The sequence below is a fragment of the Harpia harpyja genome, chromosome 11 (genome assembly GCF_026419915.1).
Source record: "Harpia harpyja isolate bHarHar1 chromosome 11, bHarHar1 primary haplotype, whole genome shotgun sequence".
Taxonomy (NCBI): domain Eukaryota; kingdom Metazoa; phylum Chordata; class Aves; order Accipitriformes; family Accipitridae; genus Harpia; species Harpia harpyja.
In genome coordinates, this window is record NC_068950.1 from 1,090,067 (window position 1) to 1,191,912 (window position 101,846).

Genomic DNA, 101,846 nt, shown 5'->3' on the forward strand with positions numbered 1-101,846 from the left:
TTAATTACCGCGTTAATGAAAAATAATGGATATTAAATTAATTAATATGCAATTGTTGATAGTACTTAATTATCGGAGGCGATGCAGCCCGGCGGGTGGGTGCTCAGGGCTGGGATGCTCCGGCGTCTCCCCGGGTGCCTTGGCAGCCCCGGCTGCTCGCCCGCCCCTGCCTCAGTTTCCCCCGTGCTGGGGCAGCGTCGGGCCACCAACGGGTGACATCCCGGGAGGCCACCAAAGCCGGGACAGGCTGCTCGTACGTGGCATCGCAAGCATCCTTTGCTAACCCTGTCGCAACTCCCACCCCTTGAAAGAGCAGACCCAGCCGGGGAGGGCAGGGCACCCGCTCGCCTGCTCTTTTTGTTCCGTAAGTACTAAGTAACTTTTTTTGTGCGGCCCGTGTTCATTCCCGCCGTTTAATGCGTATTTCAGCATAATTAGCAGAATAGGAACAATCCGCTGTTAATTAATTCAGGCTCGTACAGCTGATCGAGGCTCTGAAGTTTGCCACGAGAGAGTGAAAGACTAATTTTGCTTTTTAATAAGGGCCATCTGTGTGCCAGGAGCAGGGAGAAATACCACCCACCGCTGGGGAGGTGGGTGCTACATCGAGCTCCGCAGTCACTGCCGGCTCTGCCAGCAATGGGCTTGGGCAGTGAAAAGTGCCAGGGAAAGAGCCCGGCAGGGACTTACCAAAAAAAAAGGCCATTTTTTAGACCCAGTCAGTAGGTTTTTTTGAGGCCTGACTCATGATTTTTTTAACACTGGGGGTTGGAAATACGGAGTTAAAAATAGCAAACTGGCAGGCACAAGGCTGAGACGGATCATCGTTAGTAATTAATAGAGTCATGGATTTTTAAGGCCTGAAAGGGATCATTTAGATCAGGCAGCCCGTGTCTCTCACAGAAGCGGTGAGGTTTGATTTAAGGACTCGCGGTGATGGAGAGCTGGTCCAGCCCCGGATGCTCCTCCTGCTGCATCTCGCCGGGGCCGGCACCGCCGGGTATCGCCCACCAGGTATCGCCCGCCGGCGCAGTTCAGTCCTTTTATTATATTTAACCCGGGGCTGGATGGGGGCACACGGGACTGGGGCTGCCGATGAGGCCAGGGCACGGCCAGGCTCCCTGCGTCTCCCACCCGCCCCGTGCACGGGGGTCCCTGCGCCTCGAGGGTCTCGGCCTCGTGCGAAGGGGAGAGGGGACGCGGGGACCCGCTGCGGCACCCACACGCTGCAAATGCCGGCGCACGGGTGATGGGAGCGGGGTTATTAACGCGGCCCGTAACTGGGGCTGAAACGGCCACCGCGGAGTCGAGCCCCCGGTCGAGGGAAGCTGGAGGTCCTGGAGCCGCGTCCCCTCCCAGCGAGCGGGGCCGGGGTCGTTCCCTTCCCGAGCGTCGCCGCTTCTCACCGACTATCCCATCGGCAGCATCCATGTTACCGTGCGGGGAAACCGCGGCTCCCTGCCTGGTTGGAGGCTGCGGCGATGCCGGGGTGATAACCCGCCGCAGCAGACGGGCTGTCAGGGAACGGGAATGGGATTCCCGTCTCCTTCCTTATTTGAAGTGTCTGGCACTGCTGGAAAACAAAGATTTCCTCTGCACGCTGACCCGGAGAAATGAAACACGTCTTAAATCTCTTCTCTTTAAACGTGGCGGTGTGGGGGAAGGAAGGGGAAGGAAACAGCCCCCAGCCCCAGGGGGGGTTCCACAACCACCGACAGCCCCATGAGCCCCCAAATATCCTTAGTGCCAGCTGCAATTGGGATTTTGCCGTCAGCCAGGGGGGAGGCAAGGGGGCAGGATGGGGTACAGGGATGAGCAGGGGTCTGGGTGTCCCGAGGGCAGTGGGCTGGAGCAGGGGAGAGCCAGGGCTGACGGATGGGATGGGGCTTCCCCAGCACCCCCTTGCCCTGGGGTGCTGTTGGGTTGGGGGGGGCTGCAACCGCAGCCAGAGCAGCTGCCGGGGCGATGCCGCCGAGCGCGGCCGGCACCGCAGGCAGGCGGGAGGCAGCGGGGGGGGACGTCACGAATGGCTGGCGGTGTCTGAAATGGGTTTTTACGGGCCCGAGTCTTCTCTAGCACCAATTTTACGTTGTCGGTGCCAGGACTTCGCAGCCGCGTGGGTGCTGGCAGCCCCCGAGGTCGACAGCCCCGTTGTGCCGGTGGTCGGGGTGTCAGGGCTGACGGAGATACGGCTTCACCTCCGCACGCTGCACTAAGGGCTGATTTACTCCAGGATACGGCTGCGCCAATTAATCAGGACCCCAGGGCTTGGTGCGGGGCGGCAGGACCCGGTCCGTGCCCTCCTTCCAGATGCTCGGGTGTGGGGTGGGATGAGGGCAGCTCGTGGACCATGGCTTTTCAGGTTCGCCGTAATTCCTCTGCTGGGTGGCGAAGGGGAGCTCCCCCAGCACAGCCCTGCTCCAGCACACGCTCTCCCTTCTGCACCTTCCTCCTCCTCTTCCTCCTAGCCCAGGACATGCTTGGCTCCATCTCTTCTCCCACCAACTGCCGGCCCCCTGTCTGCCCGCACGGGGGGGGGTGGGAGCTGCCCCCTGCGATCCCGGGGGGGGACGAAGCTCGTGTCTAGGCAGGGCGGCTGCTGGGGTGCCGGCGGCCACCGACACGGTTGGGTCGACCCAGCTGCACCTCCAAGGGCAGCTTTGGGAGGTGACGGACCCCTGGCTGCGACCCTGCTGCATCCCGCGTTGGTGCTCCCCATCCACTCCGGTGCAAAGTCACCGGGGCCAGCCCCGGGGCAGCTCGGGGGTCCCGAGCCCCCATGGTGGCGGCTGCCCGGTCATGGTGTGCACCTTCCTGAGGAGAGCAGCTACTGTGCGTCTCTGCCAGCGTGCCGCTCCTTGCTCCAGTTCAACGTTTCGGTGCTAATAGTTTTTTCGGTTAATCCCATGAAGGCAGCAGGCGCACCGTGCTCCACTGGCCCGTGGAATATCCCGCCTGGTGTGAAGTTACAGCTGCAGACAGCGCAGGAGCCCGATCCGCGGCTTGCTCAGGAGGGTGTAGCCTCCCCAGCCCCGGCGATATCATCCAGGTTTACACCTCGGTGAGGCTCAGGATCTGGCCAGAAACTCACCAGTTCCCCCTGGCAGCTCTCTGCCTTCTCTCCTCTTGTTCTTGCTCCAGATTCAGAAGCCTGCGGGCAAAACACAGCCCGAGGAGGGATGCTCAGCTGGGCAGGCCTGATCCCTGCCATGCTTTGCACCAGGGTTTTCCCGATTTGCGCTGCGGAGGGGCCAGCCCGGTGCCTGCTCGGGCAGGGATGCTGCCTTGGCTCCTCCAGCAGCGCTGGAGCAGCCCCGAGCACCGTGTGCCGAGGGAAATATTCACAGCACGAGGACGGGCTGCGCCAAGCTCTCCCCAGGGAGAGCAGGGGACTGGCAGCACCCCGTGCTAAAAATGATCCTTTCTGCAAAGGCTGCATGATTCCCCAACCTTGCCGGCACCCTGACCCCCGTTCCGGCCAGCCCACACACCGAAATGCTGCCTCCCCCAAACCCCACCAAGTGCTCTGGGCTCCCTCCCTGCGAGCTGCCCCACGACCCCTCCCCAGCATCGGGCTTCAATTTGCTCCATTTAAATGAATTCCCAGAGGCCGGGCTACCGTCTCGCCTCCCTGCGTCCCCCGTTGGCCTTGTGCCTTTGCACGTGGCTTGTGGGTGCTGCAGAGCTCAGGCTCCTGCATCCACCAGCTTGCTCGGTGGCCACCGAGGTTTGCACGGTGGCCACCGAGGTTTGCACGTGTGGGGCTCGTCCCTGCATCCCCCGGTCCCATCCCACGCCGGGGACCGCAGCACCCTGTGCTCACCGTGGGCTCACTGGCACCTCCCAGGCTCCATCGCTTCTCTCCGGCAGCTCCCGGCGCAGGCTCCTGCCCCATTTCGGCACGGCTCCGATAAGAGCCTGCATCCATCACCGTGAGAGGCGGCCGGGCTCGCGGGGGGAAAGCGCTGATAAAGTGGTGCGGGGGGACCCGCCGTCCCTGCTGCTTGTTTTCTGCTACCTGGCTGTCACATCTGCACTTCACTCCCTGCCTTCCCTCCCGCCATCCCTCTCCCCAGCCTTATCTCCTGATAGGTACAAGCGATACAACCCGAAATGTTCATGTAACAAGCTGCCGGCTGCCGAGCACCCAGGAGAATACCAGATCGGGGGGATGATTTATGAAAATAGCGTGAGAGAGGAGAGCGGGGAGTTTGCTGAGCCGCGGCAGAGACGAGTCGCACGTGGTGAGGGATGCCGGCTCCCATCGCCGCTCCCAGAGCATCGCCGGCACCTTTGCTCCCGGCTGATCCGGATGCGGGGCCGTGCCTGGTGCCGGTGGGCGGCCGGAACGGGCAGCGCAGGGGGGAGGCGGGTGCGCGCAGCCCCCGCGCTGTCCCTTTGCGGCCATTGATTTCCATGAAATAAGGCAGCCGGGTGTGTAATTGCGCACAGCGATGGCAGCCTCCTTTACATGCCGTTTGGCAGGGCCCTGCTCGCAGGAAATGAAACTTTTCAGGCCACTAGACATTTAGTTTTCTTCAGCTGTTAATTCCCCCGCCCTGGGGAGAGGAGGGGGCGAGGGCGGCCTCGCAGGGAGGGTGATGGAGGGGTGGGCTGGGGGCTGCTGCAGCCCCCCGGGCGTGGGAGCATCCGTAGGGAGCGACGGGCGAGAGCATCTCGGGAGGTCGGTGCCCCTCGCCCGCACCCAGGGCACCTTCCCTGCCCCTTTGCCACCATCCTGAGCCCAGCTTGGCCGGTGGGAGAGGCGAAGCAAGCACCGAGCATCCGCGTCCCTGCCCTCTGCCAGCCCCCAGAGCTTTGCTGAGGAGCAATTTCTCCCCCAGGCACCGAGTGAGCATCCATTCCCCTCGGAGAGCTCCTCTCTCGCAAGGTAACCGGCATTATATTCGGACCAATTGCTCCAGCATGATCCTCCTGAATGTTGCACAGCATGTACACGGCGTCTTATGTAAAATACATGCCCCTGGGTGAGACTTTTAATAGCAATGGCTCCTGCCCGGGGGGCGGGGGGGCCGCTCTCTGCCACTGCGGTGCCAAGAAATGATTGAAAAGTTGGGGCTCGCCGTAGGAAACACCCTGCTGGGGGGAACAACGTGTTTTCATTCCCCTGCCAGGTAACAAATGAAAAGAATTGCAATGAATGCTAATGGGGTGGGGAGCGGGATGCTGCGGACAGAGGCTGCCGGGGCTGGAGCCGGGGCTGGGCAGGAGCTGGGGTGAGCAGGGATGGGGGGGTCCAGCCCTGGGAACGTGGGAGCTGCTGGGGGACCCTGGGTTTGCAGACTGGAGCCGGCCACGTGGCGGATGGCCTGGCCCAGCACAGGGCTGGTGGGTGCTATGGGGAGGATGCTCTGGGGAGCTGTACCAAAATCGTTTCTATTTGTAGCAAACCAGAGCTGGGGGAATGTGCCAGCCCTCAAAATTCCCCTTGACGGGAGCTCCCATCCCCAGGGAGCCCGGCCCTGCTGTCGCCCTCCCTGTGCCACGGCCGAGCTGCCGTTGAACCGGCTCCTCGCAGGCAGCCGGCGAAGGGCTGCGCCGGGCTGAGCTGTTTGTAAATGCAGCCGGTCTGGAAAGCGGGAGGGTAAACACGGATGAATAGCCTTCATCCACTCCAGTAAATATTTTATATCACACACCAAGAAAAGACACTCCTATTTAAATGATTTATAAAGGAAGATCATGTAGAGGTTTCTATAAAATATGTAGGGCTCCTAATCCCGACATCATCAAGCAAAGAGGACTGAAATCATATATTACCTTTTCAACAGCCTCGCCGGCTGCAGGGATACAACTGACAAATAAAAGTGTGTTTACAGCTTTTGGGCTCCTCTGGGGAGAGGTAAATCATGGCGGGGGTGGGAAGGGGAAAGGAAGCCGGAAATTAAGTGGCAATTTCTGTCCGTCACGGCGGCGCGGGGCCGGGGGGATGCCGGACTCGGGGGGCCCCGGTGTCCCCGTCCCAGGCAGTCATGCTCTGGGTGCAGGGATGTTCGTCCCCCAGTGGGACCCTGGGGGGTGGGCACAGGGATAAAGCCCTCTGGGATGCCCAGAGCCGCACCGATGTACAACGGGTTGGTGCACGTCAAGGCCGTGCCCTGCTCCGCTCTGCAGCAGAGCTGGACCGACAGCAGCCATCGGGGATGGGTTTTCCATGGGCACCAGCAGAGGCAGGATCAGGCCCGTGGGGATACGGCTCTTTTAACCTCGGGGCTGGCATCCACCCCCTCCGCGCTGCCACTTGAGGCTCCCACTGCCCCATTCCCCTCGCCGCGTCCTTTTGGGTCCATTTATTGCCTTTTTTCCCCCCCGCAGACCCATCTGCTGCCACCATCTCCCCGCCGGGAACCGGGGGACCCACGGCCCTGGCAATTGGCACGCACCGTGCACCCGCGCCGGCGAGGGGCTCAACCGGCCTCTGGCAGCGGCGGCGGCGATTTGGCATGCGGCAGCGGGAGCCACCAGCCGATGGGGCCCTGGCCGCCACGTTATTAAGGGATTAGCAAGTTGTCTTGGCGCTCAATTGTAGATAAGTGCCGCATTTTGTATTATCTTTTCACGCTGCACCGCGAAGGATGACAAAGAGACAACATGGGTGTCATGGCCTTCAGCATATCATTAAGGGTAATTTGTCTTGCGGGGAGGGGGAGGGTGAAGAGAGAGAGGGAAGGAGAGGAGGCGAGGGAGGAGAGGGAAAAGCAGCCCGGGAGGAGAGAGGGGATTAAAAACTAAGGAGAGGAGATTAGGAGTGAAATGCAAACTGTATTCAGAGTCAGCCAGGCAGGGAGAAGCAAATAGCCGAGGAGGGGACTGCCGTGCCGTGGCGGCTCAGCCCGGCAGCCGGGTCCTGCGCCGGGGCCAAGGCGGCAGGAGAAAGCTCCGGGGCTGCGATAGAGGAGGCAGGACGGTGGGCAGGATGGGGGGGGGCTTCGGAGACCCCCCCTCTTCTTTTCCTGCACAGAAGAGCCCTGAATCCATCCCCAGCCTCAATCATATGCATTAATCTATAATAATAAGCAGCCATCCAGCCCGGTGTCACAGGCAATAAGATGCACACCGGAGGATTCGAGTGAATCCATTTCCCCCTTTCATGACTGACTAACCATTGCCATCAGCCCAGGGGGCTCTGGGGGGGGCTGGGGGCACGGCGGGGGGGGCCAGGGCATGGTGGCAGCTCCCTGGTACAGCCCAGTCCTTGGTGCAACCTGCTCCTGGTGCAACCCCATTTCTCACAGGCTTTGCAGCCCCCCCCAGTCCCACTTGCCCCATCCTCGTGCGGCACACGGCAGCCAACGCCATTAGGAGCTGGCACCACACGGCAGGGTCTGCTCCCCCCTTGCAGGGCCGCGAAGGGTAAAAGAAAGAGTAATAGCAAGAGGAAAATGTAGCAGAAATCCAGCAAAGCCCCCAGGCCTGGGAAAGCGGGGGCTGAGCCGGCCGTGGTTTGCTCTATCGGTCAATCAATCAATCAGGAATAAAGGCGTGGGTATTGATCGGGGAAGATGGCTTTTCAGGGGCCGGGTAATGGAAATATGCATCTGGAGACAGTCAAATGGAACCGCTAATGCCACGGTCACTGCTACGAGGAGACGCCGACCTGATTTGCAGAAGGAGAAACTGTGACGACTGCTCACCCTCACCCAAACGCCGCTTCGGCCCCTTCCCGCAGAGCCCGGGCTGGCCGAACCCCCGTGGGGTGGCGAGGGGCTGGTGCCGGCCCCGGGGGGGTCGCAGCCACCCCGGGGCGAGGGGCAGCCGGGTACCACCGTGGTCCCCCGGCCTCTTCCTCCACCGCAGGGACTGGGTCTGCTGGGGACGGGGCATCCTCCCGCACCCCCTCCCTCCCCTCCCCTTCTGATAATCCTATTTTTGAACCAGGGGATTAGGATCAATACTTCACTCCTAATGCTGTGGTAATACAGTGTTACACCGCCAGCGCCAGTTCCCTGCTGAAACACTTAAGGTAGTTTAAACCCATTTGTGCCGGGGAGTGCCGTGAATCCACAACGAGCTCCTCGCACGGCTGAGGCAGAGCCGCGGCGGGGCGGCACGGTGGGTGCCGGCCTGGCAGCTGCCCGCACGGCTGCCGGCCAAATCCAGCCCTGGGTGGCCACGGCCAGCGAGGGGACAGTGGTCCTTTGAGCCCAGGGGGCTTCTGGACCCCAAAAGTGCCGTGCTGGGCAGGGGCTTGCGTGCGCTGGGGCCACCGCTGTGTCCCCGGCAGCCGGCCGGGCAGGAGCTGCGAGGGATGTGCGGGCAGCGGCTGCCCACGCTGCCTGTCTTGGCACCTCGGCTGGCTCTGCTTCAGGCAGCCAAGCCCTCGTGCAAGCACTCCTAGTGTGAGCACCCCTTGTGCAAGCACTCCTTGCACGAGCATCCCTCGAGCGAGCACCCCTCGAGCAAGCACCCCTCGAGCGAGCACCCCTCGAGCAAGCATCCCTCCTGCAAGCATCCCTCGAGCAATCGAGCCCTTGTGCAAATAGTTGTGGCCCCTGGGTTTTGGGTGACCCCGGCTCCACCCCAGGTTTTGGGTGACCCCGGCTCTGCCCCAGGCGCGGGTGCCCGAGCAGCCCCTCGCCGGCCAGAGGGATGGCTCCAGCGTGGGGCCAGGGGGAAACCCGGCCATCTTTTACTCCAAATTGGCTGAGGGGTTTGGAGGCAAACTCCCAGGGAATAGAAACACAAATATTTCCATCCAGTGCTATAATTATGAATTAGAGCAAAGCTCTGTCTTTATTAGGTGCTAATAGAGATAAAGGGGGTTTTGAAATGCAAGGCACAGCTATATAAATGCTAATTCACCCGGAGACCTTCCTCTCTCCCCAGACCGCAGAGAACCGAGGTTTCAAGGCAACTTCTCTCCAAAAAAAAAAAATCCCGGCCGAGCAAACTCCAAGAAACCATCTCAGCAACTTAATTAAGTTTGTTTAGCGATGCAGCAGCTCCCCTCGGTCAGGCCGCCCTGGCACCAGCGATGCCCCAGCAAACCCCATCCACGGGGCGCGGGGCAGGAGCTGCCCGTGGGGACCGGGGGGGGCAGCGAGGGGCTGGCGGGGGCCCTGCGGCGTGTGAACGCCAAGGCATGGCGAGGGCTGTGTCCCCTGTGCACACAGGTGTTGCAGCATGCGCTTGTGCACACGCACACAGACATTGCAGCGTGTGCGCGCGCGCACACGGACATTGCAGCACGCATGCGCGCACACGTCGCATGCACGCGTGTGCATGCGCTGTGGCAGCCCTGTGCACACGTGCTGCCCTTCCTCGAGGCACCGAAGCAGGAGGAAGGCGAATCGCCGCTCTTGCACTGCCCGCGGGCAAGGCCAGGCAGGCTCTCGGCGATAGCGGCACAGCCATGGCCCCCCTTTACTGGAGCTGTAACTGCAGGGAACGGCTTTGGGGACCCTCGCCTGCCTCGGTTCCCCCCCCCAGGGACACCAACCCCACTATGGAGCCCCTCGGCCGGAGCCCGGCCAGCCCCGAGCTGACCAGGGGGTGACCGGGGAAAGAGCAGAGCCTCTAGCCCAGCTCCTGCCTTCAGCGGTGTTTAAAAGCGCCAGGAGTGCTTAAAAAGCTTCCAAGGTGGGTTTTTAGGGAAATGAGCGGCATGGATCCTAACGAAGGGAAAGCAGCTTGCTAGCAGTTGCCCTGCCTTCCACAACCAGGCGATCGATGCTGGATCCCCCCTGCTCCTGGCTCCTCTTTTCCAGGGAACTCCTTCCGTCACCTGGCGCAGACCAGGCGATGATTTATCCACCCGCCGGGTGTGCGAAACCCGTTACAACAGCCCCAGCTTTACCTGGTGCCCCCCATTCCTCTCCCTGTCACCCCAAATATGTATTTTTCAATTTTCTCCCGTATCGATTTTCAATCTGGTGCAGAGAAACAAGACAATCCCGGCAGAGCTAGCCTGGCTTTCGCTGCTGCTCGGCCGAAAAGTCATCCCTGCAATTAATGGTTGTCTTCGGCAGCAGCTGATGGGGTACGGGGGGGGGGTGTGTGCCTTTGCAGGGGGTTGCTCCTCTCCGTGTGTGTGGGCATCCTTGGCCTCTCCTTTCCCACCTTGCAGGCACGGGGCTGAGCGGTGCGAGGGGCACGGTGGGTGCGAGGCTGCAAGCCCCCCCCCAGGTATTTTGCCAGGGTGGGGGGGACACTGGGGGTCCCTCACCAGGCCGGTTCTGCCACGGTTCCTCATTCCCCCGGCCGTGCTCGATCCGTTTCCCAGGGATGCCAAGCTCCCTGGTCGGGCTGAAGGCTGCTCATGGCAGGAGCTGTGAGGGGCCTGGGTGGGATCGGGACGGATCCTGCACTGGCATAAAGTGGTCTCATCCCTCCAAGCGGTGCTGAATGTGCTGGGTTACACCGGCGAGGATCCGGTCCTCTGTGCTTGGAGTAGTTTTCAATTAAAACAAAAATATCCTGTAATAACCCACAGAGGGGTTTTTATTTCCTTCCTTTTTTTAATTTTTTTTTTTTAAATAAATCTATTATGAGGAGCTTAGAGATGTATGTAAAACCGGCGAGGGACGATTTGAGGATTAGGGATCGGCGCTGTCCTGGTGTGACAAGCAAAGAAAAGAAAATCCTGCCGGGCTGGGAAGGGGACGCCACATCCAGCCGGGGCGGCGGAGCTGGAGGGGTCACCGCGGCGGCGATGGCTCTGGAAGCGGCGGCGAGACCCCGGTGCTGGCAAAGGGGGGTCCCGGAGCGGACCCCCCACAGCTGCCCATGCTCCTGCTGCGCTCCTCACCCGTTCCCTGCCCACCTGCATCCAGTTTAGCATAAAAGTCATTTTGGTTTGGGCCCCCCATCTGCTGCTCCCTCATTTCCAAGCAGCTGATAACTGTCCTGAGCATCAGGGAAACCCACCGGCTGGGGACCGATAGCTGTGTGGGGTGAGGAGTGTTTAACCCCCTCTGCCAAGGATAATTGGCTTGTTTACCATTTTCCTGACCCCAGAAAGACAATGAAATTGTGCACGAAACCAATAGATTTTAGCCACATGCCTGCAGAGAGAGAGGCGATATAAATAAAATACAGATAGGGATTTGTGCGGTGGGGATGGGTAATGGATTCATAGCGTGAGCAGGGATGTGCTGGGGCTGCCCGGGGGTCAGGACGGGATAACCCCTGTCCTGGCCCCAGGTGCACCTCGTGATGATGCTCAGGGTGGTTTTTGGGGCCAATTCTGACTTTCCTGGAAACCGCCCCATGGGACTGGCCAGCCCAGGCTGTGGCGCTGAGCCTGGTTTGCAGAAGTGTTTTGGGTAAAAATCCCACATTCTGAGCAAAACCCGCTGCTGGGGGAGAGTGGCTGCGGCTCCACGGCAGCCACTGCCCCGGGACAGGCTCAGGGTGCGGACACGGGGGTACCCGGAGCATCCCCGGGACGGCTCATCCTGCATCCCTGTGGCAGGCACCGAGCTGGCACCCTCGGAGCCCCTGCTCATCCTCCTGCTTTAATGCACCACCTCTATTTATTCTGCTCCTGTAACTGTAAAATTGATTTTCTTGCAACAAGACGCTTGTCTTTCACTACTGAACGCGCCCAAATGCTCCAACATAAGACACTGGCAATTTTTAATTAATTTCCTTTATACCTCTTGCCTCCCCGAGCAGGCATGTGGAACCGGAACAGGGGAGCCCAAAAAGGAGCAGGATCCAGAGGTGACAAAAGCACTTTTTATCCTTGATATGATTATTAATAATATACACCATTTACCTAACGAGGCAGGAGCGCGGGAGGGTAGGGGTAAGCGGCAACAGGCGCAGGGAGGTGATTAGTGCATCTTGTAGCTGCAGGGCTGCAGAAGCATCTTTAACCACCGTAATCTTTAAATATTATCTCAGAGCAGCTCCCCTCCGCCTGCACCCAAAGCAGCCCCGCTCTGCCGATCGCTGCCGGTCCTTGCCCTGCTCGGCCACATCCTGGTCCATCGTGGCCGGGAGCCCGGCCGAGGCGGCATCCCCCTGGGCTGGGAGGGAAAGGTGTCGGGAGCCCCTCGACGGCAAACCGCAAACACATGTGGCTGAGCCCAGCAAAGGACTAATTGAAAAAGCCCTGCTGCACATCACGCCCCGCCGATAACGAGCGCGGGGTTATTAAAGCCTTAATGGCTGGGTTGCAGGGAGCCCTCCCTGCTGCTCTGCCCAGCTCCCACCCTGCCCGCGCACCCACAGCCTCCCAGGGGATGCTGTGAGCCCCCAGCTCTGGGGGGGAGTCCTGCAGCCGCCCTGTGCCCCCCCGAGGGGCTGCGCTAAAGCCAGAGGAAGCCTTGGCCGACGCTCGAGAGAAGTGCGCAGGTGAGGTGCAGCACCGCGCGTCCTGCCCCAAAGCCCTGGATGGAGATCGGTGCCGGGGCTCCTGGGGGCTCCTGGCCGGAGGGTCCCCCTGTCACCCCCAGGCCCCCTACCCCGTGCGCTTGCTGCTGTTCCCCAAAAAGTGTGGTGGGCTCGGCCTCGTGAGCAGTGTCGAGGCGGGAGAGCTGGCTGGACCATGAGTGTCCCCAGTGCCGGGCAGGGCTGGGGGGGGTCCCCAGGAGCGGGGCGAGGTCAGAGGGGTCTTTTCGGCTGTAAGGAGAAAGCAAAGCCCCTCTGTCCCCTCCGGCGGCGCGGGGCACCGGGAGCACGCAGGCGGGAGCGCACAAGCACGCGGACGCGTGCGCGCCCGAACGAGCCGCCCAAAAAAAGTTACTTGGGGGGGGGGGGGAAGGGGGGGGGGGGGGGGGGAAGAGGGAAAAAAAGCAAAGGAAAGTCCTGCAGTCTTTTGCCGTGTCAGTTCTCCGTCTGCTGTCACTCAGCCGCCGAATTCTCCTTCAAGTTGTCATAGCGAGGCTGGCGGGGATTATGCCGAGGCTCTGTCCAGAATTGATTCATGTGGAACGCGTGCTTGACGAGCGGAACCGCTGGTGTGAGCGGGAGCCGCTGAGACCCCCTATTTTCCCACCTTCCTCAGACAATCTGGTATTGTTTGGCCGCAGCCTTAGTGATCCCTGCACCGGGGCTGTGACTGACACAGCTTTGAGGCTCTAAGGCGTATTTTGAATTTCTAAAACCTCTCAGGAAGTCCCCGGGGTGCCTTCTGCCATTGTCTTGTTTCTCCTTTCGCCTTTTTCCCTTTCCACCCGATCCCCTCCCGCCTCCCCCGCCGCCTCCTCCCCTTTTTTTTTTTTTCCCCTTCCTCCCCCTAATTCCAGGCCCTACAATCCCTAACACAACCCAGTTTTTTCTTTCCCCCCATGTTTATGCTCTGACTCTCTCTGGAGCTGCTCAGCCAGTTCGCAAACATGATTTCAAAAAAATAAAAGAAAAACTAAATAAAGCTCTAAAAGTTCCTAGATCCTTGATCCACCATGGAGAAGAAGGGCTTTACTTGTTTGCTTTTAATCAGCTGACACAAACCCCAGGATGTGTTGAAAAATAATACTAGAAATAAATCTTTCACCTAATCTATCGCACGCTTGCGTCCATCCTGCTGCCCGCTCCGCTCTGGCCATCCATCACCCATCCATCCCCGCCGGGGCTGTGCGGAGGGCCTGTCCCGCGGGATCTGGCTGAGGAGTTTCCATCTCGGTGAAGCGTTTCCATCAGGAGCCCCCAAAGGGGTGCAGAGCCCCCATCCCCCGGCAAAGGACTGGGCTGTGCCCGGCACAGGGTCCAGGCTCTGCTACCTTTGCCTTGGGCTTTCGTGTGCCGGGACCACCGAGCCGGCACTGCCCCGTCCCCCCCGGCCTCTCCGGGGCTCAGCACTATATAACCATTTCCCATTTCCAGTCTTAATCTTATAAGAATGAATTGAGAATGACCAGCGTAAATACACAGGTGCCACTGGGAGCAGAAACCACTCTTTAATCTCAGATATGAAAACAATTCCCTGCTCCGCTCGCTAGCAATCAGCAAGTGCTATCAGTGCCGCGCTCTCCCCGGGAACAGGAGAGCTTATAAATATGAATTAGTGCAGAGAAAATCTACTCTCTTACCTAAAGCTAAATGTTATCTGGGTCCCTTTCCAGCAGTGGCTGACATTTCCAGAGTGCTTTTAGTCACATCTGCGGGAAGACAACTCATTTCTTGTTTTTAAAAAAAAAAAAAAAAAAGGGAAGAGAGGGAGAAAGGAAAGAAAGAGGAAGCAGAGGAGGAGCGGGAGGAGGACGAGCGGCGGCGTAGGGAGATGCTGCCTTTGTTTAAAGAAGGAAATGCTGGATGCCTGAGCCTCCCCCGGGGAGAGGGGAGATGCCGGGTGGGCTCTGCCCCAGCACCCGGCGCTCGCCGGGGAAAGGACGGTGTGGCCGGGGAAGCCGAAGCTCCGAGGCAGCGGCACAACGTGCTCCTGTCTGAGCAAGGCCTCGAAATGCGGGTGCTCATGGTTGGGGCATCGAGCAGCTCCGGGGAGGCTCCGAGTGCTGCCACCCGCCTGCCCCGGGGTCCTGCTGGGGGGGGACATGGGGAGCGGGGACCCCACCCCGGCACCTTGGCGTGCAGCACCGAGCGCAGCCCACAGCGGTGATGGCAACCCGTGCCGGAGGGACAGCGTGTTCCGTGGCGATGGGTATCCCCAGTCCCGGCACGGAGCCCCTTGGGTTCGCCTGGGTGAAGCCTCGTGGGAGTGGAGCCCGGGAGGGTCTGGGTCCTGCGGGGATTTGTGGGACGGGAGGTCCCCGTGTGCCGCCTCTGCCCGGATTTTTTGGTGAGCCACGGTCGGGTCACCTCCTGCTGTCAGTGGGGCACTGCTGGAGCGGCACGGGTGGGCCACCGAAAGCCGCAGGGTCTGGCCCAAGAGCAGGAGTCGGTGCCCGAGACAGAGCTGGGAGCATCCCTGGGGACGTCCTGAAGATGGGGAGGTTCAGCACCCATGGGCCTCTGCAAGGGTGGGCTGTGCCGTGCTGCCCTGCCAGAGCTGGGGAAACTGAGGCACGGCATGGGAAACGCTCCCGCAACCCCAGCTGAGGAGATCTCTTTGGAGAGAGGGGAGAGTGCGAGGAAGGTGATGGGGTGGGGAGGCCCCTGGGCATCACCAGCAGCACCAGCTCAGCCCCAGCAGCATGTCCCAGGCACAGGGCTTGCTTTGCTCCGGCAGCATCCCAGCTGGCCGCATCTCTCCCTGCCTCTCCTACCCTCTGGCTCTGGGTGCACGAGGGGTCCCCCACACGCTGCCACTGCACCCCAAAGGGCCCCACGTCTCCACGGGCCGGCGCTGCTGACGACAGGGAAGGATGCGGCCCCACGGCGGGCATCCAAACCCCATCCCTCCTCCCTCCCACCGCCCGGCTCTGATCCCCACTACCTGCGCTCGCTGGCCTCTCACCGCAAACATATCTGCGAGGGAAGGAACTACAGACCACGAGAGTCTCTAATGGGATGCTTAAGCCGTCTTTTAGGTTTTTAATGAGCGGTTCCTGGCAGGAATGCTAAACATCACTAGGTAGACAGACCTGCCTCGCTGTCAGGCGGCGCAATGTGTTTCTGTGTCCTTGTCTGGCTTAAGTGAGCTCTGACCTCATTTGCTTCGTGCCATTCAATTAACAAGGCGAGTGGCGCTGGGCGGGGGGGGGGGGGGGATGCCGGGGGGAGTTTAACCGTATGTATTAATTTCCATTTTATGTTCCAAACAATTGAGCATCGCTCGGCGGCGGGAGGCGGCGGCCGGCCCCTCTCGTGGGTACGGTTCCCAGACGCCGCTCTGCCCGGGGTTGTGCTTTGCCGGTGACCCCCAGCCCAGCGCTGGCAGCTTGTGGGGTTGGGGGGGGATCTCAGGGGGTCCCCGCTCTGGCCTCGCCTTCCCATCCTCCATCCAGGGAAGGATCCGTGCCCCGTGCAGCCCCTTCACCGCACTTTGGTTAATGCCCCTCCATCTTGTGCTTCATCTGGAACGTCGATGGCTGCTCAGTGAGAAATGATTTGGAAAGGGGCGAGAGAGGGAGAGAAATGTTTCCCGGGATGTTAAAAAAAGCGACTTCAGGCACCTAAATTTATGCTGCTCTAAAATGGATTTTATTGCAGTGTAATGAGAGAACAAAATAATTAATTCCTCTCCTGCAGACAAAAGGCTAGAGGCTTTCCTCCAGCTTCGTCTTCCCACCGAGCCGTCGGGAGGACGGGCCGGTTCCCAGGGCACCTCGCCCGGTGCCAGGGCCGGATCCTGGAGGTGCAGCCCAGCCCCTTCCCACAGGCTGGGGGCTGGATCTGCACCCCGGGGTGGTGGCCCGGTTGGGGACGGGGTGCTGCAAAGGGCAGCCCCCTCCGTGCTTGTGGGGCACTGGGGTGTGCAGGGGACGGGGGCTGCCCGGCTGCTGTCACAGCCCTATCCCATCTCCCGCTGCCCAGGCTGGATCCAGCCCCACGCTCCATCCAGCGCCCACCCATGGGTGGCAGAGTGGGTGTCTGTGGGTACCATGGGGTGGGTTTGCAGTCCCCTCGCTAAGAGGCGAATTACTGGGTTTCTGAAGGGAAGGGGCTGCCTCTGCTCTTCAAAGGCAGCCCCTCCAGCTCTTTTGGGGCTGGGGATGAACAGGGGGATTGTGCTTGTACTGGATGAAGCGATAAATATTAATTATGCAAACCAGCCTCTTCCAGCCCACCCTTGTCTCCACAACATTCCAGGACAGGGAGAAACGGAGGCAGAGTCAATTTATTCACTTAGCAGGTCACTCCCTTTAAGAACATCCCTTTCAAAAGAGAGTTGCAACTAGATTAGATCAAGCAGGGCTGAGCTTGCCTCCCTCAGATATGACAAAATATTCTAATAAATACTTGGGAAGCCCATTACAAGGAGAATGTTTTGTGCCGGTGAGACCTTAACGGCGGGGCCTTTCATGCGGGTCTCCCATCCGAGTCGTGGCAGTGGGGGGGCCGTGCAGCATCCCTGGGGCCCCACTGCCCGTCGGTCCCACACAGAGGGTCGCTGCCCCACGGGATGCTCTCCCTGTTTCCAATTTTTAATAACAAACCATAAAACTCAGCTCCTGGCTCACAGCTTTGAGGAGCAGGGTTGAAAAGGAGCCCCTCTCGCCTGGGTGGGCCCCGCGGCGAGGGCAGCCCCGGTTCCCAGCCAGGACTGACAAGGAGGGGGGAATGGAGGGTGTTGCTGAACACCCCCCCCGCACAGCTCCTGCGTTTTTGCTGTCAGAGCTGACACTGCCGGCGTGGTGTGAGCCGTGGCCGTGGGCTTGGGCCGGGATTCGTTTCCTCCCCACGTACGTACAGGAGAAACCTCCTGCTCGGGTGCCTTTGCTGCGGGGAAACACAAAACCCCACGGGGCTCCCCGACAGCGTGGGGGGCCCCAGCCACGGGGACAACTGCACCCCGGCCCTGTCCCCACTCCCATCCCATCCCCAATCCCACCCCAATGCCGTTCCCATCCTCTTCCTCGCCCTGGCCCACCCCATCCCCAATCCCACCCCACCCCATCCCCCCCCGCCACGCCCCCTCCCATCCCCATTCCCCCCCAGCCCCTCAACCCAATCCCGCCCCAATCCCAATCTCAGCCCCGCCCTGCCCCCTCCCACTCTCACCCCCCTCCCGCCCCTATTTCACCCGCCCCCCCCCCCGGCCCCCCCCCCGGTTCCCATCCGGCGGGCGACGGCGTCACCGTGCGGTCGCGCCCGGCAGCGCCCGCCTCCTCCCCCCGGGGCAGGATCCAGCCCCCGGGACCCGGACCCGAGGGGGGGTATGCCGGGCTCTGGGTGCTCCCCGGGCCGGGCCAGCATCCCCCCCCCTCGGGTGGGTGCAGGGCTGTGGGTGCTCCCCGGGTCGGGCCAGGATTCCCCCCCCCCCCCAGCCCCCGGGTGGGTGCAGAGCTGTGGGTGCTCCCCGCGGTGCGGGTCAGGCTCGGTCCCTCAGCACCCGAGGGGGTGCTGGGTGCTCCCCGGGGAGAGCGGCCGGATCCGACATGGTACCCCCCCCCCTCCCCGCCCCAGCCTGGCCCCGCCGCGGGGCTGCGAGCGCCGGGGAGCGGCTGCAGCGTGGGGCGGGGACCCGGGGCTGCCCTGCACCCCCCCCCCCCCATCATCCCCCCCCTCTCCCCCGACCGCCGAGCACAGCCCGGAGCCCCGGGGGGGGGCGGCGGGGCTGGCGGTGCAGTGGCGGCCGCGGGCCGGGGGGTGGCACGGCCGAGCCAGCCGGGACGGCGGCGGCAGCCGGTGCTGCTGCCTGGGAGGGTCCCCGTGCACCGCAGCCCCGGCCCCGCCATCCCTGCATCCCTGCATCCCTGCATCCCTGCATCCCGCCATCCCTGCATCCTGCCATCCCGCCATCCCTGCATCCCTGCATCCCTGCATCCCTGCATCCCGCCATCCCTGCATCCCTCCATCCCGCCATCCCTGCATCCCTCCATCCCTGCACCCCTCCACCCCACGCCCCAGCGCTGCTCAGCCCCCTGCGGAGCACCCCAGGGAGCTGAGCCTTACACCCCCCCGACCAGGTGGGGACCAGCTGGGGCGGGGGGGGTCCCACCGGTTGGCAGCCCGGGCCCCGGGGGGGGGCTGCAGCCAGGCTCGGTGCCAGCCAGCGAGGCGTGCGGGGGGCTGAGCGGCCCCAGCACCCACCCTCCGCACAGCCGGCCTGCGCCGGGGATGAGGCAGAATCGAGGGGGACACGGCTTCGCCGCGCAACGACGTCGCAGCTAACGGTATGTGCCGGCTCCCCAAATCGCACCCCAATATTAAGGGGGTTGCAAAGAGCAAGGGGCTGCAGGGCCCCGCGGTGGGATGTGGGCTCCTGGGATCAGCAGGCGTGCTTGGTGTTGGGGTGGTTTTGGGGGGTGACCGCAGGAATCGGGGTGCAAACACCCCAATGTGCCAGTCCATGGGGGCAGAGCCTGGGCTCCGGGCACAGCGTCCGGCCTGCCGGGCTCTGAAAAGCCAAGGTAGCCCCAGAAAGGTGGGGATGGGGTGGGAAATGGGGGGGGGGGGCTGGTGTAAAAAGCTGGGGGGGATGCGACATAGGCGGGGAGGGTATTATCTCCAAAAAGGCAGCGTACGTGCCTGGTGGGAAGGAGATTTGTGGCTGCGACTTCATCACGCTCGATAATCCCGAGCACTGTTTTTTGCTGGGCCATCTGGGTGTTCGCACGCATGGGGGCAGCAAGGCGGGGGGGCGGGGGGGGGCCTGCGGCGAAGTCTGGGTCTCTTCTTCCGAGCAGCTGGCGGGAGCTTGCCACCCCTGGCCCACCATGCCCTCCTCCAAGACCGGCAGCGAGTACTGGATCGATGGGTCCCACCGTGAGACGGCCCTGGAAGATTTCTACGTCGTGGGCCCCGAGCTGGGACGGTACCGGCTGCTGGGGGGGGGTCAGCAGGGGCTGGCGGGGGCAGGAGCCCACCTTGCACGGGCATGTGTCCTGATTGGGGCTGGGACTGGCCTGGTGAGGAGAGGAAGGGATGGATGGGGGGGTGGAGGGATGGATGGGAGGGGGGGATGGAGGGAGACCCTGTCCTCACATGTAAGCTGGTGCTCGGGATCTGTCGTGATGCTGCAGCAGTTGTTTCAGGAACGCTCGCTGAGGTTTTGCAGGATGGGGCCCGGGCTCCCTGTGGACGTGGAGCTGTATGTTTCTCACCCCTGGGGTGGAGAGCAGGCTCGTGGCGAGACCCGTCTACCCCCTGAGCAGCCCAAGGCTTTGGGGAGGTGGGTGATGAGCCTGGCACGGCGTGGGGCTGCGGAGGGTCCCTCCCACAGCAGCCCCCCCGCAAAGGACAGGCAGCGTGAGCCTCGCTGAAGGGACGTGGGCCCAGGGTGGATTTATTCCCAGATCTGGATTTGTCCCACCTGAGTCGGAAAGCCCCGCCGAGGGTACCGGCTGCATCCCCGCGTGTGGTGCCTTGGAGGGGAGCCGCCTCGGCAGCCACCAGCTGCTTGGTGGAAGCTCTTGCGCCTTATTTATTAGAGGCCCTAACGTAAATCCTCACGGTTGGGGGACATCAGGGCTGGCGTGCCAGGTCCCGTGGGTGCTGTGTGTCATTTCCCGGGGCTGACAGGAGACACGTGTTTTAAACCTGCCCGAAGGCAGCGCCCATCTCTGTTTCCCCAGCGGGTTTGCCCTCACTGCTGGCACGCACCGCTCCGGCGCTGCCATCCTCCGCGGCAGCTTGACCCTTTCCCAGCCCTGGCCGGGTCCCTCGGGATGCAGCGTCCGGGGGAGCCCGGGGCTGGTGCCAAATACCCACAGGCCCGGGAGGCTGCCGGTGCCCCAGGGGCCATGACATATCCCAGAGATGCCCAGGCCCTGCTCCGAGGTACGGTGGAGGAGAGCGGCAGTGCTGGCACCGAGGAGCTCCCGCGCTGGGAGCGCTCCCGATCGGAGGGCAGGTGACAAGGGGCAGCTGGTGTCCCAGTGTTCCCAGGGCAGGGGGGTGCTGGGAACCTGTGTGCGGGAAGTCTGACAGTCCCGTTTGAGGGGGGCTCTGGGCTGTGTGGCAGAGAGGAGGCAGTGCTGCCCGCCGAGCCCTGGCTCTGGAGCAGATGTTTTCGGAGGTCGTGGTTCAGGCTGGGCCAGCCCCAGCCGTCTGCAGGGTTTCCATTGGCAGAGGAGCCTCTGAGCCTGAAAAACAGCAGCTTTGGTAAAAGCAGATGTTTAAGGCTTCTTACTGAGGTGTGGCCAGTGTCAGCCCAGGGCTCGGCAGCACGCAGCCCTGCACGGATGGATGTAGGACAGAGGGACAGGCTCTGAGCCCCATCCATCCATCCATCCACCCACCCGGTTTCAGCATCCAGGTTTAAATCAAACTGGCCTCAGTCTTGGAGCCGTCCACTCACGGCCGCACGCCCGGTGCGTTGGGCAGACGATGTGACCCGGGGCGGTGGGAGCCTGCTTGCCACACGTGGCTTTCGCTTAGTGCCTCTCTGCCATGGTGTGCCGGTGCTGCCCGAGCTGCCGTGCCAGGCTGCGAGGTCGGATCCTGCTCTGGCCTTAGGAGCCACAGGGGATGGATGGAGGGAGCGTTGGGTGGCCGTCCCACCGGCCGTGCTGCCGTGCCAGCGGGAAGGACCCAGCCTGACGTGCCCCAGGTGTGACTCGGAGCAGCCTGGGGGCTGCTCTCGGCCGTCACAGCGTGGCCGCGGGCAGCAGTGTCCGGCCGGGGTGCCGGCTCGGCCACGGGTTCGCTCCTCCCCACGGGCCGGCCCCGGCACTTGGCAGGCTGCACGTGCCCTTGCCACCGGTCCAGGCTCTCTCGGCAAATCCCATTGTTCGACATTTTCCAGTTCATCTGTAAAGCAAATGCAATTATCTCCTGTCGCAGTCAAGGTTGATTGCGGATATTTATTTGAGGCCTTAAGCAGCAGTGAGCAGCGGCTGCTGGGGCTGGCAGGGCGAAGGGCTGGGGCGTAGCGAATGCCGGCATGAATCCAGCCGCTGCCATAATTGGGAACGCGTGAGGGGCAGTCGGTGCCGTGCCACGGGCACAGCAGGCTGCACCGCATCCGAGGAGCGACCCCAGCACCTCCTAAACGCCGAGCCGAGGGCTTCTAAACAATCCTGTTAGCAGCAGGAATCAGGCTGCAAATTGTCCGTGCGGAAAAAATCTTGCGGGAGGGCGAGAGGCGCCAGGTCCGGGCTGGGATTCAGCCGTGGCGAGGGGGCGGAGGGACGAGGAATGGGGGCTGCCGGGTCCTGCCCCCGCGCCCAGGCCGGCTGGGAAATCAGGATAATAACCAGGCGTCTGCCGCACGCAGAAAGGCGCTGGCAGGTCAGAGTGCTGCTGGTTTACTGCAATCCATCCAGCGCCTTTGGAAACCGTGCCTGCCGTGAGCTGAGCCCTTGCTGCGGGAGGGCTGCTGGAGGCAGGGGAGATGCTCATGGCTTTTTTTTCCCCCGCTGGAACCACATTATTGCTGCAGCTGCAGCAGCAGCGATGCCATTTTGGGTTCAAATTGAAGCCTTCTGCCCATTTTCCTGAGCTGGAGAAGAAGGTGATAGCCATCTCTCCCCGCCAAGCCTGAGAGGCATGTTTCCAAATCACTTTTTTTTGCAAATTAAAATTTCATAGAAAATATTGAGCGAAAGGAAGCAAATGTTTTGAAAATGACCAAGGTCTAGAATTGCCGGGTTTTCCTCACCCCGCGGCATCCCCAGGCCCCGCAGCATCCCTGTGGTACCTGGTACCCAGCTCTGCCGTTGCCATGGGAACGCGATTCCCAAGTTCAGCCGGATGAGTTGCAAAATCCGCACTCATTTTTAAAGCAAATCTCTCTTTCAAGAGAGCACCCCAGGGAGCACCACCGGCGCCGGGGCATTCAGCATGTGGGGCTGCAGCAAAAGGTCACTTGCAGCTATGCTGTGGGTTGGTTTTGGTCTCGGGGGGGATTTTGATGCAAAAGACGGTGTCTGGGCATATGGGGCTGGCCTTTCGGTGTCGGTGCTTGCCTGGGCTGAGGGCATGGGCAGGTGGGCATGCCGTGCACCTTGAGGCAGAGCCTGAACTCGGTCCCAGAAGACGGTGAAGCCAAAGAGCAATAAAACGTGGTCGATTACTCGGGGGCGAGAATTAATCTGCTCTGAGGAGCCAGGCAGCAAAGATGAAATTGCAAAAGAGCCCTGTAATGGCCTGCAGCAATGGGTTGATTTCACCGTCCAGTGGTTAGAAAACGTTATTAACTAGATCTAAAAACCACTGGCAGCTGAGGGGCACTGCTGGGGGTTTAATGGGAACGATCCCTCTTGTAACTTGGAGTGGTTTAACCTCGCGGGGAGGTTTTGCAGCAGCACGGGATCGTCCTGCGTGCCATGGCCTTGCCGGGGACACGGCTGGGATGGGGACCCTCGCAGTGTCCCTGCGGTCCCCGCTGAGGTTGTCCTTGTGGCTGTGAGCGGGGAGAGGGAGGCTCCATCCTGTTGTGAAAGCTGCTTAAGGATTTAAACCCCCAGTAGGACTCGGGTTTAATTAAAATGGCTTTACCCAGGAAAGCTGGAAATGATGCGGGGAGGGGGGTGCACAGGAGGGGATGCATGCTGAATTCCCAGGGTCTGGCACTGGCAAAGGTCACGGTGGGGGGCATGGGGTGAGCGGGACCCCCCACTCTGTCCCGGCCATATCCAGGCTACCTCACACACCCTCTGCCCTCCTGCAGGGGAGCCACCTCGGTGGTGTACAGCTGCGAGGAGAAGGGCAAGGGCACCCCGTACGCTGCCAAGATACTGAAGAAGACGGTGAGTGTCGGCGGGGGGGGGGGTGTGGGGGGGTGTTTCTGCTCCGCTACCAAAGCACCTTGGCACCGGGACGGGCAGAGGGCTGTCAGCCGGGCATCGCTCCCACAGGTCCGGGGGTCTCAGATGCACGAAAGCACTGGGGTTTGGGCTGGGGATTCAGCAGGCTGGGGGGGGGTACTGGATGCATTTTGCTGCTGCTGAGGAAATGGGCCCTGGGACAGACATGGGAATGGCAGGGAGCAATGGGGGGGTGTCTCTGCATGGCGGGGGGCCAGACGCAGACCCGGCAGCACAGGTAACACCGCCTCTGCGTGGTCTCTGCTTTCTAGATCGACAAAAAGATCGTGAGGACGGAGATCGGGGTCCTGCTGCGGCTCTCGCACCCCAATATTGTGAGTACGACCCTCATGGCACAGCTCGCAGCTCCCTTTGTGTTGGGTCGGTGTGGCTGATGAGCGCGGCTCTCCCCTTAACTCTGCCCGCGGGCAGCCCGGCAGTGCCGAGGGACGGGCTGGGATGTCCTTGTCCTCATCCTGTCTCGGTGAAGGATGAACCCATCACCCCATGGGAAACCCTGCTGGCACGCCATGTCCCCTCCCTGCCTTGCAGACGGGCTCCAGATGCCCAGTCCTTGCCATGGCACAGTGACTCCCTGCTTGCTGCCGCATGAAACTCCTGGTCCTTGCAGTGCCTTTGAGCTTCCCAGCTCCGATATCAAGGGCCGGGGCCCCCCCATCCTCCCCCCTGTCCCCTGTCCTGAGATTTCCATTTGGTAAGCAATTTCCATCGAGGAGATCAAATGAATACCACAGAAAATTACCCATCTGTAATGAATCCTGCAAGGGGAGATAAAAGGGGAGGACGAGGCTGCGGGTGCTGGGTGCTGCGTCCCGATGCGGCCGGCCGCCGTTTCTCTTGCTCAGCGCTTGGGGGATAACGGCAGCTCGGCTGGAACGATTTGCAACGCCCAGGAGCGGATCTAATCACCGCCGGTGTCAGCAGAGCCGGGGCCACCGTGTCGGCCCCTCTGCAATGGCAGGGGGCTCAGGGGCTCTGTGCCCCCATCCCTCCACCTGCCAAAAAGGCTTATTCCCGGTTGCTTAGTTCCACCAGCAAATTGCAAAAGCATCGCGGAGATGACCTGAGTTAAAGAAATAACACAAAAAGCCACCTGGCAGCTGCTGCCACCACGGTGCTGAGTGCTGGCTCTGCAGGGGTGCGACAGACCCCCCTCCAATTGATTTTTTTCGTGGCCGGGACATCACCAGGACATTGCCTTGCTGCTGGCTGCCGCTACCCAAGCTGCTGGTTTTTTTTCAGCAGCACTAAAAACCCAGCCTAAAAACGGCTGCTTCCAGCCCAGCCCATATCAACCGCCCTTGGAACGATAAGGCTTTGCTCTCAGGAGGAGCCCAGTGGGGATGTCCTGCCCACCTGCCACCATCCAAAACCTTGATGCAAAGAGATAAAGCTGAGTGAAGTCGAAAACATCCTAAAAATGGGGATGGTGGGGGCAAACACGCTGGAGCTGGGGCATCCCTAAGCCCCTGAGCCAGCTCACCATGGGCCTGCCTTGGGTGTTGGGATGTTTCAGTGTTTTGGGGTAATCGGGCGCTTTCCCCACCCCAGGACATTTGGGCAGATGCAGGGACAACAGCCGGGATGGGGATCGCCCGCTCGGAGCAGCCCAGGAGGATGCTCAGGTGATACTGGCCAGGGATGGGTAGAGGCTCCTCTCTGATGTGTTATCAGAAACGCAACAGAAAATTCAATTTCTTTCCTCCCTCCTCCTTCACTCTCCAGGCAGCAGCACCACGGAGATGTGGAGGAGGAACCAGGCGGACAGTTTTAATATTTAAATCACTGAGTTTTCTGTAGGGTTCTGCTCACTCCCAAGTTCAAGTGATTTTTGAAGAAGAGATGCTCCATTTCATTATTTACGCTGGTGCCGTCTATGTGCTCGCTATCGTTCAGCACCAACCTCAACAGCGGATGATAATAGGATTGTAAACTTTTGAAGTTAATAGGAAAATTATAGTGCTTCCGTGTATTATTATAATGCAATAAGCTGCCACATAGTGTCTCTCACCCTGCGGGGTATCACGGCTTGTCACCCAGCCTATGAAGGTAATGATTAAAGCCCCATGAAATTCGCAGTGTCACAAAAGTCTTAAGAAGCATGAAATTCTCTGTTTTCCATTAAAAAAATAAAAAAATTGCATTTTGACGTAGTTTTAAGAGAGACCTGTTAATTCCAGATTTGCTGCACTGGCACAAAGGTCTCATGCAGACAAGCTCACCTTGTGTGGGAGCTAAAAAACAAAAATCAGGAGAAAACCAGTTTGTTTAGTGCCTCTTCTGCTGCAAAATGGTCCAAGGGACACTTCCAAAAGTGGCCATGAGGTCCCAGGACCCCAGTTCCAGAGGTGGCTTTGGCCCCTCGGGGCTCTGTGCATCTCACCTGCATCCCTGCAAATGCAGATGTGCAGAATCCGTCCCAGGAGGGATGAGGGCAGGGCTTTGCCACGGATCGCTCCCACGCCACAGGGCTGGACGGAGGTGCCCGAGGTGCCAGCGTGGCCGACGAAGCTGTGAAATTAAAAAGCTTTCAGTCAGCTCCTCTTCTAGCTAACAAGCTTGGAGACATGAAGAGGATAAAGGCACCACGTGCCTGTCTCTTCCCATTCCCAGCATCATCTTTAATGGACAACTAAGCGAGCAGGGCTGTTGCAAACAGTTAAAAACGTCACGTTCAAACAAATAAAAAGGCAAGGAGGGAAAAGTGCTGGTTGCCCCAGTAAACCCCTTACGCCCTGGCAGCCCGGTGGCTGCGTGCTCCTCCCAGCACAGCCAGCCTCTGCATCTGCATCCCTCCCGTTGTCCCTTTCAGATCAAGCTGAAGGAGATCTTCGAGACGCCCTCTGAGATCGCGCTCGTCCTGGAGCTGGTGACGGGAGGAGAGCTCTTCGACAGGTATGCCCAGCCCCACGATCCCCATCCCGGCTCCTAATGAGGGGGGACAAATCCCACCACCCTGATGGCAGGGGCGGGGGGGAGGATGAGGATGGAGGGGGCTGATGCACACTGTGGTTGGGGGATGGAGGGTGAGGGGGGGGTCCATGCGGGGCAGGGTGCTGCCACGCTGACCCCGTCTGCCCGCAGGATCGTGGAGAGGGGTTTCTACAGCGAGCGGGACGCGGCCCACGTGGTCAAGCAAATCCTGGAAGCCGTTTCGGTAACGTGCCCCCGGCATGTGTCCATCCGTTCCCCCCCCCCCCCAAAGCCCCTGGGGACGGCCTGGCAGGGAGGTCCCCTGCGTGGTTCAGGGGTGTTGCTGCGGGGGCTGCACCCCCCCAGGTACCCCTGGGGAGAGGCACCCAGAGCTGCATCCATCCCAAATATCCCTGGGGAAAGGCATCGGGAGCTGCATCCACCCCAAATACCCCTGGGGAGAGGCATCGGGAGCTGCACCCATCCCAAATATCCCTGGGGAAAGGCGTTTGCCCACTCGCCCTTGGCGTTCTGAAGGCAGAGGTGCCTCTTCTGATCCGCGTTTGGAGGGGATGAAGGAGAGGAGGGAGGAAGGTCAGCGTAGCTCTGCATCACAGGTCCACTGGAGATGGGGTTTCTATGGCAACGGGAGGGTTTAAAAATGGAAACTCATAATGGGAAACGTCCTTACCATGCCCCTACAGCCGTGCCGCCAGCTCTGGCACCACAGGTGTCGGGTGTTTCCAAAGGACTAGTCAGGCGATTTGGTCCATGTTTGTGCCGGGTCCCAGATCGCTGCTGCCTCCTCCCGAATTCTGTCCAAGGCAGATGGGGCTTCCCCTGCCCCTTCCCTTCCTTCCCCCATCCCCGCTTTCTTTCTCTCTCTGTAGTATTTGCACGAAAATGGAGTCGTCCACCGTGACCTGAAGCCAGAGAACCTGCTCTATGCAGACCTGTCCCCCGACGCTCCCCTTAAAATCGGTGGGTTTGCCGGGGGGCCTGGGGGTCGTGGCAGGAGGGGGGGTTAACAGTGCCTCTCCCTGACGGCAGCGCTGCTCCCCTCTCTGTCCCTCCAAGGTGACTTCGGGCTCTCCAAGATCGTGGATGAACAGGACACCATGAAAACCGTCTGCGGGACACCAGGTTACTGTGGTGAGTGGAGGGAAGAGCTGGGGGCGGCGGGGGAAGACCCAGGTAGGGCTGCTCCCTGCCTGAGGCTGCGCACAGCTCAGTGCAGGGATGGGAGACGCTGCTGGTGCCCAGGAGGTGTTTCCTCCGCTGCATGGTTCCCACCGTGGCCACGCTGCTGGGAGCTCCCCACACCCGTGCATTTGAACCCCAAATTCTGCTTCCAGCCCCCGAAATCCTCCACGGGTGCCCGTACGGCCCTGAAGTGGATATGTGGTCCGTGGGCGTCATCACCTACATCCTGTGAGTAATGCCGCCGGGGCCCCGCAGGCGGTGAAACCGCGGCGGCAAGACGGTTTACTCCACCTCAGCCCACCACGAGCAGCCGGGAAACCTCCTTTCTCCTCGCAGGCTCTGTGGCTTCGAGCCCTTCTTCGACCCGCGAGGGGACCAGTACATGTACAGCCGCATTCTCACCTGCGACTACGAGTTCGTGTCCCCATGGTGGGATGAGGTTTCCCTCAACGCCAAGGATTTGGTGAGAGCCAGCGCTGGGGCTTGGGGCTGCCCGAGTATGAAGCCTTCGGGTCAAAGCTTGTGAAATAACAAAACTAGGGGCTTTTGACAAAGGAAGCCTTTTTGTTGGTTACAGGTCAGAAAATTGATTGTCTTGGACCCCCAGAAGAGACTGACTGTTTACCAGGCTCTGGAGCATCCCTGGGTCACCGGGAAAGCTGCTAAATTTGCTCACATGGACAGCACGCAGAAGAAACTGCAGGAATTTAACGCCAGGCGGAAACTGAAGGTGAGGTGGAAAAGCCCTGTTAACCCCCAGGGGTGGCTCGTGTTCGCGTCCCCTCATGGAAACGGCTGGGGCCACCGAGAGCTGCTGTCGCTGGGTTTTAAGGCTCCCCTGCCCCGAGCAGATAAATGTTCAGCGACACGTGGCAGCTCGGGGGGCTGGCTCGGGGAGGGGGGTGAAGGACGATGGAGCGGCTCCTTGCGCAGCTGCATCCCCAGGGAACAGCAGCTGAGCTGCCTGTGGAGGCAGCTGCTGCTGGGAAAAGCCTTGTCCGAGGCAAAGGGCTGCGCTTCCCAGCTCAGCATGGCTGAAGGAGCGGGTGCCGTCTCCCCTTCTGCACTTTCTGGGGGCTCAAGTGCATCGGGAATGGCATCGAATGGGAGAAATCTGCCAAACACACACTAATAACTGCTCACGCCGCTGTGCCTTTGCAACAGGCTGCCATGAAAGCCGTGGTGGCTTCCAGCCGCTTGGGCAACCATGGGCACCACGACTGCTCCCGCAGCGGGCGCAGCCAGGGGGGTCCCCGGGGCGCCTGCCTGCCCCAGGGGACAGGGACCACCGGCCCTGAAGCCACCACCACCGAGGACCTCGACACTTTCCGGAGCAACTGCCCCGCCGTGTCCAAGGTTCCCGTGAACGGTGCCGGCTGTGAGAGCTAACATGCTCGGCACCGCCACCGGCTCGCCATGGCTTCGACAAGCAATACCCCACTGACCCTCGGACGCTGGCACGGGGAGAGGTGGGAGAAGCCTGGGGGGACAGGAGCACCCCGAGTGTAGGTGTGCGTCGGGAGCCCGTGGTCTGTCATGTGGAACATCCTTATTTAGTGTCCTGTTGCCAGTGCAGTCGTATCCGGTTGCTGTGAGTGTGTGTCTGTACGGACCCGACTGAGGAAACAAGGCTGGTGACTCGGTCTTCCGACAAATTAACAGTTTTGGCCACTGTGGCTTGAAAAGATCCCAGGTGGCTTAAAAAGGAGGAGCAAACAGCAGAAAAAGGATTTCTTTCGCCTTCCCTACAAAGGCAGTAAGTTGTCTTTATGACAGTTTTGTAAGTTCTGTAAATAATCCTTACTGGCTTAGGGGAGAGGGTGCGTCTGGATTATCGCTGACCATCGACGTTACATCTACAGTCGCTGTTACAAGACCCAGCTGTAGGTTTACTGCTGTATTAGACAAGGTTTGTAGGAGCCTTTGAACCCAGCTGTTTGATCCTATCAGGAAAAAAAGTGTTTGCCAGTGGTTCCTTTGTTATCTCTAGACGGTAGACAACCTCTGCTTGATTTGTGCTTTTGTTCCACTCCAGTTTCATTTGTTCCCACGTTCAGTCTCGCTGTGGATACATGATGATGGTAGAATTGTCACGAACCGGGAATGCTGGCTTGTCTGGCCTCTGCGTTGGCATTCCAGGTTATGATTTACATGACGAGTTTTAACGAAGAACAATGCAACTCCTTCTACGGCGCGTTGTAAGACTTTGTCACGTGTAACGGTGCTGTTGTTTCCTGAGTGAGGACAATGAGTTTATACATATTTTGGTTTTTTAAGACTAATGAAATCAGTTGACAAACTTCTTGAAAAGCAATTTTTTAGGCAGTTATTTACCAAGCCACAGGATAAGCATTTGCAGATTTTAATACAGAACAAGTAATCAGACAAGAAAAGCCATATTGCACGTGGGGGATTACAGCAAGCCAGGTGGCTGCTCCGCAGTCCCAGCTGGTGTGATCCAGCGCAAGGGCTGCTAACCTAAGGCGATGACCATGACCCGCACCCCTCGCAGTTTGGGCCAAACGCATATAACAGCGTGTTCGGGCAAAAAAATCTCAACTGGAGAAGAATGAAATTTGTACATGAGGTTCATTTTTCCAGGATGGGGACAGAGAACCGAGTAGCTGCTAAAGGAGAGGCTGCAAACAAAAATGTAAATTTTGCAGAAGCTGAAAGCCGCCATTACAGACACCCGGCTCGGCGCAGAGGGTAGGTCAGCACGTCAGAGCTGTAATCAGAGTGAGAGTGGCAGGAAGGCAAATGTAACACAACAACTTTCATATTTATTTACAGCACAAGCAGAAATCATAAAGACTATGTGTAAGGGCTGACCCATACCGTGTAAAGCTCATTTATGTTTAGAGTGCTTGTAAAGCCGAACACAGAGGAGAGATCAGATGTTCAGGAGGGTTTTTTAATTGGAAAAATATTAGGTCTCAACCAGAAATGTGCGGGTTTTTTAATAAGAGTCATACCTTCAACGGGGAAGCAGGTGCACAGCAAGATTTTACTCTGGAGAAAGCAAACGCTGATAACATGGGAGAATGCTTCAGCAAGGGGATAATTATTTCTTTTTCTTTGCATTTTGCAGGAGGGGCAGTTGTTTTCTCTCCTTTTTTTACTATAGAGGGCTGAACCTTGCAGTGTGCTGAACTCCGGTCTTTATCCCGTACTTTATCCTACGCTCTCTGTCCTCCAGACTCCATGACGTGTCCCCATTTACTCCAGTGGGGCCAGAACTCCAACTTTAACCATGTTTACTAACCCGGGTCTTAAAAGACTATTTTATATCCTTTGACATGAAATACTTATTTAATAAAACTTTGCAGGACCAGGCCAGAGTGCTCAGCGCACCCAGAGCCTGTGACACAGGGACTGATGCTGGAAAACACTGAGTAAGGATGCCCTGCCTGCAGACCACTCCTGATCCTGCAGAATAATGGGAAATTAGGTATCGATTAGGTAACAGCGAGTAACAAAGTGTCTTCAGCGATGGAAGGCACCTGAGGGAAAACTGTAAGCAAAACCAAGGAGTTTGCCTCTTCTGTTATGTCAACAAAGTATTATTCCACAAGTATCAGTACTTCGAGGTAGAAAAAAAAATGCGTACTCGTGGGAGTAAAGCTAATAGGAGATGCCATTTTGGTCTGTATGCTGTTTTCAGAATGTGTTTTAATAACTTACTACTTCAGTGTAGTGGTGACATTTCCAATATTGCAGGTATTTATAAGGAAGTATAGACAGCTAATAAAGTATCAAACATCGTAACGTGGGCTCCGTTTTCACTGTTATTCTCAGAATACAAGGGCTAAAAACTGGCGGGGCCCAATAGCAGCTTGCTGAAGGCCATTTTTTTTTTTCTGATTTTTTTTTTTTTTAGCCCATTTTCATACCACCATTTATTTCCAGGCTCTGGACAACTAACCGTGCGCTCTGTCTGCCTGTCTGGGGTGATTTCTGTTGTCGGAGCACCGACGCAGATCTCCCGCTTGTTCTGCCTGTTGCCTCTTGGTGTAAATACGCACCAGCCTTTTTGAGCAGGGCCTGTGTGACACAAGGACGCTTGGGCCTGCGAAGTAATTTAACCTAAAAAAAACAAAAAAAAGACAAATCCCTTGTAAGGTTGAATTAGAAAAAGCGCCTTTGAGTAACCCATAGGCGGAAGGGCTGCGATCAGCCTGGGGGCCTCTGGGGCCTGCCGGGGTGGGGGGCGGGGGGAGCGGGGAGCTCGGTTGCCGCACTCTGATGTCACAGTGCAGCTCTCCGAGGTGACTACGTCACCGCCGCGGCCCCGTTGCCATGGCGCCCGGGACACGCAGGGGACGCACAGGTGTCCTGACGTCACCGCCTCGGCGGGAAGGGGAAGTGACGCCGGTGGGCAAGGCCGCTCGGCAGCAATAGGAGGAGAAGTCGAGGGGGCGGAGCAACCGGAGGAGCGGACGCTTCGATTGGCCAGAGCGTGTGTGTTTTGGCGGCGGGAAGGCGGCGTCCTGAGCGCGAGCGGGGGTCGCTGATTGGCTGTGTCGTTGCCGGGAGGGGAGGCCGGCGCATGCGCAGACGCGGGCGGGAGGCCGGATATGGAGGAAGGGGGCGCGACGCTGCTGTCCGCGTCGGGCCCGCGCACGGTAACAGCCCCCCCTCACACACCGGGACCCCGAGGGGCGGGCGGCCCGGAGCCTCGCACCGGCAACGGGGAGAGGCTGGACCGTCCCCTCATGGTGGGAACTCGGGGGGTGGGGGGCGAGGAGGGGCGGCCCGTCCCCTCATGGGGGGAACTTGGGGGGCGAGGAAGGGCGGCCTGTCCCTTCGTGGGGGGAACTTGGGGGGTGGGGGGCGAGGAGGGGTGGCCCGTCCCCGCATGGGGGGAACTTGGGGGGCAAGGAAGGGCAGCCCGTCCCCTCATGGGGGGAATTTGAGGGGTGGTGGGGCGAGGAAGGGCAGCCTGTCCCCTCATGGGGGGAACTTGGGGGGCAAGGAAGGGCGGCCTGTCCCCTCATGGGGGGAACTTGGGGGGTGGGGGGTGAGGAAGGGCGGCCCATCCCCTCAGTGTGGCCGGAAACCCCCTGGCTGGGGGCACAAGGGCTGCTTCCCCCACGTCCCAGCCCTTTCCTCACGGCGGGTCCTGTTGAGGCAGTGGAAGCCAGGGAGGGGAAACCAGGGCAGGGGGAGCGGGCTGAGGTGGGGGCTGTTGGGAGCCTCATAGTTTCCCTAAACGGCGCGGCAGTGACAGGCTTTGTGCCCCTGCTCCGGGCCCACAGGGTCTGGCGCTTCGGTGCAGCAGCAATATCTGCTTCTTACTGTCTTTTGGTGGCAGGACCGAGTTCCAGCGCACGCCGAGGAAACTTGAGTCTTCGGCTTTGTAAGTACAGGAAGATTTTCTTGTTCTTGAGGGGTCTTTCTTAAAGCCTTTCAAGTCTTTAAGAAACACGCAAGGACTCTAGCTGGTTCACGCGGGTTATAGTTGTAAACTACACATAAAAATTGGCACAGCGTGGCGTAATTTGTCGGATGTGACAAGTGGCCTCCGTTATCAGGATTTGGTCATAGGGAGCTGCAGAATGTGCAGGCCCACAGCAGCGTTTTTTTTTATTTATTTGTGACGGTATTTTCTATGCTTACGTGTTCAGTAAGACGTTCTTATGTTGTACAGCTATAGAAAGATACACTGTTAGGACTTAATTTTGGAGAATGCCTGCAAAGTAATATCAGTCCAGTGATCTCAAAGGTAAAATGATACATAATTGTAATAATGTGTTCTATTTAAGTCCTCTATCTCTTTAAAAAAAGGGAAGACAAAAATGGACCAAGTGTTGGGTAACTCTTTTGTTCGCTTTTTCTTCAGAGCACGCTGGGATTTTCCTTTTCTGTGTGAAACACAGTCATGACAGATCAAGAGTATGTTCTTTGCATGTGGAAGAAGCGTTTATGGCCAGCAAAGGTAAAGCAGATGTACAAATGAGGAAATGTTTGTGGTTATAACTTAGAAATGGATGAAATGGAGCAGTAAGAGCGAGCTCCAAGTAAACACGTATATACTTTAAAAAACAGCTAATCTATAGAGATCCTAATACTGCAACCAGATGCCATGTAATGTCAGTCTGTTCTGCGCTGTTCACATTGAAAATGTTTTGACGTCAGATCTGTCCTAGAGTCTTAACAGACTTGGTCAAGGATTTTAAATGCAAGTTTTTCTCTTTAATGTAGGTTTTGTGCAAAACTAGAGTTGCTGGGAAAACATCTGTTACTGATGCAAAGGAGACTTCTTTTAAAGTTGAAATACTTGGCTTGAAAGAAGAGTTAAGTATCCTTGTTACTGTCGTATGTTTGCACTCTTAGACATTAAAAAAAGAAGTAATCCCTTTATCTGAAGATATCTGTGAAATGAGATCATTGATTTACAGAAGGATTAGATGGCTATCCCAAAACCCGTTGCCTTTTTAGAGCTGGCCACGTAGTTGTCTCGTGGAACATCCATAAACAACATGCTGACTGTTAGCTCAGGCGTTCTTCATGTGGTGGTTTTTTTTTTTTTTCCTTCTGCTAACAAGTATGGGATTTGGGGAAAAAAGTACTGCAAGTTATTGCCAGATGAAAGCAGTGTCGTGCTGTCAATAGTGCTTAACACTGTGACGTTTTCAGTCAGCTTTGTTGTATTTTCAGGATTAGTGTGAACTGTGCAGATGCTGTACCACTGAAGAAAGAATGTATAGAAAACATTGCCTCTAACTTAGGTGAGGATATGTCAAAACATTTGCTGCCTTGTATATATTCTGAATGTAAAATATACACAGAAACTCAACCTGGGGGACAGTAGTTACATATTTCACTTATGTATTTATTGAGGGTTTTTTTGCATTTCTTCTCCCCTCTTTCCATTCCATCCATAAAGTTTGAAAACAGACTAAACGTTATCACAGCTACTTTTGCTCTTCCCTTGTGTAGTGTGTTGGAAGGAATGGTGAAGGAACTCGTGTGTACTTCCATCAAAATGAGGCGTTGGAATCTTGCACTTTTTGTGTCTCTGTATTCTTTGCCTTAAGAATCACAGATGATTTAAGTGTTAAGTTGCGTCTTAAACAGAAGATATACTATAAATTTTCTTATTTCTTATATACAAATAAAGATTATTGCATGTATTGCATGTTGTTCTTCATCAGATCAAACGAATGATTCCAGTGACGCTGTGGAAGAATTGAAATATCGCTGTTCTCTTAAAATTGCCCTGGATATTTTGAATCAAAATGTCTCACCCGGACAAGTACCACTTTCAGAAGAGGGACCAAATACTCCGTTATCCCAGGAGAACAATGCAGGCTCTCTCTCACCTACCTCCTTATGTAGATGCCAATTGCTCTTTCACTCTAAGGAAAAGTTGGAGCCTGAGACTTCCAAGAAGAAAAGAGAACAAAAAAATAACCCCAGCCTGAAGACTGATACAAAAAAACAAGACCAGAAAGGTTCGTTCATTTTGGAGGAGAGTGCTAAAGCACGTGAAAGTGGAACAAACCCTCCCATATGTGGTACTGGGGACTTGTGTAATACCTCAGACTTGGATAGTCAAAACTGCAAAGTACCAGAATCAAAATCACTACCAAGGCAGAAAAAAATCAAGCCCAGATCGTTGACAAAGTCCAAACCAGAAAATAAAGTCTCACTTAAGCCAAAGGAGGAAAAAAGTAAGCAAGGAGGAAAAAGACCAAGAGGTGCAGGATCATCTGTATCGTGTAGGAATGATTTCCTCAAGGATCAAGCACAGCCCCTTGCTGAGGAAGGGTCTCCTCTGTCTGTCCCCTGCCAGTCTGACAAAGTGGTACCTGTCAGCAGGGCAAACACCAGGAGTCAGCCTAGAAGGACGTTACTGCATTCCTCTTGTAAAAGTGCCTCAGATGACTTGGAAAAAAGCATCAATAGTGAAAGTGAAAGTCTAGCAAAACAATTAGATGGCAGAAAAAAGCCAGCAAGTTTAAAACGGATTAATGGAGAACAAGACATTGGTGCAACGGTGTCCTCGTACAGAAAAAGGAATTGCCCTGAATCTTCATCTGGGCCTTCTAACCATGGGATGCTTTCTGATAAAAAGGAGGAAAATAAGCATAAAAAGGAGGAAAATAAGACTACTTCACATGTGGTTATGAATAAAATAAAGCAGTTTCAACTGCCTGACTTTGAGGAAGATGAAGGTGGGCATATCACTTGGGGAAGGGAAAACCTCATCCTATTTGATCGTTGAGCACTGTTGTTCTCTTGGAATGTTGCATTGCTTTTGTGAATGAGGTTCTTAAATTGCTGATTTTAATTCTAAGTTTTGGAGAAGCACAAAATGCAGTTGCTTTAATACTGGCTAAAAACTAGCATGGCATTTGGGTTGTCTGGAGTTGTTTAGGGTTTTGCATTGAAAAACTGGACTTATCTAGTAAAGAGTAAGAATTACTGCTGACTTGCTAATTTCACATGCAGGTGGTTTGGTTTTTTTCTTTACTGCTATCTAGTTAGTGTGCAGGTCAGTGCCGAGATGAAATGACGTTATGTAAAGGAGGAGGCTGGTACAGAGTCCTGAAACCAGCCTGTTCTTGTTGCTTTCCCTTTTTCATCTTTTATTCAGACTATTAGGCCTTTACCTAGGCAGAGAATTGAGAGTGTGTGTGTTACAGTGACTCACCCTCCTGTGTGGGGTCACTTCCATGGTCGTGTGTTTCACCTGGTTGGAAGCTGATACTTTTTTAATCACTGTTCCACCCTTACGAATGCTGGTGCTTGCTGCTGTTGGCAGGACTGGAATTGTCTGACCTGTCTTCAAAGGTAGTTTCCTCAGAGAGTCTCTATCGCATCTCAGCACTAGTAGATGAAGAGGAGGAGGACGAAGAACTTCCTAGTATTTTATCACATCAAGGTGAGACATCAGTGTACCTATATGAGACTTCTTCACCCAAGATTGGTGTGCTCTTTTAGGGTATGTGTGCTTCTAGTTTGCTGACAAGCCTTGGTAATGAAACCTAACCTTTCTAGAAAGTGAATCCAGCTTTGTTCAAGCTTGGAATAAAATGCATTTCTTGGATGCCCCAGAAAGGCATTTTGAAACAGAATGAAATGCAAATCATTGTGAAACTGGGCAAGGGCCTAGGATTGAAATTTCTGAGTTGCCGTATTCAGAATTATGTGTGCTGCCTTTTGCGGGGGGGATGCCCTGTCACCTTAGTTGAAACTTGTAAAAGCATTGAAGTGAAACTCCTGGAAGGAGGCTGATAAGAGAGGGCGAGCTAACTGTCTTGTCTCGTTTTTTTTTCAAAGAAAAATTACTTTATTTTTCATCGTAGAACCACAATCAATTGAAGAAGGGATTTTGGTCTGGTGCAAATTGCGAAGGTATCCTTATTGGCCAGCAGTGGTAAGAACAGCTCGCTGCCTTCTTAGAGTGATATTGCAAGGGGTCTGATAAGAAGCAGCTTACCGAGTTCTTGAGTGTCTTTTGCCCTTCTTGACTCGTGTAGAGCTGCACATGTTAAAGATCTTCCAGTACAAGCATTCCAAAGATAATAGAAGTAAATTTACGTATGACAAAAGCACGTAAAAAATAAATGTGGTTAATTCACACATGTTTATGTCGGAGCAGAGGATTACTGCTGAGACTTTATATCTTGTATCATGAATTAGGGTTGTTGTACCCAACTAACAAAAGAAAGAGGATGGGTCCTTGTGCACTACCAAAAATGCTCCATTGGGGTAACTTGCTATTCTTGCCACTTTAAACTTAATTTTTTGTATTTGTGTAACTTCCTGTAAGTATGGGGTGTACTGTATAATATTGATGGAAAATGTTCCTGCTTTGTAAGGGTATTAGGATTTTAGGATGCTAATGAGACCTTATCCTTTCAACAGGTAAAAAATGTGAAGCGGAAACACAGAAAGGCATGTGTGCTGTTGATAGAAGGGAACACAAATGACAAGAAAAAAGGGTAAATGTTGTGGATCCTGAACACGTTCTGAACTTTCAGTTTCTTTTAGGCAGTGTCCTGTACTCTGTTCCTGGCACAGGGCAATTACATGTCAGTTAAAACTAAGGTTGATCTGGGAGGGAGGGACCAAGTAAGGTGAGGATTTGCAGGTGTGGGCTAGGTGCTTTATTGTGCTGCCACTTGAGACAGGCTGGCATTCCTGTGAACAGCTGATGCTTGTGTGAGGAATAAAAAAAAAAAAGGTCTGGGGACCCAGATAGTGGTTTGGTGGTTTTTTTCCTTTATGTGTGGTGCCTAAACTTCCTGGAAATGCAGGCCTGCCTTTAGTTTTGTTTTAAAACCAGGTACTTCTCATTTGTTAAAAGATTCCATAGTTTTAGCTTCTTATGAAAACCAAAACTAGTAAAACCTGCGCTATGGATTTGTTATGAAACCTAATTTTCAGGAGGGTGTACAACTGCAGTGAATAAATAGAGATGCAACTCAACTACCTTTTTTCCCTAACTGTGTTTCTTTTGTTTCATCAAGTTTCTCGGTATCTCTTAAGAATCTGAAGCACTTTGATTGTGAAGAAAAGCAGGAGCTCATAGTAAGTACTACCAGTAACATGTAACTGCAAGCGTATACGTGTGTTGGAAAAAATAAAGTTGTGTACACAATGTATAACTGACGCTGGGGGAGGAGTGTGGTGCAGCTGGCTGGTCTGGGTTTGTTCGCGGTTCTCTGTTCTCTCTCACTCTATTCAACAAAGTAATTAAACGTAATTCGTGCTCCACAAGATGGAGAATAGTATGGGAAGGGGAGCCCCCAACACCTTTTTCTATCTCAGTGAGGCTGCTGCTAAGAATACTATGTATGTGGAAGGCAGGCAGTTGCTTAGGACTCTTACTGTGCTTTCACTTGTGGGTTTTCTACATACAACAAAGCCGCTCTGACGCTGCATGACAAAGTGACGGCAGAAGCTGAATTTCAGGAGAATGCAGAAAACTGCAAGTAAACTTTGATTCATTATTGTTAGCTGTTTCTGTTACCTGATTAGTGTCTTAGACCTAAAAGCTTTAATAGGCTACTCTTTTTAGGACTGTAAACGGCTCTTGTTTTGTAGGAGCGAGCCAAAGAAGATTATCGCCAAGAAATTGAGTGGTGTATTCGATTGATTTCTGACTATCGAATTAGAGTAGGTAAGTAGATGAGTCGGATGATGTCATCCATTCTGATATACGTCAGAAAAAAGATAACACCAAAACTGTCAGCTTTGTTTCATAGGCTTAATTGAACTGATAAATAACCCTGTTCTGGGCTTCTTAGGTTGTCATTCTTTTACGGGATCCTTCTTGGAATATTTTGCTGCTGATATCAGTAAGTGAATTCATTATCTTTTATATTCCTCTCTTAGTAGGCAAGTTTAGCTCTAATGTTTACACATGTGTGGTGTTAGGCATCAGACCCTGTGTGGGGCTACCATTAAAATTACTACGCACCATTATTGTACTCTAAGGTTTTTCAGTCCCACAACAAAAGTTAAATAAATATTGATTGTTAAAGACAACTGGGTAACTGGTTACTTCACGTTGTAGAGAGTTCATTTCAGAGCTCCTGTCAGAGTTTCAACTCCCTAATCTTTCAATTTTTTTTAAGGCAAAATTAAGATTTTGGTAGTGGTGGTTTTTTACTGTCTTTGGTAGGGGAGGAAGAAAAACTTCTTACTTATCAAGGAAGTCACTTATTTTGTATTTGTTTATGTAAGTATGTATGCGAGAAAGCCCCTTGTTTTGTATATTTAAGTATGAATGATTGTGGCTTTTCTTTCAGGTTACCCAGTTAGAAAGGAAGGTTATCAAGGTTTAGTCCAAATGACCTTTCCAAACGCGGCAGAGGAAGATGTTGAAGAGTATTTATCAGAAACTTCACCTCAGAAGCCCTCCAAGAAACTTCTTCCTGACAGAACAAGAGCTGCTAGAGATAAAGCGAATAAAAAGATAGTGGAGTTTATAGTGAAGACTAAGGGGGCCGAAGAGCATCTTTTGGCTATTTTGAAAAGCAGAAAACAATCCCGTTGGCTGAAGGAATTCCTGAATTCAAGGCAGTACGTGACCTGCATTGAAACATATTTAGAGGATGAAGAACAATTAGACCTTGTCGTGAACTACTTGAAGGAAGTGTATCGTGAAATAGATGCTAAAAATCTGCATCAAATAAGTGGAGATGGAATAAAATTTATTTCAGATGTCCTTTTGCCTGAAGTAAGTAAATACAAAAAGCTGAGAAAAGTAAACGTAGAAGTAAGTAAGTAACACTAGTGTTACCTGATTCGAGTTTAATGACTGCGGAGTGTTCCCCGGGAGCTGGGTGATGTTTGAGCCAGGCAGGTATATTCACACCTGCCTGCCTACCAGCTTGGGTCACAGTCCCTTCAGCTCAAGGGGCATGAAACTGTGTGTAGTTTCTATGTATGTCTCGGGTGAAGAATATTAAGATCAGTGCAGGAGGCTCTTAAGTCATGTTCATGGGCTGGTAATCAGAGAACAAATATGTTTACATTACATGTTGGAGAAAATAAATAATAAAGCCCCAGTATTAATCACTGTGTGCTTCCTGCGGGTGCTGCAGATGTTGGCATTAGTGGGCTGGCAGGGTTAGGGGTGAGAGGTGAACCAATGTAATTCTAAGTGCTGATTTTTTTAAGCCATTAGCACAGAATGGAGAAGCTTTAGGTAGTATGATGTTTTTAAAGGTAGATTGATTGCTTTCTGGTGTATTTTGATTACTTCTGAAACTCTTCAAAGCTTTGGATGTTTTTTTTAATTTGGCAAGTTATCTCTGGATTTTCTTGGGTTCTTTGTGTGTGTTGGGGGGTCCATTGTTTGTTTTTACTGTTGCACTTTTAGATACTTATTGTTGTTAGGATAACTTTCCTAGGAAAACATTAGTAACTTCTGCAGAAACAAAATTACTATGAAGAATATCTTAATCTGGTTATAAAAATACTCTCCTGGGAATGGTAAAGGACAAATCTGTGTTATTTATTTAAGAACTTCATGTACACAACAAGCAGTTTCACTCAATTTTCTAAGTGATTGAGGAACCTTATTCTAAAAATGGGCTTATCTACTGAGACAGTTTCAAATTGCTTGTAATTTAGCTTTTGTTTCATGAGTATAAATGAACTAAATACTTTTATAGGCCATCATTTATGCGATTTCTGCTCTGGATGACATAGATTACAAGAAGGCAGAAGAGAAATACATAAAAGGACCATCTGTGAGCAAAAGGTATCTCTTTAGTATTCTCTGAATTTTTCTTACTAGTTTACGGTCTATATGGACAAGCGTTGAGTATAAGGGCAGGAGTTCAATATCCTCCCTTCTGTAAGGCAAGCTTTCTCATTGTCTAAGTAACAAAATGATTAAACCTGGGAAACATTCTTGCTGAGTTACTGTAACACACTGCAAACTGTTTAAAATGTTAAGACTTTTTTTTTTACTATGGAACATCAATGTATTTCTTTTCAGGGAGAGAGAAATATTTGATGAAGAAATTCTAGAAAGAAAAAAGTGCAAGACCAAACCAGCATCTGCAGACAGCAGCTGAACAGTGGTACAAACTTTCCCAAGTTATACTAGCACTGAGTGTATATAATGAAGTGGTTATTTGTATAAAATGTGTAATTCTTACTTTTTAAAATCCATGTGTATATCTTCAAAGCTGTAGTCACTATAATGCTGTATGACTGTCAGATACAGTTCTATCTTCAGTCCTTGCTCTCGATTCTGCGTACTGGAGCTGCACACTGCTTCCCTTGGTCTTGCCAAGTTGAACTGCCTGTAAAAGACGACGCAAACCGTGTAGGAGCGCTGTGGGTCTGCGGCTGCCTTGGTCCTCATCCATTCAGCGCTCTTAACATGGAACTTGCAAAGACTGCAAGTGTTTTGCAGAGCTGCTTGATACAACACTAAGTTCTGTATTGATTATTTTGGCCCGATGTCTGACAAAGGAGTGGCTATTGTTCTCAGAGAAACATGTACTGGTAAATTATGTAGCCATGTATTGCCTCATGACTTTACTGCTACTGAATGTATGCAGGTTTCCTGTCTGAAAATGTTTCCAGTGGGTTGATTATTTTTGCTTTACATGTCTCCCAAAGTGTGAGAAATAAAATTGGTACCTAATGATGCAATCTGAATAACAAAGGCTTTGTTTCTGTTGATAGGACAATTGTAAAATTCAGTGGAAAAGGAATCCAATGATTGCTTAAAAAAAAAACCAAAAAACCAAAAAGTATTCATTTTTCCATTTAAAAATGAAACCATTTTGAATGCTGTTTTGTTTTTTGAGGCCATGATTTTAGGAACACTTCTGATAGAAAAAGACAATCTGATTTAAATATCAGATTTAATCATGTGTAGTTCCCGACCCCAGCTAAAGGTGTAGCATATTGCAAATTGCCTTTGACAGACTTGCAGTGTTATTGATAAGTATTTAATGATAAAAGCCAAATGATTAGTATTTTTCTATTTTATAATGAAAGTGTGATCTACTCGCTTGTCCAATAGAAATCAAGATGATTTGAAATTAAGGAAGAAGTTTAAATGTACATTGGGATGCTGATGTGTATTCTGGCTACAGTAACTATCTGAATATATTTTAATTACTCTGTACTCTATAATGAGTTTCAATATGCATTTGGAATCCTTTTTCACGTTATCAAAGGGACATTCACAAGTACCTAAACTGTAGGAATAGAACAGGTATTTAATTGGATTATTCTTCATTTTTCATTAAAACCTGTGAGAAGGGGTAATGCATTTTCTGCAACAGTATAAAAATTTGATGGCAGCTTGGTAGAGTTAATTCTGGAGATGTGCGTGGCACTTATACATGGAGATGTGGAGCTGTTTCAGAATGCAGAAGCTTCCAGCCCATGAACCTGGGTGCTGTTTGTGGCGATTCAGAGATTGGCTTATCCTCAAGGTTCCTCCTCCTTTAAAACTTAATCATGTCTACACTTCTCAGTTAAAATTCCTAAAGCACCGTTGAGCTCCTTCTTCAAACCATTGCACAGAAGCAGAATTCCCCAGTCACCTTGCCTTTATCTCAGTCCTTACTTTCCATACCTTTCAGCTAATACTATCTTAGTTTAATTCAACACGAATGAGTTCTCATTTTAAAAATCGTAAATGTGTTCTTCTGCCTAAGGACAACTAAGAGTATACGTTGTGTTGAAGCACACTAAAATGTTTACATCTTTAAAAACCACTTTCAACTTCTGAACCAGCTGTTAAAAGTTACTTACAGTACTCCTCGTACCTTGAGACCAAATTCAATTTTGCAATGTACAGAATTATGTGGTCTTAAATCAATTAGAAGTTGGATGAAGTGAAACTCGAAGGCTTGTCATTACTTTTGTTCAAATATGCTCATTTATTTCAAACACCTATTTTAAGCTGTGGTCTGCAGTGCGTGTAGGGAGACACTTCCACCTGTATGTTACATCAGGTGAAGATTATTTTTGTATGTCAGATAAAACCATAGTGTCGCATTTCAATGTTGTAGTTTCACATTATTAAACGTAGGGGTGAGTACAAGAAAGCAAACTTACTGTTTTCTGTTCTTGTGCTTTATTTGAAACAGGTACTCGCATACATCATCTCTGCCCAGAGCAAACAACTCATTATGGTTGTCCAGTTTTAATTGATGCACTTTCCTTCACCTGAGTGGCCACCTCCCATGCGCAGCGTTCTATCCGTACACGCCTGTGCTTGTTTCTGGACATTAAAACAACTTGGAGCACCGTTTGAGGAGGGTGCCTGTGCCATGCCTTCACCGACGCCTGGCAGCCCCGGGCTGGGGGGGGGGGGCGTGCGGGGGGGTTAAGGGAGAGCTAGCGGCCGGTTTTGCAGCCCGAGTCCCAGCAGGAAAAGAAGCGGCTGCCGAAACCCGGGATCGAACCAGGGACCTTTAGATCTTCAGTCTAACGCTCTCCCAACTGAGCTATTTCGGCTGCATGGGAGCACTCTTTCCCCCCCCTCCCGTGACCCCCCCCCCCTCCTCCTCGGTGGGGCCGGGGCGACCACCGGGCGGGGCGGCGGGTTGGAGTGGGGGGGAGAGGGACACGGGACACGGGAGCGGCGTGTGTCGGCGAGCACCGGGGCGGTCCACGCTGCCCACAGCGGCGGGCGCGGCGGCGGCGGCGGCAGCGCGGTCTCTGTGGCGCAATCGGTTAGCGCGTTCGGCTGTTAACCGAAAGGTTGGTGGTTCGAGCCCACCCAGGGACGGTCGCTTCTTTTTCTTGCGCGGCCGTTCCTCCGGAGCCCCATCCGCGGTACCGGGACCCCCCCCGCCGCCTTCCCCCTCCGCTTCCTTTTACCGCGGGCCGGGGCAGGGCCTGGCGGGTGCCCGCGGAACCCTCCCAGCCCCGTCCCGCGTTGCCCGCCGGCGCTTTGAGGCGGCGCACCGGCTCCGCGCCGGGCCGCTTAGCGGGTGCACCGCGCCCAGAGGTTGCCTGAAGGGCTGCGGGCGAGATGGCGGCGCTGGGCTGTGAGCGGGGCCGGGGCCTCGGTCCTCTGCGGAGGGACCGGGCCGGGGGGAGAGGCCTGGAGGGGGGGGCGACCTGGGCCGCGCTGGAGGTCCCGGAGCCCTGAGGGGGGGACCGGGCCGGGGGCTCCGGGGCGAGGCAGGGACCGCAGCTCTCCCCGGGGAAGCGGGCTGTGAGGGCGCGGGGGGGTCCCCGTCCCCTCCGGGACAGCCCAGGGCTCGTCCCCGGGACGGGGGTCCCACGTTGAGCTCTCTCCCGGGGTGGGGCCGTTCGCCTTTGCCCCGGTGAGGGGCTCCGGCCGGAGCTGAGCTCTCCCGTGCTCTCTCGTTGCAGGTCTTCGCCTCTCTCGGCGCGGAGTGCCGGCCTGGCGGTGAGGGCCGGGGCCGGAGGGCGCTGCGTGTCCGTGGGTGGGAGCGCTGGGGCGGGGCGGGGGGGGCCCGGGGCGATGACCCCCCCCCCCCCCCGATCCCCCTCCTCCTGTGCCAGGGAGCCCCCAGCGAGCGGGGTCGGGGTGGGTGGGAGGGTTGGGTGTTCAGCGGGGTTCTCTTCTCCCGCTGGCTTTGATCGGAGCGCTTGCTTTCTCCGTTTTTTGGGGCGGCTCAGCTCCCCACGGGGGGGGGGGGGGCAGCGTGGACAGCGGGGGGGCTGTGCGAGCGCGTCACACGGAGGTGCGATGGGTTTTCTTTTTTCCCAGGCCGGGTGCAGTGACATCTGTTCACACTCAGCTGCTCCATCAGACGCCGGCGGCTGACCGCGCCGACAGGTAACGCTGGCGCTGCAGGGCAGGTTCCTGGGCTGTGACCTTCCTCCCACGGGTGGGGGATCCCGGGTGGTGCAGGGGAAAAAAAGGTTCTGTTTGCTGTAGCTCTGTCTCCCCACGCATGACGATCTTTTCCGCGCTTCACTTCTTAAAAGCCAGGATTGACTGGCAGGCCGCTGTCAGCCTGTGATGAGCCCGATGGGCACGCTCCGTAATTTGGGTACTGCGAACAGAGGGGCTCTGCCTGAGCAACAAAACCCCACAGATCTCCTCACAGTGGGGGGGGGGGAAACCTGTTATAAACATGGTCTCCAGCGGTAGCAGAGGGTGTGAGATTGTCCATAAGCAATGTACCACGGATTCTTTAGGGGATCACAGCTGCTTGAGGCTAATGATTGTATTCTGCAGTTACACTTAATAATTGGAGACTGATACTACTGCGCCGTTTGTCTTCAGCTCTGTCCAAGTCCAGCAAAAGAGCTCAGCTGTTGTCCAGAAAAAATCCTACGTGCCCACTAGCAGGGGCGAATATATTGTCACCAAACTCGATGACCTGATCAACTGGGCGCGAAGGGTGAGTCGCTGAAACTGTCGTGCTCACTAGGGAGAGAAATGGTATCGAATGCTTTGAGGTGCTGGTGGGAATGGATTTGAGCCATCTCCTCCTCAGGATAAAAATAGGTTCAAAGTTCTCCACGGGGAAATAGCCAAGTTTCTTGGCTAGAGGTTGACATTTGGGGTACTGTGTCATAGTGGGAGAGAGAAGAGACGTTTAATGTGAGGGTGGTGCAAAGCAGCACAGGCTGCCTGTCTAAACAGAGCTGTCCTTCAGTAACGAGCAAAAGGCACTTTCTGGTTTTACGTAGTCCTTGTAATGAGCAGCTGCTCTGTGCGGTGGAGTGACACTGCCCTGAATCCAGTGTGCTCTGGCTGAGCTGAGTTTTCCCTTCTCCAGCCCTTGTGCGGGGCTTCTGAGGTGGCTGCTTCAGCAGCGTGAGATGTCAAGGGGAGAGTCTACAGCTTTGGGTGCGTTCAGCATCTCTGAGGCCGCAAATGCACTGATCTCCGTGCATCTATTTCCCTGGAGCCGTGGGTTTTGCTGTCCCATGTGATGGCAAACACCATTTTCATTTATGATGCTCTGACTAAACAGACCTTGAAACTTTTCTTGTTCTGTTTCCTTTTCTGTCTGATCAACTCTTGTTCTGTGAGTCACCCGCCCAGGGTCTCAGCTCCTGCTTTCAGTGTTCTTACCCATAACCCGCGTCTCTCCTGCTGCAGAGCTCCTTGTGGCCGATGACGTTTGGCTTGGCGTGCTGTGCTGTGGAGATGATGCACATGGCAGCTCCCCGCTACGACATGGACCGCTTTGGGGTAGTGTTTCGAGCTAGTCCCCGGCAAGCTGATGTCATGATTGTAGCCGGCACCCTGACGAACAAAATGGCTCCGGCTCTTCGAAAGGTACAGACTGCGGTGGACACCTCGCACATGGCTGCACGTGCTGGATGCAAGCGGAAAGCGGTCTGAAATGTCTGTGTTCTGCAGGTCTATGACCAGATGCCAGAGCCTCGCTACGTGGTCTCCATGGGGAGGTAAGTACCGGGACATCCTTATCCTCCAAGGGAGAAATCTGCTGTCTCTGCTTGAGTGGGGAGATGAAGGGAGGGGAACCCGTTTCTCATTTGTATTTCCAACCCCTTAAATTATATACAGAGGCCTTGTTACAAATGAAACGTAAAGACTCCCTTTGATTTGGGTGAGGAGGAGGATGTCTGTCAAGTCACCGTGAACTGCAAAGTCTTCCCAGTGAAAGATTCTGGGGTTTTTGCAGCTGTCAGAGTCCACGGACTTGTATATGTCCGGAATCTCAGAATTTGCATTTAGACGAAAGCTTTCAAAATGCTTCTACTGTGCAGCATGAAATCTGAGCTCTGTGGAGCTCTGGCATGATGGAACTGACTACTTGTTTGTCTTCTGGGGCTCCTGGGGCCGAAGGGCGGCCGTTTCACCAGGGCCTGGAGGGGACAGAACGAGTTCTAGAAACGCTCTGTACAGGTGTGGCAAAATAAAAAAGGTTTTGCAGTAGAGAGGAAGGAACCTCTGAATATCTGCTTTGTAAGAGTAATGAAAACGGTTCGGTTTGGTTTGATTCAGCTTGAAACATAACAGCCTGCGAGTGTAGCCTCTGCCTTCCAGCCAGGGCTTGTGAAGAAGCTGAATGGCCATGGCGTAAACCTTGGCATCTGCTCCATCCCTTCCTTACTGTAAAATCTGTCCGGTGGCTCCTTGCCTCACAGCACTCACATGCCAGGTTCACCTTCTCCTTTGCCTCCTGCTCATCTTTCCCGTGAGCTGTTGAGCCGCATTTAACAAGGTGCTGAAACCCACCCGTCTCTTGCAGCTGTGCCAACGGCGGGGGTTACTACCACTACTCCTACTCCGTGGTGAGGGGCTGTGACCGTATTGTGCCGGTGGACATCTACGTGCCAGGTAGGAAACACAGCTCTGCGTGCTGCGGCGCTAACTCGGAGCAGGACAGGAGTGAAGTTAATTTTGTACGTTTCGAAGGTGCTTGGTGTAGTTTTTGAAGATCTTTCTGTTTCAAATTGTGTTGCTGAAGTTGCGGATGTTTCAGGAAGATCTGCCTGGGGTTTCCAGTAAGCGAGTGGAGCTCTGGTGATGTCACTCGCCAGTAATAGTTGTGTAAAGTGTGGGCTGTACTTTAGTCAACCACATAATCTCCTGTGAGATACCACCTTGCTTAAAAGCAAAGCCTTTCTACATTTTGTAAAGGCCTTTTTCAAAAAACACCATCAGTTGCTTTAAACTAAAGGAGCCCTCTTGCTTTTATGAACTCTGCAGCCTGAGACATACACGAAGCCAGAGGGAAATCACAGCCTGCTTTGGGGTAAAGCTTGTCGGTAGTTCTTCTGCTGGCTACATTTCAGTGCAGCCAGCAGCCCTGCGGGCTTCCTTTTTCTCCCGCAGGTTGTCCACCTACTGCTGAAGCTTTGCTGTATGGAATCCTGCAGCTTCAGAAGAAAATCAAACGGGAGAAGAAGATTCAGATCTGGTACAGGAAATAGCCTCCTATTTATGACCTACCCACTACTGCCCACCTGGGGCACCTGCTTGCATTTGTACGCACAATAAATCTGTATTCTCACAAGCCTTCCAATAAACCTCTACCTGGTTAAGATGCTCTTCTGTCTTTAATATATCCATCTTATCTAAAGTGTTTTTAACTCGTTTAAAAACTGAATTAAAAAGCAGGAGTTGAATTTGATAACATTTGGTGTGGTGTTTTCCGGTCTGAATAGCCCATGAGGGAAGGAGAATGAAGTTACTTATCACGACATAAATGCCTTGCCAGAAACCTAGGACTTGCTCTTCAGCTTTGCTGGGAAGTTTTGAGACCATCACACATCCAGGTGAGCCCCGAGGCCTCCCTGAGCTTGTCTCGTACTCGCCACCTGCTTTTTGTTTATAATTCCTACAAAGCATCTAATAAATCCTTTCTATCTGTGTGCTCAGCAGCCAGAAATTAATTATATTTCTGTAATGTAAGTAAATAATAATGCTTAAAATCAGACTATGACTAATAAAAATGAATGCTGCAGCACTCGTTAGCACAGTAGGAATAAAGCAGCCCATGGCAGGCTTTGGTACTGGATGTGTCCCAGGAGCCTGGCGTGGTGTTCTCCTGGCAGCCCGGGATGAGGAACAGTCAGGGCAGAATTACACACGCACTTTTGAAAGACAAATAAATTGCTCTGAAACAGCAGTTGTTTATTTCATTCCTTTTTAATGGATTTTACCCCGTCTGGGTAGAGAGAGGAAACGTCATTTATGCGCTATTGAACTGCAAGGAGGTTGTCAGGATCAGAACTCGCTGCAGTGGGCTTTAGCCAAAACTATCTGGAACCTTCACTGGGGATTTGCTCCAGGAGCAGTCAAAATGCCTCCAACTGCCCCGTCTTCCCCATTTCTCCTGCCGGGTTTAGATTATTTGGCCTGTGTGTGGAAAGCCACCCCATGGCTTCTAAAAATGATCCAGTTTTTAGAGGAAACGTCTCGTCCTTGAACCCCTTTGGCTAAAGGTTCTGAGCCACACTCTTGAACTGCAGCTTAATTGAGGTATTTGGAGATGAGGGTGAGTCTTGAGTAGAAACTGGCCTCTGGGACAGATGCAGGGTGGGACCTTCCTCCACAGAGCCCAGAGGACCCCTCCAGGGCAGGGGGCTGCATCGAGCTTGGTGACATTTGCGGTGAGGCAAGAGTCCCAAGTCCTTTTGTCCAGGAGGTCCCCTGGAGACCCAGGACTTCCATCGCAAGCCTCCAGCCATCTCCCGTCTCCAGATTAATCAGCTTCAATCTTCTCTCAATAGCATCAAAGGAGATAAGAGTTTTTCTCCTTGCAGTGGAGATAATCAGCCTCTCCTCCTTAGTGTTTGCTTCCTGCGGCTTCGGAGCAGCCCCGAAGGACGGTGCCAGGCTGCCGGCACCCTCACTGCTTAACAATGGTGGGTGTGATCATCTTGTGGAAGGAGTAGTACCTGCAGTCCTTGGGGGGGACCAGGTCCATCACCGTCGTGCTGATGTTCTCCTTCTTGAACCCGGCCTCCACCAGTTGCCCTACCTGGGTCTCCTGTGGGAGAGAAGGGGTGGGAAGGAGCAGCGATGGTTTGAGCTGCCTGGATGCAACTGGAGATGCTCCTGAGACCCGGCCCGTCTGAGACGGGACAGCACGAGCAGCCGGGAGCCCCGTCTTGGGCTGCTGTGGGCAAAACCCCTCTGACCTTCCCTCCCATGTTCCCTGCTGAGCCCCAGCCATCACGGATGAGTTAAACAGCCATGGAGTGCTCTGGCTTGTGCTGCTCCGTGGCCACAGTGTCAGACAAGTGCCTGGGGATGCAGGAGGTGTGCAGGCTGACGGGGTGGCTTTGGGGACCCCAGGTTGGGCTGGGGGTGCCAGGGCCTCCCCAGCCCGGGGAACAACGCTCACCTCAAACATCTTCTCGATGTCAGTGTATTTGGTCTTCAGCAGCTCCCCCCAGGAGGTCAGGTTGCAGTAGGTGAGGACCCCGCCGGGCTGCAGCAAGCGGAAGGCATGGTCCTGCAACGAGAATCGAGGGGGAGTTTGCTCAGCACCCAGCACTTGGCCCGTGCCTCGCAGAGCACCCAGCGCTCAGCACCCGGCCCCCGCCTTACCCCCCTCCAAGCTCTCGCTTCTCCCCATAGAGCTGGACATTGGCCCAGTCCTCCGCGCCCTCCTGCTGCTCCCCCTCTGGCTGGCTGCGACCACACAGACTGAAAGTGCTGCCAATGCTACCCGCCGTGCTGGGGACATCACGGGGACATTGGGGTCTTCCAGAGGGCACTAAGTCCCAGGTGGCAGGGCAGGTGCTGGGAATGGCGGGGGTTGCAGACCAACACCCGGCTCTGGCTTTGACTCCTGAGCTCTGAAATTCTCCTCTCTGCCCCATGTGCCCCCCATCTCCCCCACACCCACCTGAGCTGGGGGCTCCGGCCTCTCACAAAGGGCTGTGGGTGCTGCACCCCGCCACATTACCTTGATGAAGGTGAACTGATGGGTGTGCCAGCTCTCCTCCGACAGCGGGTAGGTGTCATACAGGATCCCTGCCCAGAAACACCGGAGAACGCCCGTTAGCTGGGAGAGACCACCGAGGTGCCAGTGGGGCTCATGTGCCGGGGGAAGATCCCCCTTCATGGCCTGTTACTGGTTTTCTCCTATTTAAAGTTGCACCCCATGTCTCCGACCCCTGGAAGGCAGTGATGTGCTGCTCCCCAGGACAAGGTGCTGCTCCCCAGGCACACTGGCCGCAGCCCGTCCCCTGCAGGAGGGAGCCAGGCTGAGTGCTTGCCTGCACCCTGAGCTCTGCCACGGGGACCCCCACCCCGTCACCCCCCTCCCCAGTCCCACCAGGCTCGGTTATGCGGTGCCTTACCCCTGAAGTGCCCGTCCGGCAGCGTCGGCATCACGTCCTCCCACAGACCCTTCAGGGGCACGACCTGCGGGCAGGAGGGCAGAGGGGTGAGCCTCAGCGGCAGGCGCCTACCGGCACCGCGCACCGGCACAACCCGTCCCAGACCTTGTGCGGCTGCGTCCTGGCCCACTCCTCCAGCCGCCGGAAAACTCCCTCGTTGCACTCGACGATCCAGTGCTCCTCAACGTCGAACTCCTCCACCTTGGTGGCGGCGATGGCCATGCCGAAGCCCACCTCCAGCACGCGGCCGCCTGGGGACGAGAGGGCAGCTGGGGGGGGGCTGTGCCTCCCCAGGGACGCCGGGCAGCCAGTGCAAGCCCAGCAAACGCAAAGACCTGGTTTTCTCCACCTCAGAGTCCCCCCCCAGCCCCAAATGCTGCCCCACTCTTTCCCTGAATGGGGCTTTTTTTGGTGCACGTTAGTAAAGCACGGTGCTGTCTGTGCTGGGGTGAGAAGCAGGGAGTAGCCCCGTGCTCCCGTCACCCGCTGCCTCCCCAGCTGCACCCTGCAGCAGCTGCTCTTTGCCCCCACTGAACCCCCCCCGGGCAGCTGCAGTGGGAACAAGCAACCGCTTGCAGTGGTGCTGCCGATACCCTCTCTCCACTGGCATGCAGGAAATGCAACCCAAAAAGCAGCAGGTCCCAGCTGGGCTGTGCTCTGCCCCCGCCGGCGGCTGCACCCCCCGCTCCCCGCGGCCCCAGCCCCTTTTGGGAATGTGTCACCCTGATGCAAGAGCACAAGTGCCACCATGGCCCCATGCCCACTGTCGGTGCGTGGGGAGCACCGGCGGCAAGCGGGGCGCATACAGTGGGGTCTCCCGGCAGCAACGTCCCCCCCAACGTTGTTTGCTCGTGGGAAAGCTGCCTGCTCCTCATGCCCAAGCTGCACCCCCACAGCACGGCCCCGAGCCTGCAGAGCCACCGTTACCCCTCGACGCGGCCACAGCCGCCAGCGAGTGCATGTAGGGGGTCTCCCAGCGCTCCATCACCGGCTTCCCCAGGATCTCCAGGTGGGCGTCGGGTGCATCATAGCCAGCTGGTGCCTCCTGCCAAGCCGCCCGGCAATCCTCGCCCTCTGCGAAGATGGGCCTTGCCACCGTCTGGGTGCTCATGGCTGTGCTGTTGCTGCTGCGGGGAGGAAAGTCCACCAGTTGGGCTCTGCAGTGCTGGGGGAGGGAAAGGGGCCGCTCGGCTCTTAGCCGGTTTTAAATAGCCGGGGCTGGAAAAGTGCTGAGTGTGCACAGGGGCCTGGGGACCTTCTGGGTGAAAGGGATCCCTTATCAGGAGCTGGGGGTGGCGGGGGGGGGGCACCATGGGGCAGGCAGGGGCTGCCAGGCCCTGAGCAGCCATGCATGGCTGCCTGCACAGGCAGGGCCAGGCGGGAGTGACCCGGTGCCCCATGTTGGAGCAGGGCTGGGGGGGGGGTGCAGGAGCTGGGCCCCACTCCTGGTGGCACCATGCCATGCGTGGCTTGAGTGGGAATGACCAGCCCCACTGCCTGCCGGAGCTGGATCACTGCAACTGGGACACACACACGGAGGAAAGGCTTTTCCCCTCGCTGTGCCGTGCACCGGGGGCCGTGCACAGGGTCGTGGCCCCCCGCTCCTCCATGCACGGTGCTGTGCCTGGCCGGGGGTGACCCGGACCCCCCACGGCAGAGCCGGGCTACACTGGGTGGAGTGGAAGGGATGGTCCTGGGGGGCACCGGCTCGGGGAAAGAGGGGGGGGGGCGGCGGACCCGCACCCCCCCCCAAACCTCCGCTCAGCGGCGAGCACCACGGCTGCACGTGTTGCTGGCGGACTGCCCTTCCCGTCGGCCCCTGCGCGCCGCACCGCTCCGCCCCGCCCCTCCTCGCCTCGCCCCTCCTCTCCTCGCCTCGCCCCGCCCCTCCCCGCCCCGCCCCTCCCTGGGCGCGGCCCCGGAGACCCCGTAGCGAGGGCAGGTGCGCGCGCAGCAGCGGTTGGCGGCGCTGAGGGAGCGCGAGCGCGCGGCGGGGGGGGGGGGCCGGGGGCGGCCGTTGCGCAGCTCGGGAGTTTACCGGGGGGGGGGGGGGGGGAAACGGGGAACGGCGAGGAGCGCCCGCCCGCAGCCTGTGACCTGTCGTTGGTGCCGCCGCCGGAGGGAAGAGCCGGGCGCGGCCCCGGATACCGCCGAGGAGCCGCCGCCATGAACAGCGTGGGAGGCGCCGACGAGATCGGGTGAGGAGGGACGGGGGGGGGGGGGAAGCGGCTGCCGCCGCTGCCTGAGGAAGCACCGGGGCGGGGGTCCGACCCCCCTTTTCTGTACCCTGAGGCGAGGGCCGAGCCGGGGCTTCCGTCCGCCGGGGGGGTGGGGGTGTGTGTGGGGGGGGACCCGTCCCCCTGTACCCCCCGTCCGCCGCCGGGCCCGTCCGCCATGCTGGGCCCCTGCGGACCGGGAGGGTAGCGCGCGTCCGTCCCCCCCCCCCCCACGTGACCGGCCCGCGCCGGGCTGCGGCGGCAGGTGCGCGCGGCCCAAGGTCACCCGCGGCGCTTCCCGCGCCCTCCCGGGAGCCCCGGCCCCGCCACGGCCGGGGGGGGACACACGACACGGGGGCACATGACACACGCCCCGGTTTGTTTTCCCCCCTTTTTCCGTTGCTAACGAGGGGAGGGGGGTGTAAAACCCACCGGTGACTTTATTCCGGTGACTCATCAGGGCTTCGTCGCCTGTGCCCGGAGGGGCCGGCCGGGCCGCGGGGCAGGGACCGTGGTTCTTCACGGGGGGAACGGCGGGACAAAGGCGGCAGCCGGGAGCCTCCCCTCGCTTCCCTCCTCCGTGCTGCAGAGGAGTCCTTGTGCTGCATGTAGCTGCCCTTCCAAACTTCCCCTCCGCTGACAGATGCCTCCTGCTAGCTGTCCGTCTGTGCAAGCTGCCTCCCCGTCAGAAAAACGCTGGTTTTACTTGAAAGGCTTTCCAGAGATTTTGTGGCTTCTTCAAACTGGTAGCCTGACATAAGTCTAGTTCTTTTGAGATGTATTTAGTATGATGCTGCTTCGGCGCTGTATTCTAAGGGCTAGCGACATTTAAATTACGGGACTGTAGACTTGGCACGTTAGAACTGAAAATAAAAAAAAAGGTTGGCTGCTTAGCTTTCACTACAAGTTTTGGCACAGAACACACACATCATAACTGGTCACCTTTTTTGAAGCTATGGTGGATGCGTACCAGTCTTCATTCTCGCACTGTCTCCAGCGCGTAGTAAGCCGCTTATTTACTGTGCGTGTTCTTAATTCGTACAGTCTTAAAAATAGGAGAGGCAGGATAACTGTTTTGAATATAACATGTTGCTACAAACAACGCATATTGCATGAGGTATGTTTAAATGGGTCAGTTTTGCTCTGAAAGTATTTCTGTTTGGTGCTGGGCCTTAATTGCTGTCTGATGCCTTATGAGGGACCTGATGAGCAGCTTTCTGTGTGCTGCTGTTCTGGAACTGTAGGTGAGCACAGGCTCCAAGTTACTTGGTGAAATACTGTCAACTTTCATCCTGAACAGGCCCGGTTGTCACAGAGCTTGTTCCCAGTTGCAGACTGCTTAGATTTTGATCCTTCTGAGTTGTAATCAGATTTGAAAGGATTGGATTTTAATCAGAGATGTTAGTTTTTTTTTTTTTTCTTCTCCCCCAGAAGTGCTCAAACGGAAAGGTGGAAGCGTAGAATAAATTGCAGTTTTAGTCAGCTGCCTGTAGTTGTGTGAAGGAAGTTCTGTTTTGAAAGCTCTTGTGAGATGCAAGTCTTAATAGGAAGTTATGAACTTAACCGCTTTTCTAGACAGAGATTTTAAGTTGAGAAAAAATACTTACGATGGCTCTAGGCCTTGCAGTAATGTTGATGTGAGTAGGTAGGGCCTTGTGCGTGTTATTTGTTGTAATTAGTACTTGGGACTATTTTGAATGAAAGAAAAGTGCTGATCTTGAGATCCTTCTGTCCTACAGGATGTAGCTGATTGGGACTACGCTAAGAGAAATGATGGACGTTAATCAAACTGCTGTATTATTTTACATAGGCAAAAAGTTTGTGCTTTTGTTGAGGTTCGACAATTTTAAAATACCTGTACATGCTTTCTTACTAATTCTGGGATTATGTGCTTCTGTGACAGATACTTTCATGGCAGAAAAGAATAAATTAGCAAGTAAAATTTTGTCAGGAAATAGTTGAAGCGGAACACGTGGGTTCATGAAACTTGGTTAAAACTTATTATACATGCTGTAACTTCTGAAGAGTCGTTATTCCGCTCCTTGCTCCCAAATTGAGCACTGCGAGGAATACTGCTGCTTGAGGTGCGCCGTGTCTGTTGGTGTCTTTCACTTACTGGTGTACAGTGCACACTGTTGTACCGTTCGTGGTGGAAAGACGGACCTGCCCAAAAACACAGCCTGGCATTTTGTGTTCTCATCAGGCTCATGCTGGGGAATTGCTTTACGTTCTGTTGGGGATGGACTATAGCAGCCTTCTAACACTACAGTCTATAAATATGGAGCTTTATGGGGGTGTGCATTTTTGAGGGTGGTGCAAATAGGGATGAGGACAGTGATGTTAGCAGGCTCAAACTGATAGCATAATTTTAAAAACTACCAGCCCATAAACTGTTTGAACAAAAAGTTTTATAGGAGGCCAGGAGGCAGCATACGTAAGACCTTATGAACGGGCTGGTGATGCAAGCTGAGCACAGGGAAAGGAACGCTCACCTAGCGTTATTTCATACAACTGTCTTGCATCTGACAGCTGTCTTGTACAATATTGCGTCTAGATTTTTGTGTTAGGTAGGGATTAGTTAAGTCTTGCGTTTGCTCAGTGTGTTCAGACCAGTCCATCGAGGAGTCAAAGGCACGGTAGTCCTGGCTTTTGGCATTCTATAGTGTGCATATAAATAGAAGCCATGTATTTACATACAGCTGCTGTAGTTGACCTTAGGCAACCCAGCTTTTTTGTTTGTTTAAATGTATGTAGGGTGACTACAAATAATTAATAATGGAATTGGAAGGTTTCAATGACCATTAACAGCGGGGAGTCCTCCGTCCCTGGAGACGGCTTGATGTTCTGTCAGAATGCAGCTAGCATTTTTAGATTGATCGTATACACCAAGCTATCAAACTTAGTTTAAAAAGAAAAAAAACCCAACAAAACCAATGGTCCCAAAATGTGGTTGGTTGAGAAAATGTAGCTAACACAGAGTCATGGGCTACATCGAAACTTTAATCTGAATATAGCATTAGATCAGTTCTTTTTTTCTTTGCTATTACGAAATAAAGTTATTTCCTTATAGAACTTCTTTCCCTGAAAATAACGGCACAAGAAAGAGCACACAGATTTGTGCGTGTGCCCTGTATGTGGAGGAGAAACGTAGTAAAGGGACAGTCATGGAAGCTACCAGGAAGCCTGCATGTGGTGACGACTGTTGGGTGAAGTTTGGCTCTTACCAGAAAATGACCTGTTGCTGAACATTGGCTGGTATTGAATAAGCTCTTTGAACCAATGCCATGAGCAAGCTCTTTGCCAGTAGAGGGAGGTGGGGGCAGTTTCCTATCCTTGAGAAAGACTTCGTCATCCTGAAACATGCAAGTAGAAAACAGACTTGCTTTCAGAGAGGGTTGATAATGGATGAAATGTCCTGCTTGTGCTATTGTCAGATGCATTATGATAATGGAGGAGCAGATGCAGCCACTGTCTTCTGCAACACTGTGAAGACTGTACTTTCTTTGCATATTACCAGTGCAGTTATTTTCTGGCCTGCTTAAGAAGATGCTTTGATCTGTGCTTAACAGTTGGTCTTTTTTTTTTGAAAGAGAAGACTTACGTCACCTCTCAACTGGTGACTTAGAAATAAAATTTGCCTCGATGGAACAAGACTTGTAGGTACCATGTAATACTGAATTTAGTCACCCCTTATTTTCATGAGTAGTATACCTGCAGTCTTAAGGCATTGGTTTAGTCACTGTTGGCTGTTGTATAAGGGCCATGACATGATGCCCTATCACAGAGAAGTGAATCAAAGTGAAAAGGGACTGCTAGTTTCATCTGCAAGCTGCCCTGCTACACAAGACCTTCTAGTTGCAAGGCTTTCACTACTGATGCTCCCTGTGCACTAGCAGCTCTCTTACTGGGGGGTGGCCAATTTCTTACTGCAGTTAGCCGCTCCTGAAAAAAGCAGGTGAGAGGAAGGTTGGTTTTTTGGTTGGTTTTTTTTTTTTTTGTTAGGAGAACTTCAACTTTCCCCATGTAAGTGAAGGTACACCAGTTGCCAACCTCAGCTCTGCTGCAGCTATGCTCAGATATATCTGAGGGCAAAAGTAGAAGACAAAGCAGAATATGGTTCCTCTCTTTGAGGATTGATAAGAGAAACAGAGGGCGTCCTCCAGAGATAAACTATCCCAGCACTTGTCTGTGCAGACCCATAAAAGTATTAACAGAAGAGCTTTTGAGTTGGTGCTTCTTACTGAAAAGGGCCAAGTGTTGAGGTGGCTTTGAACTAACCTTTAATTATGGAATAAATTACTTTGCTTGGAAGTTTTGTCACACCCTAAAGTTGATAAAGAGTTGCAAAGCAGGCAGTCTGGCATCTCGCTGCTCCTCTTTGTGCACTTACCTAAGTACTTCGGCGTGCTCTGACACGAAATGGTACTGATTTGGATGCTCTTTTCAGAAGATGAGTTGATTTGGATTTGTCTTAAGTTTTAAGCATGGAGTTTAGTTTGGGTTTTAGCCATGACTTTCTCATCTGTTTGGAGATATCTCTAAACTAGATTGTGAAATGGTTTCACAACTAATCGCTGAATTAGTGCTACTCTGTTATTTAGTACTTGCCTCACAAGTTTGCCTTCTATCTTAGACTTGAACTTGGTAGTTCTACTTTTGCTTTCATTTAACTAGAAGATAATGGTAGACAAAAGTGATTCTGACTGGTCTTTCTAGGTGACGGAGGGAGTAGCATGTAAAAGGAATGGATGAAGGGTTTTTGTTTGTTTTAATCAGCAGTTTAAGGACTTTTCTTTACCACAACAGTACTTCGAGAACACAGGGGCAAGGAAGCCTGAGGGCTGACTTAAGCTTTTTTTTTATCTGAGGATGGAAAAAACTCATATGCTGTTTTACCCAATTATGCAGCTAGAGAACAAGTATAGAAATTTCAGGTGATGCCCAAATCCAACCATTGCATCTAGTTCAGCATTCCTTCCTGTGGAGTCTTTTTCTTTTAGCTGTGATTCCCATTGGGCTTTGACCGTCTGGCACTGAAAGTTGGCCACATCATCCCAGGGCAGATGCATTTACATTGCTTACTATTTGTAAGTTGGTATTAAGTAACTTCAACCGCTGGCATTATTTTTCATATGGCAATGCCTCTAAATGTAGGAGATGGTAACATCAAGTGTATAAACTTCAGAGCCTGGTGTTATTTTTGCTACAATACCTGTTACAAAGGGCTGCAGCAGCTGTGCTGCTAGTGTATTTTTGTAGAATAATTCTTTTAACCTATTTCGGTTGTCAGTTATCTTCCTGGTAACGTTCAGTGTGAAGTAGCAAATGTATGTAGGAGAGCCCAGCTGTTCTTTGAACTTGGTTTTGGAGGCCTAATGCAAGACTGTGCACACCTCTTGATCCTTAACCTGGGATTAAAGCAGTTAATGGGACGGACTTGGGTATTTAAACTAGGATGTCTGGTGTTCTGTCAGTTTGCTTTATCTCAGAAGTTTTGAATTTTGGTTTCATCCTTAAATTGGAACTGCACGGACCCTGCAGCTGTTTTCTTCTGTTACTGAGAGAAGTTCTATAAGTAACTTAGCACCAATGATCCAGTCCTTGACAGGAATCCAAACATCCCATTTTAATTGGGGGGTGGGGGTTAACCAGGTAGAATGACTTTATAATGGTGTTCTTGGTTCACTTTTTGAATTTCAGTGATGCTTTATACATATTTTTCTGAACTATGAAGTGTTCCATGCTGGAACTCCTTTCTGCCCCAAAAGAGCAGGTAAATGTGCTTAGTGTGATGTTCTATGTTGTTTTTTTTCCTTCTGGCTATTGCAGTGATTTTTCAAAGCAACACTGCATTCTCAAATACCTGGAAATAAGGCGTTTGGAGGAACGTAGGCTTTTTTTGATATTTTTGTCTTCTCTTTGCATAAAAGAATAAAATGTGTTCCTGTAATAAACTCACAATCTCTGTTCATGCTTGTGGCATACAAAAGGGGTGCTTCAGTTTTATGCGAATCTTCATGAAACAGAAGGTAGTTGTCACAAAGAATAGTGAATTCCAGTGAAGAATGGGCTTTGTAGTGTATTTTGGAGGCCTCAGTACCGCCAGACCTCTTCAGAGTTGCCGACTTCTGTGTTAAATAAGATGAAGCATCTGTCGTGTAGCACCCTAAAACTGCTGTATGCTTCATTTGCAGAAAACTGTTTGTGGGTGGCTTGGACTGGAGTACAACACAAGGTAAGCTATGTATTCTACAGTCGTTGAGCCAGGCCTTTGTGAACAGCAAAACAATGTACAGATACATAGCCTTTTAACAGACAATACTGTGGTAGGAAGATTTGGATGAGGTTCTACCGCTCTCTTCTGTTAATGAATACAGTTTTCTGTAGAGAGTTCGAATATACATTAATCACTTCTGGTTTTATATTTTCTATCGGTGTTTGGTACTGAAGTTTTTGTCAACTCAGATGACGACAATTTTTTGTCATTGCTTTACTATGATACTACTTTCCTTTTGTATGAGTGGAAATAAACTGTTCTATACCATTTGTGTAGAGGAAGTAAAATTTAACCCTTTTCAGAAGATGAGTTCGAACTTGTTTAGCTGTTTCCTTATCTTTTGTCTCATAATTGTGAACACAGCCTGGTAAAGTTAATATCTGGTTCGTTTTTTGTTTGGTTTGTTTTTTTTTTTTTTTTTTAACAGAAACTCTTCGTAGCTACTTCTCCCAGTATGGAGAAGTTGTAGACTGTGTAATAATGAAAGACAAAACAACAAACCAGTCTCGAGGATTTGGATTTGTCAAGTTTAAAGATCCCAACTGTGTGGGAACAGTACTGGCCAGTAGACCTCATACGTTAGATGGCCGAAATGTAAGTTGCTTTTGTGTTTTGTTTTTTTCTGCTTCGGAACTTTCTGCTCCAGACTGCTTCAAAGATCTGTTTTAAATTCTGGCTTCTTATCCGCAGACTGGGTAGTGTAAAAGTTACCTGATTGTTGGTTTTAATTATTTATTGTAAGACAGCTTTAACTTAATGATTTGTGTCACGTTGTAGAAGCGATGTATTGACGATAGCTTTGATCTGAGGCGCTGGATTTCAGCAGTGCTGTGTTCAGCTGCCATAAACGTAACTTTTAGAACAATATTCTGCACGCTGAGATCTGACCAAACTGGAACTTCTTCCAGATTGATCCAAAGCCATGTACACCTAGGGGGATGCAACCAGAAAGGACACGACCGAAAGAAGGATGGGTAAGGAAAGATACTCTGTGTATCCTGCCTGTTTTCCAAGTTTCGGCTTACCTTCCAGCAGTTCAATTGAATTCACTTGGATTAAATCCATGTTTTAAAATTGGGAGTCAGTGTGTAGGCCTTGAGTGTAAATTTTATTTCTGAACAATGTCTTCTACTTGGATTTCCATGGTAAGACTCCAAGTACAATACAGTGTTAATGAACATTTTGTGTTTGTGTCAAACTCAGTTTGTGGGTGTGGTATTTTCTTAAGCTCTTAGCAGTGCTTTTAGTTGAGTTCTTCAAATCTTGAAACAAGTGTCTGGAAGTGCACTCACAGAACTGATGCTCTTTTCCAGCCTACTTCACACCCTGCAGGTTACTATGATTTCCTTATAAAATGAGTAAATGGCCTCAGGACGCAGTCCCTAGTTATCTGATCTTCTGAAGAACAGAGGCTGGGTTATAACTGCAAACACTAAACTTCTGAGCTCTGAACATGCAGTTGTGTCACTTCAGTGACTGTGAGACTTCAAGCCTGGAGATGGCTCCCCCTCAACCTGCAAGAGACCATTGTTCATGTTTAAGTGTAAAACGCTAGAAGTAGCCAACTTTATTGTCCTTCTGACTGAATTTTTTCCTCCTTGATTTAGCAGAAAGGATCCAGGAGTGATAACAATAAATCAAATAAAATTTTTGTTGGTGGGATTCCTCATAACTGTGGCGAGACAGAGCTCAGGGAATACTTCAAGAAATTCGGAGTGGTGAGTCATTCAGCATGATGGCAGTTATCAGTTGGTTGCAAGATGCTTTCCCTCCCCACTGCCTTTTCTCAGATTTTTGTCAAGCTGTCAAATTTTGGATTAATTTAGACAAACTGCTGTAGGGACATATTGAAGCATTTTGTGATAAACTGTAGTAAACGTTCATCATCTTGAAACGTATCTTGCTGTTTGTCAAAATCTATTGCTCTGATATGTAACTTACTTTGCTGTTTCTGTCTCCTCTTGTTTAAGTGTACCTGATGCATTATTCTGTTCCCTTCTTGCAAAAACTCCTGAGTTGAGCTGGCTTAAGAGTAATTTTTTCTCTTTTAAATTGATAACTTACAGCTCGGCAATTAAAAAATTTTTGTTGAATTTTTTTTGAGGGGGGGAACAGCAAGTATTTCAGTGAGCTTATGTCTAAGATCCTTGTCTTTGACTATATGTACAGATAGGTTAAGTTTTGGAGTCTCCTGCCATTATTTTGGTAGCAGTAGTGGCTTTTAAATCATCAGCTGAGTTCTGTTGTCCCTAGAACCTCCATTCTAGAGACAAACTGGTACTCATGTTATGCACCTGTTTTTAATTCAGTTTGTAACCTCAGACTGAAATGAGTATATCTTCTGATTTGGGAGTTGTTTTTCTATTTAGTTTTAATTCCCATTTATCCCAACTGTTGTTGCTCCTTTAAGATGGTAAACTATTGAACTAAGTTGCTAAATTCAGCTGTGAATAAGTCTGAGAAACTTAAAGATTGCCTGAGTTAAATTCAAGACTGTGCCAGTGGACATGAACTTGCCATCTTTGAGTGGCATTTAGTGTGTTCTTTTGATACTTTTAATCACCTTTCTGTAAGATCTCTTCTTAGTGGCAGCAAAGGATTTGTTGATTCTTTCTCAAGTGGCTAAGTTTATCAACAGTACTGTATTTAAAATTTGATTAAGATAATTTTTTAAAAAAAATATAAAAGGCAATGGCTAACAACTGTTTCTTTAGTTTGAAAGGCTGCAGTAGACTTGTAAATAAAAATGGGGGAGCATGTTCCACAGCTGTGGAGCATAATTTCTAAAGGCTCTTCCTCACAGACTTTTGGCTTTCCAATTCTGACCTCTGGATGGCTTGGGAGATACAGGGTTATGTTCCACCAAATATAGAAGGCAACAGCCATTAAGTGTAAGTGCCTTTAAAAGTAAGTAGTAGAACTTTAACAATAGTATAGAAATTGGGGAGTCTATGTAGCATTCTTAATGAGTTATCTTTGGAGAAGTAGAAGCTCTTATATACGTATGTTTTGTGGCCACAGAGTGAAGAGACAAAAGCAGGCACTAATACTTAGACATGGTAATTGCTTGGTAAATAAGACCAGTATGAAGAAGGGGGATCCAAATGGACCAGTGGGGAAAAAACCTGGCACTGACACATGGCATAATCCCCGAATGGGGATAAATCTTAGCTGTTAGCATCCAGTAGGATATATTCAAGTGAGTGTATATGGTGTAATAACTTGAAAAGTATGTTTTCTAGCTGTAAGTAAAAGGTGAATTTGCATCAAATTTAAGCAAATTCAGGGGTTTCTAGTAAAAAATATCCTACGATTAACTTGAAGGCGAAGATGTGATTCCATGAGATCATACACGTTTTGTGACTGCTTTTCTGCATCTGAGAAATTTAAAGGCAGTTCCTTTCAGCTGTTTTAATATTGCCTTTGACGTAAATGTTACACCACTGGTTTTGTTTAAATTGTAGTGCTCAGTGGTGCTTATTCTGAAAAAAATCTCGAAGCCTTTGAACAGCTTGCATTTTCTGTTTTTTTTCCTTTTTTAAGTTAAAATCACACTGAAACTGATCATCCATAACTTAGGGGTTTTTTGTAATGCTATTTAAAGCATCAATTTAAAATTGGTACTCTGTGCCACACTGATATTCAAGTAAGTAATTCAGAGAAGTCGCGCAAATTCTTAAATGTGTTTGGAGTTAAAGCTGCTTCTCATGTTGAGAGTGAAAATGTTTAAAAATGGAAAAAGTAATCATTTAAGAAGCCACACTGATGAATAGTATGTTGAAAAACAGAAACCTTTGGGGTTTTTTTATAGGCTATAGTGTGGGTATAAACAGTGTAGCTACCTTAATGCTAGATTAAAATCTTAAGCGTGATGAGACCTTAAAAAGCCACGATGTACCAGCTTTTCAGAACAGATGAACTCAGGCTTTTCTTAAACTGCCATAGAGCAATATTACCAATTTGTTTGCACTGTGCTAGGACAGCCTGCTATTGATGGCTACATCGAGCATTTAATTGTGCTTTGTAGATAGAGTGTGGGAAACCAGCCTGTAGTAACTGTTTATAACACTCCCCTGGTAGCACAGTTAGTAGAATTTCCCTTCTCTCTTCCAGGTCACTGAAGTTGTAATGATCTATGACGCAGAGAAACAGAGGCCCCGAGGTAAAGGCTGATCTAGTTTGTCCTTGAAATTTCTTCATACTCTCCTATAGTCAGATGGCAAACTATTTCACACCATCAGAAAAGGTAGACTTTTTTTTCTATGTTGCCTCAGGAAAAAGAATAATTCACTGGGAAAATATCACTTCAAGTCTAGACTCTTCATCTACAGCTTTAGTTGGTATCTGTGCATTTAAAGTCAGATGTTTCATGTTCATTTATGGGGTTTTTTTGCTAGTTTTTTAGTTGAACGAAATTTGATTCTCAAGCCGCTCCTGTGGCTTAAAGTACTATTGGGGAAAAAAAAAACAAAAAAAAAAAGAGCAGACTTTCCTCCTGTTCCACATGAAAGGTATGTTGATGTCTGTAATTGCATGGGGGGGATACTCCAGTTCAGAGTACTTCTGAACATGAGATTAGAACAGAATCCATCCATTATATGCTTTTTGTTTTGGTTAAATGGCTTCACTTAAAGAAAAACACTTCTTAAACTACAGAAAATAATTCTGAAAAATATATATATTTTGATTGGGATGTATAATCCCTGTATGCTAGACTGCTTTTTTAAGAAAAAAAAAAAGAACTGGAAGTTTCACTAGACAATTTAATCAAGTTGGTAACCTTTGGTCAAAATATGAAGCAAGTTTCATGTCATCCACTTTCCATTGCATCTGTCATCTGTTTGACAATTAAGAGGCAATATTTTAAATACATAAAGCTTAGTTGCACTGACCACCTTGTAGCATGTTCTACATGCTAGAGAATAGTTTGCCATCTGAACTTTCATTTCTCTTCTGACTCATTATTAAGAAATATATTCTTCACTTCATATTTATTAAGCTGTTAAGTCTTAGTTTTATTTTTAATTTAGACATACATCCTTAGTGACATATTTAAGTGTTTCATAGTAAAGTATGGTAATGTTAAGTAAGTTCTTTTTTTTTTTTTTTCTTTTCTCTCTGTGAATTGTTTGACTGTGATTAACGATATCTCTTTAGATTTCTTCTCTCTAGGTAATAATTTATCACAGAGGTACAGGCCAGTTCCACAGTCAGAGGAGGGACGGGCTTTGTCTTTTATTGGAGTGTAAACGAAGTTTCAATATATTTGTTTTTTTGTTTTCTTGCTTTAGCTATCTTAATCTTCTTTCAACAGATACCTTTTAAGCAGAACATAAATTCATCGATTTAAATGCTCTAGAGCGTTTGATTTCAAATAGAGGAGGCAGTGGAGACAAAGATACGGGCATCTGAATAGAATTTGTGGCTGAAGTTCTGAAATATTTCAGTAATTGTTGTATCTTCTATGTCTTTGTAATATTTAATCCCAGCCTTGCAGCCTCTGAGCAAAAGGTACTAAAACATCATGCCTGGTCTGGATTAATCCTGGTCTCAATTAATGGCTTCTCTGCTTAAAGCTATACTAAAAAAAAAAAAAAAAAAAAAAAGAGGGCTTCGGGTCCACTTACTAGGTAGTAGCTTAAAGCAGAAGTGACAGATGTGCACAGGTTTGAAAACCTGTCTGTCTCCATCCAGTGTGCAGATGTACTGCAGAATACTTTCTCCCTTAATTGATCTGACTTCTTAAACAGTGTTCTTGAATCGTGTTGCTCTTGCTTTCATTTTTGTTCTGTTACATTCTTTTATGTAGTGTGGTAACTAACTGTCATCTCCAAAAATGGCCTTGTTAGTCCCTGGGGGTGTGCTAGGAAAAATTCCTCATAGTTTGTATTTGGTATTCCTGGTTGTGCATCCCAGAACACATTTTTCTCTTGCCTTCTCTTTCTGATCTGTATTCTGTTGCACAGAGTGCTACTCAGTCTATACACTTGTCCTTTTAATATGATACCTAAATGACTATATATTTATAAAATTTAAAAGGCCAATTCACTGCCATCTTCTACTCGTACCATTCTGAATTTTGCCCTCTTCCATTAACTTTACCATACTTGCATTTTGAACAGATCCCTTACTGCATGTCATTTTACTAGTTTGCTGGTAGGAGGAGGGAAAAATTATCCCTGTTACTAATCCCTGTAGCATTCATCTACCTTTAGCTTCTCACAAGAACACTGGGAACCAGATTCTCGGTTAGTGTCAGAGCTACAGTGATGCCCTTGAGGAGCTGGCTGTGTGTCTTCAAGTATCCAAGTCGTCTTTGCTTACTTGCAGTTCCTACCTACTTCTGTTAGCTCTCCTGCAAGCAGTGCTTTCATCAAAATTCTTTTCAGAGTCCCAAGTATAAGCACAGCCAGCCTCGTTACATCTTAAAAGAAACAGTGGCTTTGTTGCAGTCTCTGCTTCTCATGCTTTCTATTCTTGGCTAAACCAACAACTGTGAAGTAATTTACAGGTTCTTGCTGCGTTTGTTCTCTTCTTCCCCTTGGCTGCAAACCAGCGTCATTGCTCTGTTCTGTAGTCCACTTGGATTCCTGCTAAATGCAATTAGTTTCTCTAGTCTTCATTAAAGTCCTGTCCTTCAAAAAATAAAGCTACTGCATGTTAGACTTCATCACTTTTACTGTATTTAAAATCTCATGTTGTTGGAATTTTGCTGTGTATTGTACTCTGATTTCTTCACTGTTCCTTATCTTGTGGTGTTTGACCCTTTTAAATTCTTTTTTTTTTTTAAACCCCCCCCCCCCCCTTACTGGCTTCCTCAATAACCTCTTACTCTCCTTCCTTCTCCCCCTCCAAACCCCATCCCCATACCACGATCTATTCCTCTCCTTTGGTCTTCTTGGAATCAAGTTAAACAAGCAACCTTCATATGTAGATGGGTATCCATCATTATTCTTTCCCATGTCTTTTTAGATAAAGGCTGTAATACTAAATGTGTGATTTAAATACAAATACTTTTCTTTTGGCTCTAATACTTAGATTGCTAGTTAACCTCAGACAAATATATTGTGATGAAATGCTGCTCTCAATTTTGAGGCTGCTTTCATCACAGGTCAACAAAACTTCGTTTATACTGCCAGTCTCTTGTGTGTGGGAAATGCTAAGTTTTTTCCTTTTTATTTTAAGTTTATTTTAGTGATGTCTTTTGCTCTTGTTGCTGACAGCAGAATTTGACCTGCTGGAATCTATTTTGGCCTGTATCTTTGTGTATTTTTTTATATATAAACTTTCTCTACAATAGGCCTCTTTGGGCTTACCCAACCCAGTTGGATAAGCTTAGAGAGACACTAACTGTTATAGATACTGTATTTCTGTTTAACGCTTTAGAGCAATATATGGCTGCTGTCAGCACTAGCTGCAAAGCAAAATGCAAACCAAGGGGGAAATCTTGGGTTTCAGAAAAGCAGAAATGCATCCATGTTCCATATGCTTTTGATGCCGCACCTCGTTTTTCTTTCTAATTTTTATTGCTCTACCTTAGCTAATCTAAAGAATGGCACAATTTATGTACTGCATGTATTCTTACCTTTCCTGGGATTTGGTTGTTACACCAGCAGTGAGTGGTTGATGGCATGAACCAGCCTCCGTGTTCTGTGAAATTAACCACTCTTTTGCCACTCTCTCGGCAGTATCAGCAGCTACAACCTAAGTGCAGTGGTTCTCAAAGCATGACCTCAAAAAGCAACTTAGTCCTGGGGCTTTGCCTCTTTTCCAGCATCTTCTACAAGCATCAGGCACTCTCCCGCAACCTTTTTAAAAGCTGCTGGATTCAGCTGAGCTGCCGCCATTGAGGGCTATGGTCATCAGATAAAAGGGAATGAGCCACCCTTGGGGATCTGGAGCAGTTAGTAGCAATGTCTTGGGCAAAAAGAGGGACTGAAAAGTGTTGCATAGATTTTCAAGAGAAAAGCAGCAGGAAATAAAAGAAATAAAATAGATTAAGGGATGTAACGGCAAGTATCACATTCTATATAAGCAAGTTGGCAGGGGTTGCTGTGTTTGGAAGGAGTAATGTCTATTACGTGCTTTTTCTAAGGTGTGGAAAACTTGAGAACCTCTGATCTAGGTTGTTAGTTTCTGAAGCTTCTCATTCATCCATGGAGTGGTAAAATTTTTCATGCTTTAACAGCTACATTTCAAAGACAACTTTCTTATTTTCCATGGAAAATATTCCCTAATTGGAAGACGGGATAAGGGATGGGAGGAAGTTGCTTTGCAGCTTTGGGGAACAGGGACATAATAGGTTTTCCCTGGGAACCTAGTCTGAATCAAAGATAGGAGCAGCAAAGTTGCTTGGCTTTAATCTGCTGTCCCACAAGTATTTTGTTTTTAATCATGTGGCACAGTTATATTTATGACTATATAGCACTTTTTTCCATTTCCTGGCAGGTGGGTTAGGAATGAAATCAAAAGATAGTTAACAAGCTCAGTTTGTAAGTTGCATGTGTGAAACCAAGATGAGGCATTAATTGCCTAACTACAGGAAGTATCCATTGCAATTTTCTTGGATTGACTTCTTTTGAAAATTTAACACAAGTCTCGGTTATCTGAAACCCCTGCTTGAACCCTTGGTCCGCCCCTAATACTGTTCATCATCCTGTTTTGTGTCACAACACCCTGCTACCTTGATTCACTCTTCGTCGTTGGCTAGGTTTTGGATTTATTACTTTCGAGGACGAACAATCAGTGGACCAGGCTGTCAACATGCATTTTCACGACATCATGGGCAAAAAAGTGTGTAGTTGTAGTTTTATTTTACCTTAAGAAAGAACCAAGTCTTGGGCAACTAGCAATTTCACTGGTGAATAAAACTTAATTGATTCAGTTAAGCGGGACAGCATGTAAGTCCAAATTCAAGGCTTTATCCATGAAGGTGGGGAAAGTCTTCTGAGTTTGCTTAAACGGGCGAGAAAGGCAGTTAGCTTGTGGTGTAGCCCGTAGAAGAGACAGATCTTGAAAGCCTGAGAACTTCGGCTGTGGGCTGTTTTGTTTTGGGTAAGGCCTTGTGCTTACAGACCTGGGGGGTTGCTCTGGCTGAGCATAGCTTACATTGGGATGAACTGATGATGACTACCTTTGTTTTGAGCGCTGCTTAGGTGCAAGGATAGAAGTTAGTTGTTTCCAGCTGTTTGAAAATCAGAATCCCAATGAAATCTGAGTTGCTCAAGGCTTGGTTTAAGATACCACTCCTTCAGATGTCTATTTGATACTCAAATTTTGAGGTGGTGTGAGACAATCTACTTTATATAATCTTAAAACTTAAAAAGAAAAAGAAAAAAACATCGTGAAGGATTGGTTTTTTAAAAAATTGGGTCACTTACTGTGAAACTTTGATACAAACCCACGTACTCTATATAGTATTTAACCACAATGCAGTTAAGTGACCTCTGGTTGTTTCATCTTCATACTGTGTTGTCAGCAAATGGATGTTTGATAGGGAGGAATTTTTTAGGCTTGCTTTGATGTTACTCAGCAAGGAACATGCTTGTACCTGTGGAAAAAACTAAAAGCAAGGTAAATTGTTGCAGGACACCCAAGTTTTATACAGAGAAAATAATAACTTCTTAAAGAAAAAATAACCACAGGAAATTCTGGTAAATTTAAAGTCCTTGCAGCTTTACAGTATATGCACAGTTTTTAAAGTAAGTGTTAAAACTGCTAACCTTAGAGTGAGTAGATTTCAAGGAAACACAAGAACACTTGTCACTTTCCTGAAATTACTGCATTGTATAATTTTGGATTGTCTTTTAAAGTCTCTATGTGCTGATATTTCATAAGCATTTATTTAGCTAGCAGGGGATATATTCTTGTGTATCAGTGGAATTTTGGTAATTATGCAGTATATAATGCTTTTTATTCCTGTGAATTTGTTTTGGGGTTGAGGGGTGGGCTGATTTCCTAATAATGGAAATGAAGCAAATGAAGAAATGTGCTTGTGTAATCAAGAACACTAGTGTATGTTCTTGATTACTAGTATTTTCCTCTTGTGAGCAGTTGAGCACTCCCATTTGCAAGCAGATACACTGACAGCAGTAAATTTACATTGGTATGTGTAAGAATTATCTATATCCTATGTACGTCCTCTGATTTTTCCTTGGAATTGCCTTAAACTTACATGAACCACTTAAATGAGAGGTCATATCACAAAGCAGCATGCTAGATATAAATAGGAACAAAGGATAGTACATATGCTGTAATGGTTCTGGGAAAGTATGGAGAACCCTGTCTGAGCCTTTGAAATGTCGCCTCTTATGCTGCTGACTTTCAGAATACGTCAGTGCTAATTCAGAGTTCTCTGTTGTTTCCCAAACAATCTCAGTACCAAAATGAAATAATCTATTTTTGCCCCCCCCCCTTTTTTTTTTCTCCTTTCAATGACATAAAAAGCAGAAATACACAGAGTCTTTTCAGCTAGGAGCAATGGAGATGCCTCATTTCTTGGTGTGAACTGGGCTTTAGGCAGGTGTAGAATTTTAACCTCGGTGCTAAGAATATTGCACAGGGATTTTTCAGTCCTCAGTTTGGCAGTTCACTGCTTCCAAATGTGCACTGAAAAATTAATGGAATTCTTCCACATAGATTAATGAACTCCAGATACTCCGCTCTCTTCATTGACTAATAATGCCTACTTTAAAAATGGTATCTCTTTCTTTTTGGTAATTAAAAAGGTATTGCTGAAATGAATCCATATGTTGTTGAAAGGAAAAAAAATTAAAATTGCAAGAAGGACTCTGCTTTTGTAAGCAATAACTGAATTCCCTCAAGGCAAATGTGTTAAGACTCATTAATTTGAGTCCTTTGAAAAATTCCCTTGGTTCCTCTCTGGAAGGGCCTTCAGCTGACAGAGATTTGGTTACTGTCATGTCTAATGTCCTTGGGGCATCTGCAGTGGGGTGGGGGCGGGGGGCTTTGTCCTTGCCTTGTGCCTGTTTCCTGTTTGTTCTCTGACATGAATGGTTTTTAAGACATGGCAGGAAGAATTCTGAATACTTTATTTTCCATACTACTCAGGCCCATTGATGATTGAGATTTATTTTCTTTGTACTCTGGCACCCATTAAAATTAATCATAAAATAAAAAAGACTTTAATTCAGCATGCATGAGTGCTGAGAGTGTTTCATTAAATCAGAAACTGGATTTTTTTTGAGAGGTTTATATTGAATGTGCAGCTTATTTTAAGTAGGTCAAATGCACTTATTCGATGGCTTGGAACACTAGGACATTTTATCTTTGAATAAAATAAGTTAAGCACTGTGGCTTACTAATTTTAAAAACAGGAGGGCTTTTGTCACTGACTTAACACAGTATGAAGATTTGCTTCTTATTGACTCAACTGTCCATTTTTATTACTTGCATGTTTGTTTACTTTTTTGTTAGATGTAATGTAAGATTCTCTTATCACATCCATTCCCTCTGACATTGTTTGAGTTAATTGAGATTCTTTAAGCGTTAGCCTGGGGAAGGTAAGTCTTTATCTTCCATTAGACATTTAAATAAAATCTAAGTTTAAAAACAAACAAACAAAAAAACAAACAAACAAATGTGTGTTTCTCAGGTATGAGCACAGCTGAAATTGTAGTTAGATGGGGTGGGTTTAAACTGTAACTTTCAAATGAACCCCAAACATGTTTGAATGGTTAAAGCATTAGTACCCTTTTTCAGAGCGTACTCTTTACTCAAAGTTTTTTTTGTTTTACTGAAAATGTCATCTTTGTAATGCCTGCCTTAAATGTTAAATTAGTATATAAATAATTTAAGATTATGCTTTTTTAAGTGAAGAGCCGTTGTAAGAGGGTACTGCTGTTTTAAGATTAAAGCCAATGAATACTGTACTATGATGAAACCTCAGTGATTTGTAGGATGTGTTTTACTTGAAATACCTCAATAGTAGGACTTGTAATGTCTTACCATCATATATATTGTACCTGAGAAACATTTTAAATTACTGGCCTTAAGTTTAATAATTAAGTATTTAGACATAAGTCATAAGATGCTAAGTGTAGTCTTAAGTGTAATTAAGGGTGTGTGTGAAGGGAAGGGGGGTATATTAACCTGCACCATCTCTCCTAAATGGTGACTCTCTTTGTTTAGGTGGAGGTGAAACGCGCAGAACCTCGTGATAGCAAAAGCCAAACTCCAGGGCCACCCAGTGCCAGTCAGTGGGGAAGCAGGATCATGCCAAGTGCTGCCAATGGCTGGGCAGGTCAGCCCCCTCCGACTTGGCAACAAGGATATGGCCCTCAAGGTACTGCTTTAGTTTTCTTGGAGTCACTGTTGCAAGAGTCTTGCCTTTACAGCTTGCTGGTAATTTGGTTTTCTGGCAAATGACAGTATTCCCAGGTTTATCAATGCTATTGCTCTGCTGGATTATTGATAGCAGAACTAAAATTGCACACATCAGTCCTTCCCAAGTCTGTTGAAATTGTTCCTTTGCTTCTTTTCCCAAAAAACTTTGTTTCATAGGGTTGTGCCAAGTCTAGCATGTGTCCAAGGCGGTGCTTCACCTGTTCTGTTTGGTTCTGCCTCTCCCCACATAGAATCGGCACAGTTTTCGGTAATGCGGAGAAGGCGTTGAGAAAGCTCAACGGCTCAAGTTGTGTCTCCAGCTGTGGGATTGTGGCCTGTGTGGGACCCTAATGAAAAATTTTGTTGAAATACAGGTTTTCAAGGATGAGGCAGTTTCAAAGGAAGTTATAAGTAAAATTTGAAAGGGATGAGAGAAAAACAGATGGTCTTGTCTTTAGATTTTATTGCTTAATGTAGCCTGGAAAAATAACAAGCAGCTATGGGGCTAGCAGTGGTGCAGGGGAGCACTTACTGCATATAATTTTCTTGATTCAGCTTGAACCCTTCAGGGCTGAAAGGAGAGCAGGCATGTGTTTTGGGTTTGATGGCTATAACCCCCACAAGATTTTGTAGACAGGATAAATATGCTGAGTTCATCCAAAGACAGTTTTGATAACTTATGGAGAAATATGGTGGTATAATTGAGTTGCGTTTGACAGAACAGAACTTGCTTGCTCTGATATATGAGAAATTTTCACCTGGGGGGCTAAAGGGAGTGTCACTGCTTCATCTATTGCTACAATAGATGATACCTCAGTGGAGGGATTGCTTGTTTCCCCATGGTGCTTATTAACTTGAAAGCTGCAGCTGAGGCTTTGACATTCTGCACAGATGTGCTAATCTGCAACTGCGCAAATTGAGAAACTAGATTATTTTCAATGTGGTTATTTGTAGAGAAGATGATATCTGATCCACTGGAAAGATTAATGTAAAACATAAATGCATTTATCTTTCAATCTTAATGCTGCAACGAATGCAGAAGATGATGTTTTTATGGTTCAAAAACTTCAAAAATAACTAGGATAAACCCGGTAGTATATTAAAAATGCTTTGGATGTGTATTCTGACTGTGATTCTCAGTGCTTTTGTTCTTTATACTAGTATAGTTTCTTGCACTTGGTATGCTTGCAGCTCTTGAACGCTCCATCTGATTTGAGTTTGGGGACTGCTCTGTTCTATGCATTATTTGCTGAATGATTCAGAGTCTTTTCAGAATTGCATATTCAGAAATAGTCCAATACTATTTCTTGGACCATAAAAATAGATCTGTAAGGGACACTGGGAGGATACCATGTCTATTCCAGAGCCCAGAACAAGATCAACTTTCTTTTAAATCATTCCTGTTTCATAGTATACAGCTTCAGTGCATGTATAAGTCGCTTTTTTTATTCTGTTTTAGGGATGTGGGTGCCAGCTGGACAGGCAATTGGTAAGTACGTTATATGGGACCGATTTTAAAAGAAAAAATCCTACTGAGTGAGGGTGCAGTTTCTTTAAGAATTCACAGTCATTTGTGGATTTCTGTAGTATTTAACCTACATTTAAAAGCTTGATTGAATTTGTCCTGAAAGAATGAAGGAGAAGATAGTATATTCTTACCAAATCAGTAATGGGAGCTGACATACATCCTGCTGTTGCCAACCACGCTAATTTGTTATCAAGGAATTACATTCTCAGCTGCAATTACTTACAGTAGGGATGCTTGGAGGACAAATATTTCCCAAAGTAAGAATTCATAGAAGGCTGAGACTGTGTCTGAAATCTATCAAACAGCTTTACCCCATCTAGAGGTTGCTGACTTAAGCAGCAGCTCTTCATTATTAAGCTGCTTTAGTTTTTGGTTTCTCTTAATTTTCTAGGTGGATATGGACCACCTCCTCCAGGAAGAGGAGCTCCTCCACCACCACCACCATTTACCTCATACATAGTCTCTACACCTCCTGGAGGATTCCCACCTCCACAAGGATTTCCACAGGGCTATGGCACCCCTCCACCATTTAGTAAGTGACCTACAGGAGTTTGGATACAGTCTATCACCAAATTCAGTCTTCAGCTTTTGCTCATCTTTCTCTGGACTTGGATTTTTTTTCCCCTAGGTTTCATCTATCCTTAGATGTTTTGCCTAGATTGTATATTCTGAGCTATAATTAACTATATAAGTATTTTTGCCAGTGAGTTGGGTTACTTTTTTCTTGGGTGCAGTAATCATTTATGTTCTTTAGTTTACATCTGTCTTGCTAAATCAGTGTAGGTTTGTTGTGTACCCCTATTACGACATCTGAGAGAAAAGTTAGAGATTACTGTGTGGTGACCTGGGCTAGACACAGGCTGGGATTTTTGGAGAAGCTTAAGGAATTAAGTTTGCAACTGGCATTGGAAATGTAAATAGGATTTTAGTACCTACCCCCTCAGGCCACCTTTTGAAAAGTCTAGTCACAAACCTGGTTTAAAAAAGAAGGTGGAAAATAGCACCCAGTTATCTAGAGTTGCTTGTTCTGCTATGAAGAAACCGTTTGTTTGGGATTTTTTTTTTCCCCTCCTAAGATGTTTAATAACATGGCTTACTTCTCACGTCTCTCCTGTGTGCATGTGAGCACACAGAGTTTGGTCCCTAGTTCTGCTTTATCACTTTCTCTTTGCTGGTTGCTGATGTGGCTGCAGTCTTCCTTTGGGGTGAGATTTTTCATGTTAGAAGGTTTGTTGTTGGGGTCTTTCAGCCGCAGTGGCTGCCAGAGTGTAGGAGTGAATTACTGTATGGCCAGCTCAAGGTAACACTTTGGTTTCAGTAGACTTCTAAGTATTTTAAAAAGAAATATATCATACTTTAAAGCCAAGCAAGAAGTCAGGGTGGTGTTTACCCGTGTCTTTTCACATGTATTGTACTTTCCTTGTGTTTCAGGTTTTGGTTATGGTGCTCCACCTCCTCCACCTGACCAGTTTGCCCCACCTGGAGTACCCCCTCCACCTGCCACTCCAGGGGCAACACCACTAGCTTTTCCACCACCACCACCACCATCTCAGGCAACTCAGGACATGAGCAAACCCCCAACTGCTCAGCCAGAATTCCCTTATAGTCAGTTTGGTAAGTAACTGCATATAAAATAAACTCAGCTTGATCTTTCTCCCCTTCCTGCTTTTCTTTTATACTTGGGTAGAAAGTCAGTGTTCAGAAACAGTTTGCTAACACTGAAGGCACTTCTCTCCCGAGTGGGAATGCCAGCCACCAGCTCTCAAGTGATCCTTAAATCATTCACCATTCTAGCCGGAGGATATTTTCTTAATCAAATCTAAAACATTGCTTGTATGCTGTGAAATAGTCTTCAGAGACTTGTGTACTGCTAGGATAAGTTACTGATTTGTACTCTCCCTGAATCTGTAGTTAAAACTTTTTTCTCCAAGAGCTTAATGGAGCTTGTAGTCAACTTTTTTGTGTAACTGACTTTGGTCAGATTGGAGAGTAGACTTCAAGAGTAAGAATAGCATCGAGAGGCAAGCAGTACAGGGTATAAGAATCCAAGCTGTGTGCCTTTTCCTCCCTTCCCCCTATTCCTTTCCTGTCTATCTCAAGTTCTAGTTCTGTCAGAAGTGTGTAAAGCTTAATTGTGCTAAATAGGTAACTGTTTCAGATAGCTGATAGAAGACATTGATATAACAAGTTTTAAGGCAGGCAGACAGTACTACAAAAAAAAAAAGCTAGACAAGTGCTTGTGCTCCTGAGTAAAATTTCTGCTCCTCCCTGTGGAGGCTGAGAGGAAGTTCTCGCCTTGCTTTTCCACTCAGCCCTATTTTTGAGCAGTGTTCTCCAAAGAGCTGTTTGTGGCATACTGCCTTTTTTTTTTTTTTTTAAGGGATTGTAATTGGTCGTTTTCTATTTCTGAAATGAACTTTTTGCATGCAGTAGGCCCATGGATTAAGACTGTTCCCTACTTGAACAAGTTCTCCATGTGTGTTAGTGCCTGCCTGCTTCGTTTGAAGTGCCTGCAGAAACTGTTATGCAATGAACACTTTGTAAAGTTACTTAAATAGATAATATTTGAAGTTCCAAAAATGTAAAACGGACTCTGAAGGAAGATTAGCCTTTCAGATGTGTTTCTAAAGCAAGCATATGTTCTCATGTTGATGAATTTGAAATGTTTTTCAATTTGTTTGTTATAAACGCAGTTGCTTTCATAGATAGCTTTGCCCTTGTGACTCAAGAGGAAGTTGTTCTTGTCTTGCCAGAACTTGTCTCTTTGCAAACTCTTTTTGACGGGGGGTGGACCCTACTAAATAAAGTATAAATCCGTGCACAGTCATTTATATTCAGTGGGGAGCCAATATTTTGGATGTGTTGGGAGTTTAGGAAGAATCTGTTTTCCAACATTGTGAAAAAGTGGGGAGGGGGGATTCCAGTATTTGTTGTGTATGGTACCACTTGCCTCTTGTATATTCTGGGAAGCCTCTTTGCCAGTGAAATATTTCAGGTGTTCTTAGTTAGTCTCTTCAGAGTGCTGGGTGGGGAGGGAGGAGGGAGGAAGAGGTGTGTAGTACTGCATTTTGAGGAAGGTGGCTAAGGAGTTTAGTTGTTTAAACCGCAACTGCAGTTAGTCTCTCAAATCAAGAGTGCTTGTCTAGCCTGAAAGCTGTTATGAGTACAAGTTCTAACAGGGATAGAGGTATTTAATATGCTACAGTACTGCAGAATCACCCACCTGTTCATAAAGCTATGTGTAAAATCTTTTAAACTTTTTTAAAGAGCTTCAGCACTTCATGTGATCGCAAATTAGTTAGGAGCATTGCTGTACAATAGGCAGTCTAGCTGATCTGCATGTATTTACATAAATGCATAAAGCTTATGGGCTTTAAAGAGGCACTGAGTTATCTAATCATTGTGGCATTTTAAGATTTGTCCTAGCTTGACAGCATCTTAAATGCTGCTATGTTTACAGCTAGGATGAATGTAAACACGAGTAAATTAAACACTAACATGGGTGTGTCTCCCTCACCCTGAAAAATTATCTCTGTACAGGGCTCTCTTGGGGTTCGTCACCCTGGTCTCCTCATTTCTTACTAGGGCTGGGTACCTATTCTCAAGACCCTTCAGGCTACGCGCCAATACTTTGTTTACACTCTTATGGTCAGGCTGAGCAGTGAGAAACCTAGGTAGGTGGTGCCTATTTACAACCAATGCTCTTGATATATTTGCGTTTGGGAAATTAACTTGTGTTTCTTGCAGGGTCTCTTTCAAGAGGGTGGGGGGGCAGCATTGTGGCTCAAATGTTTACTTTTGTGAGTAAGGGCAATACAATTCTCTATGTTCATTAGCTGGCTGAAGTGAAAACTCATGACTGAAGTATGAATGATGCTGCTGTTCGCTTCCCAAGCTGCTGCACTGGCGAGGCTTTATCCTGTGTAATCGAACTAAGCTCAGGTTCTTAAGACAGTAAAACTGTCATGGTTGGCACAGCTCCCTTAGAGAGCAGAGCCCTGTGAAACGGCAGGTGAACTGTGTGTTCCACTGTGAGGTGCTGGTACAAACTGAGAGCTGCAGCAGGAATTAAGAAAGCAGGGGGAAGACAATATGTACTTAAATGTCTGGCTGTTCAGGTTTATGCTGTAGGTTTCCTTCGTGATAAACAAATTGAGAACTGTGGTTTCCACCACTTAATGCTCTTAACACTGCAGTGTACAGTGAGAATAACTTTTGATTTTATTTTTTTTTTTCCCCAATCTGAGCCTCACCCCCTTGGCAAACAATCAAATTGTATTTTTGGTTGCCTGCTTATCTCAGTCGGAAAAAAATGACTGGATTAGCATTTTTTGCTAATAGAGGCCTGTGATAGATGTATTTTAATGCTCATTAGTGATAGCAAGTCCTGAGAGACAGGCAGAGCTTGAAATTGAAATACTGAAGACATGCTAAGGACTTTGTTTTGGATTAAGAGAGTTAAACCTGCTTTAAGCCTGCATAGAGAGAAGCAGAACTGCAGAAATGTACTGAGTAATTAGGATTCTTAATACCATCTTTCATAGCAGAGGCTTGCACTGATGCCACTATTATGATTAAGAGTTGTATTTAATTATGGGAACTTTTATTGAATTTCTCAGTGTTCTTAATTTGCATCTAGTTGTCTTACATGTTGGCAGCAAGAATTCCAGCAAGCCTTTCATCTTCACCCTTTCTCCCTATCCCCAAATTCTGCTTACTCTAAACCTACTCTGAATCTGGTCTCTGGCATGGATTATGTTGCAGAGTGGTGGTCACAGTCTCACTGAGTAGGCAGAAGGACAGTGTGGCAGGAGAGGAGAAGTGTTTAGTTCCTCAGACTGAGGAAGAACAAAATAAATGTTAACTTGCAGCATGCATTAGCGTAAAGTTTAGTTGCGACACAGTACCCATTCAGGCTTAAAACTGAACTCGGATGCAGTTGGTGGTGTAGGGGACTTGGGAGAAGGATTTTATAGTTGCTTACTGACTGCTGCTTCTCTTTAGCCAGGTTAGAAGTATTCGCCACCATCTGCAGTAGCAGTAGGGTGTCAGGTTTTGAAATGGAGCTTTGTTTTTTGAACTTGCAACAAACACACTTCAGCCTGCCCATGCAGTGAGTTTTCAGGGAGGGATGTTAGTTCTTTCTAAGGGCAACTTTGGACCAAGAGTTCCATTATATAAAGTATATAATGGGTGCAGTAGTCACAACCTTCTGGATTCTGCTTTGCCAACTTTGCCCCCTCATGTTTCAATTTACCTTTTTTCTATTGAGTATTCCTTGAAAGAGAGGCTGATTAGTTAATTAAAGTAAATATTTGGGCAGCAGTGCTCTTGTTTTTTGAAAGGGAAATTAAGATTGTCTTCTCCAGTGTGTCTTTTCCGCGAAGGAATTTTTTTGACTGTCCAGGGAAGATGGTGAAGCTGACTGTATGAAGCCTGAGTTCTAATAACTGTGTGGTCAGTGTGAGGTGCTGCAGTATGATAGCTGTGAGATTTCAGGAAAAACTTCCTTGCTACATCTTCATCTCTGCTGAACCTGACAGTACCAGTTTTTAGCCAATAAAAAACCCAACCTAAAACAAAATAAAAATATTCGGAATAAGCTGGCAGCAAACCTGCAAGCCACTTCAAGTTTCTGAACAGCCGTAATATGATAGTTTAACTACCAGCCTGGGTAGGATTACCTCTAAAAGTGAAAACTACCATTTCTGCATACCTATTCAGTTCTGCTTTCTGCCTGTTTCTTCTGTATAGAAGGTAAATAATTGCAAGAACTGAAAGCAGCTGCTTATCTTAAAATGTTAGACCGAGGTGTTAGCTCCTGAGGCCGTGCATGCGGGGAGGGAGCGGCACCAGGTTTTGAATTTGCGCCTCTGTTGTGCGTGTGGATGATACTGGAAGCTAACCCCGCTGCCTTTTTCCACTTCTCCCCAGGGTATGGACAAGACTTGAGTGGTTTTGGACAAGGTTTCTCTGATCCCAGCCAGCAACCCCCTCCCTATGGAGGCCCCTCGGTGCAACCATCAAGTGGCCCACCTGCAGGAGGAAGTGGTTTTGGACGAGGACAGAACCATAACGTGCAAGGATTTCACCCCTACAGGCGCTAGCGTGAGCTGGCAATCAGGGAATTCTGTCCACACAGGGATGTCTGGTACCAGCTGAACCCAGGAATCCCAGACTTCTGAACTTGTGACAATCACATACTTGATGGAAGAAAAACCTAACAACATTTTTTTTGGGGGGTGGGGGAAGATGGCTTCTGAAGGCAAAGCTGTGGGTGTTTGGACTGCAGTTTTTAAATATTTTCCTTTCTCTAACCCATCAGCACAAATAAAGAAAATGTCACTGGTTCAAACTACAGGGTTTTAAAAATGTCTTCAGCTTTAATTCAAAACTTCAGGTTTCTTTTTTTTGAAATTATTTTTCCTGAGCCTTTGTTTTACCGTATATTGTAAACTTTTATGTTTAAAAGAAAAAAATATATACATTTACAGATTGTGAAATTTTTAAGAGAAATTTTCTACTATGTATGCTGGCTTATTTTTTAATTTAAAACAGGGTTTCCGTTAGCACTGTTGGAAGTGAGGGTAAGCTGCAACCCCCTTACTCCTGACATTAGTGGTGGGGCGGATGGTTCAGAAACTCTGGGAGTTAAAAGAAATCTACTGAGTGTATTTTGCTTTTGTTACCTGATGGTATAGAACTGGTAACAAGGCAGGTGCAGACTTGTTGACGCACAGAGTCACTTACGAAGCGCAGTGTTAGATCTGTGCTTCAAACGCTTTCAAATCCTCTGTGGATTTCATTAGGGGTTAACGGAGGCCTTGTTAAGATGTAGATTTCCCTCAGGCAAAAGGTTTAGGTGCATTTTGCACTAACCAGTGATTACCCCTGGTTTGAATAAAGAGAAGTACATTTGGATTAGAAACACAAGCCTGTCTCCATTTTTTTTTTTCTTTTGACAAAAAAGTTTCTTGTGAATTTGTGTTTTCATGAGAAATCAATTGGCAGCCTTGAAAATCACGTCTTAACATCAGTATACAGGCTTACGCTGTGCCTCAATGGACTGTTAAACTACTAGCAGTGGAATTCAGTCAGCACTTCTTCATGCTCACTCAACTCTTGCCCTCTTCATGAGAGAATCAGCTGTGCTGGTGCAGGGTCTGGGGTGGCACTGTCGGATTTGCTTTGTAGAGGCTGAAGAGCCATCGCAGCTGTTGTTGGCTCTGACCTGGATTGGATTTGACGTGGTGAAGGGCTCTTGCACGGAGTCTACTAAACCTGCCGGCGTGCCCGTCGCCAGAGCTGCAGGCGGCTCTGCACGCTTTAGGTCAGTCGCATGTTGACGGCGGTGACGTTGAATGCTGCTCTTCATCTGACCTTGAGGCTTCAAGGCGCTGTGCAGAACGCATTCTTACGAGCTGCAAGGGGCACATGTAGGTATCTCACGGATTTGTGCACCTCCAGGAGAGTGTCCCTCGTCTCTCTCTTTCCCCACTTCTGAAATCCAGAGGTAATCTTGCTGGTGACGTGATCTGCTGATGCTTATTCAGGGCTCATGTTCCTCATTTCTGTCCTGATGCAGTAAGCGTGCTTTCGCTACCTCAGGTTGATGATCTGGTTACCATGTACCTCTTTTTGGGGGAGGTTCTCTGTAACTGCTGAGAGCAGCATAAAACGGGTAAAACATGGATTTACGAGCATCTTACGAGCATCTTGCTGTGTGGATTAGACCTGGGTCTTCTGGAGTACCGCTTTGCCGTTTGTCTCATTTAAATGCGGGGTTGAGTCCATAGGAAAGGAACAGTTCTAACATGGTAAATGAGCACCGCGCAGTGAAACTGGTCGTTGGCTCAGAGGCAGCAACACGCCACGTCTTGTCCGTCCTTTACACGCGAGTCTGAGGGCAAGCTGCTGTGTCAAAACCAAACCTTATCCGAGGAACCTTCTCCCAGGGCTCGTGTACTGCTGGGTGTGCGTCTGTGCTTGTTAGTTGTCTCTGCTCTCGTTAATCGCTATTAATAGGGCTTACCTCTTCGGGAATGGATAGCGCACTGTTGCAAGTTTAAAGGACTCTTTTTGCAGGAGCAGATGTGGTGTTGCTCAGCACGACTTCAAATTCAGGATGTGTTGGGATGTGTCTGTGGTGCTGGAGGTCGCTGGGTTGCTCTTGGAAGGACTTTGATCAGTTCAGAGGGGGTTTTTTTGTGGTTTGTCTGGATCGCACCAGTTCCGCTCACTGTGAATCCTCTTGGCTCTGCTTCTTGCTCTGTTACTTCCACGAGCACAAAGCATGCGGTGCTTCCCTGCCGGAACGGGAGCCGCTCATTTTGCATTCCATTTGCAGAGGTGTAACTTGGTGCTCTGCCTTTGACGTGGTGCGACCGCTTTGACTTCCTCGTTGAGGTTTGGTTTGTAATTTACCACTGTGCGAAATACACCCTGGGAAATGGTATTAGTGCAAAACCATGGCACTTCCAACGGCACGCAGAACGGAAGGAGGCCTGAAGTTGTTCCTGCTCTGCCGCCTTTCAAGCTCTTCTCGGATAAAAGGTTTTGGAGACGGATACCTTCTGTGCAGAACCAGCTCTTGCAGGTTAGCGCAGGACCTTGCATCTGTGTGAAATTCATCTCCGCCCAGGGACAAACCCAATCGACCTGTGCCGAGAGATGAGCCGTCTGTCCTCGCTTTCAACCCTCTGCTCGGAGCCCGAGCTGGAAAAGCTGCGCGGCTCCTGGTGGGAAGCAGGAAGGCAGTGGAAGACGAAGGTCCATCGGTGAAAGATGAAGGCTGGGCGAGGGATGCGGCGGCGAGGTCCGGCGCGTGGCTGCAGCAGCAGGTAGTAGCCGTGCCGTGAAGGTGACTTCGGCATCCCTTCTGCAACGTTTATCTCTCCGGTTTATCTCCTGGGGCTCTGCCTCGAGCTCCTGACCCCCCTCTCTGCCCCGTGTGTCCCCCGCCATCTGCCCTGGGGAAGGAGGAGCAGGTTTTGGGGGGAAGAGGAGGGTCTGTCCCTCAGACAGGACCCTGTCCCAAAGCAGAGTGTCCCTGCTCCGCCCTGTAGCCGTTCTCTGCACCAGCGCCAACCCACACCCACCCTCCCTCGCGTTATACCCGAGCCCCCACAGTAGCGCGGGGCGCGGCCCCTTTAAGGGAAGTGAGGGCGGAAGCGCTGCTGGAGGTTGCGGGGGGCGGGGCTTCCCGCTCCTTCCGCCCCGCCGCAGCTCTCGCGAGATCCGCCGCTTCCGGCCCGAGCGCGGCCTTTTCCGAGGAGACCCGGCCAAGATGGTGGGTGCGGGAGGGGGAGGCGGCGGCTCTAATCGGGCTCCATCCTCCGCGGGGGCGGCCCGCAGGGGCCGGGGCCGCCGCTGCCGCCGAGGACGGCTCGGTCTCTTCCCTGGGGGGGCAGGGGGCTGCCCTCCCCTGGGTCCTGCCGGGGCCGGAGCTGCCCCGGCCGGGTTAGGCCTCAGAGCGGCGGGAGCCCCCTTCCCCAGGGCCGGGCCCGGCGGCGGCGTTGAGGATCCCGGGGAGAGGAGGAGGGGGGGCGGCTTGGGGGCCCTGCGGAACTCGGTGCCTGCGGCCTTGCCGTGGGTGTGGGGGGGGTGAGCGAGGGTCTGGGCGGCCCTGACACCCCCCTTCCCCCGTGCTCCCGGCTGCAGGCGGAGGTGGAGCAGAAGAAGAAACGAACTTTCCGGAAATTCACCTACAGAGGGGTGGACCTGGACCAGCTCCTCGACATGTCCTAGTAAGAGCCGTCAGTGGGGCACTGCCCTCCCCCCTGGCCTGGGGTTGGGGGGCTGGGGGCTGTTCCTGCGGGTTGGGGCAGCTGAAAAAAACTGGTGTTTTGGTTGGGTGGTTCTGTAATTTCTTGTGTGGGGTGTTTGAGTGGGTAATGTTGCCAGTGCGAGGTCCCCAGGGGAGTGGGCTCCCCGCGGGCTGCGTTCCAGGCTCAGTTTCTCCATCCCTTCCAGCGAGCAGTTGATGCAGCTGTACAGCGCCCGACAGCGCCGGCGTCTCAACCGGGGTCTGCGCCGCAAGCAGCACTCCTTGCTGAAGCGCCTGCGTAAGGCCAAGAAGGAGGCACCGCCCATGGAGAAGCCGGAGGTGGTGAAGACCCACTTGCGGGACATGATCATCCTCCCCGAGATGGTGGGCAGCATGGTCGGCGTGTACAACGGCAAGACCTTCAACCAGGTGGAGATCAAGGTGAGGCGTCACGGCAGCATCCCGACAGCTCGGTTCCGAGCTGAGCTAGGCATCCTGAACACATCTGAGTTATGTTTTTTAATGCTTTCTGTAATCCTGCTCCTGCCCTCTGTCTGAGGGGGAGGGCGAGGCTCCTGCTTGGAGCAAAGCCGGCCCTGAGGGACACCTGAAAGCGTCTGTCCTGAGGACGGGCTGCTCGCACAGGGGTCTCGAGGCTTTGGTGTGGCTTGGAAGTAATGAAATAACATGGCAGTTGGGAGCACGCGTGTGCTGCTGCCTCAGGAGGGCCGGGGACGTGCGCTGGCTGCGCTCAGCCCTGGCTCCCTGCCCACCGGCACCGGTTTCGGATGAAACGGATCCATGAGGTTTCCTGGGAGTGGAATAACCTGCAGGGTGGTGTGACCTGATACCACTAGTGTGATTAAATGCCGCTTTCGGTTTGTACCTGGTGTTACATCCAACCTGAAAGTGGACCGAAAAGCCCCCGAGGCTTGTGTCCCCCCTCTCCTGGGAGGCACGGTGCTGGTTGGGGGCTCTTGCGGGGCAGAGGGAGCCCCTCACCCTGCTGAAGCCCTCCGGCCCCACGTGAAACCGGCCGCGCCCGTTGGCCACAGGCCCTGGCCACCACGGGAGGAGCCTGGACACGGTGACAGTGCCGCGGGCAGTGCCTGCTCCACGCGTGGCGTTGTTGGAACAACCGGCTGCGCCAGGGCTTCTGCCAGCGCAGGGATGAGGGTTGTGACTGTCCCTGACCTGCTACAGGGGCAGTTTGGGGAGGGGGGGTTGTGGTCTGTGCCGCTGGCCCGGGTCGCTGCCTCCAACGTGGATCTCTCCTTTCCCTTCCAGCCTGAAATGATCGGTCACTACCTGGGGGAATTCTCCATCACATACAAGCCGGTGAAGCATGGCCGGCCTGGCATCGGTGCCACCCACTCCTCCAGGTTCATCCCTCTGAAGTAACGAGGCACTGCCGGGAGCCTTTTCCACGTGTAAATAAAGATATTTCTCCCGGCTGTTTCTTTCCCGGCCTTGCGGTTCCCGGGGTTGTGGGCTCACGTCGGGGTGGGCTGCGGGCTGCGGGCTGGGGCACAAGCGAGCAAAACTTAATCACGATTTCATGTTTTCCTGAAGGTTTTCCTTTCTTTTTTTTTTGGCACTCCTTTTCGGTCAACACATGCAGCAAACACTTCTCTTCAAGTGGGTTTGGAGGATGAAGGAGAATTCCTTGCACTTTGCTGGAAAGTGGCAAATGGCACTTCCATGTTATTTTATGGCACTTCCATCTCTTTAACTTCATTTTGTGGCATTTTGAGCGATGTTTGTGTTGCCCCAGGCAGGTGACAAAGGGTGTGCTTGCCAAATTGAGAGGTGGGTGGGTTCCCAGGGCTTCAGAGCCAGCCCCGCTCCTGGGGGGGAGGCTGCCAAGGACACCGAGATCCCAAACAATTATTTTCTCATCTTAGATTTGTGGATTCCAAAGGCTTTTAGTGTCTTGTTGGCTCAAGAGTGGTGGTGGCTGGGGCGGGGGGCGGTGAGCTGGTGGTTCGCAGCTTGGGCTGAGAGGGAGGAACGTTTCCCTTAGTGGTTCTGGGGGGGGGAAGCTGCTCTTCAGTACAGGGTGGATGATCCAGGGCAGATGGATGATCCAGTGCCCCCGGGTCCTGGGCCGAGGCCAAGGGAAGCCGGCCAGCAGCCGATGGCTGAGCTGAGAGCCGCTGTCAGTGCCAGGGAACGGGGACAGGGATGGCCGGTGTCCCAAGCTCTGAGGAGGCTTTTGAGGTGGTGGCCTCTCCAAAAACCACCCGGCCAAGTCTCCAGCCCCGGCGGCGGTGATGGGAGCCCCGGCACTGCCATGCTCTGCGAAGCCAGGGGCCGTTTGTCACTGTCCCCGCGGCTCCTGGCGTGCTTGTCTCTGGTTTTGCTCCTTGCTGTCACCCCTTTCAGCACCAACGCCACCACCCTGCCCCGGCACGTCTCGAGCGTCGTGGTGATGGATGGGTTTTGGCACAAGCTGCGCTGGGAAAACCTCGCGACCTTCAGGCGGGCAGTGACGCAGGCGCACAGCCGAGATGGTGGCAAGCGCTCTGAGGGTCTCATCCCGGTTTTACCGGGACCGAAAAGCCACGCCTTTGCCCTGTGAGGCCTCGGGACCTGGAGCAGCTGGGCTCAGCACCAGCCCCAGGCTTTGGTTGGATTGGTGCAGGCTGTTGGCAGAGGGGAGGGTGGCAGCGGGGGCCGTGCCCGGGGGCTTTGGGACACGCTGAGCTCAAGGGGTGGTTTCGGCTCGTCCCTGCCACTGGCCCTGAGTGTGTTAGGGGGTCTCTCGGCACCTGGCGCCAGCTTTTCGGGTCTTTTAAACACCCTCCAGCCCTTTCCTCCTCCCTGGCGATGCCATGGCACACCCGGGGCCATTTGTCCTTTAGGGAAGATCTCCCATCATGGTGCTCGGGGTCCCTTTTGTTCAAGAAACGTGACCTTGAGGGTCCTCCGCTGGCATGGGGGGACAGGGCTGGGGTCACTCGGCCTGGTCGAGGCTGGGGGTGCACCCTCAGCCCCCAGCCCTGTCCCCCCACCCCCGGGGGAGAGCCAGGCCACCCCAGCCAGGCGGTGGGTGACGGTGGCCTTGGCGTGTGTGGTGCCGGTGTGGTGCATGGCACAGGTCACGGGCAGAGCAGCAGGATCAGGCCTGGGGCTGGATGCGACCCCATGTTGTGTCCAGCTGGGCCCTGCTCAATGCTCCTGGCTGGGGGGGGGGGCTGATCGGCCGGGGGTCCCGCTCCTCCCGGGGTCCCACTCCTCCCGGGGTGATGCCAGGCTCAGCCCCGCACCGGGCAGAGTGCGACCACCCCCGGGTCTGATCCCCCCGGACACGATGACAGTCCCGGCCGGCTTGGGGGCGGGGGGGGGGGGGTCAGATTTGGCCCCAGGACAGGAGCAACGGGGCAGATCCTGCAACCCCCAGCGTTTTTTTTTTGGGGGGGGGGGGGTCATGGAGATCTCCCCCATCAGCGCGGGGGTCCCTTCTCCCCCTTCCCCGACGCAGCCCCGGGGAGGGGGGGGGGGGGAAGGCGCGGGGACCCCCCCCCCCCTCGGCCGCCGCCCTCTCCCGGCCGCGGCGCCGCTGGAAAATCCCGACCGGGAGCGGCGGGGGGGGGGGGCGGGGGCGGGATGCGGCTGCTCGGGGCCGCGCCGGCTCCTCGCCCAGCTCCGCAACGCCGCCGCCGCCGCCGGGGATGAGGTACGGCCGCACCTGCCCCCCCCCCCACCCCGGGCACCCCCCGGACCCCCCCCCGGGCACCCCCGGGGGTCCCGGCGGCTCCGGCCGCTGCAGCCACCGGGGATGGGGAGGGGGACGGGGACCGGGGGAGGGGGGGGGGGTTGCGCGGCGGAGGGGAGCGGGGGGGGAGCGGGGTGCGGTGCCGGGTTGCGGAGGGGCTGGATGAGGCCGGGGGGGGGCCCCGATCTGCACCCCCCACCCCACCCCCCCCCAGCGGCGGAGGGTGCCCCCGGCCCCGGCTGCGCTGAATGTGCCGGCATGGGGCGGGCGCGGCTCCAGCCCCGGGGTGGGGGGATCGGGGGTCTGGGGGGGGCGGGGGGGCGGGCAGCGTTTAGCCCCCGCATCCCCGGCCGCGGGGACAAAGGCCGGACAATGCCGGGGCTCTGGCCGGGAGCCCCCGGGCGGGGGGGGGGGGGGTGCAGCACCGACCGCCCCCATCCCATCCCCATCCCATCCCCATCCCATCCCCATCCCATTCCCATCCCCATTCCCACCCTGCGGGCAGGGGGATGGGGGGCAGCGGGGCCCGCGGCTGGGGGGGTCCCTGCTGGGGTGGCAGCATCTCCCACCACCCCCCCCCCCCCGGTGCGGGCTCGGCTCCCCGTGGAGCCCCTCCCGATGCTCCTCGCCCAAACCGCCCCGGTGGGGCTGCTCCAGGGGGCTGGGGCTGAGCCCCGGACCTGGACCCCCAAACCTGCACCCTCAAATCCACATCCCATCTTCCCCCCCCCCCCCCAAACCTGCCCCTCAAAAATCGCGGCGTCTAAACCAGCACCTCAACCCCACCCAGGGGTGGGGGATCCCATGGGTCCCAGTGCCATGTCCCCAGGCAAGGGTGTCCCCAGCCACCCCTGGATGTGGGGTGCTGAGTGGGTGCTGTCCCTCTGGCCCCAGTGCCCATCCCCACGGCTGCCCTGCCCGTGGGCTTGGGTGGGGAGCTGGCCCTGGGGGGGGGTCCCTGCATGGGGGTGTCTCTGCTGGGGGCGCAGGGGACCCCAGCACTCGCCCTGCCAGGGCCCTACATTTGTCTAAGGGCCCTGACGTGCGTGTGCACGCAGCATACGTGCGCGTGTGCACGCGTGTGCACATGTGCGTGGGAGCAGCCGCTGTGCGGGGGCATGGGAGGGACGTGGGTGCCGCAGGGGGGTCGGATGCCGAGTGTGGGGAGGGAGCAGGTCCCCTGTGCCAGCGTCCTTGCGTGTTCCCCCATGTATGTCCCTGCGTGTGCCCCCATGTATGTCCCTGCGTGTTCCCCCATGTACGTCCCTGCGTGTGCCCCCATGTATGTCCCTGCATGTTCCCCCATGTACATCCCTGCGTGTGCCCCACACGTGCCCCTGCCGCCCAGCAGCCGTGCAGGGGGGCTGCGTGCCTGGGGCCAGCCTGGTGCTCCCTGGGGTGGGTTTGCTGTGGTCGGGGGTCCCCGGGGCCGGGTCGATCAGCAGGAGCTGGCGACAACACACTGTTTGTTTAACGTCCCCGGGGGCTCCGGGGGCCGCAGCCGGTCGGGGGCTCAGATGTGGCTTCTGTCGGAGGCGGCTGCGCTCGGCTGATGCTGCAGCGCTGGGGTCCGCCGTGGTCCCCGTCCCCATCCCTGTCCCCATCCCCAGCGCCGCCGCCGGGCTGGAGGGAGCCGAGGGGTGCGGGGGGCACGGGGTGCGTGGGGCGCAGGGGTCCCCCAGCCCTGCCCTGCTCTGCCCAGGCCGAGGCGGTACGGTGGGGTGGGCAATGTGGTGCAAAAGGCTGATGCAGCGGTTTGGACCGTGCAGGGGAGGACAGGGCAGCGCAGCGGGGAGCGGTGGGTGCCGTGGGCGAGACGGTGCGGTGGGCGACACGGCGTGGTGCGGTGGGCAGCGCAGATGCTGCTTCTCTACCCACCGATCTGCTGCAGCATCTGCCCCGCCGGCACCTTGCCGGATAGATCCAGTGGCCTCGGCCAGTGCCGGGGTGCCCTGAGCAGAGAGGGGCAGCTCTTGGGTGTCGGAAGAGTCGGGTCCCCGGGACCCCGAGCCATCGCATCCCCCCAGGGTGTGCCCACGGCAGCCCACGGCCCTGCCCGATACCCGGCCCCACACCGCAGAGCCCCCAACAGCCCGTGGGGGGGGGAACGGGCACTGGGTCCCGTGGGACAGTGACCGTCACGGTGCCAGAGCGTGGGCTGCGAGAATGTAGCTGCAGCCCTGGCCCCCCGCTTCCCGCAGCCCTGGCCCCCCCCTTCCCCATTGTGTCTAGACGCTTCGCAAATGCAGGTGCAGCCGCGCCAGCCCCTCCCCGCAGGCTGCAGATGCCCGGCGCTGCTGCAGGCCACTGCGCTCGGCCGTCCCTGCCAGGGGACCCGGGGGGGTCCAGAGCTCAGACATCCCCCCTCCATCAACCCCCTGTCCCTCCCCAGGCTCCCCTGGCCAGGGCAGGAGAAGGGCAGGAGCTGGGCTGAGGCTGGTGGGTGGGCTGGTGCTGTGGGGTGTCCCAGCCCTGCAACTGCACTGACAGCCCCCCCCTGGAGCTGGGGGGGGCCCACAGACTGGTCACCGCCCCGCTGAGGGGCTGCAGCAGCCCCCAGGCTCTTCCAGCTGCTCTCTGCCCCAGCAGCATCCCACCCCCTGCAAATCAAAGCTGTCACCGCAGAGCTGTGGGGATGGGGGTCCCGGGGGTGGGTGGGGGGAATGGCTTCGTGCCTCAGTTTCCCTCTGCCTCATCCAATGAGGCTGGTGCCATGTACTGCCTGGGGTGTCCAGCAGCCAAATGTCCCAGCCAGTCCTGACCTGCTGCAGCATGACACAGCACCGTGGGGCGGGCGGCCGGAGCACCCCGGCATCGCGCAGGGTGGGGACACCCCGTGGGCAGCCCCGTGGGAGGGGGCTCAAGCAGCACCCACCCCCAGCTGAACCGGGGGGGGAGACTCCTGACTCTGAGCAGTTCGGTCAGCACTGAGAGGTTTGGGGTGCTGGGGGGGGGGTGGGGACGTGTTCCCCTGCAGGCGTGGGAGCCCCCAGCTTTCATCTTCACCCTGCTGTGTCCCACAGTGCTGAACCCCCCCGGCCCTGTGTCTGGTGGGTGCTCGGGAAGGACCAGGGACCCTCCTGCGCTGCTCCATCCACTGTCGCCGTAGCAACGGGAGGCCGTGCTCATCCCGCATCCCTCAGCCTGCATCCCTCACCCATCCTCCCGCATCCCGTATCCTCCCTCCTGCATCCCTCATTGTCCGTCCTGCATCCCAGATCTGCAGCCTGTGTCCTGATCCTGCATCCCTCATCCCCCCCATCCTTCTGCTGCCTCCCACCCCTTGCTCCCCCACCCTCACACCCCCCCCCCCCCAGCCCTCCCAGGGGTTATTTCTCTCCTGGGGGGTTATTTGCTGCCTGGGCAGCAGTGGGGGGGTGGGATTTGCACCGTGGGGTCTTTGTCTCCCTCCGTAAGCGTGGCTGGCCCCGGCGCAGCGTGGGCAGAGCTGGGTGGTGGGGAGGGGGAGGCACACCCCACAGTGTGACCCAGGTCGGGGCAGGATGGAGGGGGTCCCCCAGCCGGTGTGGGGTGCAGGGATGAGGGAGAAGTTTAGGATCGGGGCTGGGATGGATCCTGGGGTGGGAAGGACATCGGTGGGGCCTTGGGGAGGGTGCTGGGTCCCACCACTGTCTGGTGGGGCCTTTGTGCTGGAAAGGGGGGGCTAGACCCTCCCCGCAAAGGGCTGGCGGAGGCAGAGAGACCCCAGAGCTTTCGGGAGCCGCCGCAGGACAGCTTTGGGGGGGCAGGGACACGGATGGTGCTGGGGGATCGATCTCTGCCGCTGCCCCGGGCAGCCACCGTCCCTGACCCCGCTGCGGCGGGGGGACGGGCCCGATCCTTCCCCAGCCCTGCAGGGGATGCAGGGAGGGATGAGCCGGCGGGGGGTGCAGTGGGGTGGGGTGAGAAGGCCCCCCCCGCCTCTGCTGTGCAACCCCCCCCATCTATGCACACCCATTGCACGCACACTCGTGCACACACGTGGCACTGACGAAGGCGGCGCGGGGCCGTCGCGCTCTCGGCCGCCAGCCTGACCCGCTGGGGTGGTGACGAGGGGTCCCCGTCCCCGTCCCCCCCCCATGTCCGCATGTGCCGGTGCCGTGTGCGTCCCCCCAGCAGGTGCGAGGGGCGGCCGCGGGCGTTGCGGCAAGGAGGAGGTTTGGGGGGGCCGAGGCCAGCTGGGGGGGGGACAGGGGGTCTGGGGGGGGCTGGAGGGGGCAGAATGGGGCTGGAGATGCTGCCGGGGGGGGGCTGGGGTTGGTTCTGCTGCGGGAGGGAGCGAAGCGGGAGATGGTTCAGAGAAGGAGAAGACAAAAGCGAGACAAAGGGGGAAGGGAGCGGAGGGCTGAGCTGCTGCAGAAGATGGAAATCAGGCAAGGGCTGGCAGGGGGCTGGGGGGGCCCGGGGCTGCCTGCCTGGGGGGGAGACGGGGACGGATGCCTACTCCGTGCTGGGGATGTCCCTTCTGGAAGGCTTTGGGGGGCACCAGGTCTTGCCAGGGCAGCCTGCCCCCTCCCTGGGGGGGCCGTGGGTGATGGGGGGTCCCCTGGGCTGTGCTGCGGTCCTGGGCAGGTGGGGGGGTGCTGGGGGGGGTGCAGCGAGGGTGCTGTGGGGCAGGCTGAAGGTAGAACCTCGGGGTGCTGCCCACCTCCACCCCCCCCCCCACCGCAGGCGCTGGAGGAGGTGAAGATGTCCGGCTCCATCGCCTCGTACGACCAGCTGGTGCGGCAGGTGGAGGCGCTGAAGAAGGAGAACAGCCACCTCCGGCGGGAGCTGGAGGACAACTCCAACCATCTCTCCAAGCTGGAGAATGAGACCTCGGACATGAAGGTGAGGACAAGCCCGGCAGCGGCGGGAGACACAGATCCCATCCTGGGGCTGCGGGGAAGGGCACACAGGGGGGGGTTCTCTCTGCGTTTCCCCCTGCCCCGATGGCTCCATCTCTGTTTTAGGAGGTCCTGAAGCACCTCCAGGGCAAGCTGGAGCAGGAGGCGCGGGTCATGGTGTCCTCGGGGCAGACGGAGGTCCTGGACCAGCTGAAAGGTGGGCGCCCAGGCAAAGTGGGGAGGGGGTCCCCCCCGCCAAGCCCACCCTCACGCCACTGTCCCCGTCCCCAGCCCTGCAGATGGACATCACCAGCCTCTACAACCTCAAGTTCGCCCCGGAGGCGGCCGGAGCAGGGCGCAGCGCCGAGGACAGCCCACCACCACCCGCACCTCACCGGGACGGTGCTGGGGACCTGGGCAGAGCCACCCTCCGGCTGCTGGAGGAGCTCGACCGGGAGAGGTGATGGCCGGGGGTGGGGGGGGATGCATGGGGCCGGGGGGGCCGGGGGCAGCACTGATGGGTCTCCCCCCCCTCCTCAGGTGCTTTCTGCTGGGCGAGATCGAGAAGGAGGAGAAGGAGAAGGTGTGGTACTACGCCCAGCTGCAGAGCCTGGCCACACGCCTGGACGAGCTGCCCCACGTGGAGACGGTGAGTGGGGGGCATCCTGGGACCCCCCGGGATCCAGGGTGCGGGCAGGACCCTGCCCCCCTCACACTGTCCCCCCCCCATGCTGCCCCCCCCCCCAGTTCTCCATGCAGATGGATCTCATCCGGCAGCAGCTGGAGTTCGAAGCCCAGCACATTCGCTCGCTGATGGAGGAGCGCTTCGGGACGGCGGACGAGATGGTGCAGCGAGCGCAGGTCAGGGAGGGTGGGAGCCGTCCCTTCCCCTCTTCACACCTCCCATCCTGCGCCTGGGGGGGGTCCAGCTGCCCCCTCCCAACAGACTCAACCCTGTGTGCCACCCTTGCGCCCAGTGCCACGCATCCTCACACCCAGCCCCATGCACCCAGCACTGTGCAACCTCACACCCGGCACCGTGCAACCTTGCACGCAGGTCTGTGCACTCTCTTGCACTCTCCCACCCAGCTCCTTGCACCATTGCACCCAGCTCCTTGCACTCTCGCACGCAGCTCCTTGCACCCTCGCACCCAGCTCCTTGCACCCAGCTCCTTGCACCCAGCTCCATGCACGCTTGCATCACCTCTGCGCACTGTCGCACCCAGCCCCGTGCACCCTCACGCCTGGCTCTGAGGGTGCTGGGGGTCCCAGGGTGGGGGTGGGGGGGTCCCAGCCCTCGCTGACACCCACTCTGCCCCCCCACCCCCCCCCAGATCCGGGCATCCCGGCTGGAGCAGATCGACAAAGAGCTGATGGAGGCGCAGGACAAGGTGCAGCAGCCGGAGCCGCAGGTAGCGGGGACGGGGCTGGGGTCGATGGAGCCTGGGGAGGGTGGAGGAGGGGGGGGGGCCAGGCGCAACCCCCCCCCCCGCCATTGTCCCCATCGTGTCCCAGTCACCTGCCAGCTCGGCACAGCCGGGGCTTTGTGTGGCTCGGGCACCGTGAAATGGGCAGTTGCCATGGAGACGAGAAGTAGGCCACGGCGGGCGCCGTGGCTCCCGCAGCATCTGCCGGCCACCCCACCGTCGCCACGGCCCCGCCGCCATCTCTGGTCCTTCCGTAATCCCACGGCCGCTCCATCGCCCCTGGCCCCTGCCATCGCCCGCGGCCCCTCCGTCGCCCACGTCTCCCCCCATCATCTCCAGCCCCTCCATCACCCCCCCCAGTCCCGCCGTCGCCCCAGCCAGCCCCACGTCTCGCACGGCCCCTCCATCGCCAACCCACGCCGGCAAGTTCCGTGGGCTCGGCCCCGGCACAGTCCACGCTGCCCGCTCCGCTCGCCTCGCCCACGCTCTTCCCTTCCTGAGCCTGCTGCTGTGGCGGCTCCCCCCCCCCCCCCCCAACTCCCCTTCCCCGATCAGCCCCGATTCCGGCTTAAAATACAACCCCGGCATTGACGAAAGCAACAATTGCAAAGACTGGGAAACGCTGCCGGATTTAACGGCACCAGCGGGCTCCTGAAAAGCAGGGAGCAGCCGGGCAGGGGGAGCGAGAGCGGCGCGTTGCGACCCCCCCACACCTGCCCCCTCCTCCGCAGCTCTGCGGGAAGGTGCCGGGCATGGAGGGGGACGGCAGCCTGGACCCCCCGACCCACCCCGAGGAGGGGGGCAACAGCCTGGGCAGCAGCAAGGTGAGGGGCAGCCGTGCCGGAGCGCGGCTGGGGTGGGCTGCGCAGGAGGAGGGGGGGGGAATGTGGCCGTGCGTAACCCCGTGTCCCCCTCCCGCAGGTGGAGGTGGTCTTCTGGCTCCTGTCCATGCTGGCCACGCGGGACAAGGACGACATGTCCCGCACGCTGCTGGCCATGTCCAGCTCGCAGGAGAGCTGCCTGGCCATGCGCAAGTCGGGCTGCCTGCCCTTGCTCATCCAAATCCTGCACGACTCGGACGGCGAACCGGGGCCCCCCGAGAGCCCCGCCAGCGCCAAGGACGCCCGCATGCGTGCCAACGCCGCCCTCCACAACATCGTCTTCTCCCAGCCCGACGAGGGTCAGGCCAAAAAGGAGATGCGGGTGCTGCACGTGCTGGAGCAGATCCGCTCCTACTCGGAGACCTGCTGGGACTGGCTGCAGATGCAGAGCAGGGACGGGGGCAGAGGCCCCGAGGGTGGCACGGGTACGGCGGGGGGGGGGCAAGTGGGGTGCCGGCGTGTGCGTGTACACACGTGCGTGGCGGTGCACGCGGGTGTGAGCATCCGTGTGTGCCAGAGGTGGTGGGCGATGGTGGGGGGGTGTTTGTCGGTGCCAGACCCCGGGGCTGACCCCCCCTGCCCCCCCTTCTCCCCGCAGCACCGGTGCCCATCGAGCCCCAGATCTGCCAGGCCACCTGTGCCATCATGAAGCTCTCCTTTGACGAGGAGTACCGGCGGGCCATGAACGAGCTGGGTGAGCCCGGGGTGGGGGCTCCATCCCCGGTGCACCGCAGGCATCCCTCCCCACCCTCCTCCCCGGTGCAATAGCAGCAGCGCTGGGGGGGGGGGGGTGTGCCATGGGGGGGGGGGTCCCTTGCCCGAGTCATCCCCTCTCCCATCCCGCAGGCGGGCTGCAGGCGGTGGCCGAGCTGCTGCAGGTGGACTACGAGATGCACAAGATGACGAGCGACCCCCTCAACCTGGCTCTGCGGCGCTACGCGGGGATGGCCCTCACCAACCTCACCTTCGGCGACGTGGTCAACAAGGTCGGGGGGGGCTGAAGGGCTGGAGTGGGGCTGGGGGGGCCGCGGCATCACCCTCATCACCCTCATCCTCCCCGCAGGCGACGCTGTGCTCCCGCCGCGGCTGTATGGAAGCCATCGTGGCTCAGCTGGGCTCCGACAGCGAGGAGCTGCACCAGGTGGGTGCCGGCGGCACGGGGGGGGGCTCTCCCAGGGAGGGGGACGGTCCCTGTGCCCACCCACCCCGCTTTGCCCTCCCAGGTGGTCTCCAGCATCCTGAGGAACCTCTCCTGGCGAGCCGACATCAACAGCAAGAAGGTGCTGCGGGAGGTGGGCAGCGTGACCGGGCTGACGCGGTGCGCGCTGCACGCCGGCAAGGTGAGTGCCGGGGCGGGCGGCAGCGGGCACCGGGGTGCCCGGACGGGGGCTGATGGGGCTGTGCGTCGTTCCCCCCCGCCCGGGACAGGAGTCCACGCTGAAGAGCGTCCTGAGCGCGCTGTGGAACCTGTCGGCGCACAGCACGGAGAACAAAGCCGCCATCTGCGGGGTGGAGGGAGCCCTGGGGTTCCTGGTGAGCACCCTCACCTACAAGTGCCAGAGCAACTCGTTGGCCATCATTGAGAGCGGCGGCGGCATCCTCAGGAACGTCTCCAGCCTCGTCGCCACGCGGGAGGACTACAGGTGACGGTCGCCGTGGGGTGGGGAAGGCGGCGGGGGGGGGGGGGGGGGGGTGTCAGGGACCGTCCTGATGGCCGAGGGTCCCTCCTGTCCCCGCAGGCAGGTGCTCCGCGACCACAACTGCCTGCAGACGCTGCTGCAGCACCTGCGCTCGCACAGCCTCACCATCGTCAGCAACGCCTGCGGCACCCTCTGGAACCTGTCTGCCCGCAGCCCCCGCGACCAGGAGCTGCTCTGGGACCTGGGGGCGGTCAGCATGCTGCGCAACCTCATCCACTCCAAGCACAAGATGATCGCCATGGGCAGCGCGGCCGCTCTCCGCAACCTCCTCACCAACCGGCCCCCCAAGTACAAGGACACCGCCGTCGTCTCGCCGGGCTCCTGCATGCCCTCGCTCTACATGCGCAAGCAGAAGGCGCTGGAGGCCGAGCTGGATGCCAAGCACCTGGCCGAGACCTTTGACACCATGGAGAAGCAGAGCCTGAAAAGCCAGAGCGTAAAGAAGCCGACGCGGCACATGGAGAGCCTGGTGAAGGACTATGCTTCCGACTCCGGCTGCTTCGATGATGACGAGGTGCCCAACGTCTCCACCGGTGTGGAGACGGCCAGCGCCTCTGTCCTGTCCATGTTCCTCAACTCCTCCTTCCTCCAGGGACAGGCGCTGCCCCGGGCGCTGGCACAGAGACGATGCCCGGAGCCGGAGAAGGACGGCAGCGGCAAGCCGGCCGAGCCCAAGAAGCTGCCGCTGCCGGAAGATGATGTCTCGCTGGCCGCCGAGAAGTTGGCCAACAAGATCTCTAGCACGGTGGCCAAGATTGACAAGTTGGTGGAGGACATCTCTACCATGCACACATCCTCAGATGACAGCTTCAGCCTCAGCTCGGAGGACCACTGCCTGGACTGGCAGTACGGCCCCGAGGAGGTGCACGAGGCGCGCGCCCAGTCCTGCTCGCCGTGCCGCCTCTCAGATGCCGGTGGCTTTCCCAAGCGGGAGAGCCTGAGCCGGGCGCACACGCTGCTGCGGCTGAAGACCGCCTACACCAGCCTGTCCAACGACAGCCTCAACAGCGGCAGCACCAGCGACGGTTACTGCACCAAGGAGCACATGAAGCCCTGCACCAGAGCCGCCTTCCTCGACTACCGGGATGAGCTGCGGCGGTACCAGCAGCGGCCGAGCCGGCTCGACCTCAAGAGCATCCTGGGCAGCAAGCCGGAGCGGGTCGAACCCCCAGTGCTCAAGGGCAAAGACCCAGCCGAACCGGACAAGCCGGAGCAGCGAGACCTGCCTGAACGGGCCAAGAAGACGGTGACTTTCCCCAGCCCCAAAGTGCTGGAGAAGGAGCCCGAGTGGAAGAAGGAGGCGGGCAGCAAGCTCTCCCCCGACGCCCAGGTCCACACCATCAAACTCTCCCCGTCCTACCAGCACGTCCCCCTGCTCGAGACCCTGGCCAAGAGCACCGCGGCCACCGGCGCCGGCCACCACCCCTCCCTCCTGGGCAGAAAGCAAGCCTGGCTCCCCCCCACGCTGCTGCAGACGGCCGAGACCTTGAGCAAGATCCCGGAGAAGCTGCCCGCCCACCCGCCGGCCATGGCGGAGCAGGAGTCGGTGCAGAAGTACTCGGTGGAGGATACCCCAATCTGCTTCTCCCGGTGCAGCTCCCTCTCCTCCCTCTCCTCGGCAGACAACGTGCTGGACGGGCAGAGCCACAGTGAGAACGACCTGGACAGCGACTCCTCCCTGGAGATCCTGGAGATGGAGGAAGGGGATGGGGAAGGTGAGGATGGGGGGCAGGAGAAGGAGAAGGCAGCAGATCCAGGTCCGGCCACGCTGGTGGGGATCTCCCAGCCCATCACCATCCCCTTCCCAAAGCGCGACAAGGTCTTCCTGCGGGAGTCGTCGCCATCACGCCAGGAGGACCTCACGCCCTCGAGCTCCTCGGAGAACTACATCCAGGAGACGCCACTGGTGATGAGCCGCTGCAGCTCCGTCAGCTCCCTGGGCAGCTTCGAGAGCCCCTCCATCGCCAGCTCCATCCAGAGCGACCCTTGCAGTGAGATGATCAGCGGCACCATCAGTCCCAGCGAGCTGCCCGACAGCCCTGGGCAGACCATGCCGCCCAGCCGCAGCAAGACACCCCTCTTCGAGCTGGGCTGCCAGCCGGAGAAGGAGACCAGCCAGTTCAACATCCAATGGGAAAACAACGTCAAGAAGTTCATGGAGATCACCGACTTCAAGGAGCGCTTCCAGCTGCCCCAGGACCTGGACTCCATGGTCTACTTCACGGTGGAGAAACCCAACGAGAACTTCTCCTGCGCCTCCAGCCTGAGCGCCCTGCCCCTCCACGAGCACTATGTCCAGAAGGACGTGGAGCTCAAGCTGATGCCCACCTTCCCAGAGAAGAACAGCCTGAATTTTGTGGCTCATGAGAAGCGGGAGGAGCGGCGGGAGGAGCGGTACCTGGAGGGCCGGCGGCGGGCCGACCGCCCCGAGCCCCCCGACGACGACGACATCGAGATCCTGAAGGAGTGCATCAGCTCCGCCATGCCCTCCCGATTCCACAAGGTGAAGACCTCCCTGCTCTCCGGTCAGGTCCTGCACCCCCAGACGAAGAAACCAGTGCACGTCCCTGTCTACATGCTGGTGCCAGCCCACGCGCACCCCGGTGTCCCCAAGCACCTGCGTGCCACTGCCCGTGACCTCTTCAAGGACGACGACTCCTTCACCGACTCGGCCGACGGGACCCCCGTCAACTTCTCCAGCGCCGCCTCGCTGAGCGATGAGACCCTGCGCTACCCGGCTGCCGAGGAGGCTGAGCACCCTCACGGCCCGGGGACGGGGTGCCCGGCGGGGGTTCTGCCCGAGGGGCACCGCGAGGCGGGCAGCGCCGGCACCATCCCGGCCAGGAGAGCCGCCTCCGGCAGCTCGGCGCCTGCCCGGCTCAGCTCAGCCTGCAAGGGGAAAGCGGGGTTGAGCCGTGGCCAAGGCGGGGAGGGGAAGCGGGGCCAGCCCCCCGCAAAGAGCGGCCCCAGCCTGGAGCTGGAGGTGGGGAGGACCGGTGGTCCCCCCGCGAGGAAGGATGCTGCCCGGGAGGACGGGGTGGCCTTCCAGTCACTGTGCCACACCACCCCGACGGAGGAAGCCGTCTACTGCTTCTACGAGCAGGACTCGGACGAGCTGCCCGAGGCGGGCAGGGATGCGTCCGGCAGCAGAGCCCAGCCCAGCCGGGCGCCCAGGAGGGAGCGCTGGGGTGGCTCCGTCCCCCGGAATGAACCTGAGCCCGGTCCCCGGCCGGCGAAGGCGAAGCCGCAGAACAACCTCATCGCCGACGAGACGCCGCCGTGCTACTCCCTCAGCTCCTCCATGAGCTCCCTGAGCGACGCCAACCTCTCCGACGGCGAGGAGCGGAGCCAGCCCTGCGGCAAAGCCCCCCGGCCGCGGTCGGCCACGGCGGCGGGGCAAGCGCAGGGGGGCTCCCCCAGCTCCCCCAGCCTCAACTCGGAGGACGACCTGCTGCAGAAGTGCATCGGCTCGGCCATGCCCAAGCGCCGGCGGCCCTCGGCTCGCCGGAGGATGGCGGAGCGCAAGCAGAAGCCGCCGGGTGCCGGCGGGAGGGAGCGGAAAGCGGAGGCAAGGCACTGCCCTGCCGAAGACACCGGCTCCGACCGGGGCTCGGACCTGGACAGCGTGGAGTGGCAAGCCATCCAGGAGGGTGCCAACTCCATCGTCACCTGGCTGCACCAGGCTGCTGCCTCCCTCTCGCGGGAGCCTTCCTCTGAGTCCGACTCCATCCTCTCCTTCGTGTCGGGGCTCTCGGTTGGGTCCACCCTGCAGCTCTCCCTGGGCAGGCAGGAGAAGCAGCGAGCCGGCAGCGCGGCTGGCCGGGATGCGGCGAGGAGGGAGCACAGCAAGAGCCGCCCAGAGAGGAAGGCTGCGCCGGGTGCCCGTCCCGCCGGCCGTGGAAGCGCCAGGGCGGAGCGGAGCCCGGCGCCCACCAAGCCGGTGCCCAACCTGCCCGTGGTCTTCCGCGGCAGGACCGTCATCTACATGCCCAACCTGGCCAAGGATGGCCCCAGCCCGCGGGCCACCCCGAAGAAAAGCCCTGCGGCAAAGCCCGAGGCGCCGCCGGCCAAGAACCTCTCCCTGAGCCAGCAGCGCTCGCGGAGCCTGCACCGGCTGGGCAAGCCCCCCGAAACCGGGGAGCTGGCGCTGCCCAAGAGGAGCACCACGCCGCCCGCCCGCATCGGCAAGGGACCCCCCTCCTCCGGCTCCTCCCGCACCTCCACCCCCTCCCAGCACGCTCCCAAGAAGCTGCCGTCGCCCTCCCAGCTCGCCAAGCAGGGTAACCCAGCCACGGGCAAGGCGGGCGGCTCGTCCTCCCTGCCGGGACCCCCAGCCAGAGCCGCAGCCCCCAAGTCCCCGGCGCCCAAGCAGTCCAAGACGCAGAAGTCACCCGTCCGCATCCCCTTCATGCAGAAACCCAGCAGGAAGGTGCTGCCGGGCCGGGGGGCCATGCCGGTGCTGGAGGAGCGGGCGGATGGCGGCAAGGCACGGGGCAGCGGGCCGGGGGGGCCGGGGGGCAGCCGGCTCAACCTGGTGCGGATGTCGTCCGCCCGTTCCAGCGGGAGCGACTCAGACCGCTCTGGCTTCCTGCGCCAGCTCACCTTCATCAAGGAATCCTCCAGCCTGCTGCTGCGGCACCGCGCCGAGCTCTCCCCGGCACAGCCGGCGGCCTCGCTGCCTCGCCGAGCCTCCCCGCAGCGCAGCCGTGCCGCCCTCCCGGCCGTCTTCCTCTGCTCCTCCCGCTGCGAGGAGCTCAAGGCGGCCAAGCCGGCGGCCCCCAGCCCACGGCCCCTCGTCCCCAGAGCCCAGCCCGGTGGCAAAGTCCCCGCCGGGGTCAAGCCGCCGCGGAGGACCAGCTCCGAGAGCCCGTCCCGGCTGCCGGTGAAGACCAGCATCCCTGCGCCCGAGCCCTTCAAGAGGTACTCCTCGTCACCCAACATCAGCGTGGCGCGGAGGACGGGCAGCCCTTCCTCCGTCCTCTCTGCCCGCTCCGAGGCTTCGGCACGGCGGCAGCAGACCGAGGCGGTCCCCGGCGGGCAGCCGGCAAAGCCGCCGGTGGTGGTAATGAAGGGCACCTGGCGGAGGATCCGGGACGAAGACATCCCCCACATCCTCAAGAGCACGCTGCCTTCCTCCGCCCTGCCGCTGGCAAGTGCCGGCGAGGAGGAGCGTCCCGGCACCCCCAGCCCCAGGAAGACCAGCGACGCCGTGGTGCAGACCGAGGACTTCGCCGCCGCCAAGACCAACTCCAGCACCTCTCCCACGCTGGAGACCCGCGAGGGACCTCCGCACCCCCGCGCCGCCTGCGATGGCGAAGCTCCGGCCCCCGCCAAGACCGCCCTGCCCATCTCCTTTGGCCATGAGGCACCCGCCGGGACCTTCCCCGCCAGCCGGCACGGCTCCCCGAGCAGAGCCGCCCGCGTCACCCCCTTCAACTACGTCCCCAGCCCCATGGCGGTGACGGTGGTGGCGGACACGGCGGTGGAGAAAATCCAAGCTTGAGCAGCTGCCGCGGATGAAGCCCCGGCAAAGGTCCCGCGACACTCCCCTGCCCCACGGGAGCTGGCCAGGGCTGTGCCGGGGAGGGGGGGGACACGGTGATGCGGGACCGCTGGGGACCGGCAAGTCACCCCAACCCGCCGCCTGCCCTGGTTGGGGTCTTGCTGTACTGGAGCGTCGCAGTTCTCAGTGCCGAGGACCGGGCAGAGCCGGGGAGACCCACCGGGCGCTGGGGCCAGGGCTGATACCCCAGCCTGGGGTGAGTCTCCGCGGCCATCTCTTCCCACTGATGGACATCCCGGGACAAGCCAAGGGGAGGCCGTGTCCCCACGTGCCCCCATCCTGCTCGCCTGCCTCGGGCAGAGGCTGAACCAGGGCCTGATCCTGCACGCCGGGGAGTCGGCACGCCGCGCCCCAACGCCAGGTCTCCGCCGCATGCTTCAGCTTGTCTCGGCACCAACACCCGGCTCTGCCGGCAACCACAGCTCATTTATTAATGGGGGGGAAGGGAACGCACGGCTGGATCAATGCAGGGAGAGGCTTCGTGGGGGGAGAGCATGTGGCCGTGGGGAGACAGGGGCCAGGACCCCCCATTTGTGCTGCTGGAGGCTCCTCATTAAGCTGCGTGGCTGATTGCTAATGGGTAACCTGCAGCTGTGGTGCTTGCACTGGTTCAAGGTGGCATCGGGTGGAAAAGGCACGGGGGGAGCTGGGCAGGGGCTCGCTGGTGGGCGGTCGGGGGTCCCGACGGGCTCGTACCTGGGGGCTGCTCGCAGGGTCACATCACCGGGCTGGGGAGCTGCCCTGGGAGGGGATGGGGTGCTGAGCCGGCACTGGGGTGCCCAACCCCTAGGAAAGGGTCTGGGGCCCCTTACCCCCACCCGCAGCCCCCCGCCCCTGGGGTGGAAGAGCCCCATCCCAGCTCACAGCCAGGATCCCGGTGCATCCCTGCGGGCCGTGGACACGAGTCCATCGAGGACTGGATTACGCCCACGAGCACGGGGGTTCCAGCCCCAACGTACCGGGGATGCCCCTGCTCCTGCTGCCAGC

At 54.2% G+C, this 101,846-nt stretch overlaps 7 protein-coding genes and 2 non-coding genes across 20 annotated transcripts; 7 read left to right on the forward strand and 2 right to left on the reverse strand.

Moving 5' to 3' along the window:
- Positions 1 to 18,470: 18,470 nt before the first annotated feature.
- LOC128148353 (calcium/calmodulin-dependent protein kinase type IV-like) lies at positions 18,471 to 31,124 on the forward strand. Its single transcript, XM_052802085.1, has 12 exons — positions 18,471 to 18,644; positions 19,158 to 19,285; positions 23,084 to 23,162; positions 23,492 to 23,554; positions 26,053 to 26,135; positions 26,325 to 26,397; positions 27,044 to 27,134; positions 27,231 to 27,305; positions 27,509 to 27,584; positions 27,693 to 27,819; positions 27,934 to 28,086; positions 28,521 to 31,124. The coding sequence occupies exons 2-12, from the start codon at positions 19,188 to 19,190 to the stop codon at positions 28,743 to 28,745; spliced, it is 1,143 nt and encodes a 380-aa protein (XP_052658045.1). The 5' UTR covers positions 18,471 to 18,644; positions 19,158 to 19,187; the 3' UTR covers positions 28,746 to 31,124.
- Positions 31,125 to 31,885: 761 nt separating this feature from the next.
- On the forward strand, positions 31,886 to 42,691 carry PWWP3A (PWWP domain containing 3A, DNA repair factor). Of its 3 annotated transcripts, none has more exons than XM_052801479.1 (15): positions 31,886 to 31,981; positions 32,671 to 32,715; positions 33,199 to 33,294; positions 33,561 to 33,652; positions 34,017 to 34,087; positions 34,514 to 35,536; positions 36,127 to 36,246; positions 36,671 to 36,741; positions 37,233 to 37,309; positions 37,838 to 37,898; positions 38,415 to 38,490; positions 38,618 to 38,668; positions 39,122 to 39,552; positions 40,493 to 40,581; positions 40,822 to 42,691. In XM_052801479.1, the coding sequence occupies exons 3-15, from the start codon at positions 33,238 to 33,240 to the stop codon at positions 40,898 to 40,900; spliced, it is 2,298 nt and encodes a 765-aa protein (XP_052657439.1). In that variant the 5' UTR covers positions 31,886 to 31,981; positions 32,671 to 32,715; positions 33,199 to 33,237; the 3' UTR covers positions 40,901 to 42,691. The 3 variants fall into 3 exon arrangements, with proteins under 3 accessions (XP_052657439.1, XP_052657441.1, XP_052657440.1); XM_052801480.1 differs by having other exon boundaries at positions 31,919 to 32,074; XM_052801481.1 differs by lacking the exon at positions 32,671 to 32,715 and having other exon boundaries at positions 31,914 to 31,981.
- Positions 42,692 to 43,237: 546 nt separating this feature from the next.
- Positions 43,238 to 43,310, reverse strand: TRNAF-GAA (transfer RNA phenylalanine (anticodon GAA)). The gene has a single exon. It is a non-coding gene; the product is annotated as a tRNA-Phe (tRNA).
- Positions 43,311 to 43,510: 200 nt separating this feature from the next.
- Positions 43,511 to 43,584, forward strand: TRNAN-GUU (transfer RNA asparagine (anticodon GUU)). The gene has a single exon. It is a non-coding gene; the product is annotated as a tRNA-Asn (tRNA).
- Positions 43,585 to 43,763: 179 nt separating this feature from the next.
- NDUFS7 (NADH:ubiquinone oxidoreductase core subunit S7) lies at positions 43,764 to 47,801 on the forward strand. The gene is made up of 8 exons (XM_052802214.1): positions 43,764 to 43,846; positions 44,178 to 44,214; positions 44,539 to 44,607; positions 45,061 to 45,178; positions 45,886 to 46,065; positions 46,150 to 46,196; positions 47,006 to 47,094; positions 47,593 to 47,801. Exons 1-8 carry the CDS (start codon positions 43,831 to 43,833, stop codon positions 47,688 to 47,690), a joined length of 654 nt encoding a protein of 217 aa, XP_052658174.1. The 5' UTR covers positions 43,764 to 43,830; the 3' UTR covers positions 47,691 to 47,801.
- Positions 47,802 to 48,389: 588 nt separating this feature from the next.
- On the reverse strand, positions 48,390 to 53,183 carry GAMT (guanidinoacetate N-methyltransferase). 2 transcript variants are annotated; one of them, XM_052802481.1, is made up of 7 exons: positions 52,899 to 53,183; positions 51,540 to 51,739; positions 50,718 to 50,863; positions 50,574 to 50,637; positions 50,177 to 50,244; positions 49,610 to 49,720; positions 48,390 to 49,252 (listed from the first exon to the last, which is right to left on the reverse strand). In XM_052802481.1, exons 1-7 carry the CDS (start codon positions 53,006 to 53,008, stop codon positions 49,112 to 49,114), a joined length of 840 nt encoding a protein of 279 aa, XP_052658441.1. In that variant the 5' UTR covers positions 53,009 to 53,183; the 3' UTR covers positions 48,390 to 49,111. The 2 variants fall into 2 exon arrangements, with proteins under 2 accessions (XP_052658441.1, XP_052658442.1); XM_052802482.1 differs by having other exon boundaries at positions 51,540 to 51,777; positions 52,899 to 52,932.
- Positions 52,658 to 79,911, forward strand: DAZAP1 (DAZ associated protein 1). Of its 8 annotated transcripts, XM_052802475.1 has the most exons (13): positions 52,658 to 52,810; positions 59,023 to 59,063; positions 59,533 to 59,699; positions 60,014 to 60,079; positions 60,713 to 60,823; positions 63,219 to 63,267; positions 67,816 to 67,898; positions 71,256 to 71,409; positions 72,910 to 72,939; positions 73,370 to 73,510; positions 74,410 to 74,592; positions 76,564 to 76,652; positions 78,913 to 79,081. In XM_052802475.1, exons 1-12 carry the CDS (start codon positions 52,779 to 52,781, stop codon positions 76,641 to 76,643), a joined length of 1,137 nt encoding a protein of 378 aa, XP_052658435.1. In that variant the 5' UTR covers positions 52,658 to 52,778; the 3' UTR covers positions 76,644 to 76,652; positions 78,913 to 79,081. The 8 variants fall into 8 exon arrangements, with proteins under 8 accessions (XP_052658435.1, XP_052658432.1, XP_052658433.1 ...); XM_052802472.1 differs by lacking the exon at positions 76,564 to 76,652 and having other exon boundaries at positions 78,913 to 79,911; XM_052802473.1 differs by lacking the exon at positions 76,564 to 76,652 and having other exon boundaries at positions 60,716 to 60,823; positions 78,913 to 79,911.
- A 2,017-nt stretch (positions 79,912 to 81,928) lies between these two features.
- On the forward strand, positions 81,929 to 84,198 carry RPS15 (ribosomal protein S15). The gene is made up of 4 exons (XM_052802483.1): positions 81,929 to 82,267; positions 82,639 to 82,724; positions 82,951 to 83,185; positions 84,032 to 84,198. The coding sequence occupies exons 1-4, from the start codon at positions 82,265 to 82,267 to the stop codon at positions 84,143 to 84,145; spliced, it is 438 nt and encodes a 145-aa protein (XP_052658443.1). The 5' UTR covers positions 81,929 to 82,264; the 3' UTR covers positions 84,146 to 84,198.
- Positions 84,199 to 86,321: 2,123 nt separating this feature from the next.
- On the forward strand, positions 86,322 to 101,443 carry APC2 (APC regulator of WNT signaling pathway 2). 2 transcript variants are annotated; one of them, XM_052801403.1, is made up of 15 exons: positions 86,322 to 86,423; positions 91,134 to 91,292; positions 91,415 to 91,505; positions 91,580 to 91,748; positions 91,829 to 91,937; positions 92,036 to 92,149; positions 92,623 to 92,700; positions 93,447 to 93,539; positions 93,637 to 94,021; positions 94,195 to 94,290; positions 94,443 to 94,582; positions 94,660 to 94,737; positions 94,820 to 94,936; positions 95,025 to 95,239; positions 95,336 to 101,443. In XM_052801403.1, exons 2-15 carry the CDS (start codon positions 91,152 to 91,154, stop codon positions 100,797 to 100,799), a joined length of 7,290 nt encoding a protein of 2,429 aa, XP_052657363.1. In that variant the 5' UTR covers positions 86,322 to 86,423; positions 91,134 to 91,151; the 3' UTR covers positions 100,800 to 101,443. The 2 variants fall into 2 exon arrangements, with proteins under 2 accessions (XP_052657363.1, XP_052657362.1); XM_052801402.1 differs by lacking the exon at positions 86,322 to 86,423 and adding an exon at positions 90,400 to 90,581.
- Positions 101,444 to 101,846: the final 403 nt, after the last annotated feature.

What these genes read in the sequence shown, in the direction of transcription:
- GAMT (XM_052802481.1), bottom strand. Translation starts at nt 53,008, where the DNA reads ATGGCGGACGGGCCCGGCGGCGGACGGGGGGTACAGGGGGACGGGTCC. An exon ending in CCAGGACGCAGCCGCACAAG is followed by an intron (nt 50,638 to 50,717) that starts GTCTGGGACGGG and finishes TCCTGCCCGCAG; the next exon opens with GTCGTGCCCCTGAAGGGTCT. An exon ending in ACATCGAGAAGATGTTTGAG is followed by an intron (nt 49,253 to 49,609) that starts GTGAGCGTTGTT and finishes TCTCTCCCACAG; the next exon opens with GAGACCCAGGTAGGGCAACT.
- NDUFS7 (XM_052802214.1), top strand. An exon ending in TGATCAACTGGGCGCGAAGG is followed by an intron (nt 45,179 to 45,885) that starts GTGAGTCGCTGA and finishes CTCCTGCTGCAG; the next exon opens with AGCTCCTTGTGGCCGATGAC. An exon ending in GGTGGACATCTACGTGCCAG is followed by an intron (nt 47,095 to 47,592) that starts GTAGGAAACACA and finishes TTTCTCCCGCAG; the next exon opens with GTTGTCCACCTACTGCTGAA.
- DAZAP1 (XM_052802472.1), top strand. Translation starts at nt 52,779, where the DNA reads ATGAACAGCGTGGGAGGCGCCGACGAGATCGG. An exon ending in GGACTGGAGTACAACACAAG is followed by an intron (nt 59,064 to 59,532) that starts GTAAGCTATGTA and finishes TTTTTTTAACAG; the next exon opens with AAACTCTTCGTAGCTACTTC. An exon ending in ATTCCCTTATAGTCAGTTTG is followed by an intron (nt 74,593 to 78,912) that starts GTAAGTAACTGC and finishes ACTTCTCCCCAG; the next exon opens with GGTATGGACAAGACTTGAGT.
- PWWP3A (XM_052801479.1), top strand. Translation starts at nt 33,238, where the DNA reads ATGACAGATCAAGAGTATGTTCTTTGCATGTGGAAGAAGCGTTTATGG. An exon ending in AAACATTGCCTCTAACTTAG is followed by an intron (nt 34,088 to 34,513) that starts GTGAGGATATGT and finishes GTTCTTCATCAG; the next exon opens with ATCAAACGAATGATTCCAGT. An exon ending in ATATTTTGCTGCTGATATCA is followed by an intron (nt 38,669 to 39,121) that starts GTAAGTGAATTC and finishes CTTTTCTTTCAG; the next exon opens with GTTACCCAGTTAGAAAGGAA.
- APC2 (XM_052801403.1), top strand. Translation starts at nt 91,152, where the DNA reads ATGTCCGGCTCCATCGCCTCGTACGACCAGCTGGTGCGGCAGGTGGAG. An exon ending in ACAGCCTGGGCAGCAGCAAG is followed by an intron (nt 93,540 to 93,636) that starts GTGAGGGGCAGC and finishes CCCCTCCCGCAG; the next exon opens with GTGGAGGTGGTCTTCTGGCT. An exon ending in GCGCGCTGCACGCCGGCAAG is followed by an intron (nt 94,937 to 95,024) that starts GTGAGTGCCGGG and finishes CGCCCGGGACAG; the next exon opens with GAGTCCACGCTGAAGAGCGT.
- LOC128148353 (XM_052802085.1), top strand. Translation starts at nt 19,188, where the DNA reads ATGCCCTCCTCCAAGACCGGCAGCGAGTACTGGATCGATGGGTCCCAC. An exon ending in GGCTCTCGCACCCCAATATT is followed by an intron (nt 23,555 to 26,052) that starts GTGAGTACGACC and finishes TGTCCCTTTCAG; the next exon opens with ATCAAGCTGAAGGAGATCTT. An exon ending in CCCTCAACGCCAAGGATTTG is followed by an intron (nt 27,820 to 27,933) that starts GTGAGAGCCAGC and finishes TGTTGGTTACAG; the next exon opens with GTCAGAAAATTGATTGTCTT.
- RPS15 (XM_052802483.1), top strand. An exon ending in CAGCTCCTCGACATGTCCTA is followed by an intron (nt 82,725 to 82,950) that starts GTAAGAGCCGTC and finishes CATCCCTTCCAG; the next exon opens with CGAGCAGTTGATGCAGCTGT. An exon ending in TCAACCAGGTGGAGATCAAG is followed by an intron (nt 83,186 to 84,031) that starts GTGAGGCGTCAC and finishes TTTCCCTTCCAG; the next exon opens with CCTGAAATGATCGGTCACTA.